Genomic DNA, 144,179 nt, shown 5'->3' with positions numbered 1-144,179 from the left:
TTGCCTTTGAGCATTGCATTGAAGACTTTGCATAGTCGTGGGGTTAGTATGTCTCCGAATGTTTTATAATAGATAGCTGTGAAGCCGTCAGGTCCGGGGCTTTTATTGGGTTTCAGGGATTTTATAGCTGCTTGTAGTTCTTCTGGGGATATGTCTGCTGAGATAAGTGTTCTGGCTGTGTCAGTGAGGGAGGGGAGGGAGAGTTTCTTAAGGAAGTCGTCCGTTAAGGATCTAGTGAGGTCAGTTTGGGGGTCCGGGGTGTGGTTGTAAAGGGACGTGAAGTATTGCTGGAAGGTTTTTCCGATTGTGTGTGGGTCAGTGCTCATTGTACCTTCTGATGTGCGGATCTTAGAGATTCGTTTTGTGTCTGTTAAGTTTTTGAGGCGTTTAGCTAACATCGAGTCTGCCTTGTTGCCCTTTTCATAATACCTTTGTTTGGTCCATGTGAGTGCTTTGGCCGTGGTTGAGAGGGAGAGGCGTTTAAGTAGGGCTCTCGCTGTCGTGAGTTGGTCAAGGTGTGAGGGGGTCGGGTGGCGTTTGTGGAGAGTTTCTAGGCGGCCTATTTCTGAGATGGCATCCATTAGTTGTCTGTTGTGCTGCTTTTTACGCGCTGTGGCTATTGCTATGAGTTTGCCTCTGATTACTGGCTTGTGGGCCGCCCATAGGGTGATTGGGGAGGACACGGAGGGGTCATTCAGGGTAAAATATTCCTTAATGTCATCTGCTAGGGACGAGGTTATGAGCTTGTCTTGTAGGAGTTGTGAGTTAAGTTTCCAAGTCCAGGGGCGTGTCATGTTGGGGATTGAGAGGGTAAGGGAGATGTCGGCATGGTCCGACCAGGTTATGTGACCAATGGAAGTGTGTGCGATTCTCGATGTTATGTTTGGGGAGATGAGGAAGTAATCGATGCGGGAGTAAGTGTTGTGAGGGTGGGAGTAGAATGTATAGTCCAAAGTTGAGGGGTGTTGGGCTCTCCAGATGTCCAGGAGGTTGTGTGTGTGTAGGAAGTGGGAGAAGGGAGCGTCGTTGTATGACGGTCTTGGGTCGTTCTGAGTTTTGGTGGTGCGGTCAATGGACGGGTGGTGTGTGGCGTTGCAGTCGCCACCTACAATGGTGAATGTGGCTTTGATCGTAGTGAGATGTGCTGAGAATGTTTGCCAGAAGATTGCGTCTGGGGTTGTAGGGGCGTATAGGGAGGTGATGGAGTAGGTTGAGGAGCCTATTTTGCCTGTGAGCGTGAGGTATCTACCTTGTTTATCTGGGAAGGCTTGGATGTCGTTCAGGGGGCAGGATGCTTTAAGTATGATAGCCACCCCTTTGGTTTTAGCTTCTGGGGAGTTGGCGAGAAAGCTGCGGTTGTAGTGTTTGTTCCTGAGTGGGAAGTGTTTGTGGGGGGTGAAGTGTGTCTCTTGGAGTAGGAGAATGTCTGCTTTTTGGTTGTGTGCCCATCGTAATAGGGCATGGCGTTTTTTGGGGTTGTTAAGGCCCTTAGCGTTAATGGAGATACAATGTAAGTTGAGTGGCATGGTCAGGAATGGTCTGGTCAGGTGTCGTAGCGTATGAGGGGGGTGATGGACTGGTCAATGGGGAGGAAGGGAGGAGGTCTGGGCCCGGGTGGTCCCGGAAGGGCAGCAGGAGGATTCAGAAGACGGGTAAGGTGTATGGGGAGGGGGGTAAACGTGCTGGTCTTACGTCAATTGCCAGCAAAGGTGAACTGTGGTACCGGGGGTCTCACTGGTCAGTGTAATCGGAGACCGGCGGTACGGAACAGGTTATGTGGGGGGAGTAATGGTCGTTCGTCTGAGAGTGGGCGGCAAACGGCAAATAGGTTCGTATGGGCAGTCTTGTCTTAGTAAGGAACCGGGGAGAATGAAACCTGGAAGGTAGGCTTCTTAACTATGTACAATGGAGCTTAGAGGTTGTCGCGTCTTTTGTGTTTGGCTTTATCCTTCAGTTACTTTTCTGTTTTGTCCGGGGGGGGGGGAGGGGGACACACAGGAACAAGTTGTGGGAACAAGTTGTGGGATACAATAAGTGCCCTGCGAAATAAGCATTTTTAACAGTTATCACAAGTTATTACATATATCACAAGGAGCTGTATGGCATGCGTGTAAGATAAGAATAGTTTGGGTTGTCATCATGTATCTATACTTGATCAGCCAAGATTGAAACTGCTTTCATTCCTTAAGTGGGTGGAATGTCAAAGTATCAAACCACCGTAGTTGTGAGTTGCTGGGAAATACCTCCCTGCAGGGATCCCTGCCTTTGACCTCCCTATGGTTTGTCAGGCTTTTTCATCATGTCTTAAGCTACTGATCAATCAGTAGTCAGTATTTCTGTCTGAGATTGTCTGGGGCAGGGTGGCACTGACCTGGCTGATCATTCTTTAGGTGTGGGTGGTCTGGCCAGGCTGGAGGGTCGTGTTGCCCCGGTCCCAGTCTCTCTGGGGACGTGAGGGGCTATAGTGCCTCCCGCGAGTGTCTGGGGTCATTGTAGTTGTCGGGGAATGCCTTTTCTGAGTGGCTCTAGGCCGTCGCGGCCCGCCGCCCCCCCCGTCCCGTGGGAGGGGGGGGGGACGGCCGCCAGGGCCCAGACCATCTGTAATTTACTGTCTACGCACTCCCGTCCTTCAGCCAGGTCGCGTGCTCTGTGACTCAGGGGAGCCGTTACCTTGTCTGTTACTGGGCCTCCGCAGCCCGCCACCCCCCACCCCCGTTGGGAGGAGGGGGGGGGAATGCTGCCAGAGTCCCACTGTGTTCCATCAAGCCCGCCTCCCCCAGCCCCCCCAGTGCCTCAAGTGAGGTTGTGTGTGAGCCACATGGTGCACATATCATATCATGTCATCCCTGCCCGAGGCCGTCGCGGCCCGCCGTCCCCCCACCTCAGAAGAGGGGGGGGGAGGGGGGACCACCAGGGCCCCGGGTCCCTCCACCCTGTCCATTTCCCCCCACCCCAAACAGTAGGAATAAGGCAAAAAAGTTGTCCCCGCTGTGATCTTACTGTAGTCCCAATGTACTTAGAGTTTTCACAGTTCGATCTCTATCAGCCGGGTCTTGGGGTGTGAGTTGGAGTGCTTCATCGCTGGGTGAGGTCGTCTTCATCTGCGGTTGTGGATGATGGACAGCATCTTGTGGATCTTGGGGTGGGTCGCTGGAGCCTGTTGTGGCCTCAGGTTGAGGCCGGTATGCCTCAAGGCCGGCAGCAAGGGTAGCTGTGGTGGGTGGTCGCGCCTGCCGGGATAAGGCCCTGGTGATGCTGAGTGAGTGAGTCCCGAGGGCCAGAGGGCAGGTATAGGTGTTGAGTGCATTTTGGCAGGTTCTGGGGTTTGCGGTTAGGTCGTTAGTTTCGGCTTGGCAGTGCTGATGGTATTAGTTCTGTGTGTCCGGGGTCGGTTAGTAGGGTGGGCTTGAAGTGAAGGTGCCGTGAGTGGAGCCAAGACGCGGCTGTGACAGTGGGCTTCGGTTTAGGCTGGAGGCTGTCTAGGGCGTTGTCTTCTGTCGCGTTCCCTTTGTGGCTGTTGGTCCCATGGTCCGTGTTGGGCCGCTGGTTGTCGTTGCGGGGCAGCGTTTGAGTCTAGGATTAGGTCTTGGAGGCCTAGTTGCGTAGCGAATTCTTGGGCTTCCGATGGTCTGTATAGCGTGTATGTGTGGTTGTCTCGCCGCACCATAAGTTTGAAGGGATGTCCCCATGAGTAGCGAATTCTCCGTGCCTGGAGGGCTTGGGTCAGCGGTTTTAGTTCTCTGCGTTTGCGGAGGGTCGTGGGTGCTAGGTCTTGGTATAGTTGCACCGTGTGGCCTTCAATCTGCAGTGGGGTCTCTCTGGTGGCCCGCATGATCGCCTCCTTAATGTGGAAGTAGTGGCAGCGAACTATAATATCTCGGGGTTGCGATGAGCCTGCTGTGGGTGGGCGAAGGGCTCTGTGTGCCCTGTCTAGGAGGAGGTCGGATGGCGAGGCGTCTGGCAGCAGGCTGCTGAAGGGCGTCTGGCAGCATGGCGTTAAGGGTTTCTGGTGCAGCGGATTCAGGCAGGCCCCTTATGCGAATGTTGTTTCGCCTTGACCGGTTATTAAGGTCTTCTTGCAAGTCTTCCAGGTAGGCTATTTGCTCTTGCATGTCTTTAAATTTGTCTTCATGGTTGGAGGTTATGGCGGTAACGTCAGCCATTTTGGATTCTAGCGTGTGTGTGCGCTTAGTTAGGGCGGTCAGGCCTTCATTGATTGGGGCCAGATGCTTAGTAAGTTCATCTGCCACTAGGGATTTCATGTCTGTGAGTAGTTCCTTGAGGTCTTGCCTGGTAAGGGGTGATGTCTCCTTCCTATGGCTAGTAATGCTGGTGTCAGAGTCTGAGTCCGAGGCCTGCATGCTGTGTGCGCATGGCGCCTCTCTGTCTGACCTGGTTCTGAAGATTGGTGCCACGGCCGTTCCGGACTTGGATTTTCGTCCGCCTCCCATTTCAGCTTGCTCCGGTGTGGGTCGGGTATGCAGTGCTCGGTTCACGGGTGGATTGCCTGTGTTAATGCCCGTTTTTTGTGCTTAAGTTGCGTTTGCCGCCACGGAGCTCTCTCAGACCGCGGCCATCTTCATCGGCAGTCAGGCTCCGCCCTCGGGGAGCCCCAAGTTTAAAACAAAAATTAGTAAATAATCATATTACAAAGAAACTTTGCAAGACTTTTTAAAATAACAGTACAGTTTTTTTTCGGGTGTGGAACTTGCCTGGTGTGTAAGAACACCAATAACACAAGAAGACACATTACCCAGTTTAAAAATCACTCACAAAGAAGTCACATACCAAAAATTTCATATATTTATTAATATGCCCATGCGGACTCGCTTATGTGGGCCGCACAAACAGAGCTCTCCACACCAGAGTGGAAGAACATACTAGGAACATTAAAAAAGCACATGATGGACACAGTGTATCTGCACATTTTAAAACACACCACAACTGTGACCCAAGTGGCTTACGATTCATGGGCATTCAGAGAATTACTGGCAATTGGAGAGGAGATGATGTGGCAAGAAAACTAGGCAGGGCCGAAATGGAATGGATTTTTAATTTAAACTCAATACAACCAGGGGGTCTCAATGTAGACTTCGAGTTATACCATTTTTTATGATACTGTTTTTTTAATTCTTATTGATACGTATTGATACTGATATTTTACCTATACTGTTTCCCCCTCCCCCCCCCCCCTTCTCTTTCCCTTTTCCAAAATGGATGCTGTGAACCTTCCTGGGGGGAAGATTTTTGAATATTGCTTATTAAGGAGCTGACGAAACCAGAAGTGCTGTGCTGCAGGCCACACCGCGTCAATTCCGGTAAACTCAGCAGAGGATTGGCATCATCAAAAACCGCAAGGAAGAGACTTCACTTCCGGCGGAATTCAGAATACTCACTCCATACAACACAGTAAGGGCAATTTGCCCATAGAGCACAATGATTGGAGGACAGTCATCACATGACTGGAATAGACTAGTTGAGCACAGATATTTAAATGGAATCCTGGCTCTGGAAGATATCACCGCCAGCCAAAGAAGCTCACAGCGAAACGCGTTTTGGCATACAAGGACTTTACTACCATAAACTGTTAAGTCCCTTTTTATTTGCTTTTATGTATTTTTATTCACCTTTTATTTTATATCAATAAATAGTGGATTTTAGTACTATTTGCTAGTCTGTCCGATTCCAGGTTCCAGATTAGGGAGTGTCACCCCACAAATTGACACTAGGCATTTAAACCTGAAAGCCAAGGCACTTATGGACTCTTATTAAGGTGAGAGTCTTCTTTTATAAAGTGATTTTAGTTTATTATAGACACAGACATACTGCACCATAATCTCCTATGTTTTGCTTGCCTTTAGACTCCTGTTTATCCAAGAAGGAGGGCTGCTACCTATAACAGCACGGCTGCGTCATTAACCCCTTAAGACCGCAGGACGTTCTATGCCGTCCTTATTTAGATGGCTCTAAAATCCGCAGGGCGGCATAGAACGTCCTGCGGTCTTATGTACTTACCCGGTCGCCGGCGATCCCACGCCGGCGATCGCGGTATGGGGGACTTACCTGGGAGCCCAGGGAGTCCCCCTCCGTCCTCTTCGGCCCCCCAGGTCCATGTGATCGCGAGGTCCTTGCGAGGACCCCGCGATCACATGGATGGCATAGCCGTCCATGTCAATGCCAGCAGGGGGAGTGCCTGTAATGACAGGTACTCCCCCTGCTGTCTGAAATTCAAATAAAATCCGTTAAAACAGTGTAAAAATAAGATTATATATACTTAGATCATATATATATTTATTATATATATGATCTAAGTATATATATACACTGTCTACATGTATTTTAATATTAATATATACATAATTATATATATATATATTAATATCAAAATACACGTACAATGATATTGATTAAATGCATATATAATTTTTATTATATATATATTTATATATAATAAAAAATAAATATATAAATACGTTAAAAAATAAAATAAAAAAAATAATACAAAATAAATAGATAAAAAATATATAAACATACGAAATTTCGTTCTTACTGTATTTTAAAATTAATATATATATATTGATATCAAAATACATGTAGAACGAAATAATATATATATCTATATACATAAGTATATACGTATATATCACTAAATATATACCTATATATAAATAAAAATAATAAAAAAAATTATATACATATATATGCACACATATATATATACACACCTATATATATAATAATTCTACGCATATATTTATGTAATAATTTTACATAATTAGGTAATTTTATTAATTACAATTAGCGGGACCTGCCTGACAACCCATGCTGAAACTATAGGGAATTTAATTTGCTAGCACTATAATTAACCCTGTAACTTTCCAAGACACCATAAAACCTGTACATGGGGGGTACTGTTTTACTCGGAAGACTTCGCTGAACACAAATATTAGTGTTTCAAAACAGTAAAATATATTACAACGACGATATCGTCAGTGACAGTGACATTTTTTGCATTTTTCACACACAAATGGCACTTACACTGACGATATAATTGTTGTGATACGTTTTACTGTTTTGAAACACTAATATTTGTGTTCAGCGAAGTCTCCTGAGTATAACAGTACCCCTCATGTACAGGTTTTATGGTGTTTTCAAAAGTTACAGAGTCAAATATAAGGTTTGCGTTTCAGTTTTTTCACATTAAAATTCGCCAGGTTGCCTTTGAGACCGTATGGTAGCCCAGGAATGAAAATTATCTCCATGATGGCATACCATTTGCAATAGTAGACAACCCAGGGTATTGCAAATAGGGTATATTTTTTGTTTTTTAGTAGCCACTTAGTCACAAACACTGGCCAAAATTTGCGTTCAAATTAGTTTTTTGCATTTTCAAATATTAACACTAACTTTGGCCAGTGTTTGTGACCAAGTGGCTACTAAAAAAGACTGGACATACTCCATTTGCAATACCTTGGGTTGTCTACTTTTGCAAATGGTATGCCATCATGGGGGTAATTCTTATTTCTGGGCTACCATATGGTCTCAAAGGCAACGTAACCAATCTGGCGAATTTCAATGTGAAAAAACTGAAATATGTAACATGCTATATTTGACCCTGTAACTTCCCAAAACACCATAAAACCTGTATATAGGGGGTACTGTTTTACACGTGAGACATCGCTGAATACAAATATGTGTATTGTATTGCAGTAAAAGCAAACAGTATTATGACATTCACAGTTAGAATGCCACGTAGAACTAAAAATTTTTTTAAAAAATCTTATTTTCTCTCATTTTTGGAATATTTTTTTCATATTAAATTATGTTCCATACCTAAATATTTGATGTTAAACGAAAGCCCTGTTTCCCCTGAATAAAATGATATATAATAAGTGTGGGTGCATTTAATATGAAAGAGGTGAATTACGGTTGGACAGACATGTAGCGCAAATGCCAGGTTTTGTTTACGTTTTTTTTGGATCACAACTTGTACATTTGGCTGCGGTCTTAAGGGGTTAAAGAGCCTTATCCTCAGGCTCTGAAGATTGTGAGTGTGTCTACCTTTATTTATTTTGAATCTAGTATATTGAAAATACCATCTGCACTAGATGTGTTCTATGTTTTTTTTTCTCTTTTATATATCACTCCACATCGAGATTTATATAGCCATACAGAGGGGTTATCTATTATCTGCTTGTCTATTATTCAGCGCTCCACCCACTGATTATAGGGTTTATCCTGTTAATCATTTTTTTCTATGTATTTATGGTGAGGGAAGAAAGGTATCCCATCACGGGTGTTTAAGAGCAGCTATTCACACGTTGATTTTGAAGTGCTACTTCTGCTCCACTCAATGCAAGACTAGAAGCTTTGGTCAAAATGTTTAATATGAATGTTCTCAAAATACCAGCTCAAAATCTACATGGACTATGACAATAGCTGTTCATAACATCCTTTATATAAAAACACAAAAGGAATGTTGTACACTTCCTGTTGTATTGCCATATTTATATAAAATCCTTTTAGCAAAAAGTATAGTGTGCCCCACTTGCAGGAGTAGTTTAAAATACATTAGAATAGAAACCAATATTATTTATCCAATGTGTCACAACACATAACTTCTTAAACAGCGCAAGCAAACCTTGTTACCACAAATACTAATGAAGTACATTCTACATGATATAATATATTTCCCCACCAACGCTGTGTAGGAGGCACAGTCCATATTTTGAGTTCATATCCCTGTGTCCCTAATTTCTATTCTAGTGTCCCTTATTTCTAGGAGTTCTGTACTGTTGGAATGCGTGAGTGTGTAACAGAGTTCCACAGCAATAATAATCACACTAATGCACCCTTAAACCTCAATACATGTGTTTATAAATCAGTCTATGTAAATAAGATATATTGTTCTTCTGCCAAATTACATCTTAGTGGCATAAATAGTTTTTTATAAGCTACCTAAAATGTTTTTGAACGGCCTCGACCTTGGCCGCTCCCACACTTACATCCCTAAAACTAAAGTGTCCATTTTCGTCCATTTCAAATGTCGGGAGGTATGTGATAATGTGAACATATTTTGCAAGATTCTGTTTTCAATTGTTATAAACTTTTACCGTGCCAAACTTAGCCATGTCCTAACAAGACCTATAGTGACATTCTATAGACAAATGGGTTTGTTTTCCCTTTCTTTAAGCACAATATGTATGGGGTGCTTTTTTGGGGCATTTAGTAGAATTAGGGGTGTGTCGATTTGGGTCCCTTGCCACTACAGTTGGACTCATGATTACAGTTGGTCTAAAATATAGACAGAGCCAATGTATCAAATAGGTTCGATATATAATATTCAAGATTTATATACATAATATGACACACGGTACTAGTAAAGAAGAAGGGTAAAATATTAGGGACACATTTTGTGACTGGAGACATAGAGTAAGAAAATCTAGTTTAGTTCATATGCTTTCACAAATACTGGGGCTTTAAGGGTTTCTTAAACGATAGGAGAAAAGAGCAAGACTACTAGGAAAAATAAGGGCATTGTGTATGATCGGGGCCACACTATAGACATTTTATTTACATTTTTTGTAAATCTTGTTTATTACGTAAAAGTCAGCAATAATTAGGCTCGCAGGCCAACGAGAAGTACAATGTCAACGGTATAAGACATATAAAACAAGAAGGTGTGCAAATCCAAAATAGTAACATCGTAACAATTCACGTTAAGATCATAAGCACCAAAGACTGGCAAGTATATAAGTTCTGTATTCCCTTTCCACATTCGGGAGTGTAGTGTGTGAGCTTTGGCCTAGAATGATGTACCAGTGTATATGGGCCTATTTATATATGTACTCGCAAAATACAGCCACCCTTGGTATCAGCACAGCGATAAGTCAGGACCCGTCAGTCTCAAACATGACCTAAGGTGTCTAATAATAAATTGTCGCAATAAGAAGTATAGAATAGGCTGTCTAGAGTCTCATCAGAGTAGGGAGACCCGCGGGCCTCGTTAGAAAGCTCGGGCGAGCGAAATAGGATGGTGGAGCCAAAGTGTCGTAAATGTGACCTTCTCTGTTACCTGGGGTGTGTGTCCAAAAAGCTTCCTCCCATTTTAGGGCGCTTAGGTGCCCCTTTCTGCATAATTTGGTAACTGCGCGCTAAACACTCCAGGGACAGGAAACCCCTACTCACTGCTTACTTGTGTATGTACATACTGTATGTAGCCTATGCCTAGTACAGGCACCCACTCCTCCCCGCGACAGTCACTTGCAGCAGAGCTCGAGTATTGCCCATGATTGTTTTCCCCCACCTACATTGACGGATCCCCCGTATTTAGCTAGTAAGCGTTGTCCCTGTGTCCTGCTGGGGACGATAGTCTTTGTAATGCGTACGTGTGCTTATCAGATATTATCATAGCGGGCATGTGTCATTCTCATGGTCATGGACTATAGACATTTTAATGATAGAGATGGAAGTAGGGGCCACACTATAGACGTTTTAATGATAGAGATGGAAGTAGGGGCCACACTATAGACGTTTTAATGATAGAGATGGAAGTAGGGGCCACACTATAGACGTTTTAATGATAGAGATGGAAGTAGGGGCCACGCTATAGACATTTTAATGATAGAGATGGAAGTATAAAAAGAGTAGAAATGAAAATTTAAAAGGAAAGGATGCATTCTACAGGCTGATGGGTGAGGATATGTACATTGGAACACATTTAAAGGGACACTCTAAAAACCAGAACCACAACAACTAAATGTAGTGCTTCTGTGGCAACGATAATGACTCTGCAGTTACTGAAGTTCTGCCTAAATCCACCTTTAGTGGTCGTTACTCAGACAGCAACCAGAGGATATTAATGGTTGTGGACGGTCCTCCAATCTTTGCAGGACCAAAGTTCAGAGGTGGAGGCCCCGAATGCTCCCGATAGAGATGCATTGAGTCAAGGCATCTCTATGAGTAGATGTTGATTGGCAGAGAGTGTCCATTGTGGTGCATGTGCACAATCCCCCCTTCCCCCATGTTTACCTGTGATAAAGCATTGGATTGGCTGCGATCATCATTATTGATTATGTCAGACAGGGGAAAAGGACCTCGGTGAGACTGGTGCACCAAGGGCATAAAAGGTTATGCTTTATTTAAATATTTCTGCTGAATAGTCCTATATCACTCTAATTTAATCTAATGCTACAAATACATGCTTCCTTTAAGAAGAGTGTTGTAGACTAGTAATTGGCATTCTATTCATTATGGCGTCTACATTATGGACTGTAATTTACACAATCATAATACAGAGAGCAGAGTTATGCCACCAACCATCGCTGACTAACACCTATGAACGTTTGTCAGACAAAACCTTAGTAATGGATGACAAAGGCGTTCCAGTTTGCTAATCACTGGAAATCTAGTATTTGTTAAACCTTAGTTGAGGTCACTACATTTTAAATTGCGAGTGTGTGCCTTGCACGACTTATTGAACAAGCATTCAGACTGGCTACAAGCAGCATCTGTTGCCACCTAGTGGATATTTTGGAGTATAACAATATATAACTATGCACACGAGACTTTAGAATAAAAACCGTCATCTGAGAGAGTACACTCAAATTTTGCTATTTTAATACACCTACCTTTTTACTTTATTGCATACGCATATTATATCCTAACATGTACTGACCATCCACAACATTAAAACCATTGACAGGTGAAGTGAATAACATTATTATATCGTTACAATGGCACCTTTCAAGTTTGGGATATATTAGGCAGCAAGCGAACAGTCCGTTCATAAATTTCATGTGTTGGAAGCAGGAAAATGGGCAAGAGAAAAGATCTGAGTGACTTTGACAAGGGTCAACTAGTGATATCTAGATTGCTGGTTCAGAGCATCTTCAACTCTTGTGGGATGTTCCCGGAATGCAGAGGTTAGCACCGGCGTCAGGGTCATGGGTGCCCAAGGCTTATTAATGCACATGGGTAGCAAAGGCTAGCTTGTGTCGTCCGATCACACAGAAATCCTACTGTAGCTCAAATTGATGAAATACTTAATGCAGGTCATGATAGAAAGGTGTGAGGACTCACTGTTACAGTTTGCTGCGTATCTGGCTTTGTAGCCTTAGATCAGCCAGAGTGCCCTTGTTGACCCCTGTCCATCACCAAAAGTGCCTTCAATAGGAATGTGGGAATTTGAACAGGGCCATGGAGCAATGGAAGAATCTGTTTTGGTCTGAAGAATCATGTTTTCTTTTAGATCAGGTGGATGTCTGGGTGTGTGTGCATTAATGCACTATGGGAAAAAGACAGGCCAGCAGAGGCAGTGTTATGCTCTGGGCAATGTTCTGCTGTGTAACCTTGGGTCCTGGCGTTCATGTGGATGTTACTATGACACGTATCACCTACCTAGAGATTGTTGCAGATCATGTACAATCTTTAATGGCAATGGTGTTCCCTGATGGCCGTGGCCTCTTTCAGCATGATAATGCATCCGACCACACTGCAAAAATTGTTCAAGAACGGCTTGAGGAACATGACAAGAAGTTCAAGGATCTTGTCTTGGCGCCCAAATTCTCTAGATCTCAATTCAGCTGAGCATCTGCAGGATGTGCTGGAACAACAAATCCAGTCCACCTCACAATTTGCAGGACTTAAAGGATCTACTGCTAATGTCTTGGTGCCAGATACCACAGGACATGTTAAGAAGTCTTGTGGAGTCCATGCATCAATGCGTCAAAGCTGATTTGGCAGCACGAGGGGGACCTGCATGATGTTAGGCAGGTGGTTTTAATATTGTGGCTGATCAGTGTATAAATAACACATATATACGCAAAGCAGTAGGAAATACAGCACTGACAGTTACAAACCACGGCCTTAATCACAATCTATCATGTGATATTTATCTACATCTTAACGGCTACCAATGAGCCATTAACAATGTAGACACAGACAATCATGCAAAAAGCCTTGGACCAGACACCGCTGAAAGGCTTAGAGAATCAGCTGATGCTCTCAGTCTATCAATAGTGCCCAGTCTGAGGCTTTCTGATTGAAACCTTGGACTTGCACAGGAAGTGGAGGGACAGATCAATTGGGTGTCATCTTGCAGACTTTTCATTATGAAAAATATATATATATTTTGGAGAATAATCCCCCCCCCCCCCCACACCTCCTTTTTATAGGACAGTGGTATGCAGCCTCTTATTTATTTATTTTTCAACTTGAATTTTATTGAGGTTTTATATATATATATGATACAAAAAGGAAAAAGGGGTGGGGGGAAAAGGGGAAGCCCACAAACATCAGTATTTACATATTCACAGATTCACAGAGTTACATATTTACATATTTACATATATACACATTCATATTTACAGGGTATACATATCACACGTTGTAGCGTTGTTCATTCGGTGAAAATATCAGTTACAGTGAGAATATTAGTTACAGGTTATTAACAGGTTGTCACTAGCTGTCATTAAATTTTGCTCGTCATTGTTCGTTACTGATCATACTTTTCCGAGTACCAATATTTTATCAGGTAGCAATTAGGTAACAATAGACAGTGAGTATTCGTATACATTTACCATTAGTATACATTTACCATTGATGGAGAGCGAACATCACCCTGATGGGTGGATGAGCTACCTTCTAGTGAGTGTGTTGCCCGATAGTGAGGCAAGTGCCGTAATAGGTGCCCAGGGAGAAAATTTGGTATTATTAACCTGAAAGCGATGGAGGTGGTCCCATGTTTGTATTGAGTGTCTAGTGGGTGGTAGCAATTGTTGACGTTTGTATCGAAAGTGCTTAGGTGTCCACATGTAGTCTAAAGCTGAGGTTTTGGGATCATACTCATTTTCTAGGTCTACCCATTGTAGTGTGTGTTTTGGGGCATGTAGTTTTACAGCATTTTCTAAGAGGGCTGCTTTTTGGTAAGTCACAATGTTAGGGAACCCCAATCCTCCTTCTATATTGGGGGATTGTAAAAGATGTAAAGGTAGCCTGGGTTTCTTTTTGTCCCATATGTAAATGGTGAGTAGGGTTTGGATTTGTTTGTGTATCGTAGGCGAAAGGGGTATTGGTAACATTCTGAATATATACAGTAGTTTTGGTAGTACCATCATTTTGACGGCATTGATTCTTCCTAGCCAGGAAATCATGACATCTCTCCACTTGTGCAGTATTTGTTTACACATTTGTGGGAGGGTGGAGAAGTTACATGTGCTAATCCCCCTGTGTGTTCCTGTTATCTTAAGTCCTAGGTACGTGAGGTGCGTTTGTCGCCAATCAAATGAATATTTGTTTTTCAGTACGGTAACCTCTTTTGATGAAAGGCGTATGGGTAGTGCTTGGGTTTTAGTTTGATTGAGTTTGTAGTACGAGACCCTGCTGTATTCTTCTAAGGTGTGCATAATGTGCGGTAGTGTAAGGTCTGGGTGTGTCATAGAGCTGAGGACGTCGTCTGCGAACATCGATAGTTTGTATTCAGTGTTATTGATGGTAATGCCTTTAATGGTTTCGTGGGCTTGAATTTTATATGCCAAGGGTTCTAGGGACAACACAAATAATAAGGGGGAAAGCGGGCAACCTTGGCGCGTACCATTGGTGATTGAAAAAGAGTTGGAGATGAAGCCTGCGTGTGTGACTTTGGCTGATGGCGCACAGTATAGTGCCTTGATGCCTGTGACAAATTCTGTAGGGAATCCGAATTTGGTGAGGACTTGGTTCATGTAGCCCCAATTGAGTCTATCGAAGGCCTTCTCAGCGTCCAGCGCTAGGAGAAGGCCTTCCATATTATTTGTTTCCATATGTGCTAGGATGTTGAGGATTTTCCTTGTGTTGTCGGAACCTTGTCTGTTTTTAACAAAGCCCGATTGGTCATTGTGTACGATTCGTGTTAAAATGTGTTTGAGTCGGTCGGCTAATATCTTAGGATATATTTTCGTGTCACAATTGAGTAATGATATGGGTCTGAAATTCTGACAAATTGTCGCTGGTTTGCCTGGTTTTGGAAGTGTGGAGATGTGCGCTTGGAGCATCTCTGGAGGCATATTGCCTGTGTTGAAGCAATAGTTAAGGAGTTTCGTCAAGTGTGGCGCTAGAACGTCAGAAAAGGTTTGGTAATAAAGGTTGGTAAACCCGTCTGGTCCTGGCGATTTATGGGAGGGCAACCGTATAATTGTATCTTTCAATTCTTCCATTGTAAATGGTTTAGTGATTGTTTCTATTTCTTCTTGAGTTAGAGTTGGAAGACTGACTGTGTCAAGGAAGTCTTTAATTTGTGCCGTGGAAGGTGTGGGTGTGTTTACGTCTGTATTGAGATTATAGAGAGAGCCATGGAACTTTGCAAATGATTCTACTATATCTTGTGGATTCATAATCTTAGATTTATCGGGATTTAATAAGTACGCTACTCTGGAGTTGACTATCCATGATGTTAGTTTGGATGCTAAAAGTGAACCAGCCTTGTTCCCTTGAGCGAAAAATTTATATTTATATCTCTGTAGTATATAATTCGTTTTGTCTAATTCGAGTGTCCGTAATTGGTCCTGCAGGTCCTTTAGATTAGCATAACGGTCTGGTGATGGGTTCATCTTATTAGTATGTGTAAGGGATTTTATCTGTCGGAGCAGGTCATTATGTTCAATTTGTCGGGTTTTTTTTTAGCATAGCTAGCGTGTTTGATAAAGAGGCCTCTAATCACAGCTTTATGAGCTTGCCACAGTGTGGGGATAGAGATGTCGTCTGTGGTGTTAGTCTGGAAGTAAGTTTCCAGTTCCTTTTTAATGTGTGTTATGATAACGGGGTCCTTCAGGAGTGACTCGTTCAGTCGCCAAGAGCCTTTACCTTGGTTCGGGTATTGAGTCGAAAGTGTTAGCAAAATTGACGCGTGGTCTGACCACGTTATAAGACCTATCTGCGTGGATAGAACTTTGGGTATTAGTGATGTATGTATGAGGAATCTATCTATCCTGGAGTACGAGTTGTGTTGTTGTGAGTGGAAAGAAAATTCTCTTTCTGAGGGGTGGAGTACCCTCCATATGTCCACATATCCTGAGTCATGTAGTAGTTTCCTAATAGTACAAGAGCATAGTGATTGTTTTTTCATGGTTTTGCTAGATACTCGTAGGGCTGAAGATGAGTCTAAGTGACTGTCAAGGATAAAATTTGTGTCCCCCCCTATGAGTCCCAAAGCTGGTAGTGTCTGCCATCGATAGAATTTTGGTGAGGTAAGCTGCTTGGTTGTCGTGTGGACCATAGACGTTTATGAGTGTATAGGGTTCGTTATCAAGGAAGCATTGGATAAGAAGGTATCTGCCTTCTTTGTCTCCTGTTTTTTTGTGCAAGGAAAAAGCCACATCTTTGTTAAATAGGATTGAGACCCCTCTTTTTTTTTTTGTGCAACCAGCGTGGTAGCCTATGGGGTATTGTTTTTTTTTTTTTTTTTAATTCTTTATTTATGCGTGCTTGGTTTAGCAAGTTAACAGAATCACACGGTAGCAATGGTATGACAATTTGAGCGGAACAATGAAATGGTGTTAACATATATGACAAGGTAGAAAGCACATTTTTATAATGCAAGCAAGTTGGATGACATACCCGGGGTCTACAAGGTTGTGACAGGCATGGTGACATGTACGTTAATCCCCTGGTGTACTACAAGTGTGAGATTGTGAAGATGCTCCCTAGTTCGGGCTCTTGTGTGTCGGTGTGTGTGGGAGCAGGTGTATATGTGTTGCAGGTGGGTTCAGATGTGTGGGTTCGGATGCCTGTATGTACTCGCCTGTGGAGCTCTGTGTGGTTCCATGCTAGTTGGGCTGACATATGTTGGGTGCTCCGGTAGGCGTCGTACCCTGTGTGGCATCTCTATCCCCCTATCCCTGGGAGTGGCGGGGGTGGGCAGAGTGTGTTAAACCAGAATGGGCACCAGTGTTCTATCGTGCGTGGGGGGCTGGCTGCCGCTCTTGTGGGAGCGGAGACGCCAAGGCTGAGGTTACATTAAAAACAAAAAAAAAAGAGAAAAAGAGAGAGGGAGAGGAGCACAGAGGCATGTATACAATGCAATGTGTGATGAGTGAGTTGCAGCATTACAACTAAGAAATAAAAGGTGAAACATTAGAGATGGTTGATTCTGGAACTGTTCTCATCACAGGAGGTCTGGATCTTCCTTTAGGCGGTTATGGCCACGTCGTGCGTATTGTCTCTGGGCTCAGTCCTTGTGCAAGGCTAAGTGGGTAAAGGTTGTGGGTTACATAGTGACTGTCCTGGGTTGGAGCTGTCCTCTGGGTCCCAGCTCTCCGGTTGGCTTACTGCCACGGAAGGTTGTAGTCCCAGTGCCCTCAGGAAGGTGGGGGTCCCAGATGGGGATGCAAGGTGGTGTGCAGTCCCATTGTGATGGACAAGCAGTGCGCCCGTGTTCCCCCATCTGTATACTATGCCTGCCTTGCGCAGCGCAGCTGTCACGGTTCCAAAGGTCTTTCTCCTCAGCAATGTGGCTCTGGTAACATCTTGGAAAAAGGAGAGCTGAGCGCCCTCAAATGTCAGCGGTGTTATGCCTTTTATGGCGGTCATTATCAGTATTTTGTCGGACACTGTCAGTAAGCGCAGGATAACATCTCTGGGCGTGTTGGGTGGTAGGTGTGCAGGTCTCGTCACTCTGTAAATCCCGTCCAGAGTTATTTTCTTGGCGGTAGTCTGTGGTAGGATTGTTGTGAGCAGCCGCCGTGTGTAGTGCGGTAGCTCCTCAGTCGTGACCGCGGCTGGAACACCTCTGATTTTTATGTGTGTTCGTCGTTGTTTGTCCTCCAGGGAGGCAATCTGCCCAGCCAGTACATGTTGCTCTGCTTGGAGTTGTTGGACCGAGTCCTTAAGGGTGGACATTGTGTCCTGTACGTTGGTGAGGTCTGCCTCTACATTCCCAACCCTCTCTGATACTGTTTGTATGTCAGCCTTGACCATCGCGACATCCGCTGCCAGCAATTTTTGGATGTTGATCAGAAGGGCCTTTAGGTCCCCTTTAGTAGTGGGGACTGAGTCGTCTTGGGAGTTAGACGTCGGCGGGTGTTCCGCCGGGAGGGCCGTTGGCGTGGCTGGCTCACCTTGGTCGGGTTCGGGTGCTGGGCCGGCTGGGGGTCGACTGGGGGTCGCAGGCCGAAGCCACATCTCCCCTATATCTCTGCCTTGCGTGTTGGGGCCGGCTGTAGCTTTGTGTGAGCGGCGGCCCATGGTGGTGGTACCCGTGTCCGGGTTGGATGTGAAATGTTCTAGGAGGCTTCCGCCGAGGTAGGCTTCTAGGCCTGGAGTTGGCGATGCGCGGTAGGCCGCGGATTTGCGCCTCTGTCGGAGCTGCTTAGGTGCCTGAAAAAAAGGCATCAATCTGTGCGGTATGTATCGCTGGTCAGTGCCGGATACCCGTCGAGGCTCGATGGGGCTTTGTTTAGGGGATTTTTGGTAGATTATCTCCGGGTTCGGGAGAGCAGGTTTAGATGGTGTCTGTACAGGATGGCTGCCAGGCTCCGCCCTATGGGGTATTGTTTTGATGAGAATTTGGGCATGTTAGAGTTTAGGAAATGAGTTTCCTGAAAGAAGGCTTTGGAAGCTTTTACCTTTTTTGCTTCTTCCAAGGCTAGTCTCCTCTTGTGGGTAGAATTTAACCCTTTAGTATTCAGTGATAGTATTGTTAATGCCATTTGGGTGCTTGAATATCACGTTCCTTAATGTGTAGTAATGTGGCTGCGTTATAGCACGTATGGTGTGGTGTTATATCCAGGCAGTGTTTGTTTCGACTTATAGGCCGATAGTGTGATATCCACCACTTCTGTGGAACATGCCCTCTCATGTGTAAACGATATCTGGTTTTGAGAATGTGTCTGCATAGTGAGTCGTTCTTTCTAACGACTTCGTCCCTGTGTTCTGTTGTAGCACATATAGTATTTGTAGGTGGGGGGGTGAACTGGGAATAGGGAAGAGGCAGGGGTAAGGATCTGTACCTTAACTATATACATGAGCAGGGTTAGACAGAGGCCGTCTACCCAGAATGAACATTTTAGTGGCCTCAGTGAGCCGATATGGGGGGAGGGGGAGATTCGTGGTATAAATAACTACACCCGTAGTGGGGAGATCCATATGAGGGTTACCCGGTATGACTAAGGCAGATGCATAATGTTTGATACGATCACTATTATACGTCTGTAGGGTGATAGAATTTCATAACATACCAATTCTATACGCTAGGTATTAACATGACCATGTAGCACAATGCCCTGAACTATATAGTGTGGAAACAACATCTTATATAACATAATAAAAGGAACAAAAGAATATGTAAGTATGTCATGCTCACGTATCCACACATTACGAAATCCTGGCAAGCCGGGTAAAACAGTTGTAGATTCGTTACCAGTCCCAAATTATTTACCTGAGAGTTTCATAGACCACAATTTATCAATTTTCGTGGGTGATTTGTTGGAATTCCGCGACTGTAGCTCTTCCCCTGGCAGGGTAACTTGCACATTCCAATCTCCAAGTAGTTTAGTGACATCCGTTACCGTGTGTATTTGGTGTTCAGTGCCGTTTTTTCTTATGATCAGACGTGTAGGGTATCCCCACTTGTAAAGGATTTTGCTGTCTCGAAGTGCTTTGGTAATTGGTGCCAGTTCTTTGCGTTTAGCCAATGTCGCTGCAGATAGGTCTGTGAAGAGTTTGATGTGTTGGAATTCTGTAGGGACGTTGTCTGGATTCCTCGCTGCTCTCATTACCATTTCTTTAGATGTAAAATAGTGTTTTCTAGTCATCACGTCTCGAACTGCAGTATTCGCTAAAAATTTGGGCCTTGGTAGGTGATGTATGCAATCCAGTCGGAGCTCTTCTAGTGAGAGTCCTGGGCATAGGGCTTTGAATAGGCCTACCGCATAGTCATGAAGTTCTGAAGGTTTGATTTCTTCAGGCACTCCTCGTATCCTGATATTATTATGTCTGTCGCGGTCTTCTTGATCCGCGATTTTGGATTCCAGGTATGTCACCCGGGTTTCTATGTTCTCACAAGCCGATGCCAGATCATTGTGAGCTCCTATGATTTCCTCCGTTTTATCCTCCAAGGAGGAAGTGCGTTCACTTATTTCTGATGTCAGCCCGAACATCGTGGGCTAATTTGGCAAATTCTGCCTGCAAGGTAAGTTGAAGGTTTCGAAGCATACACTGTAGGGCATGCTCCGATGCAGGTGCTGTGTTTCCCGCTGATATTGAAGTGCTGTCACTTCTATCCGAGCTCGCAGTTGGTGAGTTTGGGCCTTCAGCGCCATCTTGTAAATTGGTGCTCGGCGGTGCGAGTGACTAAATCTGGGTCGTTGCGGGTCGTACTCTCACTTTTTTCGGGGCTCTTTGTGCCATGGATCTCCACCAGGGCAAATTAGTTAATTTTGCCGTAGGTATCGCTATTATAATCGCTGTTTAGTGGTCACCCTCACGGGAGCTGACAGTTCACGCGTCCATCTCTGCGCGCTGCCAGGCCACGCCCCTATAATTCTTAATTTTTTGTGTGCATTATGTAGAAAACAAGTACAATATACACATTGATGTGTTGTAAGACATTGCACAGTAGTTTACATTAGACATGTGCAATTCGTTTCGGTCCGAATGTGAATTCGGACGGATTTCGGAAAATTCGGACATTCGGGTACTTCCGAATGTCCAAATAGATGAATTGCCAAATTGCCGAAGTCCCGAAGTTCCGAAATTATCGAATTTCCGAAGTGCCAAAGTCCCGAATTGCGAAAGTCCCCAATTTCGGAATGCTGCACCAAACCGAAAATTTTCCCCATGCACATGCCTAGTTTACATACATTGTCACTGAATTTCTGCACTTTTATTTATATATTTATCACGAACATATTCCTAGAGGACATGGTGGAAAGTAGTGTATCAGAGACACCAGGTAAGTATCGTTTCTTATTCTAGGGGGTAAGGTACAGTGTAAGAGTGATCTGAGATGGGTTTGAAAATGTTGGGGAATTATACCGTTTTACTAATAGTTAACAAGTATCAAATCAAGATGGGAGTGATAACATTGTTTTGAATGATGCCCTGAGAGAGGAGCTAGCATGGGTATTATGCATGAATAACGTGCCCTTCAATAGAAGGAGCGGCATATGAAGGGGCTTAATAGCTTACTCTAGAGGGGCATTACCCCTAACCAAGGGGGGGAGGGGGGGGTGAAGGAGTTAATGGGTACCTGCTGATGGTATTCCAGGTAAATATGTGGGAGAAAACTGGCCTTGTGCTCATCCTGTCATTGAGTTTGTCCGGAAGTTTCAGGGTGGGTATACAGCCTTTTATATAGCAAAAAGAACAGTTATTCTGTAAATAAAAATTACGCCACAATAGTGAGCTGCAAAACAGAGGGGTTAGTGTACCAGAGTTCCAGTACTCAGACTGAGTACCTCCATCAGATAGACTTCCTAATCGCTATCAGGGGATTCTGGGACGCTTAAGCCAAAGCTGAACTTTTCCACTAGAAAGGCTACAGTGGTTATAACTCTTTTCTCTTGATGCTTTTCTCCTGTACAGCGGCAGTGATTATAGCCTTTTTCCTCACACATTAGTTGAGACTTAATGTAGTGGGTAGAATAAAGAACCTTTAATAAATACCCATCTATTTATGCAAATGCCGGTGTCACTCTGTATGGGGTCTTAACGGTGTTAATCCCAGCTAACAAGATAGACACCCCACTGTATTCCCCCAAACATAGAGGTATGATGTGTAAAAAGTCCCTGGAAAACTTGCTACCCTGCGCCTCCACTATCTAAATTGCACCTTGTTCGGAAAATCTGTACCCAGGCGCTAGCGTGTAGAAGTTTCATTGGGTTGCAGCTATTCTCCAATCCAGCGAGGAGTTCTGCGCGTGCAGCTGGTTGGTCCATGTCTCACAAAAGGGCTTACAGGAGCTCTGGTGACAGGAGTGCTTCCAAGTATCCCTAGATGCCTCATCACCTCCCCAATATCCTCTCAAAATAGCGCCGTGATTGGTTGTCGGGGGTCCAGTCAATACCCGATCAAATGTTCACCAGATTGCAGCACAGTTCAGATCCACAGCAATTTAGGGTATCTCCTGGTCAGGAGCTTGGTGTGCAAAATGGATCCCCGCAGTCCACTCTCTCCCCATAGTGACACTACCCTTTTTTAAATCTTAAGGGGATCCTGGGACTGGGTTCAGAGTCTATGGGCAGGAGGCTGGCCTCCAAGGATCTCTACAAGCCAAGGGTCAATCACAGTGAAGTATTACACTCACATGTGTAAGGGCCTATTGAGGACAGTGTCTAAAATCTTGGGCTGTTACTTAGGTAGTACACCACCACTCTCCACAATATTTCTATAGGTAATGCAGGAGAATGGAGAATGAAGAAGAATGCAGTATGCTCTGGGTAGCTAAACTTAAACAATAGCAAATAGTTAACAATTTACTCACCTGGTCCAGAGCCTCAATCAACCATCTATGGGTCAAAACAAACTGTACTTAACCAAGGGAGGCACTCCTCTTCTTTGGTAGTCTAGATCAATGCAGGAAGTGAAGTCTCAGGACTCAATAGGTATAATAATTTTTGGTGGAATGCGCATTAGGTCCCCTATGGTCCTCTATAAGGACATCGGCGGGGAGGAGAAGTCAGCATCACAAGGGAACCTGGGTGCTGAAAAAAGGAAAGTAAATCTTTTTTTGCTTGGGGGCAGGGCCGGTGCAAGGATTTTTGCCGCCCTAGGCAAAAGAAAATTTGCCGCCCCCCCATGTGACATCACAATGCCCCACCCATATGATCTGCCAAATGAACTAACGCCAGTGCTGCACACAGTGTGTGTTTACATTAAAAAGCCTGCAGGGACAGGCTATAGACACCAGAACCACTACATTAAGCTGCAGTGGTTCTGGGGACTATAGTGTCCCTTTAATGTGAGGTAAATTAGCGATTAGTGACACTAATAATATATTAGATTGCCTACTTACAACCAGATGAGGATGATGGTTTCTGGCTGCAGTTTGGCTCCACTGGTCTGGTGTAGAACAAGATCTCTGGAGGCTGTTTGTAGCTGTGGTCACAAAATTCAATGTTCTGGAAGAACGGGAAGCAGCTCAAGGTCTGGGCCCCAGGGCCTGACGGTTAGTATGCCCATAAGGCCCACCCATAAGTCCACCTACATGTTCCACCCATGAGTTCGCTCACAGGGAGTGGAGTGTGTAAGGAATGTGTTATGTGTTATTGTAGAGGATCTATTGTGTATGCTTATGATGCAGTGTGTTTGTGTGTAGTGGAAGCAGTGTGTGTTTGTGTATAAGGGATGTATTGTGTGTTTCTGGTTGTGTGTAAGGGATGCATTGTGTGAATCTGTGTTTGTTTTAAATATATTTATTGGTATCATGTCAAGTTTTCTTACATCAAACCGAGTTTCATGAAAGCGAACAGTCGCCTGCGCAGAGGCTTAAGCATCAGTATAAAATTACAGTTGTAAATTATCGCCTGCGCAGAGGCGAATCAATCAGGTCATTTTTATCGTACATAAACTATGTCTAGGCTTTAATCTAACATTTAACCACAGTATTCTGAATTAACATTTCAACATACTTGTCTAGAAGAAAAACAATAGTTGTGTATTGCATACAACTGTATAGGGTGGTTCTAAATTGGCCCTTGTGAAGATGTAGTGGTACCTTAAGGAGTATGTAAAGGCTTGTGTCATGTAGGTGCGTTACCTAGGTGGATAGTGAAAGTGCTATGCTTTTAACATTTCGCATGGCTATCCCGTGGATGGTTATTTGTGACTCATGTAATTGTGTTGCGAGTATTATCATCCGTGTCATGTCGTGGATGTGGTTTACGGCTGCATGTGCACATTGCAGTCGGTCGCCAGTGTGAAAGTGTGTTCCTCGTTGTATTAATCGAAGCAGTCAGTCGTCTGCGCGGGGGCGTTTCATACCCTGCATCTAACATCGCGTTTAGTTGCCTGCGCAGAGGCGTGTTTCTCAATACATCTATCATAGCGTTTTATTGCCTGCGCCGAGGTTCCTTTCACCTAGCTGCAGTGATGACTTTTGGTGCCTGCGCAGAGGTTGTTTGGGCATGTCTATTGCATCCTTAATAGTGATCTTAGTTTGTGTGCTGTGTTTGGTTTGAGTTGTGTGTGGGTGTCGTTCGGTGAGTGAGGTGTGTATTCCTGGTATCTATAGTGGAGTCTGTCAGCGCCGCGTGTGCTTAACATGTTCTTAGGGCTGTGTGTGGTTCAGTGTTGTTCAGATGTGTGGTATATTTGCTTGGCGTGTTTTCGGGCGTCTGGTTTGTTATCTCGTGTGCATCCCAACTTTCTAGTGGGTTCGGTTATGTGGCCCGTGCCTCCTGTGTTCTAGGCGGTAACGTGGGTTATGTGTGTTGCGTTGTTTCGTCTTGTTCTGTCTATTTTTGGCCGCTGTAGCCCCTCGGTAAATTCTCAGGCATCTGTGTTGTGTGTGGCTGGTTTGTCTTGCTTGTGTCTCCTCAGCATGTGGTTGGTCATTGTCGTATTATGTGTCTCCTTTCTCATCGCCTGGTTATGTGGCTATCTTTTGTGTCTGAGGTTGTTTTTCGAGTGTATGTGTGTGTGGCCGTGTCCCGGGAGGGTATGTGAGGGGGTTGCGGGTTGGTGGCCTGTTATCCAGCCCCCTGTTGCCGCCCCGTTCTGCTCAGCCCCCGGGTCTCTCGGCTCCCCGCTCTGGCCTGCCACTTTCTTGCTCGTTCCTCTCGGGGGTGTCTGCCGCAAGGCGGCTTTGGAAGGGGTCGGACGTGGTGTGGCGTAGCCAGTAGAACCAGCGTTGTGTGTATTGGTCTCTTTGTCGCGGGGTGACGGCTTTCACGTCTTCGAATGTTCGCGTCGCTTCCACTTCTGCTACCCATCGTTTCAGTGGGGGCTTAGCTGTTTGTTTCCAGTAGATGGGGATGGTTGCCTTGGCCGCGTTGAGCAGTCTGGGGATGATGGATCTGACGTATGCCGGTGTTGGCATGGTGGTTTTGTGTAGGAGGAAGGCAGCTGGGGTCTCTGGTAGTAATTCATCCGTTACTTCGTGTATAGTCTTCCCAATCGTCTCCCAGTATGGACGGATCTTGGGGCACGACCACCAAATGTGCTTGAATGTGCCTACTGCCTCCTCGCATCTCCAGCAGGTGTCTGGCACCTCTGGGTTCCTTGCATGGAGCATTGATGGTGTCAGGTACCACCGAGTGAGGATCTTGTAGGAATTTTCCTGTAGACGTGCTGAGCCCGGTGTCTTTTGTATCAAGGTGATGACCGTGTCCCAGTCTGCCTCTGTCATGGGCTCGTCTAGGTCCTCCTCCCATTGTCTGATGCATGGGGGTGCCAGTAGGTATCTGCTCGTGATTAGGGTCTGGTAAATCTGTGATATGGCTCGGGGTGGTTCTTGGTCTTGCAAACAGAGGTGTTCGAATGTGGTTGGTTCCCTCAGGAGGGATGGTTTCTGGGGGATGGATCGGGCGTATTGTGTCATTTGCGCTCTCTGGAGTGTGTGTGCGAAGGTATGTGGTCTGTCCGGGAATAGTTCATGTAGTGGTCGGATGTCGAAGGGGTTTCGGAGGATGTCTTTTATGCGGATGATTGGCTTGTGTCCTAGTGGGTGCGGAGTTGTGCCCATGTCTCCTGCCGGGAAGTCTGGGTTGCCTCTCAAGGGGAGGAGTGGGCCGGGGTCTGTCGTCAGGTACTGTTTCGTGCCCTGTTTGTGCCAGACTTGCATGGTGGCCGCCACAAATGGGTTGGTGATGTGCTTGTGTTTGTATGTGGCTTTTGGGATCCACGGTAGTGTCCTGAGGTCGCAGTTGGTCGTGTCTGATTCTAGTTGGGTCCACTGTTTCGTGCCGCTTGCTACCGTCCAACTGATGATTCTCGTGAGGTGTGCCGCGTGGTGATATTTCTCAAAGTCCGGCATTGCCAATCCCCCCCGTAGTTTGGGTAGGATTAGTTGGGCATGTGCTAACCGGGGGGACCTGCCTTTCCATATAAATTTGCGGACTTCCGTTTTCAGTGCCGTAAAAAATGATGGTGGAGTTGTTATCGGGACTGTTTGGAATATGAACAGTAGCTTGGGAAGCAGCGTCATCTTGACCGCGTTCACCCGTCCTAGCCATGATATGTAGTATGAGCTCCATTTGTGCAGTTCCTCCGTTGCTTTTCTCAACAGTGGGAGGTAGTTTTGGGCGTATAGGTCTGCTGGATTGGGTGTGAGCCAGACCCCCAGGTACCTCATTCTGTGGTCGCACCAGCGGTATGGGTGTTGTCTCTGGATCGTTGTTTTCAATGCGTGGTTGACCGTTAGGTTTAGGATCTCTGACTTCGAGTGATTGATTTGGAGATTCGAGAGTCGGCCATATAGTTCAAATTCTGTCTGTATTGCCCTGAGGGAGGTCTCTGGGTTCGTGACTACAAACAACAGGTCGTCCGCGTACGCCATGATTTTGTGGTGCGTTTTTCCGATCTCCATTCCTTGTATGTCCGCGTTCTGTCTGATCTTATTAAGAAAAGGCTCCAGCGTCATAGCAAACAGTAAGGGTGAGAGCGGGCATCCTTGCCTGGTTCCGTTGAGGATGTTGAATGGGTCCGATAGTGCGCCATTGATCCTGAGCCTTGCTGACGGGTCAGTGTATAGCGCCATCACCCAGGTGAGGAACTTCGCCCCGACGCCGAACTGTCGCAGTGTTGCGAACATCATGTCCCAGTCCACTCTGTCAAATGCTTTTTCTGCGTCTGTAGACAGGAGTAGTACCGGCGTCTTTAGCGTCTTGGCGTGGGCTATGATATTTAGGGCTCTGATGGTGTTGTCCCTCACTTCCCTGCCTGGGATGAATCCCGTTTGGTCTGGGTGGATTGACGCGGGGAGCAGTGGCGCCAGTCTGGTCGCGAGGATGCTTGCGAGAAGCTTGAGGTCTGTGTTTAACACAGATATCGGGCGGTAGCTGGGGCACAGTGTTGGGTCCTTCCCTTCCTTCGGGAGTAGGGTGATGTTGGCCGAGGTGAATTGGGCCGTCGGTGTGGCTCCTTCTTGGATGGAATTAAGTGCCACCAGGAGTTTCGGTGTCGTTACCTGCGTAAATGTTTTGTAATATTGGAGGGGGAGGCCGTCCGGTCCTGGGGCTCTGCCGGTTTTCGCCCTCTTGATGGCATATGCTATGTCCTCTGGTGTTATGGGTGCTTCTAACGCTTCCCGTGCTATGTCGCCTATGTCGGGCACGTTCGCGGAGACCAGGTAGTCCCTGATATTTTCAGTGATGTTTGGCCGTGGGGCTCCTGGGGCTGTTTGGCCGTGGGACTCCTGGGGCTGTTTGGCGGAGGTTATACAGGTTCTGGTAGTATGCTCGGAATGTTGCGGATATGTGGTCCGGCCTGTGTCTGAGTTGCTGTCTGGCGTCCTTGATTTTCGGGATGTAGAGTTGGGTCCTGCGCTGTTTGAGGAGGTTTGCAAGTAGTCTCCCGCATTTGTCCCCGTGTTCATGTATCATGTGTTTGAAGTGTTGATATGAGCGTTGTATCGAGCGGTTGAGATGTGTGGTGAGTTGATCACGTTTGGTTATCAGGTCTCTGTATGTTGTCGCGTCCAGGGTGCGTTTATGTCGCGCCTCTAGGGTTGCTATGTCTCGGCCGAGGTCGGTTATCTCTTGTATCGCCTTCTTTTTGCGTGATGCGCTGAGTGCTATGATCTGGCCTCGGATCACAGTTTTGTGTGCCTCCCAACACGTCAGTGGCGTTACGTCGTCGGTTTCGTTTTCCACAAAGTATGTTCGTATGGAGTTGCTGATTTTATCTACCACTGTTGTGTCGGAAAGCAGCGATTCGTTCAGCCGCCACGACATTTGTTTGGGCCTGAACAGCGGTGATTTCAGCCGTATGCGGATTGGGCAGTGGTCTGACCATGTCATCGGTAGGATCTCTGCAGCGGTGAGCAGAGTCAGGTTCGGGTGCGGTGTGAGGAAGTAGTCGAGCCTCGTGTATGTTGCGTGGGTCCTGGAGTAGAAAGTATAATCGTGGTCTGTTGGGTGCATCGCCCGCCAGCAGTCTGCCAATTGGTGGTGATGGAGGAGGCGCAGGGTGTTCGCGTATCTGTTGTTTGGGGTTGCACTTTGTGGGGACGAGGAATCTTGGTCCGGGTGTAATGCCAGATTTAGGTCTCCGCCAATTATTAGTGTACCTTCTGTGAATTTCATCAGCGTATTCAGTGCGCGTCCGAGGAATTGGTGTTGCTTAGTGTTCGGGGCATACACATTGGCAAATGTGTATGTTTGGTCCAGGATTGTGCCTTTGGTGAAAACATACCTACCTTGGCTGCATCTGATGGTAGCTTTTTCTGCGTATGGGATACGTCTGGAGAAGAGAATGCCGACTCCCCGCGTGCGCTTGTCCGGGTTGTTACTGAAGTATCCCACATGGAAATTGCGGTCTTTCAGGGCTGGTGCTCTACTCTCCTGAAAGTGGGTTTCTTGCAGGAAGGCTATTGACGCCTTGTATTGTTTTAGGTCTCGTAATAGTCTTGTTCGTTTTTCCCCGATGTTCAGTCCGTGCACGTTGTACGAGACGATAGTCAGGTCCTCCCGCGCGAATCCGTTTGGCCCCGGGGCCGGCATCCCGCGGGCGGCCCAGGGGGACCGGTGGATATGGCTGGTGGGTGGGTGGTGTTGGGTTTGCGGGTTGCGTCGTGTAGGTGTGTGTGCGTGTGGGTGGTGTATCTGCCTTGTGTGTGTATGCACTGCCTCTGGGGGTCAGTGTCCGTGTAGGGTAATGGACAGTTAACCCGTCGGTGCGACTGAGTGTCCGGCTTGTCGGTGGGACCTAGTCGTCTTTAGGGTATGTGCGTCCCTTCCTGCGAAGGGGGCCGTGTGTCCTGGTCCTGCGGGGGAGTCTAGCCGTGTGCCTGAGCTTTCCCTACCGAGTCCGTAGGGGTGTTGAAGTATGATTTGGTGTGTGGATTCCCGTCTCTCTAGTGGCTATGTGATCGGAGCATCCGCTCGTTCTCTCGGTGTGGTGCGTGGATGGGTCGTTTGGTGTGCGTTAGTGCGTGGTGGTGCTCGTTTCTGAGCTGCCTTATGGTGTTCTGGTGTGGTGGTCACCCTGTCAGCCTATGCGCTGGCGCGGTCCTACCGGGGGGGGGGCCATGATCCGTGGGCTTTGCATGGTTTTTGGTGGACAGTCGTGTGCCGTGGTGGTTTGGTTGTTCTCAGTAGTTTGTCAGGGTCGTGGGGCGGCTGGTCACTCGGGTCTGCCTTGGGGGGGTACTGCTGCGTACTTCTTTTAGCGTCTTTAATACTGATATTTTGAGAACTGGGGTCGTGGTAGGGCGGTTTTTGCTTTTGCGGCGTCTTAGGGAGTCTCTGTTTCGTATCATGTAGTATGTCCGTCTACCAAGTATGTGGGAGCACTAGTCAAAGGGTCTGCAGGCGCCACGTCTGTGAGCATTGAGGCGCTGTGTGTGCCCAGCGGGAGCAGTGTGCGTGTGGCATCTTAGACATCAGATATATCACAAATAGCAAGCATGCATAGATTATAACCCCTTAACTGCTTTGTAATTAGTTTTGTCTCCCCTCATCTGCTCTTGTTGCCTGTGGTCTCCCATTCCCCTCTCGCCATTCCTAGGGCGCCCCAGGACTAGCATTAGGGTTGTAGTGATCCCCTCCCTCCCTCCTCGCCCTCTCCTTGCCCCTTTCATGCTCTCACTGTCTCCCCTTTCCCCCCTTTCTTCCCCCAGCCCTCCTTCCTCTCCCCTCCCTCTGTGTGCTTACTGCCGTCTGTGTTTGCACTTTGTGCTCGCGGAGCCCGTGCCCTTCCCTCCCTGCCCTTTTCCCCTGGCCCTCCCTCCCGTCCCTAGTGTGGCTCCATTTGTGCGTGCATTCTGTGTCCTTCCTGTGTGCCATGCGGTTCCGTAGAGCTTGGGCGTCAGGTGTTAGTTCGTCCATAACCTCTTTGGCCCCTTGGCCTGGCCCGACCCTTGTTCCCATTCCCCTCCCCAAGAGTCCAGTTCCCTCCCTTCTAGTTCAAAGTTGCGTGTGGTATTATGCGGTAGTCCCCTCAAGCCCCCCGGTTACCCTTTCCCGCCCCAATCTTTCTAGCTTGTACTTGTGTGTGCGTCTATAGTTGGTACTCACAGTTCGGTGTGTTCTCTCTGCCGCCCTTGAGTCCCCCCCTGGTTGTTTGATGGTCTGTTTACCGCTCACGCCTCGCCTGGCCTGGGTTCCAGTCGCGGCGGCGTTGGTGCTGGGGCCCTTGAGGGTTTTGGTCCTGTCTGCGTGGTTGCTGCAGTCCTGGTGGTTGCTGGAGGAATGACCTTGTTAGCCAATCGGGTACCTGTATTGGTGGGAGGCCTAGGGTGCGTAGAAAGCTTGGGACTTCTTCTGATTTTCTCAGCGTTAGTTGATCCGGGCCCTGTCTGGCTGTCAGGGAAAATGGGTAGCCCCATCGGTACGGAATTCCTGCTTGTTGTAGCGCTGAGGTCACAGGGCGTAGAGCTCGCCTTGCTTGTAGTGTATAGCGGGACAGGTCTTGGTAGATGGATATGCTTTGGCGTATGGTTCCCATGCGGCGTGCTGTGCGCAGTATTTCCTCCTTTAGCTGGTAATTGTCCAGGCAGCAAATGATGTCCCTGGGCTGGTCTTCTGGGGCCGGTATGGGTCTTAGGGCCCTGTGTGCCCTCACTAGGCCTATTCTGGGTATCTGCTGACCCCCCAGTACCTGTGTGAATAGTTGTCTCAGGATGTCAGGGATATTCTCCGCCGAGCCTCCTTCTCTCACCCCGCGGACGCGTAAGTTCAGCCTGCGGCCGCGGTTGTCCAGGTCGTCCACCCACGTGGTCAGGTACGCCATGTCTGCTTCTTGGCCCGTGACAGTCGTGTTGGTGTGCTCCAAATCTGTCCGGAGGGCCTTTGTCTCTGCCTCCGCCACGGACATGCGGGCCTCCATGTTAGCCATATCTGCCCGGAGTTGGGCCACCTCCTCACGTACCACCCGGCCTAGGCGGTCTGAGAGGGCCTCAATGTCTGTTTTCATTAGGAGGTTGGGCAGTATCTCCCTCCATCCCTCCTCCTGCTGCATCTGGGGTTCTGAGGCTGCAGATAAGGCTGGTGAGTGCCTGGCCGGGGTGGATGGAGTGGAGTCCGGCGCTTGGTTTTCGGCCTCCATTTCCGGCTGCGGGGATTGCGCGCGGGTAGCGGGTTGCATGTAGGACCTGATTGTGTGGTCCCCTCCGGGACCCGCGGGCCTCGGGGTGCCTCCGGTGTCGGTGAGCTTCTTTGTGCGTCCCATTTGGTGTGTGCTGCGAGCGGGATGAGCTGGTTGGTGCGGTTTCGGTGCGGGTGCCACGAGGAGCTCCGGGTTCACACTGCCATCTTGGTCGGCTGCCGGACACGCCCCCTCGTGAATCTGTGTTTGTATGCATAAGGGATGCAAGGTATGTGTCTGTAAGTGTGTGCATTAAGTGTGTGTAAGAAATGCATTGTGTTTCTGGGTGTATGTAAGAGAAGCAGTGTGTGTTTGCATGAGTGTGTAAGGGATGCATTGTGTGTTTCTGTGTATGTGTGCAAAGGATGCATTGTCTTTGTGTGTAAGGGTTGCATTGTGTGTGTGTGTGTGTGTGTGTAATTAATGCATTGTGTGTTTTTCTGTGTGTAAGGGAAGCACGTTGTGTTTCTGTGTGTGTAGGGATGCTCCCCTCTTCTTCTTACTTCCCCCCTCCCCTCTTCTTCTTACTCCCCCTCCGCAGGGTGCCCCCTCCTACATGGCGCCCTAGGCAGCTGCCTAGTTCACCTTATAGGAAGCGCCAGCCCTGCTTGGGGGGAGAGGCACACTATAGCGTTATCAATACAGATATTTATTCCTAACATTATAGTGTTCTTTTAACCTTTCTAAGCCATAACAGCTACAATCTGAGCATAGAAATAGCTATGCGGTCCACAGAGGGTCTATAGGCCCCTTAGATAAACAATCACATGCTAGTTTTGCAAATAATAGCCTGCATTTATCCTTGAAGATACTCCTTTTCATGTTGTATCATACCCTCCCTTTTTCTAAACCTCTATATTTTTCTCCATAATTCAAATTTTATAAAACCTTATTTACAATATCATTAGCAAAGGCAGCATTTAGTAGATCAGCCACTAGGTGGTGCTAAATTCCATTTAACATTTTCAAAATTGCACGTAAGTCTCCATTATACTCCGCAAAAGTCCCTCAAGCAACAACATAGGCATGAATTGCTTGCCCTTCCCATTCAAATATTATATAGATGATGCATTGAAAACTATGCAAAAAATGTGATATAAAATAATAAAAGAAAATAACAAAATACCTGTAGAGATTATAGCACTTGCACCGACATGCACCTCACCTGGCAGATCCCCTCCGTAGAAGGCGTTTCTCAACCTTTTACAGAGAGGTGCCCCTGCAGGTCTAAATAAAATCCCTATACACCCCTGCCTAGAGAAAGTAATTTCTGCTGATTTAAATTTCATATGTAACGTGTAGACATATTGGAGAACAAGCCTGCTTAAAGGTAATAAAGAATATTTTTTTAAAATAAAAATGACAGAATGTGAATATTTTGTATGTATGAGTGTATGAACTATTAATCTGAAGTCCAAAAAATGAAAATATAATACTACACACCTAAAGGGAAACTCCAGTGCCAGGAAAACAATCCGTTTTCCTGGCACTGGAGGTTCCCTCTCCCTCCCACCCCCCAATCCCCAGTTGCTGAAGGGGTGAAAACCCCTTCAGTCACTTACCTGAGGCAGCGACGATGTCCCTCGTCGCTGTCTCCTCCTCCGTGCCACTCCTCCCTCTGATTCCGTCGGCCGGTGGGCGAGACTGATCCCGCCCACCGGCCGAGGAGACCTAATGCGCATGCGCGGCAATTCCGCGCATGCGCATTAGCGCTCCCCGAAGGAAAGCATTGAAAAAGATTTTGAATGCTTTCCTATGAGGAAATGAGCGACACTGGAGGTCCTCACACAGCGTGAGGACGTCCAGCGACGCTCTAGCAAGGAAAATCCTTGCTAGAAATCAGGAAGTGACCTCTAGTGGCGGTCTAGTAGACAGCCACTAGAGGTGGAGTTAACCCTGCAATGTAATTATTGCAGTTTATAAAAAACTGCAATAATTACACTTGCAGGGTTAGGAGTAGTGGGAGTTGGCACCCAGACCCCTCCAATGGGCAGAAGTGGTCTGGGTGCCTGGAGTGTCCCTTTAATAGTTACACACAGTGGACACTGACACACGCACACACACACAGTACACTGACACACACATTTACACACAGAGGAAACTGACACACAAACGTATAGCTATGGGGCATAATATAGGAGACTAAATCAGAATTCAGAACCTATTTTTTATGTATTTGAAAATAAAACAAATCCTCAGTTTCTTGGGTACTTGGTATTCCTGCACGGTTAGTGGATACCTTGAATAAGATCTATATTGTATCACCACTGTTCAAACTACCCTGTTACCCCTCCATTAGGGTAAAAATTCAACAACAGCATATGTCACCAAGCACCAATGTGGTGCTCTGCGTACCATCTTCAGTAAACCAACCCTCCTACAGCTGTTACCATTTGGAAGTTTGGAGGGACTTAAGCACAAGCTAGTGTACATAAATGTAATTGACTCAATTTACTATAGATTACCCCAATGTTTGCCGATTGCCTAAATTATTTGGTTTGGTTATTACTTACTGTATTCTAGACACCCTGAACAAAATTTGTCCCAGTATATCTAAATATTGGCTGGCAGGCGGAAAGCTGAGCCCTTTCTGACGCACCTAAAAAGTCGGTGTGAGGCTTTGCCCTCAAACTCGTCCTTCTCAATCTCCCATTACCCAAAGCGTGGGCAGCCTCAGAAGTCATTGTGCCAGAGAGAGAGCTTGAAATGGAGCAATGCACACACTTGTCACGCCAGAGGTGAGAAGGCTATCCAATTCGGCAAGTTTGGTGGCCATTGGAAACTGCCTAGCTCGTCTAATTTGACAACCACCTCTGTGCGCAGCGTGAGTGATGGCAGGGCCAGTCTGGGACTGCTTTGAGCTGGAGCTCCATCTTCTTCTTTTTTTTTTTTTTTTTTATAATTCTTTATTTTTCCGTGCTCGGTTGTACAGATAAATAACAACTGACATCTTAGCATATTTTCAACTTTCAAGCATGTAACTGTAGCTGTGACATTTGTTTTAACGTCATTGTGATTAGTAGGGTGTTTTTGAGATGTGTTTGGTAGGCACATTGTTTTTTTTATGGTCATGTTAGGTGACATGCCCAGGGCTAGCAAAATGTTAGCAAGTAGAATGTTGGTGCGTGTTGCGCTCCCGGGATACTACAGGATTAAGGTTACAGGTGTGCTCTTTTAGTTTCAGGAGGGTATAATGCTGCATTGAAGCTTGCACATTCGTGTGAGCTCCATCTTCTTCTGGTATACCCCCATGCTTTTGGTTGGCATAACCCTTGGGGAGGTGGATCCATTTGGAGATGAAACAGGCTGCAGCGACAACTTGGCCTTAGAGTGGGATCACAGGTACTTTTATTCCTTTTTTTTTTTTTTTTGTAAATATAATTTTTATTTTTATTTTATATTTCAATGCAGGAAAAAACAGTGAGACTCGCAGGTCTCTTCTTTAGCATAGGTATAATCAAAGCGGAAGAAAAACATAATAAGTTAGGTTAGGTAAACGAACATACGTTTGGGCGCGTAGGCCCCCAGTATTTGAGGGCTCGCAGGCCGCTTTAGTCATATATATTGTCATAGCCGGATCAACGTAGGGGCTGATGGAGCTGTAGCTCCAGGCCCAGGCCCACGGAACAGGTCCATGTTTGTGAGTATGATTTTTATTTATTTATCCGGTTTGCTAGTATCGTTGCTCAATGAGACACGTAGGTCTCTACAGTGTATTACGTCATATGATATCATTTTAGGCTCGCAGGCCTTCGATGTAGGAGGACTCGCAGGTCTCCGGTAATTGGTGGTATCCGTGTCTGGGAATAGTAGTTATACAACATTTTATAAACAGGGTGAACTATATTCTAGGCAACCTTATTATTTCAAGTTAATGAGCCCGTGGTAAAGTGTCAGTGTCTGTGGAGTGAACTCCATTTCCTGTGCCATTCACATGCGTGGGATCTTTAATGTGGTGGTGCCATCAGTGTGTCGGTGTTACCCCGGTATCTTGTCGGGGCGCACATTGCTTTAGGGGCCTGGTTTATGTGAGAGCCTAAGTATGTAGGCCTCCCTTGTGTTCCCTGTCGTCGACTTTTCATAGAGCCCTGCGTCTCAGGCCTGGTGGCATTGGTTGTTGTGGGTGTATGTTTTCCCCGTTGTTGCCGTCATTGTTTCCCGTGTTTATCCGGGGAGATGGCAGTATTGCGGGCATGAGGTATGTTTTTGTTGGATGTGTGGTTGCGGTTTCAGTAGTGTTTCCAAATAAGGGTAATGCTTGGGGTGTTTTTAGGGGAAGGGGGGGAAAGTGTCGGGGTGGGAGGAAAGTGGTGAAGGTTCCGTTCAGGTCATCTGTCTGTAGTCTTGTGGTGTCCGGTGTGCATGTTTTGAGTTCTATCTGTCGGTGCGGTGGTGTTCGTCAGTGTGAGGTCTGAGTTCTAATTGGAATTCCTCTTTTGCCGTCTCTAGAATCCAATGCGTCCAAATGTTCATGTAGGCAGTGGGTGTGGAATTAGCCGTCATGGTTAGTTCCTCTATCGTCCTTAGGTCCTCCATTTGGCTGAACCAGGCCGTAATTGGGGGTGTCACTGCTTGTTTCCAGTATTGGGGCAGCACTCGTTTGGCCACATTAAGTATCCTGATAGTCATGGACTTTTTGTATCTAGAGTGTGGAACTGTAGTGTGGTGCAGGAGCATCGCTGCCGGTTCCAGGGGGGGGGGGCGCGTCCGTAAATCTCTCCAACATATTGTGTATCCTCTTCCAGTACGGTTGGATCAGTGTACAGTCCCACCAAATGTGTTTTGTGGTGCCTACCTCTAGTTCACATCTCCAACACAGTCTGGAGTGGTCTGGGTTTACGTGGTGAAGGAGGTGCGGGGTCCTATACCAATGTGTTAGAAGCTTGTAGCTTGTTTCTTGTGTTTTGCTGTGAGTGGAACAGTGGTGTGTAAGGTAGCAGATGGATTCCCATTCTGCGTCTGTGAGCGTGTAACCCAGGGCGGCCTCCCATTTTCCCATGAAGCGGGGGGTTTCGGATGGGGTCTCTGATTGGAGCATGGAGTAGAGGAATGACACTCCGTGTGGGAGTGGGTCTGGGTGGGAGCTGACCTTTTCAATTGTGGTCCCTGATGAGTGCTGGTCCTTGGGGCAGGGAGCGGACAAAGTTGGCCAGTTGGGTATACCGAAAGTGGTGCATAAAGGTCGGGAGCGTCTCTCCCATCAAGTCTGTTAGCTTTTTACATTTCCCTCCTTGGAGGAGGTGGTGGAGGCGTGGGGATTTGTCCGGGAGAACGTGCCTAAGGGCCTTTGGGTCTAGTCCCGGCGGGAAATCTTCGTTGTGTGTCAGGGGTAGAAGGGGGGAGGGGTACGGTGCCATGTTCCCCTTCCTCGCGACCCTCCGCCACACTCTCATGGTGTGTCTCGTGTATATTGACATGTCTATATTGACTTTGTCAGTTACGTCTCGGCCCCAGGGAAGGCCTGAGATCGGTCTGCCCGCCTCTGTCTCCTCCACTGACTTCCATAATTTGTGCACCCCATCCTTAGACCATTCCACGATTCTCTGTAGGTGTGTGGCCACGTAGTACTGGTGAAAGTCTGGGAGGGCTAGTCCCCCTTTGTCTTTAGGGCGTGTCAGTGTGGAGAGCTTCACTCTAGGCCTCCCCCCATTCCATACGTATTTTATCATTTCTGTTCTGAGCGTGGCGAAAAAGGGGCCCGGTATGGCGATGGGAATGGCCTGGAGGAGGTATAGAAGGCGTGGAAGGAAATTCATTTTTATGACCTGTACCCTCCCGAGCCACGATATGTGCGGGTAGGACCAGTCCCTCAGGTCTCTTTGGAAAGTGCGCAGTATGTCGGCGAAGTTGTCCCTATATAGGTCTCTGCTCTGTCTCGGCAGCCATATTCCCAAATATCTAATTTTGTGTTCGGCCCATTGGAAGGGGAAACTACGGCGCAGGGGGTCCGCTCGTATGGTGGGGACACTAACGTTCAGGATGTAGGATTTACTATAGTTAATTTTTAAGTTAGAGATGGCACCAAATGTCCGTAGGCCTTTCTGGATGTTTGGAAGGGTGATTTCGGGGTTGGTTACCACAAAAAGTAGGTCGTCCGCGTATGCCGCTATTTTGTGTTGTACTTGGCCTGTCGTCAGGCCTGTTATGTCTGGGTCCTGTCGGATGTGCGTAAGGAATGGTTCTAGTGCGAGTGCGAACAGAAGTGGGGAAAGAGGGCACCCCTGTCGCGTGCCGTTATATATGGTAAAGGCTTCGGTCAGCGCCCCGTTGACTAGCACTTGTGCCGTCGGTCCTCGGTACAGAGCCTCTATCCAGCGTCGCATGTGTGTTCCCAGCCCCATATGTGCTAACGTTTCAAAGAGGTAGTCCCAGTTTACTCTGTCGAAGGCCTTCTCCGCGTCCGTGGATAGCAAGAGAAGGCCCCCGTCCGCATCTCTCCCTCCATGCATGAGGGTGAGTGCTCTGATGGTGTTGTCGCGTGCCTCGCGCCCTGTCACGAATCCCACCTGGTCAGGGTGGACCAGAGATGGGATATGCCTGGTAAGACGCGTCGCTAGGATCTTGGCCAATAGCTTAATATCGCAGTTGATAAGCGATATTGGCCTGTAGTTCCCGCAGTGCTCCCTATCTTTGCCGTCTTTGGGTATGATTGTGATATGGGCCGTTAAGGCTTGTGTAGGGATGTGATTCCCGTCTCGTATCGCGTTGAATGCCTCCACCATGGGTGGGTAGAGGTCCTCGGCGTAGGTCTGGTAATATTTAGTCGGTAGACCGTCCGGTCCCGGGCTTTTGCCCGGTTTAGTAAGTTTGACCGCCAGTGCTAGTTCCGCAACTGTGATGGGTTCGTCAATGAGGTCGGCGGCTTCTGCGTCCAGGGTCGGTATCGGGTATTTAGTCAGGTAGTCATGAATCGAACGGCGAAGACGTGTCTTCGCCAGTTCGGTTGTCGGTTGCGGAAGTTCATATAGTTCAGTGTAATATGAGCGGATCGTTCTCATGATATCAGTCGGGAGGCGGTGTAGGGTCCCCTGTTTGTCCCTATTCTTGTCGATGTAGGTGTGTTGTCTCTGTTTCCTCAGCATCGCTGCGAGGAGCTTGCCACTCTTGTTCCCATGTAAGGTAAAGAAGGCCTTATTTCTGAGTGCTTCCCTGTGGTGTTTGGAGTGTAGTAATGTCGCTAAGTCCCTCCTCAGTTGCAGGAGTCGAGTTTGGTGTGCACGGTCTGGGTCGCGCTTGTTTTGTTCGTCAGTTTTGTGTATGTCCTCTAATAGGTCAGCCAGTCGGGCTACGGTTTGTCTTTTTAGTATCGCCCCCTGTTGAATATAGTGACCCCTTATCACACTTTTGTGCGCCTCCCAGCGTATCGTTGGTGATGTCTGTTCCGTCGTATTGGTGGCCATGTATTCTCTAATTTTGTCGCCTATGAGGGTCGTAACTCCCGTGTGGGAGAGTAGGTATTCATTGAGTCTCCATTTCGGAGACGTGGGGCGGAATAGTGGTGATTTTATTGTAAGGGATACAGGGGCGTGATCCGACCATGTGGCTGTGCCGATCCTGACGTCGGTCACTAATGAGAGGTTGTAGTGTGTGGCGTATATGTGGTCTATTCGGGAGTATGAGTTGTGTGGATGAGAGTGAAAGGTGAAATCTCGTGCGTCTGGGTGGTGGGCCCTCCAGCAGTCGACCAGTCGGTGGTCGCGGAGTAGGGATTTGATGTCCCTGAGTTGTTGAGTTGGGATATGGGAGGCGCCCGTTGAAGTGTCCCAGGTTGGGTCTAATGCGACATTGAAGTCCCCCCCTAATATGAGAGTCCCTTCTTTGAACTCCTGAAGTTTGTGAAGTGTTCGTTTGAGGAAGCGGTAGTGTTGTGTGTTAGGGGCATATATGGTCGCGAATGTGTACTGACGGTCCGCTATTCTCCCTTTGAGGAACAGATATCTGCCCTCGTCGTCCGTTAGGCAGCCCCCCTCCTGGAACGGCACTCTCTTATGTAAAAGTATTGCTGTCCCCCTAGCTTTACCCCCGTGGTAGTCACTGTAGTAGCCTTGCGTGTAGTGCTGGTTAGTGAGTTTGGGTCTGGCCCCCTTCTTAAAGTGTGTTTCCTGCAGCATGACTATCCCGGCCCTTTGTTTGTGAAAGTCTCGTAGTGCTCCAGATCTCTTCTCTGGTTTGTTCAGTCCTTTAGCATTGATCGTGAGAATATGCAATGGTGCGGGGGTCAGTGTCATGTTGTCTGGTCAGGTAGTTATTGGTGTGTGTAGTACGGGTGTCGTCGTCCGCGGAATATGCGGTATGTGTGTACCTAACGTGTTCTATGAGTCGTGGTCAGTGTGAGGTCGGGGCGTCAGGGTTTAGGGTGGGGTAGGGAAGGGGGGGGGTAAGGTACCTTGGTGTGTGTAGATATTCCCTGTAGTCTCCAGTGGTCGTGTTCCGGTCGCGTGACCGGTAGGTGTAGACGTCGGGGAGCCTCGGTCCACGGTGCCACCAGTGGCGCTCGTGGGTAACTCTCCGTCTGGGTGACGTCTCCCTCGCAGGGCAATGGTTGGGTGTCTCGGTTCCGGTGTTTGTGTGGTGGGTGGAGTCCCATGTCGCCCCTGCGTGGCTCCCAGGTGTTGTCTCAGTGGAATGTGTTGGTCTTCCCCGCCTCGGGGTGTGTTGGCTCGAGAGCCAGTGTGTGTGTTGCACAACAGGTACAATCAGGTTGCTGTAATAAGGCAGAAACAGTAACATTAACATATAATTTCATTTCACAACAGGTAATAACAAGTAGCTGGCAATTCCATTATGGTGTAAGGTTTTACATCCACCCCCCCCCCAGTCCCCCCCCCCCCCCCATTAGCTGGCCTGGTTAGTGTGAGTTGACCCCTCACGCGACCCCTCCCTCCCTTGGTTAGGGGCCCCCCAATCCATGGTCCAGGTGTGTGTTCTAGTAGGGGCACTGTAGTCGTTCTGGCTAGTCTAGGTGTGTCTGCTTGGGTGGTCACTCGTGTGTTTATGTCCCCCCCTGTCCCTTACCTATTGTGAGCGGCTGGTCTACAGGCGGGTTGGAGTATGTGGCCCTGTGTCCGCCGGTCCCCCCCCTCTGTGATCTGTTGGTGCCCCCACCCCGGGTGTGCCCCGCCGGCGCCACCCCCCACCTGCTCCCCGGAGTTCATCACAGGGCAGGTAAGCAGCGGCGGCCGGGCCCAGCCGGGGGGGCGGGCACCCCCCTCTTAAACCAAAGTGTGCGGACCAGACATTACTAGACTCTCGTGTGCCTCTTGTATTATTAAGAGAAGTTCAAAATTAGTCCAGTAGGCTACAGGGCTCCGCATGGCCGGGCTCCTGTGCCGCAGGCGCACCCCCCGGTGCTTCTCTGTTAGTGTGGCTGGATGTGTCTCCCGTGGGAGGTATACTTGCGGTTCGTAGGGGTCAGCTTGGTGTGTTCTCTGTCTTTGGTCTCGATAGTTCGGGAGGGTAACGTGCAGTTAGTTCACGGGTGGGGTGAGGTGGGGTCCTGGGATGGCAGGTGAGCGATGCATTGTCCCCTACATGTTGGCGCCCGTAGGGCGCGTGGTTTGCTGTCTCGTTCTTCTCGGTCTGGTGGGCTGTTGCGTTTGGCGGTTTGCTTCAGGTGAAAACTCGTAGAAGGTCATCGGGTCCGGCCATGTCAGCTGCACGTGCGGTAGTTGTAGTTCCCGTATAATGTCCCTCAGGTCTCCGTCGTTCTTCACCGTGAAGGAGCCAGTGCTCGTGGTAATTTGTATTCCAGTGGGGAAGCTCCAGCGATATCTGATCTTGTTGGATTGTAGTATGCGCGTGAGAGGGCGCATGGCTCGGCGATATGCCAGCGTCGCTGGGGATAAGTCCGGATATAGTTGTATTTCTGCGCCATGGTGGAGGATTTGTTTTTTATCTCTAGCGCTTTTCAGGATGTCTTCCTTTACTTGAAAGTGTAATAAGCAGCACACCACGTCCCGTGGAGGGGATTCCGGTGGGCCTTTGGGTCTGAGGGCCCTGTGTGCCCTTACGAATTCAATAGGTGTTGTGTTCGGCCGCTGTAGGAGGGAATTGAAAATTTCCGTGAGTGAATCACGTATTGGGGTGGTCTGGTCCAGCTCCTCTGGCAGACCCCGTATTCTGATATTCTGTCGCCTTCCTCTATTGTCTAGGTCTTCCATATGGAGGGCCATTTGGCGCAGTTGGGTAGCCTGTCGCTGTATTACACTTGTATTGGCATGTTGTGCCGATGTCACATGGTCACAGTCTGCCTCTAATTGTGCCAGCTTGTGGTGAATCCCCTGTATGTCCTCCCTTAATGCATGGAGTTCCCCTGCTATGGATTTGTGGAGGGCGGCATTTGCCTCCTTTAGGTCAGCTTTCGTGGGTAGGTTGTTTAGCAGGGATGCCCAATCCAGCTGGGATGGGGGCAGATCGGGTGTGGGTGGTACCTGCTCTTGTTGTCTGCCGCGTGGTGAGGCCGGGCGGGCCAGGCCCGAAGCCTCCGAGTCACTGGAGGCCTGGGAAGCGTGGTCTGCCTGAGTAAGGAGGAATTGCCTCATGCCCGTCGTCTGGGACCCCCTCGGGGTGTTGACTGTGGCGAAACCAACCTCGCCACTGGGCCCTGGAGAAGCCTGTTTGCTAGCCTCCTACCTACTGACTATGGCCCCTGGGTTATTTGGGGCATATTGTACTGTATATTGCTGCTACTGGCCCTTTTAACAGCATCTATGGACATATTGGGACTTTTGGGACTACTGTCCCTTTAAGACTGTGAAGCATATTCAAGTGTACTGCCTGTAATATTATATATGTATTTATAGATGTGTTAAGTTTATCCTGGGTGATTTGTATGCAGCATTCTGATTGTTCGGTAGAATCACTCCATTCAGTATATTGAGTGAAACTACCGAACAACCAGACCACCCAGGAATGAGTGTGCCTCCAATTACCGTTTGCAACAATGTTGCAAACGGGTAATTGGCAATCATGTAATGTGTTCTGTGTCCTCTGGGTGGCCGCCATTCAGGAAACAAACACGTGGCGGCGGCCATCTTAAACTACCGAACAGCGGTGTTTTGCCGTCGAGTGTCTGGAACTAAAATCGGACACTTGACTAGGCAAACACCGCTGAGACCTCCATACTTCCAGAAATTCGTATGGAAACTACCGAATGACCCGCCGTTCGGTAGAAAGAGCCCCATAAACAAGGGAATTCATTCAAACCCTCTCCAGGCTCTATAACACAGGCAATTCGCCTGTTTTCATTCCCTTGTTTGTGACCGACCGCAGGGCCAAAATGCATGGAACTGTTTTCGGATACTTTACCCATGCGGTCGGTCAAATCTTTGGAACCCCATATCTCACGAACCATTCATCCGAATTACTTGAATTTTGGATATGTTGTCCCCCTGAATAAGGGCTATCCAGCGATTATACCATAAAAAAAAATTTAAAGGTGTACCCCCGGGTTTTGGGGTACATCCAGAACTTGGCTGAAAAAGTGTACCGGATAATTGAGTTTAATGTTATCTGAGGGGAGGGGATGTGTGGGCTGAACCATGTATGTGATTGGTTATTTTATGCCTCCCCCTGGGTGTGGCCTGTATGTGGATTAGTGTAATAAAAGCCAGGCTGGATGAGACAGTCCAGAGTTCCTGTTTTAACCTCAAAGTGATGTGTCGTCTCATTATTGGGGGAAGGATTTATTGTATGCTGTTCCAGTTGACTGCTAGGGGTACAAGCCTATTCGTATGGTTCCTATTCAATGGTCTACAGCATTCATACGCTTGGGAGAATTTAAAGGTTTCTTGGATTCGGTGATTATGGTGTCTGGTGGAGTGCTTGGAGTCCTCTGGAAGCGCTAGGAGCATCTTTTAACGGAGGTACCAAGTCGGGGTGCCAGGTGATCCGTTACATTGGCGGTCGGTGCCGCTTGCTGCTGCTTGTTGGATTTGCCCATATTGTGCGTTGTGGGGCTGGTGAGGCGGGTAGTGGAGCTGAGCCTGCAGGGAGCTACTGGTTTACGCCGCCATTCCGTCCGGCGTCCAAGCCACGCCCCCCTTTATTCCTTTTTTTACAAAAAATTTAAACGGGGGGAGGGAGAACCATGCCAGCAAGGGCTACTACAACCAAAAGCAGCATTTTAATTCAATTGTAAGTTGAGAAACCAAGCTAAAGACCAACAATTGGGATCCTCCTGTTTTGGTCTTTGGGGGTTTCTTATCTCATAATCATTTGTTCAGAAGTTTACGCTCAGCTACAGTTGCACACATTACATAGGATGAGTCAAACTGTTCAACAAGCTAATAGCAGCCATGTCTCAATGCTAACAGCCTATTCAGCCTTGTTTCAGAGGTTTCTGAAACAGGCTGTGTGCCATGATCTCACTGAGCCATGGATCGCAGGTTGCGTGCAGCTCAGATCAGACAATGGGTGGAGATAAGCACCATAACGACTACAGCTTCTGGTAGCAGTTATAGTCTTAGTGTCTCTAGGCGCCATCCTCCCGACGTGTGTCAAAATGTTTTTTGAGTGTCTTAAACTAATACTTGGCCTATCCATGTTTTTAGGACTTGGGGACTCTCCTGCTGTTTAATAAATGCAGAAATGGACTTACATGTTAAAAGACCATCATTATTGTCTAAATCAGGCACCAGCAGACTCGTTACCCCTTAACCAATACAATGAGTAATGTCATTATATTTCATATATTTGTTTGTCCAGATTTTTTTCCCATCACCATAATCTATAATGTAAATTTATGCAAGATGAGGCAAATTTGTATTACCCCATGACATTACACAATTCTCATAACATTGTGCTTGGAAGGAGGCATCCAATTAAAAGAGGGATGTGCAAATAAACATAAAATAGCTACTTGTTGTACACCATGCCAGTAATAATTCATTAAAGGTTACTCCAAGCATCATGACCGCTTTAGTGATTTGAAGTGGCCATGATGGTTGGAGTCTGTATGTGCAGAGTTAGAGCACTTAGTTTTGTAATGCTGTCTTTGGCTGAATCATTACCCAGCCCAGCTCGCTAAAGTTAAAGGGACACTATCCACCAGAACAACTACAGCTTGATGTTGTGGTTCTGGTGTCTATAGCCTGTCCCTGCAGGTTCAGCATTGAAAACATTGCCTTTTCAGAGAAATTATAGTGTTTACATTGCTGCCTTGTAACAACTCTTGGTGCAGTCACTCAGACGGACACTAGAGGAGTTTCCTATTTCAGTACTGACGTTCAGCATCTCCACACTCTGCATTGAGACGCTGGACTCTCTTAATAAAGATGCATTAAGTCTATGCATCTCTATGAGGAGGTGCTGATTGGCGCAGCACAGCGTTTTGACGCTCATGCGCAACAACCTCGCAATGCTTTCCTATGGGAAAGAATTAGATTGGTTGAGACCATCAAGAGACCAGCGTGGTGATGGCGAAAAGGGAAGTTTAAATGACCACACTTGTATAATGCTTTTGTATGGGGTTTTACATGGTGGTGTTGGATGTCAGCCAAAAAGTCACCTAACGACCTGAGCTGAAGTGGTCTGGGTGCCTATAGTGTCCCTTTAACTATTCCTTGCAAGTGACATTTTATACGTGCATTTTTCTTCACACAGAAAATATATTTTTTTTTTCACACACCTTTAATTATTACAATTTGTTTTCAGCAATTTTGACTGGTGAGTGCATGCCCCCTTAGGGTCTTCAGTAAGGTGCCAGTTGGTCTGAGAGTGTCTCTGAATAAACACCTGTTTTTACACAGAGTGGCATATACACTGGGAGGGACGGAGCGTGGTTCTGTTTATGTTATGGTATCTAACAGAAACATAATTGTTTACCATATGGGACAACATTTATCTCTGCCTATTCCGTTGGGAAAAGCCCAGAATCACACTTAGCGTGACACCTGTCTGCTACATTGTTATGAGCAATCCTTAGGGATGTTTTCATTTTGCACAAAGAAATATATATTTTTTTAAATTAAAAAAAGAAAAATCAGGTGGAAATTATTCATGGACTTGAAATACATTGAAATACATTTTATGTATGTTTACAACCTATGTCCACTTGGTGCACCGACTCATGTTCCTTTTCACAGAATTAAAGATGACGCTACAGTTTAGTGTATCAGCTATGAATTGGTTTGGCTAAGGCAGATTGTAATATCTGCCTTAGCTATACCTCTAGTGGGGGCTGGGCTGCGGGTGGCCAGGGACCCCCATTCAGTTTAAAGCCATTAGAAAATAGTTTAACTCTGAATGAAGGGAAGGACCCAGGGGACTCTAGGCACTCTAACCATTTTAATGATGTGCAATAGTTATAGTGCCTAGATTATACCATAAAAAAAAATCTATGAATTGTTAGTGAAAGTTACTTAATCTAAGAAGCATTAAACAGGACACTGTAGTCACCAAACCAACTTTAGCTTAATGAAGTATTTGATCCCCTGCTGATTTTGAACGTTTTCCCACTGACAAAGAAATGATCAGTCTATACTTTTAATGGTGGGTGTATTTTAACAGTGAGAGATAGAATAACAAAAAAATATCCAGAAAAATGCATGTCAAAAATGTTATAAATTGATTTGCATGTCAATGAGTGAAATAAGTATTTGACCCCTTTGACTTAGTATTTGGTGATAAAATCCTTGTTGGCAATCACAGAGGTCAGACGTTTCTTGTAGTTGGTCACTAGGTTTGCACACATCTCAGGAGGGATTTTGTCCGACTCATCTTTGCAGATCCTCTCCAAGTCATTAAAGTTTCGAGGATAACGTTTAGCAACTCAAACCTTCCGCTCCCTCCACAGATTTTCTATGGGATTAAGGTCTGGAGACTGGCTAGGCCACTCCAGGACCTTAATGTGCTTCTTCTTGAGCCACTTCTTTGTTGCCTTGGCAGTGATTTGACAGTACATGGCCCCCTCCATCGTCCCTTTCATGCGGTGCAGTTGTCCTGTACCCTTAGCAGACAAACACCCCCAAAGCATAATGTTTCCACCTCCATGTTTGTCGATGGGGTTGATTTTCTTGGGGTCATAGGCAGCCTTCCTCCTCCTCCAAACACAGCCAAAGAGCTCGATTTTGGTTTCACTTTCACCCAGTACTGCTCTGAATCATTCAGATGTTCATTGGCAAACTTCATTGGCCTGTACATGTGCTTTCTTGAGCAGGGGGACCTTGCGGGCGCTGCAGGATTTCAGTCCTTCATGGCGTGGTGTGTTACCAATTGTTTTCTTGGTGACTATGGTCCCAGCTGCCTTGAGATCATTAACTAGATCCTCCCGTGTACTTCTAGGCTGATTCCTCACCGTTCTCATGATCATTGAAACTCCAGGTTTGAGGTGAGATCTTGCATGGAGCACCAGACCGAGGGAGACTGATAGTTATTTTGTGTTTCTTCTCCATTTTGTGTAGGTCTACAATCTTGTCCCTGACATCCTTGGACAGTAAGCTAAAGTCTAGGGATGTGCATGGGAAAAATATTCTTTTCAGCATTCCGAAATTCGGTTCGGTAGGGTATGGTTAGGGTTAAAGGTAGCGTTAGGGTTTAGGGTAGGGTTAGTTAAGGAGTAGGGGTAGGGTTAGGGGTAGAGTTATGGCAGGGTTAGGGTTAGGAATAGGGTTAGGGTTATGTCCAAATTTCCAAAATTGGTCCGAATTTGCATTCGGAACAAAACTAATTGCACATGTCTACTAAAGTCCCTTTAAGGACGAAGGCAATTATCCATGTTCTTAACCAAAATATAACCTTGTATTTGAGCTGTTTCAATGTAATTTAAGGGTCTTTCAGTTCCCCAAACATATCATATTTTATTTTAAAGGGGCAGAAAGGCTTTCATTTAATGTCCTTTATGTATACATAACACAACTTTGCATGTGACTAAAACTTTAAAAACTGGAGTAAAAAAGAAAATAGACAAATAAATGTTGTTTCACATTTTTTTGCTTATAATAATTTTAACACATTCAGTGCTTTTATTGAAAAAGTACTCAAATAGACTCATATATCAGTCTTGATTGCTAAATGCCTAATAGGTCTAGGACCTAAATTCTATTTTAATTGTGAACACTAACCCTATACCAACCTCCACCATACCCCTTACCTAATGCTTAAACTAACATGTGCCTACCCTAACATTACCCATATCCCTACACTATCCCTAACTCTAAAACAGCATTAACCATACCTTACCCTAACCCTATACTAACCCTACCACAAACTAATCCAACCTTACTCTTATCCCTAAATCTAACCCTACTATAACCCCAACATTAAGCTAACCCACTGCTAAAATAATTTATGATATTAGAAATAGGTTTTATTATTTAAGAGGGTGGTTTGTTGACACCTCCTACTGGCCATTTTTAGAATTACACTTAGTGTAATTATGAATGAAGCCCTGGAACCCAGACGATTAGACAAAGATCAGTGCTCCGCAGGTGAAAAGGCCCAGCAACAGTCACAGGCTTCAGATCAATCCAACAGGGACAGGCTTCAGATCAATCCATGCTTTGACGCATCAGAGCTGTTTTGGCAGCACAAATGGGCCCTATGCCATATTAGGCAGGTGGTTTTATGTTGTGGCTGATCAGTGTGTGTGTGTGTGTGTGTGTATATATATATATATATATATATATATATATATACACACACACACACATTTGTTCTCATTCTACTGCGTGGGGCGCCCCCGAACTGTGCATTAGTAGGAGAGCAATCTTGGAGGCAGCTAGAACACACTTCCGGGAAGATATATGGGAGTTTGCTCTGTGTGTAGCTTCCCAGGAAAAAAAAAAAGTATAAAATTATTTTCAGCTGGTACACTTCCCTTGTGCACTGGCAGAACCTCAACAGACTTATGTTGAAGATCATGTGGGCATTGTGGTGGATTTGCCCTAGACTGGCCTCTTATTATAAAGAGATTTGGGATCGAATAGCAGAGGTCTTTCATAGAGTGTTTGAATTTGATCCATGGCCGTTATTACTATCATGCCCTATTGAGGGCTTTTCGTCTCAGTCTCAAAGGTTGTACAACAAAATTATTCTGGCAGCCTGTAGATCCATTGCCACAGTATGGCTACGAAGTGGGACATGGCTCAAAGATATGGTTTGCAATTACCTTCAGTCCTTTCATAAAACATGGGACACTTAGTATAATTCTAGTTAGGGGCCATTTACTGGGACACCACCTTACTCTAGTGCCACGCAGTGGGTGCTTACTTTTCTTCCTAAATATGGTGAAAATTTATTTAAATTCTGCTTAGCTTATTGCCATTGACCCCATATTGTCATTATATTGATTTGACTCATCTCGTAAATAAAAATAAATTTTTTTTTAGAAAATCAACATTTGGGGGCGTGGTCTGACCGCCAACAAAGATGGCCGCATAGAGTGCTCCGCACCCAGGCGCTCAAAACCGCACAGTAACCTGCTAATTACCCGACCGAGGGCACATACACCCTGCCCAGAACACCCCGACCACCCCACCGGACAAGGGGACCGGATGTCCAACCGCAGACCAGCCAAAAAGAGCTCGAAAGAAGCCCTGTCAGTGGTGGACATGCTGTCTGCACAGAGGCCTACAGCACGCGGGGCACCTGCGACCGCGAGCCCTAACTCCACGGACCCCCTAGACCGGGCCGGAATGGGGAACCCCCCCACGGAGGCAGCCTCGAGTGCCATACTGCACTCTCTGGCCGAGGTAAAGGGCTACTTAGCCGAAGAAATTAAAAGGACAGCGGCTGAAGTGAAGGCTGAAATCGCTGCAATAGGCGCCCGCACCAGCCATGTGGAGAAAAAACTGGATGCAGTGGTGGAGGCCCACAACACGGCGGCAACCCTCACAAATAAGCTCCTTACACACATGACCGAACTAGAGCTGGAATTGGAGGATATTTCGAACAGATCACGGCGGAATAATTTGCGTATCCGAGGTCTGCCGAAATCCATCGCAGAAGCGGACCTCGAAAAGACCCTGATGGCCTGCTTCAAACAAACCCTACCTGATATTCCAGACCATCTCTGGGTCGTGGATCGTGTTCACAGGGCGCTCAGGGTCAGGGGACCAAAGAACAGCCCGCCAAGAGATGTAATCATGCGGCTGCATTATTACAAGACCAAGGAGGCCATACTGCGTCACAGCAGAGCCCAGGCCTATGAGCCAGAAGGATACCCCATTCAGATCTACCAGGACATTGCACCTGCCACCCTCCTCCGGAGAAAAGCTTGGACGCCTGTCACGGACCTGCTGAGGACCAGTGGAGTCCAATTTGCGTGGGGATACCCTTTTAAAATCCTCGTCTTTAATGGCCCGAAACCGACCGTCCTTCTCCCGTCGATGAACATTCCCGCCTTTTTCGCAGAATTGGGCATTGAGCCTCCACCGGACTTTCAGCTGCCGCCAGTCACTACGGACACCCTCGCCCTGATCGAGGACCCTGGGGAGACACGCTGAAAAAGGAGAGCTCTACCTGGAGGCGCCGGTGCCTGCCCGGGACCGGGCGCAGGGACCGCACGCAAGTTACCAGCTATCTATCATCCATGGTTTTTCCCTAACAGACTGAATAGTTCATATTATAATACCACATGCCAGTTTTTATTAAGTTTAAATTAATGACCTTGTGTTGCACACGCTGAACTTAGGGCCGCTAATGTGATATATGGGGTTCGGGGCGGGAGGGAGGGGGGAATTTGGGGAGATGACATGCTTCACCGTAAAGTAACAGGCGGTATTCCTCCATAGACAGCGGTGGCAGGGGAATAGGCCGCATGTGCATGTGGAAAGTCGGGGGGGATGGGAATAACGAGGGATGGGGAGGTGAGGGGTTGGGGAAATTGAGCAGTCGACCACATGTCTCTGTGTGCACCCAGATCGACACTTGGTTGGGGCCTGAGAAACCCTCCTCCTACCAGACGTGAAAGAGTAGATTGCCCTTCCAAATGCCTGTGCGCTGATATTGTTGGTGTTTGCCTTGAATTTGCAAGTTCAATTCTGCTACAGGAAAGCTTTATTTAGGCCATTTCTACACTATGTCAGGGGGGAAGGGTCTGCCGGTATAGAATGTATGTTGGCGTGTCCCAACTGTTTCGCTAGAGTAACAAGCCATGCTGATATTTTTAGCAATGTGCCATGGGCTACTGTTGTTGGGCACCCATTCCCATAGCAACAGTCCTGAGGTATTTCTCGTTTTTACACATATGTTCAAAGGCTGCTGCCGGTCTCTGAGAGGGTCCGGGTTGAGAAGCACCAATCAGATGTCAGTATCTGAGGACTTGAGATGTTACATTACACAGCCATCACAGATTACCCACTGAAAGCTCTCAGTCCAGCAGATAAAGGTTGCTGCATAGGACGTCTCATGGTTACAACGCAAACACTATGCCAATATTGATGTTATACACTGGTAATAGTCTCGGTAGTCGCTTATTAAGATACTCGTGCACCTTTATTTTGGCTTAACTCTTGGTGGCTGCGTGTCCCGTTGTCTCATGAGGTTTATTATCAGGGCCTTCTTGGAGCAATCGGCCATAAGCAGACACGCCTGGCCATGTCCCGGGCCCGGCGCCATCCCAGTGCTACTGCTCGAATGGAGCTGACCCAAGCTCCTAGCCCCCTGCGGTGCACACACCTGAGGGGTATTAGCCACCCTGCCATAGCCGCATTTTAGGGTCCACTGATGATGGTCCCCGGAAGAAACAAGGGAACTCCCTGGTATGACAGTAGTGAATACACTCTGCAAGCAGTAGGGTTTTTTTTGTTGTATCTCCCCCCCCCCCAGTGTGCCCTAAGGGATCGGGATCTGTGAAGCCCTCTCACTTGAGTGTTGCCGGGGTGTTCTGCGGCTGAGTCTCCCCCCGCCAGAGGTGATTCCATCGGTGCGGTGGATACCCACCCCCAGAACTCCCGGCGAGCTGTAAGACCTGGACGACTCACGGTACCGATAAGACCATATTACTTGTACTAGTTTACCATTGTACAATTGATTGTTAAGTTTTTTAATTTAATTTGTGTATATACTTGTTGATTTATCTTAACTCCTTTCCTTTTCTTCTCAAGGGGAACAGAGACCTCCCATTGGCCTAACATAATCCCCCTCCCCCCCCCTTTTTTACCCCTGCACCTTCGCCCTGAAACAACCTGAGGGGCCTGCTGCCGGGGGCCACAGACCTTACCGACCCACCCTCCTCAGACATGTGAACGCACCGCGTCGGACAGATAAGGTACGCTGACACCACAACACCACTATGGAACTAAAAATCACCTCACTTAATGTCAATGGGCTCAACAGCCCAAACAAACGGAGACTTCTCTTCCGTGAACTTAGAAGACAGAAAACAGAGGTAGCCTTCATACAGGAAACACATCTGCCCCGCACAGCTAAGACACAACTAACCAACCACCTATATACCAGGGCATTTACTTCCAGGGCACTATGTAAGAGGAACGGTGTTGACATACTTTTACACAAAAAATGCCCGATAAACATTACCAAGGTGCATAGTGACACAGAGGGCCGGTACGTGGTCTTGTCGGGTACGCTTCATGCAAACACATACCACCTGATAAATGTCTACGCCCCTAACACCCCGAGCAAAGAATTTTGGTCCACCCTAGAGTCATTGATCAAACAGCTTCCTAGAGGGATCTTAATCTTAGGAGGGGACTTAAATGCAACGCCGTGCCCGGCCTCAGATCGGGGAGGGGGGCGTCACCTCCCTAGGTCACAGAACAGAGGGGGTCAGGACAGACTTTTACACACCTTCATGAACCAAACAGGTCTACTGGACCCCTGGAGGATCCAGCACCCAAGCGAGCGAGACTATACATTCTATTCAGCAGTCCACGCCACCTACTCCAGAATAGATCTTTTCCTAGTCAACCAGCTAGCCATGCCAACTGTCAAGACCTCGGAGATAAACCTGATATCCTGGTCCGACCATGCGGACATCGCACTCACACTCACAATACCAGGCCCACGCGCCCCCTGGAAGTGGAGACTAAACGCCTCTACTTAAAAACCCCCAGACGAGGGAAGCCATACAACAGGAAATAACTCGTTATTTCCAGGAAAACTGCTCCCCCGAGATATCGCCCACGACATTATGGGCAGCCCATAAACCGGTGATCAGGGGAATTTTGATTAGGACGGCCACATTCCTAAAGAAATAAAAAAAAAAAACAGTTTTTAGCCCTCCAAAAATCACTAAGAAAAACTGAAATGCAACACAACAAGCGACCTCCCGCTCCGCTAGGGAACTGACCGGCATTAGGAGACAAATTAGGGAACTAATGCTGGACGAGGTGAGCAGGGACATGATCCACGCAAAACGTCTATTTTATGAAAAATCAAATAAAATGGACACGTTACTAGCAAGAGCTCTTAGACCCAAACGGACAGCCAACAACATCATGTCCATTAAAGATGCAAGGCCAAGTCCTTAATAGCCCCACTGACATTAAGTGGGAATTCACAAAGTTTTTCACTCAGATTTACAATCACTCTCCAGCACTCACACCCGATAACGATACATACATGGCACAAATCAACAACTTCCTACAGAGCGCCAAATTGCCGAACCTCTCTGCAGAGGCCACAGCCCATTTGGGGGAGCCTATAGAAACCGCTGAAATCAGCAGGGCCATCGCGGACCTCAAAGGGGGTAAAGCCCCGGGACTGGATGGCTTTGATGGTTCCTATTACAAGACTTTCAGAGACCAACTGCTACCCCACATGGAAGCTATGTACAAAGCCTGGACTGACGGAGACTCACCTAACGCTGACTTGTCTACGGCTGACATAGCACTCATCCCCAAACCGGACAGAGATAACACAAATGTAGCAAATTACCGCCCTATATCCCTTATCAACTTCGACTTAAAAGTGTACGCAAAGATTCTTGCCATCAGACTCAATTCGGTACTAGCTAGACTCGTACACGCTGATCAGGTGGGGTTTGTCCCGACCAGACAGCTCTACGAAAACACAAGACGCGCGGTAGACCTAATGTGGTGGGCAAACAAGACACAAACACCTTCTCTGGTCCTCTCTCTGGATGCAGAGAAGGCCTTTGACAGGATCCAATGGCCATATATGTTCTCAGTATTAGAAAAGATGCAGCTGCCTCCCATGTTCGTGAGGGCCACCCGAGCGCTCTACGCGGTCCCAAGAGCCCAAATCTCACTCCCTGGCACGTACCCCCGGCCCTTTGACCTCAAAAACGGTACCCGTCAGGGTTGCCCCCTCTCCCCCCTCCTGTTCATTCTGGCACTTGAACCCTTACTGCACCTGATCAGAACGGAGAGGGGAATTGGGGGCATCAAAATCGCGGCTGAGGAGTTCAAAATATCGGCCTACGCGGACGACGTGTTGCTCACCATTACAGACCCCACAAAGTCAATCCCACATGTTCTCCGCATCTTACGCACGTACCAACTGGTGTCTGGTTATAAAGTAAACTTAGAAAAGTTGGTTGGCATGCCCCTAGGCCTCTCCGAGGACGAGGTCCGGTGGCTGTGCCATGCGACTGACCTGAAAATCAGTACACAAGCCATCAAATACTTGGGAGTCAAACTTACGCCAAACTATTCTGATTTATATGCTGAGAACCACCACAGGTTGCTAACCACCTTACGTCAGGACATAGACAGGTGGCATGACAAACCTATCTCGTGGCTGGGTAGACTACACACTATTAAGATGAATCTCATGCCGCGCCTACTGTTCCTTTTTCAGGCGTTGCCGGTAGCAGTATCCAAAAACGATCTACAAGCGCTCCAAACAGCGATAGACAATTTTGTCTGGGCCGGGAAAAGACATCGAGTGGCACGACACACAATGTACACACCTAAGAGCAAAGGAGGTCTAGGCCTTCCAAACCTCCACCTATATTACCTCTCAGCTCACTTAGCTCAAATAATTGAATGGATGGGTCGACTTAGAAACGCTCCTCATGAGAACCGACCTACCGCAATTTTGGATATGGGTGCCCAAAGCAGACCGCCCTGACCTGCATACTACATGCCCGGCCCTCCTAAACTCTATCAGAGTTTGGAATGCCACGGCACACAAATACGCACTTACCTACCCTACATCACCCTTGACTCCATGTCTCCGAAATAAAGCGTTCCCACCGAGGGACTTTCGGGGCCTGGCGGACATGGGTGTACAACGCTACTGCCACCTGTTCCAGGCAGATACTTTCTGCACATTTGAAAACTTGAAAACCTTGGCCCCGCTCGCCTCAAAAGATTACTTCCGATATATCCAGCTCAGGGACTTCGCCAAAACACTCATCGTAGCAAAGGCGGCGAGACTTAAGCCCACATTTTTTGAAACACTCTGTATGGCTGAGGGACCACGTGCCGGCCTTATCACACGCCTCTATGTCCAGCTAAGCGCACCTACCAAAGATACCCAGACACCCTCTTACATACTGCAATGGGAAGCTGATCTTCAACAGACACTAGAGGGCGGGGAGTGGCAGGACATCTGGGAAGCTGCAGCCAAATCCTCAATCTGTGTTGTACACCAAGAACAGTGCTACAAGACACTTATGAGGTGGTACACAACCCCTGTAAAACTGCACCGAATGGGCAAGACCCCCACAGACATATGCTGGAGAGGCTGCGGGGACAAGGGGACCTATTTGCACATGTGGTGGACATGTCCGAAACTTACCCGTTACTGGGAGGACGTGGCCAGACTCCTAACAAATATACTCAAAAAACCAATACGACCAGATCCCTGGAAATTTCTTATAGCCAAACCACTAGACACTCTTCCCAACAAAGAACAGAAGCTCCTAAACAAAATAAACTTAGCAGCCAGGAGGGCCTTAGCACTGACGTGGCTACAAACGGATACCCCGCACATGGACAAAGTAATACAGAACATCAAAGAGGCTTGCCTCATGGACAAGCTGACGGCTCAGGTGCGCAACACGTACCCACACTTCCTCAAAGTATGGGAACCCCCCCCCCCCCCCCGGCAGCAGAGCCCACATCTCCCTTAGTAGGGCGCATCTCTCGCTGCCCGCTAACAGGCCCCCTTCACCGCCACCGTCTCGAGACTATGCACATATCTCTAGCTGAGGGCCTCCTACAGCAAGGACTAAGCCCGTACACCCACTTCACCAACAGCATGGGGAGTAAGGGTACAAACCCTCCCTGTCATCTGAATAGCCCAAGAGCCCCCCCCCATACCAGTGCCCCTCCCAAGATTAGGTTCTGGATCTGCGCTTGAACGGCAAGCATTTCTGCCTAGGGCCTATTTGAAATAGATTAATTTTATTAAAAACGAAAGAACAAATTTCAACTCTGCTAAGTTCCAATGTCTCTTTAAAGTCAAAACACAGAGAAAAAAATCCACATTTGTCTTTCTGGAATAAATTTAATTTTGTTAATGGAATTAGGCAATAAATAGTTACACAGCACTTAACTGACAAGTCCAGTTTTAATGCAAATAAAGAACACTAATGGATTGATGCTGGACGTAAGCCATAAACCACCAATACATTATTTAATAAAAAAAAGCAAAGTTATTCTGGATCGTAAGGAATGATCATTGATTTGCAATAAGCCATTTAAAGGGGAACTTTAACCACTGCAACGAGAGATCGAAGCCTGGTTTAAATGAGACCATTAATACATGGTTAGCTTTAAACCAGTAGGTAGAGCCAGGCTCTGCTATGTCTGTTTGACCCTTTAACCCCTTAAGGACCAAACTTCTGGAATAAAAGGGAATCATGACCTGCCACACATGTCATGTGTCCTTAAGGGGTTAAAGACCAATGACGGAATTATTTGGTTATGGTTGTCCTTCCCTTAACATACATCTCAAGTGTCCCTATTTAGAAGGGGAAATCCCTATTTTGAACAAAAATCCGAGGGCTGCCGTGGAATAGGCAGAGGGTATGATACCCATGTGGAAGGAAAGCTGCCAAGAAATAGGCAGAGGGGACAATACCCACTTGGGTGAAGAGTCTGGTCAGGTGGAAAAGTTCCGGGCTCCCTCCCCAATGACTGGGAAGCGTATTGGGCTGAGGTATTCGGTTGGAGTACAGGAGCTCCATCACACCATCTGTTCCACTTTTTTAATGCAATGTTATCTTTTCTAGGAGCTCCATATTGTTGGTGTATCTGAGTGTATAACAGAGTTCCACAGCAATAATTCTCACAGTAATGTGTCTTTATACTGAAATGAATGTGTTTACAAATCAGTCTGTATAAATATGATACATTATTCTTGTTCAAAATATCATTTTTGTTGCTTAACTTGTTATTAGTAAGATACCTAAAATTTCTCAGAACAGTTCTGCCCTTGGCCACATAACCCATAAAATAAAAGCGTCCTTCTTTGTCAATTTGAAATGTTTGGGAGATATGCCTTAGAACCCATTAAGGAATAATTCTGTCATGCATTATTTTACTAGCAGCTCCCCACTGTCAGCTGGAGGTATACTTGGTGACCCCAAGCGGACAAGCTGCAGCACTTTAAATGCAGATTTAAATATCCTAGTGGTACTACTTGGTGTCAGCAGGGATTTAACATTGAATACCTGGGGACCCAGACTGACAGGTGAGTTGCAACTAGCCCCTGGCACACAAGTGCAACTATATCTAGATGTGCAGAGTTTCAAACTCAAATGCTGCGTGTACAGATTTCTGCCACCATAACCACTTGTAAATGCTGAAGTGTTTGGAATAACCCTTCAAGGGATCAATGTAGCTTTTACAGACATACATACATACATGCACACACACAGCTCATTTTCCAGTCACCCTCCTGTCTCTTACCTTTTCTTTGCAGGAGGGTGGCTGGGGCTGATGGGAGTAGTCGGCTGGCTCTCCCTCATTGCCGCGCGGAGTGAGCTGGGAGGAAGTGACTACTTCCTCCCAGCAGCACTTGCTGCGGCTGCTCTTTTTTTTTTTTAAAGGGGCCCAGTCGCGCTTTACAACGGCCACAGCGCTAACCGGGCCCCTGAAGGAGGGGGCCCCCAGGGCCGCCAGGCCCGTGACAACTGTTATGGTTGTCACCCCCTGATGGCGGCCCTGGCTTTTTTTAATGCAAATGCAGTGAATGGATTCAGTGCCAATAAAATCACTCTGTGATCATATCTCTCACTAAGTGAGATTCAGGTGTATGTTCGGTGGAATCTTGGTGCTGGAAAAAGTTAATTAAATCATTATATTTTTTGTTTTTTTTTAAGCAGTTCCACCAAAACCTGTGGTGCTTAAAGGAACACTATAGTGATAGGAATACAGTTTTGTATTCCTAACACTAAAGTGTTCCCTCTGCCCCTGTGCCCTCGCGGCAAATAAAGGGTTTCCGCACAGGAATGAACAGACTCAATGCTTTCCTACAGGAAGTTTGAGGACACTGGACATCCTCATGCAAAGTGTCAAACTCGAGGATGCGCCTCTAGTGGCTATTTGGGAAGTAGTTTCTCTAAAGCTGCAACGCTTTACATTGCAGGGTTAAGGGGACACCCAGACCTCTTCAGTGTGATGAAGTGGGCTGGGTACCTATAGTGTCCTTTTTAGGGCACCTGCACAACAGCCTCCTGCTTACCTATTGCTCATGTGTCACTTCCACATTAGAGATATCTATTTCAATTCATATTAGGACAACTGACAAATTAGGATCTGATAAATGTGATGAGCCTTATAAGATAAGCTGAATTTCCACTTCTATTGTTATATCATACATGTGTGACATATAGCAAACCTCACTTCCTATGTAATTGTGATGCCAAATATCTGGCTTTGAAGCTGTGCGTAGAATATGAAACCCAGCCTCCGTGCACAGTACAGGCTGAGCACCGCATAACCATTAATAAATTATAGAGACAATTGCAGACCTCCCAACTGGCCCGATTTAGTAACCTGAGGTCCTGCTTTTGTCCTTTATTGAAGACTGTCAGCTTGGAATGCATTCACACCAGATTAACATAGCCCTTCTTTGGGCAGCCCTTCTCTAGGTGGAACTACTCAATTTTGGACATTACCGGTATTGCAAATGGATCACAGACATGCCCAACACGCTCTTCCACTACCTGTCCCAATGTAACACTTCGGAAAATGTTAAGCGAGGTACCGAATTGGTTACCTGCCTGGGACCTGTGGGATTTTAATATAGTCTTTTATGACGACAGAACAAAAACATATATTTCTTTTTAATTAACTAGTTACATTTATAAACAGACATTCTATTTCTTTTTGTAGTTACACTTTCGCACGAACCACACAATTCGGTTTTACAAAGAATACACGAACTACCAAATGCACACAATCTTATAATTGTACTCCGCGCCGAGAGAGCAGTGGGAAGAATGCTTGAGCCATTTTGTCACTGGAATGTCAGTTCCCTACATCAATAATCTCCTAAGTGCACAGAGCACTTGAAAAAATTAAGGTCAAATCTTTAGTGAGATATATCCGCTGGGATTAATGTATATCTATAAGCGTGATGGCTGCTTTTCAAACATTTGAGTCAGAGATGTTTTTACCCTTAATATATGATATGGCATTGTATAACTGTAGTAGCACATTTTAGATATACATATATTGGAAACTTTTTACCTTCACTACACTTTTTTTGTTTTTAACTATTTCCATAGCAACAAACATTTGTCTAGAACAGGGGTAGGCAACCTTTGGCACTCCAGATGTTTTGGACTACATTTCCCTTGATACTTTGTCAGCATTGTGGCTGTAAAAGCATTATGGGAGATGCAGTCCAAAACATCTGTAGCCCCGAAGGTTGCCTACCCCTGGTCTAGAAATTAAGACGACCATGCAATTTACAAGTCTCCTTGGATGCCATTAATGAACACCTGTGTCAGAAGGGAGTGTTAAACTATACTTCCAATAGTATGTTATATATATATATATATATATATTTGTGTAAGGGGCAAAGTACTTGTATAAGAAGTGAGACTTCAGTAAGAAATGGGAATAGTATAAAAGAGCAAGTCGGTTGTGGTGTGCCGATACCGACGATACGGTAGGCCTGTAAATAAAGAGGGCCCACCAAGTAGTATGAGAGTAAAGAAAATGGAAAGAAGAGAAAAGTGTTGAAATGAGGAGTGGGTGGGAGGGGCATTCAGACGCTGACCTTGATCGGTAAGGAGTCAGGTAAGGGGTGTAGCTTATATAGGGTGGTGAGTTAACTTAAGCCCCTCCCACAAATACAGGCCAAACGGCCTTATTACTTGTGTAAGGGGCAAAGTACTTGTATAAGAAGTGAGACTTCAGTAAGAAATGGGAATAGTATAAAAGAGCAAGTCGGTTGTGGTGTGCCGATACCGACGATACGGTAGGCCTGTAAATAAAGAGGGCAAAAATGAATAACAAAAGATTTATTACAGTCAACAATATATACAATTTATCCGGATATGGCTTTAAAAGCATTTCTTATTTCTTGTGTTGGCTTGGGGATATATGTAGCATAGGCAGATGATTTCCAACGTCCCAATGCCTTGATGACGTGTACTGGTACATTAGCGCTGGATGCGGTGGAGGCTGCTCCTATGCGAAACGAGTGACCCGAGTAGTGGGTAGGTTTGAGACCCAGCATTGTTAGCAGGGATCGTATATATCTCATGAATGCCGTGGTGGTGAGTATAATTTCATCATGTTGATTGGTAGCACATGGATAATGCTGCCCTGTATGGATAATGTATACGCTGCAGGATTCCTGATTTACAACCTGCAGCATTTGACTTCTACATACTGCAAGCAAAACACTTTCTATATGTTGTCCATCAATTTGTATAAACGATATGTGCTCTAGAAAGCATGGGGGGTGAATCTAAATATACACACATACACAAACAGAAACATGGATTGTAATAAGAGAGCTCACATGACTACGTTTTATGGGGTATACAATACTCCATATATAACAATCCATTGTCAAAGTAGTCACATCACAGCTAATCACACATTCTAATCTGAGGATGAGAAAAAGGTGCCTTTTACATTTCATAGCGAATAAATATGCTATAGCACATATCTAATTTTTCAAATAGCAGTTAAAACAGACAGACCTCATCTCACACATATAGGCTCTCAGCACAAACTGACCTTCCTTTCCCGACCTCTCTGCTGCCAATTCTGTTGAGTAGTTGCACCTGGTCTGCCTCACACAGGTTTATTTACTTAAAGGAACAAACATGTATTCCTGACACTATATTCCTAAAGTGGCTGTTTAAGTGACTGTCCCCCCTCCGAACTTAGTAAAAAGGTGATTTTACTTACCCTTTTTCCCCACAACGCGATGGTCTTGCCATTGCAGGTCCCGCCTCCACGGTTGCGCCAATCAGCAGTTCCTCATAGAGATGCATTGAATCAATGCATTTCTGTGGGGAACGTTCAGCCTCTCTATACAGAGCATGAAGAGGCTGAATGGCAGTGCTTCCTAGGCAGCAATTCTCTGAAAAGGCAGTGTTTACATTGAAATGCCTGCAGGGACATGTTATGGACACCAGAACCACTACATTAAGCTGCATACAGTTTCCCTTTAAAAGTGTAGGCAAAAGTTTACAAATTTGGAAACAGATTCGATCAGCCAATCACAATAAATTCCCATAGAAAAGCATTGGATTGGCTGAGCTTGTCAAGGAGGCAGATCAGGGGCAGAACCAGCACAAGCCAAACACAGCCCTGGCCAATCAGCATCTCCTCATAGAGATACATTGAATCAATGCATCTCTATGAGGAAAGTTCAGTGTCTCCCTGCAGAAGGTGGAGACACTGCACGGCAGTGCTGCTCACTGTGTAGCACTGCCCCAGGAAGCACCTCTAGTAGCCATCTGAGGAGTGGCCAGTTGAGTTATCCCCAGGCTGTAAGTTAAATACTGCATTTTCTCTGAAAAGACAGTGTTTACTGCAAAAGGCCTGAACAAATGATTCAACTCACCAGAACATACAATAAGCTGTAGTGGTTCTGGTGACTATAGTGTCCCTTTAAATTTACAATTCACTTTGAATTCACCTTAAATTCTTACTTTAGTGCGTAATCATGTAACTCAGCTATAATCACAGCCTGGCAGTTTTAGTTTTCATTTTGCAATTCACGATCAGTTCGCAGTTTAGTGACTTTCTATTTGGCACATTCCCTTATCTTTGCATTACAACCATATATTTTGCAAATCATTTGATGTGTTATAACTCCAATACAATACAAGGCTAATATGATTATCTAGGCGGTACATGTATATAGGTAGTATAGTGTTTTACCCCGTTATCTGTGACTTTTTCTATTTGGCACATTCCCTTATCTTTGCATTACAACCATATATTTTGCAAATCATTTGATGTGTTATAACTCCATTACAATACAAGGCTGATATGATTATCTCGGCGGTACATGTATATAGGTAGTGTAGTGTTTCACCCCGTTATCTGTGAATGCTTTTCTCTTACTTTACCATGGGTGATGGCAAGATGGAATCTCTGCTTCTCCACAGGCTTCAGAGAAGGACCATCCCACTGTCTGTAAGTAAGAGTGTGTGTCTGTGTGTGTGTGTGAAAACCTGTCTGCCTGTAACTATGTGTGTGTGTGTTGGTTGAGACTGTCTGTGTTTAACTGTCTGCCTGTAACGTTGTGTGTGTGTGTGTAACGGTATGCCTGTAACTGTGTGTGTATGTGTGTGTGTGTGAGACTGTCTGCCTGTAACTGTGTGTGTGTAACTCTCTGCCTGTAACTGTGTGTGTGAGTGACTGTATATGTGACTGTCTGTCTGTAACTGTGTGCGTGACTGTCTGGCTATGAATGTGTGTGACTACCTGTAACCGACTGTGTGTGTAACTGTCTGCCCATAACTGTTGATGGGACTGTCTGCCTGTGACTGTTTGATGTTGTCTGTAACCGTGTGTGACTGCCTGTGACTTTGTGCATGTGACTGTCTGCTGCTGTGTGTCAATGTATATGTGACTGTCTGCCTGTAACTGTGTGCATGACTGTCTGTGACTGTATGTGTGACTGTCTGCATGTGACTGTCTGCCTGTAACTGTGTGTGTGTCTCTGCCTGTATGTGTGTGTGTGTAACTCTTTGCTTGTGGCGGTATATGTGACTGTCTGTCTGTAACTGTGTGCGTGACTACCTGTAACTGACTGTGTGTGTAACTGTCTGCCTATAACTGCGTGTGTGACTGCATGTGACTATGTATGTGTGACTGTCTGCCTGTGACTGTTTGATGTTGCCTGTAACCGTGTGTGACTATCTGTGACTGTGTGCATGTGACTGTCTGCTGCTGTCGTGTGTGTATGTGTCAATGTATATGTGACTGTCTGCTGCTGTCGTGTGTGTGTGTGTCAATGTATATGTGACTGTCTGCCTGTAACTGTGTGCATTACTGTCTGTGACTGCATGTGTGACTGTCTGCCTGTAAATGTGTGTGTGTGTGTGTGTGGGGCTGCAGGGATTTTGTAGAAGGGGGCAGGGGTTTTGTATTGGGACAGGAGTCTTTATAAGGGGGGATAAGCATGGGGGTTTTGTAGACGGGGCAGGACAGGGGTTTTGTAGTAGGGGGCGGGGCAGGACAAGGGTTTTGTAGGAGGGGCTGACAGCGGTTTTGCAAAGTTTACAAATCGTAAAAAAAAAGAAAACATTAAAAAAAAATTACAGGTTTTTTTTGGGGGGGTAAGGGAGCGAGGGGGTGCCATGCACAGGATCCGCCCTGGGTGCCAAATGCTCTAGGTACGCCCCTGTCCATGGCACAGCATGTATATATTATAACACACATGTTGCTCTGCCCAGGGCACAGCATGTAAATATTATAACACACGTTACTCTGCCCAGGGCACAGCATGTAAATATTATAACACACATGTTACTCTGCCCAGGGCACAGCATGTAAATATAACACACATGTTACTCTGCCCAGGGCACAGCATGTATTATATATTGTAACACACATATTGCTCTGCCCAGGGCACAGCATGTAAATATTATAACACACGTTACTCTGCCCAGGGCACAGCATGTATATATTCTAACCATATATTTTGCAAATCATTTGATGTGTTATAACTCCATTACAATACAAGGCTGATATGATTTTCTAGGCGGTACATGTATATAGGTAGTGTAGTGTTTTACCCGTTATCTGTGAATGCTTTTCTCTTACTTTACCATGTCTTGATGCCACCCATATTGCTCTGCCCAGGGCACAGCATGTATTCAGCCCATATAGCTATGCTCAGCACACATTACACACCTAAAGCTCCGCGCAGCATACAATACACACATATTGCTCTGCTCAGCACAGGTTACACTTGTATAGCTCTGCACAGCACACATTACGCCCACATAGCTCTGCTCAGCACACATTACACCCATATAGCTTTGCTAAGCATACATTAAACACATACAGCTCTGATCAGCACACAGTACACCCATATAGCTCTGCTCAGCACACAGTACACCCATATAGCTCGGCTAAGCAGACATTACACCCACATTGCTCTGCTCAGCCCACATCATGTTGTATACAGAGCTGTGTGTTCCTCCAGACGGCAGGAGGCACCTCCTTGGATCACCAATGGGGTGTGGGCACAGCCTAGTCCTTCCTGTGTCTTCCACTGCCTGCCATGTCCCTCCCCTGTAGGTCAGGCTCTGTATGAGGAAGGGACAAGCACACACCTCCCTGCACAGCTTGTCACAACAGGTCCTTCTCAGAGGACACACTCAGTGACCTGGCACTGGCCACCTGAGCTGACACTCCTGCCTCCTCCAAACTGGATTTATTTATTATTACTCACATTTTAAAACCATCTCCAGCAAATCAGGCTTGTTTTTAGCTGTTTCCATGCTGCATTCACCGTAACCCGCTTTAATAGTTTTACTTCTATTAATTCAGATATATATATTTTTTTAATTATTTTTTTTCCTTATGAAAATAATAATTGAGTGGCCATTTTATTATTAAGCACTTAAATTGCACATTTGAGATTTTTGGTGTTTAATTGCATTTTTTAAAAAAAATCATAATATATTTATTTAATTTTTTTGGCACACTAACCAGGAAATCCTTTTTCTGCCTTCAGTATTTGAATGGATTTTTGTCCTGCTTTGCTCTAATCTTTTTGGAGGGATTTCTTGAATATGTGAGTCTTTCCTGTATTCTATATGTGTATAGTTGTGTTGTGAAGTACCACGCCTGACATATTTTTTTTGTTCTGTTATTATGATTTTAGTTTACAGGTGTATGTTTGCTGAGTTGTGAATTGATTGTATATATACATGAATGATTGCATGCTGCATATGTGATATCTCTTTTTTCTCTCCCCTTCTATCATAAAGTTTATTTACTAAACTGCGAATTGTAATGCATTTAATAAAAGCAGAACTATGCAATTTATTTTTTAATTCACCAGAAATCCATTAAGTCAATAAACCCTTAAGTGTAATATGCGTTTTTAAAAATATATATTTTTAACTAGGCAACTAGTATTTTATGTTGCAGGCAGATATCCTTATAACTATATTGCTTTTTTTCATAAATTTTGCAAACAAAGGGGCTTATTCACTAAACGTAAAATCGTAACAAATCGAAATCTGGCAACATATAGGCCATAATGGCTCATTTGGGAAAAATCCTCAATGCAGTTACAATCAATGCTGGGCTATTTTAAGTCCCTAATTTGCTATTCAAATTATAATGTGCAAATAATTGTGGTTAGTGGATAAGCATAGCTGATTATTCACAAAGCACTAAATTGTAGTGAATTGTAACTGAGTAGCTATATTTGGGCTTTAATAACCAAGCATTGACTACAGCGGGTATTAATTCTTTACTTAAATTTAGCAATTTAGTTTTTTTTCAATTTGGTACAGTTTGAGTGTTTTTCTTTTGTATACAGTAAACCGTAAGTCTGTATCTTAAAGGACCACTCCAAAAACTAAAAACACAACCACTAATTGTACTGGCTGTGGTGCCCTGGCACCCATCTCCACCATTTGTAAGAAGCCAAACTGTTTTTGAATGGTGTGACGTCCTACCTAGGGTCTGCTGGGCCCCGCTGCCAGCTTACATTATCATTGGTGGAGAGCTGGACATTCCATAGCGGTCAGCTTGCGCTCTCAACCAATGAGCTAAGTCCTTAAAGAGGAACGTCTGTGTATCTGGCTGTGAAAGCGGGGAGTGCCCCACCCCCGGCAGACGCCAAGTAGTATGTCAAACCTTTCAAAAATGGATTGATTCCTTAAAGGACCACTATAGTCACCCAGACCACTTAATTTCAAGAGAAACTGCTATGTTTACACTGCAGGGTTAATCCAGCCTCTAGTGGCTGTCTTCCTGACAGCCCCTAGAGGCGTCTCTGCGGCGCTCAATGCGAAAATCGCATTGAGAACGCAGAACGTCCCTAGGAAAGCATCGAGAAATGGCCGCGCATGCGCATTCGGCTCCACTAGGGAGCTGACGTCTGAAGAGGAGGAGAGGTCACCAGAGCCGAGTGAGCCTGGCGCTGGATAAAGTTAAGTTTTAACTCCTTCAGCCTAGCGGGAGGGAGGCCCGGAGGGTGGGGGGACCTAAGGACAGTATAGTGCCAGGAAAACGAGTTTGTTTTCCTGACACTATATTGATCCTTTAAAATGGGTGGGCACCAGGGATTTTCTGTCAGAATAAACACTACGACGAGCTGTGTTGGCTATGGTACTTACCGTGTTTTCTTTAAAACTGTATGCAACATTGGGGATACATTAAATTCTATGCTGTTTATTGTATATGGTTCTCTTATAATGGGGGCCCTATAGAATTGTTTGATTTATTTTAAACCTGCAGCCTTACTGTACTGTGAGCGTACATGTAATGTATAATATTGTTTCGAGTCTTTGTTCCACAGTACCTATACTAGTGTATAATCTTTTCTTACGAAATTTTGCAGCTGTTGGTTATTTGTGATGTCTGCGTCGGACATTTACCCACCTCCCTCAGAGGTCTCCATCAATGCTCACATCAACTCTTACGAGAAATACAAGGAACTATATGACAAGTCCGTACAGGAACCCAGCGGTGAGTGGACTATTTTCACACAAAAAATGACTTCAAAGACTGCATTGAGCTAAATTGTTCTATGATTTAGGGATTCAAATTGCTAGTGGATGCATACCTGACAGAGACCTCATTTATTGCAGTTTAAAGATAATTTTTTGGGAGTATAATTGCCGTGGTGATCTACTATATACTCAGACCCACCAACAATATAGATCTCCGAGAAAAGATGGTGTTTGGGATAGAAAATGGTGACAAAGGGATTTTGGATCAAAAAATGGACTCTCCATCCTAAATATGGTCACTTGGGAGCTATGCAGAGGGGTATTGGTGAACAGATATTTAATTTAATAATTTGCACCTAATAATATTTTGTAATGAACTTTATTGTCTATTATTGCACCCCTAGACTTGCAATGATTTGCACAAACATATACAGTACTTGTTGTATTGGTTTGTAGGGAATGTAACTGACTGGGTAGTCTTCTAAAAGGGATTATGAGAGCATCTTTTTTGGTTTAATATCCTCTGAAATTTTCCGTCACAGTAATTTTATTGGCCTCTCCCCGTTTACTAATAGATATAGATTAACCCCTTCATAACAGATGCTAAGGCAATCGAGCAAGGCTGTAATTGGGATATTTGCAAATGATGACATTTATGTCCGCCTATCACAAAATATATTTATGTTCTTTTAATTTTTAAATTTAGATTTATTTTTTTTAACAAATAAAACCGACCTGCAGGAATCCTTTTATGATTCATTGATTATTTTCTTCTGGATGAGGGGAAGCTGTTGGGTCCAAAGAAAGGGCGGCCACTTTTAGGCCTCTGGAGTGCGTTTACCCTGGATGTCTTCCCATTTCGATTTTTGCTTTATCAGACTGGCTTGCACTTTAGGTTTAGGTAGGCAACCAACGTTTAACCAATCAGTTGTTAAACTATTATTCCCATAATCCTTAGCCACTCAATCTTTTCTGTTCACGTTAAACCAATTTACTAGCTGCTCTCATTAATGCTTGGGCCTTGAGGAAAAAATTTAGTAACTTGTTTATGGACTCCTGCAGATTATTACAAATTTCAAAGCTGGATAGATTAATTTAAAATACTGACTGTAATAATGGCATAGCATGTAATTCTAAGTCATTAAAAAGATGCATAAATATGACATCAACCAAACACCATATTTTGAAGATGATGTACAGTGTGTATACATTCCATGTGGGCCCATGCCATACAAGATCTTGTACAGCTAGGGTTACAACAAAATGGCGGGAAAGGAGTCATGATATGAGTCGCCGTATTAGTCTATTAATGTAGATGCAAAATAATGAGCTATTGCCGTTTTTTTTCTTTTGAATAGATTTTTTTTTAATATTAGACTTAACAGAAATTTGCACTGACAAGCTTTTGGGAGTTTGTACCTTTTATCAAATCTAAAGAACAGACATAGGAAATGCCATGCGCCATTATCTATGCAAGGAGCGTCTCGTTTAAACAATGACCGTTTGTTTTTTTCTTTATTATAATTGAAAATAAAATGAAAGAATATATGGCTTTAAAGCCTATGTGTGCATTATTGTAGTGCATGCATGTAAGTAAATACTCAATTCAGTGTGTCTCATCACTTGGTCTACGTTGGACCTTTTTAGTTGGAAGCAGTACCTATCTGACAAATCTATGCACCGTTTGACTGGCTGAAATCAGCCCAGAGAAAGTGGGACATCAGTATTTGTGAATACACTCATTGATTGCATGATTTCTGGTCAGAGAAGTGTTGCTTCTGACCAAAGAGTTTTTTTTTTTAAAGATGGCTGCCTCCATGAAATAAAGGTAAGTCAGGAGATGTATGGAAACATGCAGGGTTATTCAGAGTGAGCATTGTTGGGATTTTAAATTGAATTAAAAAATTAAGAGCAAAATAGCTAAACTGTAAAAGTCAGCTATGATTTGGGTTCAGTTAAATTGGCCTTAAAGGGATCCTATAGTGCCAGGAAAACAGAGCAGTTTTCCTGGCACTATAGGTTTCTAAGGTGCCTCCTCCTCCTTTTCTCCCCCCTTCCCCCCAAGTGGCGCTGAAGGTTAAACCGCTTCAGTGACTTACCTGAATCCAGCACTGATATCCCTCGGCGCTGGATCAGGCTCCACCCACAATCCTTCCCCACAAACATCAGCCGGCGGTGGAGACCTAATGCGCATGCGCAGCAATGTCCGTGCTCGCATTAGGATTTCCCCATAGGAAAGCATTAATCAATGCTGACGCTGGAGGTACTCATGCACAGCGTGAGCGCGTTCAGCCTCAGATACTGGACCAAAGGTCCGTTTCGTTTCAGGAAGCCCTTTAGTGGCTGTCTGATAGACATTGTAAACATTGCAGTGCTAAGTGCAAAAGGGACACTGCACCCAGACCACTTCAATGAGCTGGAGTGGTTTGGGTGGCTACAGTGTCCTTTTAAATAAAATAAAAAAAAAACACTTTGAATTCACAGAAATTCTCACTTTAGTGAATAATCCAGAGGGTATTTACTTCTGTGTATGCATAATAAGATAAAACCTGCAATATTTATTTTTAAATAATAAAATGTACAACTTTATTTTAATGAGTTTTATGGACCAGAGCCTATGTAGAAAATCCTGTCGTCTCGCTGTTTGTTCCGCTTCTGTACCCATTGTTCTGTGACCTACGGTTGCACAACACTTATAAACTTACTCTAGATCTATGCTTCCTAGATGTGGGATTATGTCCAAGTTTTGTGATTAAAAGCATGAGTCAGATGCAACTGAAAGGGACACTGTAGGCACTTTAACAGCTTCATCTTTTTGACGTTGTTATAGTGCCTGCAGTCCTGCCCCTCTGTCCTACCTTTCAAAATCCATAATTTCACCAATTAGAAGTCTCAGAAGCGTGACTTCAAGCCATGTCTTCAAGCCCTCTGGGTATGAGAGCCAGGAATCCTACTGCCCAGCTTTCATACCGTGACATCTCGGTCGGCCATGGAGAGTGCCACACATGCACCTATGTTCCCCAGTGCTTGGATTGACCCATCATCCTGGAGGCAAATAACCAGAGGAGGAGGTTATGGCAGTACCGAGGTAGACTCTGCATTGGAGAAAAGGTGAGTTATTCTATTAAATTGTGGGGTTTTTTTTCTGTTTTTTTTTTTTTTTTTCTTTTGGGGTGGGGGAGGTTTTAAATACACAGAGGGGGACATGACGTGTTCCTTTAAGAACATCTTAAATACATCCTGTTGCTGCTTGGCTAGAGTCACTGTTTTTGTTAGGGACCTCTACATTTCCTCCAGTTTGCCTAAATGCAGTCTCCAAAGTCTTCAGGGGTAACTTGTAGTTAGCGCTCCACTCCATAGACATTGGCTGCATCAAAGCTGGTGGTGTGTTCCCCAGGAGTTACGCAAGTGGTAGATTTGTCCTATTTCTTTTACCATTGGCAGGGTTGGAGCAGGTAAGATCCTGCCAACTTGTACTTTGGAGTTTCCCACCCTAACTTTTTGTTGGTCGTACAAAACAACCAATATGGTAGACTTTCAATGCCTGCTCCTTTTGCAGATCTATATTGTTGTTGCACAACCATTGCGTTGTGGAATATCCATTCACCTTCTAAATAAAGTTTAATACATGATTTAATCTTGGTCATACCAGTGACATTAAATCTCATTTTGTCATTGAGACACTGACCTTTTAAACTTGTCTTCATGGACCAAGGCTAGCTTGTTTTCTTTAATACTACTGTAAAATGTAACCGATGCTCAGTCGAGAACAGGATGTAGCTTGTTTTGACAGGAGCAATCCCTTTTAACGGTAGACGCAAGAGAAATAGCCTTTAGCATGTCAGGGTTTTTCATTATTGGAGTAAGAGATGGATATTCTGCTGTGAGCACCATTAATCAATTAAATAGAACATTCTTGTCTCAGACAATGCCACAATTTTTAATAAAAACTCGTCCTTAGTTGAGTGTGTCTGATCAATTGTACCTTCTTCAGTTTAGCTGCATCGCAAGAGCCTTTATTTTCTTAGACAGTTTACATTGAAAAAATGAAGTGCAATATGTTTAATATATAGAAAATCTGTTATCAGTCCGTAAAGTGTTGTCTGTTTATGAGGAATGCTTTGCTGGGGTTGGAAGTGGCTTGTGCACATAGATGTTGATGGAATCACATGATTAAGGGTCAGCTACTGGATCAGGGTAGAAGAACCTAATGCAAAAATTGTTACAACTACTTATTACAGAAAACTTTTCATGGCAGGTTGAGTTTAATTTAAAGGCTTACCCCATGCACCATGACCACTTCAGACTTCAGACATTTGAAGTGGTTCTGGTGCCTGACGTCTGTATTTGTGAAACGCTGCACATACAGAATTTAACCCCTCTGCTGCTGGAAGTGTAACTCCACCTCTGGCAGCAGCATTGGGGTGTCATTAGCCAGCCCTTAGACGTTTAGGCTTGCTAATATCAATTCTGTGCATATTTCTATTGCAGACACTCATTCATTGGCGGAGAATAGTCAGCTGTGCAGAAGCTGGTTTTCGTAAACCTGCTTGAGATGAGAACAGGTATTTGCAGTGGACTTGTATAAGTGGGCAAACTGTTGAAAAACGGCTTGCCCCATTACCAGGAAACTGGGTCAAGGTATTCCTCACATCATAAATAGTGGTTATGATGGTTGGAGTTACCCTGTAATCTAATATGCATTAAGTATATAATGTATTGTAGTGTTACATTACATATTTTCACTGCTTCACGAAATTATAGTTGAGTCCTCTCCTCCTACCCAGCATCAACAGGGTAGCCACCTGTCCAGGTTCCTGGGTGTTACAGTAAGTCCTACCTTCCTTCTGACTTAGTTGACACTTATTTTTGATGCTCTACTCGCACTAGGCGCCAGTGATAGGCCGAGAGTGTCAGTCCACTCTACAGAGATCACTTCTGTGTTAGTGACATAATTCCGCTAATCTATGCTCTGCTTTCATTGGCTGAGAGCATTAGCTAACGCTCACAGTCAATGTCTGTCCAAATAGGAATGAAATATACATGTAATGGAGAAGGGAAACTTTCACCTTAGATATATTTGAATACCGGACCAGACCAGATGCATCCACAGAAGCCAGATGAGATTTAAACTGTTCAAAAATCTATCCAGGGGTTCTGTAGTGGTTATGGTGCAAAAAAATACTGTCTTGGAACTGAAATGTATGCATGAATGGTTGTATGTAAAAATATTAAATACTGTCGAAATGTTACTTCACTTTTTTTTTTTCCTAGCATCTTAACATATTTTCTTTTTATATTATACAGAGTTCTGGGGAGAAATTGCAAACTCTTTCTACTGGCGCGTTCCACCTCCCCCGCCGTTTCTGAGATATAATTTTGATGTAACGAAAGGAGATATTTTCATTGAGTGGATGAAAGGAGGTGTAACCAATATTTGCTACAATGTACTCGACAGAAATGTTCATGATAAGAAACTGGGAGACAAAGTGGCATTTTACTGGTCAGTGTCATTTTATTTTATTTTTTTTAAATTTTTTATTCTTTATACCCTACTAAGAAGCATATTTTAATTCTTTGTACGGTTTGAATATAATGCATCATTTTAACTACACAACTGAGTTTAATTTGTAAAGACTCCTTTCCACCTATAGTTATGTTTTCTAAAGATCTCAGATCTTTGTGGTATACTGTACACTCCTCCTATTGAATCCATGAGAGAATCCTTATTGGCTGAACTCTTCCTGGTTTTTAATGCGCACTCCCTGCAGAATGTGCTGATTCTGTAGTTCTGCAGCAAATGTAGAATCCTCAGCCGTTCTTGATGTTCGATATGTCGCGCTTATTAAACTCTACTCCTTTTTAATTTAATTTATTTGGAAGGTGCAGTAAACTGAACTCCCACAATCTCAGAAATCCCTGAGATATATGTAATCCGTTTATCGTTATATTTCCCTATTAACCCTGTTGTGAGAGATGTCCTTCCACGACTGAAATCACTTAAAGGGTTATGCACACCTGCTTGTCGCACAGTGGTTAAATAGCCCAGTAGGATCCGAGCAGTAATTGTTTTTAGGACTTCATTATCCCTGGGAGTTGTCCAGCTGTGCTCGTTCTAATTGTCAATCTGTTTCTTTCGACCCACGGAATGCCCTTGAATCCCTCAGCATTGCCTGTTCTTGGCTCTATTAGCATGATTAAAATAAATGTTTAGGACAAGTATTTCTGGCATATATCATTCTTGTGACACCATGCATTTCTCTGATACAGTCTAGGCCGTGACGCAAGCTCCTGATTTAATTACTGCAGTCTGCTGGCATCTTATCGGACCTAATCACATTGTTATTCTGTTTCCATTCCAACACAGGCAATGCACTTTGTATTTGAGCTGTAGCTGGCTTATTTGGTTTTGTTGGAGTTTATCATTAATCTGGGGTTAAATTAATCTAAATGCAGTTAATGGCATTTCAATGTTTAAGGTTTTTATTACTATTTTTTTAAAGTGATCGGATTCTTGTGCTTCATGTGTTTTGCCCACGAACGGTTAAAGTGAACCGGTCATGGGCAAAACTACTTTTGGCTTTTTGAATAGAGATTGAAATGCCTTCTATACATTGTGCTAATGTGTAGATTTGGAGAAAAGCGTATTCAAAAATTGGTCTTTCTCCCACATCTTTCTCAGTTCCTTGGTAGACACAGTGACATGGAATTGAGAGACATGGCGAGCAGAAGAGCCCTCCAGCAGGAGGGTCCTCTACAGGAGTTTCCTCAACGCTTTGGTTGCTATGGTAACGCCCTGGCCGGTGCTGCTAGCCCTGGCTAGGGAGTACCGGAACGGAGGGATGTCACGTTAACCTGTTCCGACGCCAGGACGCTCCCCTGTTTTTAACCCTGCAGAATATAAATGTGTTCTTGTCAGGGTTTAAATGCCTCTAGTGGCTATCACCCAGACAGCCACTAGAGGCACCTCCTCGTAAATAGCAGAGTAAAACTCTATTTCAAAAAGATACTTTCGGAGAGACCATCTGATTAGCACAGCGTTTTGCCACACATGCGCACTATCCCTTCCTATGAGAGCTAGCATTGATTTGACTGACATCGACCTGTGCTACGAGGGGGAAAAAAGTTAGAAAGCTGTATGTATCCTGTAAACCCCAGCACAGTGATTAAGGGGAAATGAACAGTTTCCATCCCCACTACCCAACCTCCTTTCATTGACCCACTACTTACTTTTTAAGCTAAGGTTTATAAGTTGTGCCACATCCTTTCACATGACGTGTACAGATCTGAGTCATGTTCTGCATAATTCACTCAACATCCCTGCAGTGTACCTTTACGCCTTGTGATACTTTCTTGGCAGAGAAGAAATGTCCTCAATATATTCCAAACATTTGTGGATTATATTTAATGTAAGTATAGCTCATTCTTACGGATAATATATACTGCTGTGCAACATGAAGATCCTCCTGGTTTTGCAGGTTTCGTATTTGCTTTCCTAATTATGTTAAACAGATGATGGTGTGATTAGACTTTGCTTTAAACAAACGATTGTTTGTTTGATAAATTTACTTAGCATTAAAATCTGCAAGCTTTTAAGGAATTTGTCCCTAACAAATTATCTCTTCATTTAAGTGGGAATCTGGTCATCTTAAAGGGACCCTAGAGTATTCTAACGGTTTCATTTAATTGAAGTGGTTATAGTGTATGGAATCCCCTTATGCTGTACTTTCTGTTTGCTGTAAGTGTTATAATCTTTGTTTTTGACTCATTCCAACATGAAACAAGTAGAGGAACATACAATAGCAAGGCATATAACACGCGGGTATGTTTCATGAAGAGCAGGAAATCCCCCTTAGTAGCTGGGCGTGCATGAATTCAGTAGGGTCAGTGGCTTCTGTGATTTTTATCTGGGGCGTCCATGATTTCCTCGGAGGAGGAAGAGTGCCGGGATCCAGGCAGGTACGCCATTTTAGGCATCACTTTTAACATGTCTCCGATATCTCTGGCTCTCTCCCCAGAGTGCGTTTTCAGCTCTTTAGCCTTCTTCCCCACAGTGTCCCAAATATCAGGGGCCGAGATCGGGCTGAGGGCTTGGCAAGTACAAGCCCAATTTGCTATTTATTTGATGGTTAGCGTCGGAGTGCTTCCAGCATGCGACCGCTCGTCTGGATGGTTAAGCTCCCCCCCCCCTTAAACCTTTTTTAATGTTTTAATGCTAAGCAAGAGTCCCTGACAGTGTCCCTTTTTAACGAATGATATTCATATTTAAATTACACCACCTCTTACTTAAACAGCTGACACTAGCCATTGGTTCGGGTTCAGTGGCCTAAGCGGGTGCTTCCATAGATCACACATAATTTGTACAGCGCTTCAGAATTTTTTTATTTTTTTTATTTTTTTATTTTAATACTCTCAGGATAAATGCGAAGTTGTTTGAATCCCACAAATGTCACTTGTGATGGCTGCTGGGATTGGCCAAAAGGATAATAGATGAGCTCCTCCTTTTGTCAATTTTTGTCAGCCACAGGCCTTTGTAATTGCAATGGAATTTCAGCATGAGTATTTAATAAAGATTGTACCTCATTGAAATACTCAGACAGTGCTGCTTTAACACTTCAGAATGCAGACCTGACACACAAACAAAAAAAGATTAAACCCAGCATTTCCACATTTTTCTTGCATAGAAACATGGAATGTGACGGCAGATAAGAACGGTTTGGCCCATCTAGTCTGCCCAATTTTCTAAATACTTCCATTAGTCACTGGCCTTGCTTAAACTCCCTTATTTTTTTAAAGGGACACTATAGTCACCTGAACAACTTTAGCTTAATGAAGCAGTTTTGGTGTATAGAACATGCCCCTGCAGCCACACTGCTCAATCCTCTGCCATTTAGGAGTTAAATCCCTTTGTTTATGAACCCTAGTCACACCTCCCTGCATGTGACTTGCACAGCCTTCCATAAACACTTCCTGTAGAGAGAGCCCTATTTACGCTTTCTTTGTTGCAAGTTCTGTTTAATTAATATTTTCTTATCCCCTGCTATGTTAATAGCTTGCTAGACCCTGCAAGAGCCTCCTGTATGTGATGATTAAAGTTAAATTTAGAGATTGAGATACAATTATTTAAGGTAAATTACATCTGTTTAAAAGTGAAACCAGTTTGTTTTTTTCATGCAGGCTCTGTCAATCATAGCCAGGGGAGGTGTGGCTAGGGCTGCATAAACAGAAGCAAAGTGATTTACCGCCTAAATGACAGTGAATTGAGCAGTGAAATTGCAGGGGAATGATCTATACACTAAAACTGCTTTATTTAGCTAAAGTAATTTAGGTGACTATAGTGTTCCTTTAACTTCTTCCACTTTAGCTGGAAGGCTATTCCATGCATCCACTACCCTCTCTTCTTCAGTGGTATGGCGATTTATCTTCTAATTGTGGATGCTACTATTAAAGAAAAATCAAAATGGCATATAGAATGAGAACACAAAGTATTAAAATGAAAATATTACTTGCGTGGGCTATGAAATTGGTGGTTATGCAAAAGGAAAATTGCAACTCAACAGGATACTCTTATTGGAATGAAAGATATGAAGGGGGAAATGCGTGTCTAAAGGGAGTTTACAGTGCGATTCTTACATTAGAAGCGATTTTTAATTCAACACACCCCTTTTCATTATTATGTATATTTTCCAAAATTGGCCTTGGTTTAAATTTATTATTTTTTTTATTGGATTTTGATATGACAATATTTTTGAATAAACTTTGAAAACTATTTTAATATTTTGAAATATTTAAATATATTAAAATATTTTGTTTTGGGATTTTTTTTTATTTTTTTTATTTTTTTTACACTTTATTTTTAAATGTATTTTTTTTTTTTTTAAACAAAATTCCTTTATTAAAGTTTATCCAAAAATATAAAATCATTTGAAAATCTTATCCTTTTGAAAATGTTACTTTTGTGTTTGTACAAGAAACACACAATCCTGATTAAACTGGATTATCTCTGATTTTATATCTCACTGTAACAAAGCGGGTTATACGAGTGTCCGAAGGTGTGGTAGGACTGTTATGTATTTAGATCTTTCCGGTAAAATTTAGAAGATGCTTGGACATGTCATTTCATATATTTTGTGTTGCAGCCTTGTATTTGTGTGTGTTTGTATGTGTGTTCTATTTGTAAGGATGTTTTACACTTAGGACAGAGTAGGGACTGTTTTTCTCTTATGTAATTTTCCTACACCTGACTTTCTTAGACACTGGGCGGGGAGCTACAATGTAAATCCCGACAGACGTCACCACTGACAGCTACAGGGAATTGATTCTGTTAATGGAGGATCCTGTGGTCTCGCAAAAGCCTCCATAGATGTGTGTTGTACTCTTGCACATGTTGAAGCGCAAGCAGCAAAGTCTTCAGACCGTGACTTTAAGTAAAAATTGGCTTTGTTTTCATTATTTTTCTTTTGCACACAAATCTTACAAATGCTAAATGATTGTTCAAAAATTACTTAACTTCTCTTGAAAACTGCTATGAAAATGCATCACATTTTGCAAAAATGTATTTACTCAGAATTATTTGCATTTTTCACTTAAGTATTAAGGTTTTCTGCAAATGGGATCTTTTCACAATCTGTGCTTTGAAGAGGAGAGACATACATGTGAGATGAAGGCAGTCAGCATAGGAGTGTGCATTTAATGCTCTTCTTCTATAGCGCTAGTTAAGTTCAATAACTCTTTGCGGAACCTCATTACTTGCGCATGCACTACTTTTGTATGATGGAATTATCTGTGGCTAATATGAATTCCACAAGCATTCTGTATGGTGGCAATGACAGGGTTAATAGAGGGGTTAATATGCAAGGTAGTTTAGAGGGAGTCAGTTGCTGGGCAGATGTGTTCAGTTAGTTAAGCAGATGTAGATGACAGTGCTGTTGCTAGGAGACCAGCTTGTAAAGTATGCCAGCAGAGTGCGAGACAAAATCATGTCAGCCTGTTTAGTTGACATGAGTGGCACGGACTGGCCCCCTCATTGCAGAGCTTGCCGGATCAATGTGTCTAATGCCTCAGCTGACAGGTCCTAGTTGAAGAACTGTTTATCTTTGGGTCTGTGTGCTTCACGCATGGAAGAGGTGCCTCAAGCATCACCTTATGGAGACAGGATGCGTCAACTGATGGAGCTGCCACATGAGAAGGAACGCGGCCTGAAGCCCTTAAAAAGCATGCATGCGTGAATAAGCAGAGTGAAGTCGTTACCTGCTGTCAAGAAGTAGGAAAACATGGTAATGTAATGCCAGTCTTACAGAATTTAAATGGACAGCATCTGGAATGTAAGAAGATGTCCAGAGTTAGCAGACCCTACTTATAAATGGAAATTCAATCATGAGGGAAAGAAGACCACTGCAAAATGTAAAAAATAATTTTTAAAAATAGAAAATAGTCATTTGGAACACATATTAGCTCACTCTCCATTACGTAATTGCATATCTTAGCCAGCAAAGTCACGACTTTCTAAGCCAGTGTCTACTGCGGAGTGAGGCACAAAGGGAACAATATTCAAAATGTCCCAGGAGCAGCCAGCAGTAGGGTTAGTGGTATTAGGCTGAGCAACTTCCAAATCTATGAGAAAAGAGCCTCAGGCCAAGTAAGGCAGTAAGTGGTATCTCCCTTGGTGGCTAGGAGTGTGCAGGATGGACCTGACGCTGGCCACTCAGAGGGTCTGTGTGACTCAATGAACTGAATGCCTCCAGTCCAACGTGGTTTTGCAGGAGAATGAGCCGCATCTCTTCAAACGGAGCCCTTATTTCTAGGTGCCTCCACGACTGTCAGTTTGTCATGAAACAACTGGAAGTGGAGAAGGACATTGCAGGAGGCTGCTGTCAGAGCTCTGGTGGACTTTGAGAACCTATATGAGTCATCCACTGGTGTGTTTTTGCCTGTCAAGATTGCAAAATAGCAAAGAGAAGGCGTCTGAGGAAGTGTCGTCGTTTGATTTGGCTATGCCCAGTCTTGTTTCTTCCAGCACATCCAATCTTTGTACTTTTGTCCATGGTAAACTGATGGCGGAGGTTGACATTGAGTTGGTTGTTAGACTGTTACTGGTTTACCCAGAAGATTTTAACAAATTGAAGTTTTAATTTATTAATCCATTTTATTTTACACATGTCTCACTATGGTTGTTCCAATTCCTGTTTTTCATTCTTATATGGATGGTTAAGTTTTAAACTGCCAAAGTGGCCTAGTGGAAGCGTCAGCCATGGGCAAGAGAAAATGGGGGGTGTATTGAGAAGAAAGGGGACATGCCACACTGTTAGCCCAAAGCAGCAAGAGCATAAGGACAGTGTGCAATGTCAGTTTTATCTTAACTAATTGATAGTCACAAGTTTTGTTCTCTTACATCCCTCCTAAGTACCCATACTTGGTTACCTATGCACAAAACATATGCATGAAAAGAGTAGTTAAAAAAAAAAAAAAAATTAAGAAAAAATAATCAATCAATGGGCCTGGAGCTTCAGCTGCTTCAGCCGTACGTTAATCCAGGGCCGTCTTTAATATGGATTGGACCCTGGGCAAACATTTGCTCGGGCCCCCTGAACCCTGTCGTCCCCTCCCTGGCATGCAATCATGCCCCCCACCCCAACGCAGAGGCGGACGTAAAGTAGAGAGGGCTCTGGTGCATGAATTATTTTGGGCAAGAGGGGGCAAAATGTAGATCCCCATCTGTCATGCAACTCCAACAATGCTTTGACAGCTGGGGCGCTACCATTTTCCCATGCATGCAGGGTTGTATTTAGCACTGAGCAGTATTTGTGTGTAAGCATGTTTTTGTATGGAGTATGTTTGTGTGAATGTAGGGGTGTGTTTGTATGTGGAGATGGCATTTAAATGCAAGTATGCATTTATGTGTAGTGTTGGTTTATGAATACACTGGTGTGTTTATATATAATTTTGTTGTTTAAAAAAAGAGGTGTGTTTATATGTAGTGTTGAAGTTTGAATGCATGTGTGTATTTGCGTGTAGTGTTGAATGCTGAGATGTATGCACAAATACACATGCACACACACTGATACACATACACACACAGAAACACTTGCAGATACACAGATATACACAATCATACAGATGCAGCTATACAGACACATTTACACACACTGACACACACACACATACAGACACACAACCTGGCACAGATGCACACACTGACACACACGCAGATACACTGACAACATACAGATACATAACCTGACAAATGCAGATACAAACACTGACACACATGCAGATACACACATTGGCTACATACAGATACATGCACAGGTATACACACTGTCACACACACAGATACATACATACTGACAACATACAGATACATACTGACACTGTGACAGATATACATACACAGACATACTGACTGACTGTCAGGGCTTACCTGGGTTGGGAGTCCGGCAGGCAGAGAAGTATGCTCACCCTTGCAAGAAAACACAGGCCAAGGTGGTCAGGCAAGAATACACCTGACCTGTGAGTCGGTGCACGGGGGCTGTGCAAGGTAAATCCAAATCGCGGTACAGGAACAATAAACCAGGAGAATAGTCGTGGGAAGCCAAGGGTCAGAGGAAGCCAGAAGTCAGGATAATCGGAGTAACAAGCCAGAGATCAATAATAAACTGGAGAACACGAAACAGCAGAATGATCACCAGAGTCAAGGAACTGACACTGCCTTCTGGGAGAGGCAGTGTTATATACCTGGCTAACGAGACATCAGGCTCAGGTGTAACATGAGTGGCAGGAGTAGTTCCAACGAATGTCCAGCTTCTAGTACTAGATACTAGACAGGGCTAGATACAGGAAACAGTGAAGCGGAGAGATGGCTCAGAGGTAAGACAAAGCACCAGAACTGCCAAGTTCCCAGGTTCGAATCCTGACACTGGCACACCAACATACATACAGAAACACACACAGACATACTGACATACACAGAGACATACAAACTGACACACACACAGACATATACTGACACACACACAGAGATACTGACACACACAAAGACATACATACTGACACACTCAATTATGTAACTGAGATATAGAATTTTTACGTGGTCTGGGTATTTCAGCCTAAACTTTGCAATTTATTCTCAGTTTCCTGGTTTAGTAAATCGGTGTTTCTCCTCTGATTGTCAGAAAAACAAACCATTTATAACATAGCAAAGAATGCATTAACATGGAAAGCCTCCAACTCCCCTTATATTTTACTTTATGTGAAACTGTGGCAGTGTGGGAGGACAGTTGCGGTGTGGGGTGACAGTGACATTTTGGGGTGACAGTGGCGGTGAGTTGTGACAGTGGCAGTGTGGGGTGGCGGTGTTGCATTCAACACACACAGACATACTGACACACACACAGACATACATACTGACACACACACACAGACATACTGACACATACATACTGACTCACCCACAGACATACTGACACACATACAGACATACTGACACACACACAGACAGACATACTGACACATAGACAGACATACTGACACACACACACACAGACAAACATACTGGCACACACACACAGAGACATACATACTGACACACACAGAGACATACATACTGACACACACACAGACATACTGACACTCACAGACATACATACTGACATACACACACACAGACAGACATACTGACACACACAGACAGACATACTGACACACACAGACAGACATACTGGCACACACACACAGAGACATACATACTGACACACACAGACATACTGACACTCACAGACAGACAGACATACTGACACACACACACACACAGACAGACATACTGACACACACAGACAGACATACTGACACACACAGACAGACATACTGACACACACAGACAGACATACTGACACACACAGACAGACATACTGACACACACAGACAGACATACTGGCACACACAGACAGACATACACACAGACATACTGACACACGCAGACAGACATACTGAAACACACACAGACAGACATACTGACACACACAGACAGACATACTGACACAGACATACTGACACACACATACACACACAGACATACTGACACACACACACACACAGACATACTGACACACACACCCATACTGACACACACACACACACACACACAGACATACTGACACACACACACACACACACACACAGACATACTGACACACACACACACACACACACAAACATACTGGCACACACACATGGACAGACACTCTTCAGTTTCCTACCTTTGCAAGAGGCTTCCTTCCGTGGGGTCCAGTGTGCTGGCTGGGGGAGTTGGGAGTTGGGGGTCGGGCTCTGCTTGCTACCCCTGCTCTCTGGATCCTGGCGCAGCAGCCTCCCGCGCGGCCCGATGTCTGTGAGGTGGAAGGAAGTGATTCGCGGACGTCACTTCCTCCCATGCAGCCGTTAAGCAAGGGCCCGGTCGCGCTGTTAAAGGGCCACAGCGCCGACCGGACCCCTGCTGGAACATGCTCACCGGGTGGCCCTAAGGGTATGGGCCACCCGGTGGGCCCCCTTAGTGTGCGGACCCCGGTGCAGCCGCAATACTAACACCGCGGGCCCATTAGGTAGGGAAATATATATACATTTTTTTTAATGCAGGCGGCGGGGCCCACGGGGCAGCTGCTTTGGGCCCCCCATGAGTAACTGGGCCCAGGGCAGCTGCCCCGTTTGCCCCTCCTTAAAGACGGCCCTGCGTTAATCCGTCCCTGCCGAACCCCTAAGGCTCGTTTTGATGGTTATGGTGCTATTTTATGGACCACCTCTGCTGTAAATCTTTCAGATGCACATTTTACTATATGAATTGTCATGGCATTCTCTAAATGCATTTTCTGTCAATCCTTCCTAATCTCAGAATATTCCTGATATACATATAAGGGTTTTATGGTGTTTCCCATATTACTTTTTCGATTACTGCATTACTTCCATTTTCTCATTCCCCAAATGTTCGACTCTGTGTCTAAAATACTACATTGTGAATTGAAAATATGAGTAATGGTGAAAAGAAAGAAATAAGGGGAAAAACCCACACTGTGAAGGAAATAAAATTTTCCTGTCTCGCAATGCACGGGTTAATTAATTTCTGTTTACATAATATTTGCTGTCAAGTTTATTCCCGATACTCTGTGTTGGAACTGGAATATTGCAAATACCCAATGTATAATGCATATACAGAGAAAAAGCAACATTTTTATTTACAGTACACAAGTATGTATAGTATACATTCAGATTCTGTGTAAATGCAATCTTGTAATTTGTAGGGGTGGACACTGGCTGTGTTATTGACTGACTGTCCTAGCTATAGCTTCAAAGTGAAAATGGGGTTATGAGGCTGCATGTTTTGTAGGAGTTGATCCATGTGGAGTTTCAATTTCTTATGCCCCTCCAAGTTAAACAGTGGGGGTAATAGTACGATTACCATATCCGCCATGTTTTTGGGGACCCCTATCACGTATGCATATTGATGGGTAGCACATAAAAAGGGTTGCCATGTAGTATGTAGAATTCTGAAAAAGGTATATAAGATAAAGTAATTGGGCAATAAAGAATCCTGCAGAATATGCATTCTACATTAGGCAGGGCCGCCCTTTTCATGCGTTTACATAAATATGATAAATTACACGTGTCCCTGAAAACATAGATATTGGAACCATAGGTAATATTCCAGTCTCCATTCTACACAATGTTATACTGTTCTGATGGACAGGGAAGTATCGGTGACCCTTGAAAGGGAAGATCCTGCTTTTTCTAATCTGGTCCCCGTAGGTTAAAAAGAGTGGGAGATGGGTGCTCTGTTAAAGCTCCGCTCTTCCTGAGGCATAAATATTTGTTGTGCAATTGTTGCAGGTGATTGCAGATTTTGAAACACTCTCTCTTGTCCCTGAATATTATGTGAGGTGCAGATATTAGTTGTGGAAGACTCTCACCCCTCTCCCCAGTATTACTGAAGCTTGACAGACTCCACTAGGCATGCCAACTAGCTCACACGGCACCTGTATAGCCCACAGCACCCACCTGGGGGGCACCTGGGGCCCATGTCAAATAGAACATCCTTCTTGAACGCCCATTTACATCACCATTACCTACTTACATTAACATAAATAATCTTAACAAAATATCTTCTCTACTTCGTGATATATGTCTCCTAGAACATATCATGGTTTATCTCATTGGCCATTACACTGGAATATCGTGATTAAAAACCTAGAAGTGATTTATTCAGTTATCTTTGATATCTCTACCATGCCCTATGCGGCTCTATAGCAAAAAGAGTTAACAGAGGTAAGAATAAATAGTCCGTCACAGTGACCTGGTATAACAGAGCGGTTTGTGGCTGGCTACACTGTTCATTTTAGGAGCAAGCATATTGTTTATTTTTTTTCGTATTCAAGTGTTGGATATGAATTGGTATTAATCTATGTATCTATCATAAAATGTATACTGCAAATAGTAACACACCTTCTTGATAAGTGTATAATTGTTCCCAGTCATGTTACAGGTAATTGTGAGTATAGAAACTAATTTGTGTCTGTGACTTTAACTCTGTTGCAGGGAGGGGAATGAACCAGGTGACTCTATGTCCATTACATACTCTGAACTCCTAGGGAAGGTCTGCCAGTTTGCCAATGTCCTGCGTGCTCAAGGTAAAAAAAATAAAATAAAATAATAATTTTGTTAATGTTTTTTCAATCATTTTCTTATTTATTTATATGACAAATGGGGGGTGACAGTTTTAATTTTATTTATATAATATAGGATGCACACTATAACAACTTCTAACAGTAAATATAATCTGACTTTATTATGTACAACAAGTACTATAGTGACAAACAAGACCAAAAATAAACAAAATAATAAGTAGAGGCAATACAATAATACAATGGTACAATATCAAGAAATCTTACAAGCCACAAGACAGAAACACGAGTCACCAAACCCCCCAACGTTTCGGCACCAACTGTCTGCCTTTATCAAGGGTACCCTTGATACCCTTCTGTTATTTTGTTTATTTTTGGTCTTGTTTGTCACTATAGTACTTTTTGTACATAATAAAGTCAGATTATATTTAATGTTTGAAGTTGTTATAGTGTGCATCCTATATTATATAGATATTTGGATATTCAAACATTTAAGGGGGTGTTTATATGGTTTACACCTAGCTATTTAAAGGGACACTATAGTCACCCAGACCACTTCAGCTCAATGAAGTGGTCTGGGTGCCTGGTCCCTCTAGGGTTATCCCTGCCTGATCTAAACATAGCAGTTTCAGAAAAAACTACTATGTTTACATTTGGGGTTAAGCCAGCCTCTAGTGGCTGTCTTCCGGACAGCCACTAGAGGCGCATCTGCCTCCATCAAGCAGACCGTCCATAGGAAAGCATTGAAAAATTCCGGGTACTAATCGGGGGAGTTGACGTTGGCGGAGGAGGAGAGGTAAGGGAGCCCAGCGGTGGAAGAAGGTGAGTAACTGAAGGGGTTCAGCACCACGGGGTGGGGGCACCCTCAGGGTACTATAGTGTCCGGAAAACCAATTTGTTTTCCTGACACTAAAGTAATCCTTTAATATAATTGTGTGTCTCCATGTGATTATTTTTTTTTTTTTGCATTTGATTTTATTGGAATAACATTTTTATAAAACTCTCTCTAATAACACCAATGTTTTATTGACTTGATGCATATAGGTAACTTGGAAAAAAAAAAGCCATGAATTTAAGGCAAAATCTGTATGTGGATAGTGTCTGAGCTGACATGATTTGACAGTCAAGGTGGGCAACTTAGCTGACCTTCATGGTGCCAATCAGTCAGAGATTGATGAGATTAACCTTGGTAATGAGAAGACTTGGGAGTGCATGGGAAAAAATACATTGGCTTGTCCCATCCCTCTCGGTTCTCTACTGTCTGTTCCTTATGAGCATATCTGCCCTTTTTATTTATTTATTTTGCTTCTTTTTGTCACTTTCATGGTGTATTAAATCTCGTTCAAGCCAGTAACCAATGGAGTCAACATTGCAAATTTGAGCTTATTAGTAAATGCCATAGTGGCCCCCATCTACTACGTAACTGTGACATAGCGGCTTGTAAACTACATAATCATCATTGTCTATTGGCCCATTGTAACAATTATATATGGTTGTATGTATCGGACAATCATCGTTAGAAATACATTCCGTGTGATTCATGCTTATATAATATATATACACTTTGCAAGCATGACATTTGTTTTGATACTCAACATTTACAGTCTGTTATGTACTTTTCTTTGTTTATACCTTGATAAAAATGTGTTTTACCATAATACAGTGCAGGGAGAATGTCAAAGTCGGCATGCCTCTCCTTTCTTTCTCGCCAGACTGGGTAGATTTATAGAAGAAGGGTGAGCGCACAGACAAGTCCTTATCTCTCCTAGAGCTTGTAAACTGCTGCAGGCTCTAGCAGGCAATTAACAGCAGGAGATAAGAATCTTCTAAATGAAACACAATAAAGGAAGTTTAAAGATTAGGCAAATCAAACTAGGAGGTGCAGATCGGGGAGTAAAGCGTGGGTTTATCCCATGATCTTTGTCTTCTGAATAGCTCTCAAAGGGAATCTGATATAGCGATTAGAAGCGAAAATATTCCATAGAAGGAATAAAAATGCATAAATGCACAATATCAGCAAAATGTAAAACCTTTTTAATAAAACATCAAATGATTACAATTTCAGATTAAAAGCCCATAAAATTCACTGATTTATGTGGGTCATCACACAAAGTGCTAGATCTGCTTGATGACACTTTGGATACCAGGCATCTTCTTCCCAACTCGTCTTCTCATAAATGTGAATCTGAAAATCACCAGGACTAGAATGTGTTTACCTTTTGTAATTTGCTTATTTGGACCAAATACTAGAGGCTCAGAAACTCTGCGTTTAAAAACGGGCGTGCGTTGCTGCTTGGGTCTCAATTTAAAATGTCGTAGATCTTCAGTATTTGTGGATCTCCGTTTGTCAATCTCTGAATGTCCTTGTTGGGCTGTTCTCCGTATTTTATGGCCTTGCGGTTAATTTTTGCTTTGAAACGGAGAGCAGTCTGATTAGGATATTTGGAGACTGATGACCCACATATATGGAGGATAAATGCCATTTTATTGTGGGACAGATTTTAAGATTTCAAATCTGTAATGCACGGCCAATTTTAAACATGTGACCTTATTGTTTGTCCTGTGTAAGGACTTGCATGTTGGTAATTTTTATGGGCTTTGAATCTGAAAACTGAAATTGCGTTCATGTGGTGTTTTTATTTTTATTAATGTTTAGAAATAATTATATATATATATATATTTTTTTTTTTCTGTTTTTTTAAATTTGTATTCCTTGCATGAAGCATTTTAGTTTTGAATTGCTATATTAGAATTCCAGTGAGAGCTATTAAAGGACTACTAAAGTCGCCCATCTCAATGAAGTGGTCTGGGTACAGTGGACTTGCTATTTAATCCTAAATTGTAAAACATTGCAGGGTTAAATACACCTCCAGACAGACGCTGAAGGAACTTCCTCTTTCAGAATGGCGTGAAACTCTGGCCTGATATTAAATGTTGCTGATGGCAGCATTTGTTTGGAGGAGTGGTGCGTTTTGCCGAGCTTGTGTATCTCCAATCCATTGCTTCTCTATGAAAACCTTTTGAAGGCAACCTATATGTCAAAAAAGATTTTACAATGTAAAAAAAGAATGTAATTTCCAGGACTATAAGTTCCCCTTAAGAATACAAGATGCTGGGATAGTCCATTCTTCACTCCCCTTATCTACACCTCCTACTTTGATAAAATTAGAGTGCATCAAACTTGTAAAGTATATTTTTTTCACTTCGTTGGTGAGAGTTGTGTTTTAGTGATTTGCTTTCTATAACATTTAAAAAAAAAAAATTTTTTTATTTTTTATAGGAAGTGTGTCGAGAGACTTTGTTACACACAGCCGGGGGAGGTGGGACTAGGGCGGCATAAACAAAGTGATTTAACTCCCAAATTGCAGAGAATTGAGCAGGGAGACAGCAGGGGCATTTATTATACACGATAACTGCTTTGTTAATGTAAAGTTAGTATGGTGCTTAAAGTGTCCCTTTAATTACAGTGAAGGTTAGGGACAATTTAAAATGTAAAACGAAGTTCTGTAGGTACATATTTTTAGAGGCGAATAATGTTAAGGCCAGGCAAATTATGCAGGATATGAGATATTGAGCTTATCAAAAATTCTATATTATCCTATAGACTGTAAGCTCGTTTGAGCAGGGCCCTCTTCAACCTATCGTTCCTGTAAGTTTTCTTGTAATTGTCCTATTTATAGTTAGATCCCCCGCTTTAATAATATTGTAAAGCGCTACGGAATCTGTTGGCGCTATATAAATGGCGATGATAATAATAATGAAACCTTTCAAGATGGGGTATGGTTGGTAAATAATAATATTTTGCCGATGTTGTTTTTTCCAGGAGTCAAGAAGGGGGATCGTGTGTCCATTTATATGCCTATGGTGATTGAACTTGTGGTGGCTATGCTTGCGTGTGCCAGAATTGGAGCTATCCATTCTATAGTGGTAAGATACGGAACCTAAAAAATCTAGACAGAGACACGTATTGATCTAGGAATGGTTACAGTTACACATCGATCGTACCTCAGAGCGTAATAATGACACTGCCATATTTATTTTTTGTTATATTTTTTTCCCTATCCATCATTACTGTTTCCCTGTTTGTGTTAATAGCATGTAGATGGATCTGTCATCCACAAAACTATGTATGATAAGGTCTGCTCCAGGTAGTTCTACAATGTACCGTAATAGATGCATTGGAGTAGAAGATTAATCAGCAAATTGATGGATTAAATTCTAGATTGAATTAAATTCTTAACATAAAATGGTACATGATCTTCACCTGTGACATTTATAATGTGTCTCCTGGTACAGCGATGTGACTGTATGATTTAGATGGGAAATGTAATTGCAGTGTATCTACTTGCAGTCTGGCCTTGTGATGTTATTGTGACATTTACACGGAATCCACATGCACAATTACAGTGTGTCTATCGGTACTCTGATGTTACAGTCATGTGGTTGTCATATCAATTACAGGTTATCTACCTGTGCTCTGATGGTATAGGGATGTGTTTGAGATAATTTTAGTACCTAGTTGCACACCAATGCTGAACTGGCTTTCATTCAAATAGTAATAGGGGGAGGATTAATTTTGGATACAGAATTAAATATATCTTTAAAGCAGCACTGTCTTTTTTTTATTTTATTTTTATTTTTATTTTTTTTAAACCCCTTAAGGACCAAACTTCTGGAATAAAAGGGAATCATGACATGTCACACGTCACGTGTCCTTAAGGGGTTAAATTTATGTTTTGCGAGGACATGGCAAGTTGGGGATCCAGCTATCCAGATTGTTACTACCTGCATGCTGTCACAAACCTGATCCCAGCACTCGGAGCAGGACACAGAGATCACCAGGGTAACACAACTATTGGCTTCCAGAGATAAAGCTGTTGTTCGAAACGGCAGTGTAGCGGTGAGACCTCGAGGCACAGACAGCCGGATCGCCGGACTCGGAGAGGCGACCTGACGCAGAGATAGGGTTGCGGCCTACCAAAGGGTGCAGGCGCGGGAGAGGCGGCCGACCTCCCCGCCCGCGGCTCAGCGGATAACGCTGCAATCCCCAGGACCCCGATCTCCCCCCCCCCCTGGCCGGTGAGGGACATCCCGGCAAACTCAATCAAGCGACTGAACCAAGCACCCTGAAAAAGTGACACACGCGACTAGCAACCCCAAGAGGCGATTGAGGCCCAGCCAAAATGGCCGCCCAGCGAGGACAAAGAAAGGGGAAAAAGGTCAGCCATAACCCATTCCACCCCCTGAGAGCCCTAGATCAGCTCTGCCTGAATTTCTGCACGATACTGCTGGATAGGGGGGTGACCTACCAGCGAGCAGCACGACTTGTGGCCTCGTGGATTAGGCCAACCACCCGCCGACGCCACTATGGGCACCCATATCTGGCCTTTCAGGCGGCCGCGCAGACATCAAACGCCGGCATGGCAGGCCGCGAGGCCACACAAACTAGGGGCACATACCCGCCTCCGCCCACACTAGAGCGTATATTTTCTGCCTTAACTAACCTTGCACCTCACTACTGATATGCGGCGCAGGAACAAATATATAACGAGGCGATATTAATGTATATAGAAGTGAATGCGCAACACCCTCCAATACCTAACTAAGGTTAAACCACGAGTATAACCATTTGTCTGTGCCGTTGTGAAACTGTAAGCCAGATATGTATTTTCATAACCTAGATTAACGCCGTTATTAATGATATTATTGGATGCGACACAAAATTTAATGTTAACGAAGCTTACTTTCTACCGTGTTTCTACTCAACTACCTTTAAACATAAAATTTGTGCTAGATATTGCATGTACCTCTCTGTTAAACTGTCTACTATGTGTTGGAGGAATGCCGTTGGGGTACCTCACAACCGATTGTTAATATCTTATGCACAACAAAAATAAAGAATAAAAAAATAAAAAAATTTATGTTTTGCTTTTTTACATGTCCCCACCCTCGCCCAACACCACTTGCCTTTATTTAAATGTATTATCTTTTTATCCATGCGCTGGATTACAATACTTGGACCTCTTCATTTAGCTCTCCTCAGGCTCTGATGTCTGCAGTTTGCCCTTGTGTGGGATCCTTTCGACTGATGGAATATTGGGAAATTACCATGGCAACTGAAACCTAATCTTGCCACAGCGGGTTTTTTTTTTTTCTTTTCAATTTTTTACAACTTTTTTTTCCCCTAAAAGATGAATTTCCAAAAAATAAAATTGAGGGTAAATAGGCAAAAAAATAAATAAAATAAAAACAAACAAACAACCATGCAAAGTGACAGTGCTGCATTAATATATGTCTAATTATAATTGTCAAATTTTTTACCCCAAAATCTAACTGATTCTTGTTTTAATTGCCTACCCAGTTATCGAGATAAAGCATTCATGAATCTGAAATGAGCTGTAAGTTTGTAGTGTACACTAAAGCTGGATAGTATAAAAATGTACACCTTTTTTATATGGTTTTAATTGGTTTTTTTTTTGTGTTTTTTGTGTTTTTTTTTTTTCTCACTGAGGTGAAAGGGAGAAGCACTAGTGTGTTACTATGCACTTAAAATGCTTTGGTTCATTTTGACCTATAATTACCACACAAAATGCTTGCTTCACAATTTCCTGGTACACACACACACACACACACACTTTTTATTGCAGATTGACATTTTGTGACTATTCTTTTTGGTGTCAGTTTGCAGGGTTCTCTGCAGAGTCTTTGTGTGAACGTATTTTGGACTCTCACTGCTCACTCCTGATCACCGCAGGTAACTCTTCACCGAATCTTCTCTCCTTTAAACGCAGAGCTACTTCATTTTTTTAACCACACCCCTGGTATCATTATTTTAAGTTACGACGTGTATCTGAGGGCTGGAATTCTCTCAGCATGTTCCTTTCAGAATGAAACCATTGTGTCCTACAGCCTGAACTATTGCAATTCAATTTAACCTTCTCATGGGAAAAAATTGGGGGGAGGGAAGAGGTTAGGGAAATCCATCATGGGAGTGCTTGCTTTGTAATATTTGGAAAACAAGCTATTAGACTGTGGTTCTTACAATGCTCTGCCACCTGAGTCCTAAGTCCTTGATGTAGCTGTGACTCTAGTAGAGAGCTGAAGTGTTGGAGGGGGTGGAAATTGTGTTCATATATATATATTTGTGGGTACTTGCGTGGGCTGCAGGAGTTCTAGCAACCTTATTATAATTCCTTGAATGAAGATGAGCAATGATATTCTCATGGGAATGGATCTGGTGGACTTAAGATGGGCCTGCGACAAAGAGATGCACCCACCAGAAGCTTTATTTCATCTCCCAGAGACACTATGTCCTCCCCTGTTAATTGTTTTTCTACATGCCCCACCATGGAGGACCTGTACTTGGTCCCCCATTAATTAATTCGGGGGGAGGGGTCTGCTAACTGTTTAGTAGTCATAGCCCTACTTGCGGCATAGCGAGTAGGGGCATTCAGAGATTTTAATCTCCCTTATGCTAATATGGGGGTCATATTGATCCTCATAGAATGACCGGAGGCATGGGAGAGTTAGAAAGTGGCGGGTAGCACTGGTCCCCGCCACTTCTAATTTCACATATTAGAAGGAGGGAGACGCGAGCTGGTAGCTCCCTCCATGTAATAAACCGAATGAATGAAGAGGTCTTTGTTCATTCGTTTGAAATTTCTATTCATTAGTTCGGATTTCTGACGAATGAATGCATAGATGAAATTCCCGTCCGAATGTCTGACAATAGCGAATGCCCAACTGTTTAACTGGGAATGCATGGGAATTTCACAGCGTTATCTAGTGTGGACAGATGGCGTGTCCCACAGGGACTTAATGAGCCCACACAAAGATGGCGGCGCCCAGGACCTAGGTAGGGCATAAAGGGCATAAAATAGTTCTAAAAAAAAAAAAGGTTAAAGGGGGGCTTAGGGGCATTTGGGGATGACTAAAGGCACAATAAAATGTATAGCAGTCGGAACAGGAAATAGCCACACATACATCTAATTAGCCACAACTCTAATTATACAATTTTATAGCTGACCATTCACCCACTCTTAGTTGGCAATACGCCTACTGATTGAGAATACACCTACTGTATTCATTAATTCATTCACTCATACATACTTGGTAATTATTATTATATGAGGCTCCCCCTTTACTTTACCTTGGTCAGTAGTGCAGATAGGAGTTACTAATTGTAACGGCAGACATTGCATGTAGTCTATTAGTTGAAACATGTCCCCCGCACCCAGACATGTTACCTCCCTCTGCTGCCAGCTGTTCTCCCATACCTCCCCAGCAGTATAACCAGGTACTGGGTGGCCTGTATTTCATTAGCTGCCTGGCATCCAGTAATTTGACCCTGCTGTGCCAGGACAGGATACATAGTTGGTGGGGAAAGCTAAGTAGGGCAAGTCATGTTTAGGGAATGATATAAAATAAAATAAAAAAACTCCTTTAAAACTATCCTAGGATAGCAAAATTCCACCCTGTGTAGTTATTGCCCGAATCCTTTGGATCCAACAAGATCCACCGGCATTAACACCAATGCAAAGTAAATCTGTCTGTCTTTTTTAGATGGCTTTTATCGTGGGGATAAACTAATTAACCTAAAGCGGATTGCTGATGACGCTCTGAAGAAATGTACAGAGAAGTAAGTTGACATATTTAATATTCACCTTGACATATCTACATATATTTGCTACATTTAGTTTCTTTCTTTGCTCACACCCATCTTTACAGAATACCCCTTGTTTTGACAATATAGTCACCAGAACCACCACAGCTTAATGTAGTTGTTCTGGTGTTTATATCATGTTCCTAGAGGCTTTTCAATGTAAACACTTTTCAGAGAAAAGGCATGTTGTAGATCAGGCTTCCCAAAACTCCGGCCCTCCAGATGTTGCTGAACTACAACTACCATGATTCTCAGCCTATTTCATTCATAGAATCATGGGAGTTGTAGTTCAGCAACATCTAGAGGAATGGAGTTTGAGGAACCCTGTTGTAGATGCTGTTCCCAGCTCCACTGAGCTAAACCAAACCAGGAAGTAACAGGGTAAATTTATATGTATAAAACGAAGAGCATACACTCTTCACACATAAAGCATTTCAGCAAGCTTAAGGGACACTATAGTCACCAGAAAAACTACAGCTTATTGAATTTGTTTTGGTGAGTAGAATCATTCCCTTCAGGCCTTTTGCTGCAAACACTCTTTTCAGAGAGAATGCAGTGTTTACATTACAGCCTAGTGATAACTTCACTGGCCACTCCTCGGATGGCTGTTAGAGATCCTTCCTGGGTCATGGCTGCCTAAAATGCATCCAAATATTCAGTGTCTCCACCCTCTGCATGCAGGCACTGAACTTTCCTCATAGAGATTCATTGATTCAATTAATCTCTATGAGGAGATGCTGATTGGCCAGGGCTGTGTTTGAATTGTGCTGGTTCTACCCCTGATCTGCCTCCTTGTCAGTCTTAGCCAATCCTATGGGGAAGCTTTGTGATTGGATCAGGCCACCACTTCTGATGATGTCAGAGGTCAGAGGAAGTTCACAGGCAGAGGCTTTAGACTTTAATACAAGTAAGATTTTACTATCTTTAGGGGGGCAAGGGAGCTAGATAGTGGTTTTAACACTATAGGGTCAGGTATACATGTTTGTGTTCCTGACCCTTTAGTGCTCCTTTCAGCGTTTAGGGCTCTGGAATGTCCCTTTAATCCTTATGGTGTATGCCACCCCTTTGCCTCAGAGCTCAGAAATCTAATGATGAGAAAAGGAAAAACATTTTTTTATTTTTTATTTTTTTTTAAAAAAATGTTACCATAGTTCCAAGTACTCTAGCATGTCACAGTTAAACCGCAATAACGCTTTTATTTCTATCCTTTCAGGAATCATCCTCTTGGGAAATGCATTGTGCTGAGGCACTTGGGAAGAGACGACTCTGTGTGTGACGGAACAAATAAAACCTCACCTCCATGCAAACGGCCGTGTCCTGATATGCAGGTAAACGACACATGCAAAGCCCTTAGGCCACTCATACCCTTATCGGGTTGTAAGTTCATGGTTATCTGACAAGACTGGTGCAGTGCTGCAAAGGAGCCAATATTTTGACCAGGCCCTGATATATTGGTTCTGAACTATGATGTTTATGTTAAGTTCTATGAGCAAGTTTTAGACATTGAAATTAGATCATGGTAAGGCCTGTATCCCTTCCAGGTTCTTTAGATTCCTCTTGCAGGAATTTCTACCTGAGATTTGGACAAGATTATGGTGAGGCTTGTATCTGAATCAATTCCCAGTTATGCGTAAAGGGCCATAAGGACTGTGGGTTGGCTTGTGGCTAACCAGAAGTTTTATCAGACTCTATGTGCAATGTCTACCTTAATTTGGGACATGTCCGTGGTGGTAAGGCCTGATTTCACAGGCTCACTTTTTTTTTGCTTCTGTCCATAATAAGTTATTCCTACATTCCCTAACCAGATCTAGTTTACTAACTGTAATGGCTTAATAAATAACATTACTGTTTTTCTTGTCTGAGTGTGTTCATGAAGAGTTGGCAAGATCAATGTAAGATTCTGATGAGCCAAGAGATATTTTCATGTCAGTCCTCAGTATTGCCTTATCAGAACGTATAACATATGCAAATTATCACTTAACAGAACCTTAAGAATGAATATCCTGCACTCTAAAACCGTTTATGTAAAATATATTTATTCTTCAAAATTAGTCAAGCTGGTGGAATGGGTGGTGGGCTTTGGAGCTTGCTGAGCAGGATTCAGGGGGGGAATATGAGGCTGGGGTTGGGACCCAAAACTTGGTTGCCCGGGTGTTAGGTGGGCCCTCATTGGTTGGAACAGACACATCATATTCATCAGGTTGCAGACCACAATTTAGGAATTGGTCACCAAACTATTACCATGTCAAATGCAGGTTAAGAACCACTGATGTAGAGCATATAGGGGTGGCACAGATGTAGGACTCTGCTTTGAGTGTATATAATTGTATTTTAATCACTTTAGGCAAAAATAACTTCATTTTGAACCTTAGGGCCATTTCTGGAGACCTCACTGGTTGAGATGTTGAACATTATGCATAGCATTTGCACCTTTCACAAAGAGTTACACATTTACATCCTTTACAGAATTCTTCAGAGCAAGTCCACAATTTCACTCAAAAAAGCTTTAGTCCCAATAATATGATGTAGTTATGGTTAGCGTATGCAACTGTTAATTACAGTTTTGAAAAAGAACTATATCCTTTTTGTTTTTGTCAGAGTGCTAATTTATGGAAAAATATAGTGGCACCATTTTTCTCTTGGTCTGCAAAAAACTGAATGCGTTTGTGTCTGGGTTTTTAACAGGGAAAAAAGCAGGAAAAATCAAAGAGAGCTCCTCCCCAGGTATTGCGTTTTTACCCCAGTCCCCTTACTGGAGTCACCTCTGTGTTGTTAATCTCCAGCCTGTCTAACTAACAGCACTGTGACTGTCTGTCTGTGTCATAAATGTCATTACCAATTCCAGTGGGAGATCACAGTGAGAGTACAATAACCGTACTCTGCTATTTTCTCTCTTTAGTCTTCAAATGCTTAAAACGAAGGCCGATAAATCACCGTGATCTAATGTCTTCTTGAATCATTAATCAGTCTAGTTTATAATTTGCTTTGGGTGTGTTGCCAAATAACCTGGACTTATGTGTAATCTTTATTGCTCCGATCTTTTATTAAACCTTGTTAAACATATTTCACAGTTTTCAGCCAGGCAATAAATCAGTAATCAAGGTTAATAAATGAAAGTATATATTCTTTTATTTACTTTTTATTTCTTAACAAAATACTGCTTTTTAGCGCTTGGTAGCTTCGTTATTGGGAAGATGTATGTCTGTATACCAGGGGTGCCCAAAAAGGTAGATCCCCAGATGTTTTAAAACAACAACGTCCTTGATGCTTTGTCATTCTCTGGCATTCTGAAGGCATGCAAAGCATCATGGGAGTTGTGGTTCTACAATATCTGGTGATCTACCTTTTGGGCAACACTGCTGTTGATCATCCGAGGCTCCACTCTCTTATTAATCATCAGCATTAAATGTAATGGTTTTCTTTTTTTTAATATATACCTGACTTAGGCGCATATAATGGTGATTTAGTTACAACATAAGATCATATAAGATCATACATTGCACAAACTCCCTTGGTTTTGCGCAGCCTTTCTGGTTATATATTACAGGTGATACTCGAAGAATTAGAATATCGTGCAAAAGTTCATTTATTTCAGTAATGCAACGTAAAAGGGGAAACTAATATATGAGATACACGAATTACATGCAAAGCAAGATAGTTCAAGCCGTGATTTGTCATAAGTGCGAAGATTATGGCTTACAGCTCATGAAAACCCCAAATCCACAATCTCCGTAAATTAGAATATTACATGCAATCAATAAAACAAGGAGTGTACATAGAACAATATCGGACCTCTGAAAAGTATAAGCATGCATATGGACTCAGTACTTGGTTTGGGCCCCTTTTGCAGCAATTACTGCCTCAATGCGGCGTGGCATGTGGCACTGCTGAGGTGTTATGGAAGACCAAGATGCTTCAATAGCGGCCTTCAGCTCTTCTGCATTGTTCAGTCTCGTGTCTCTCATCTTTCTCTTGGCAATGCCCCATAGGTTCTCTATCGGGTTCAGGTCAGGCGAGTTTGCTGGCCAGTCAAGCACACAGTAATCCCACAGTTATTGAACCAGGCTTTGGTGCCAAGTCCTGATGGAAAATTTAAGTCCACATCCCCATAAAGCTGGTCTGCGGAAGGAAGCATGAAGTGTTCCAAAATCTCTTGGTAGACAGCTGCGTTGACCCTGGACTTAATGAAGCACAGTGGACCAACACCAGCAGATGACATGGCTCCCTAAATCAACACAGACTGTGGAAACTTCACACTGAAAGCATCTTTCAGTGTGTGCCTCTCCATTCTTCCTCCAGACTCCTGGACTCAAAATTTGCTCTCATCAGAAAAGAGGACTTTGGACCACTGAGCATATTGTTCTATGTACACTCCTTGTTTTATTGATTGCATGTAATATTCTAATTTACTGAGATTGTGGATTTGGGGTTTTCATGAGCTGTAAGCCATAATCATTGCACTTATGACAAATCACGGCTTGAACTATCTTGCTTTGCATGTAATGCGTCTATCTCATATATTAGTTTCCCCTTTTACATTACATTACTGAAATAAATGAACTTTTGCACGATATTCAAATTTTTCGAGTATCACCTGTATTGGCTTTGTGGCAGGCTGATGCAATTTATGATCATATACTGTAACTAAATTGACATTAATTTTGTCAAATTTAGGTGTTAAAAAATAAAAACACTTTCATTGTGTGAGCTTTGAAGTGTATGTCATGTTTCCAGGCTCAGGGGAGTGCAGCATTCCTGGTTTCATATGCCTTTGACAGCAGCCACTGCTAAAGATGCTCCTCCTTTTATCTGCTAGGTTAAACATGGCTTCACCTCTGATGATAGGAAGCTTTATGAAACCATGCTTAAAGCAAGGGCGGTGCCTCTTCAAGTACAGATTGTTTTGGTTATTCACTAACGTCCACTTTTCAGAACCACTAAAACTCAGTGGAAAGTTGTGAGTTCAGTGAACCAGTACCAGAAGAGCATTCCTGGGTTTCTCAAGACAAATAAATAGTTTTTTGTTCACTTTACTGGCCGTTGGCTCGGCAACATTGCTGCAGTCTTTACCCCTAATTGGGTGTGGAGGGAAATGTCCAATGCAGCTTTCAATGAACCCCCAAGGTTCCAAGAGCATGTTCTCAGGGTTGCTCTCAAATCCTATAATGATAATACATTGCGGACTCTAAGGGGAACCAAGGAGCACAAACTTTTTCAATGTAGGGTAATAGCTGCTTGATCCAAGGATAAATCTGACTGCCATTCTGGGGTCAAGAAGGAATTTTTTTTACTAGTTTGTTGGAAGTGCTTCAAACAGGGTTTTTTTGCCTTCTTTTGGATCACCAGCAAAAAACAAATGTATGGAATGCTGAACTGGATGGACGCAATTTTCTTTTCATCTGTGTAACTTTTTCCTTAAAACAAGGGCCACACTTTCTATCTACACAATGCCAGTATGGCATCAACCAAACCATTGCATCCGGTGAATCTCACAATTCTAGATCACACAGAATTGTTTTAAAATATTTATTCTCAGAGCTACTTTCCATAACACATAAACTGTCTATGCTGCAAGTTCTCAGTTCCGTCTCTCAGTCCCCCTAAACAATACAGCTTTACCAGTAATTTTCTGGGGCAAGACACCTAATATATACCGGCCTACCTCAAATCCTAATAAATTGGAATCTCGTTTCAACAGGGCTTTGTTTTCCTCTAATATTCCCTTTCTATAATTGTAAAGTGCTGTGGAATATATTCGCTATATAAATGAAGATGATGATAATATACATCACTTTAAGTAGAGTTCAAAGACTATGCCATTATGAGCTTCTAGGAACTTAGAGAACCAATGTTCTATAGTGGAATTAAAGCCCCTCTCAGCCTGCTCCAAAATTAGTATTTCAGAAAAAGAAAAACTTCATTGACTGTGTTGAAATTTCACTGAAATTCCAATCCTGTCAAAAGAAAGGAATTCTTGTGAAAGAATTAAGTGAAAGACTTTGTCTTCATATTTTTCCTATGCTTTACAAAAAGGCGGAGCTACCTCTTGTCAAGTTCGCAGCCATTATTGGTGACGGCTGATGGGAATAAGGCTCTGTCTATAGAGAATCCCGTTGTCTTAATGGGTCCTGCATAGACCTTAGTGTTGTATCTTGCAAAGAAGGGAGTGAGTACAACGCTGATGTGGGCTCCTGGCAGCTGAACTGAACTCCCAGCAGGAAAGTGGTCCAGCAGTCCTTGCAAATTATACAAACTCTCCAAATTTAGTGTATGTTTTCTTCCATTTTTTTGACATAATAGTTTCAGAAGGTAGCCAACAAATTGTTCCCTGTTTTAAAGGGTTTGTACCGAATAATGCCGTAATATTCTTTGAGTATCCTGTTAGGATGCAACCTGTAAGGCATGGATTGCTTATCTAATGACCACTGGATCCTTTCTCAGTTCAAAGACTTGTTCTGGCTGATTTTGTTCTCATAGTTTATTCATGGACAGCCCAATGTGTATAATTTAATCTCCAAAGCATCCATGCGTATATAGGAGAATATGCTAACAACTACAACCTAAAGCTCGTACTGTGTTAACTCAGTAGGCTGTTCCATTACCTTGCTTTATATTTTAATATTCTTCTTCACACAGCACTGTGCAAAATTGGATAGTACATTCAAGGAAAACAATGAGGTGAACATTATTGCCTATTTTTTTTAATGCATTAATAAATACATTCTAAGGGCCTGAAGTGTACAGTGTAGTCTAAGCAGAGCTTCAGGAAAACCCTTCCATCTCCAAGAAGAAGCTCCACCAATGTCGAGCTCATTCTGGTCTGTGAGGTGCAATCTCAACTCATAAACCCATGTCCAGCATGACTTTATGGGATCAGGCGTTTGTCCCCTGGCTGCAGTTCCACTTATCAAAAAGGATGAGTGTGCACTTGGCCTTTTGAAAAATACATACAGTTTTTTGTTTTGTGCAGAAATCGGCAGAACCAGCAACCATGTATATGCTCTATTGTGGAGAGATCAGCTCGGGTTGTGCATGTGGCATATGCAGACTGTGTATATGACTTGGACAAAATTGACAGAGGTCCGGGTTTCTAATCGGCAGCTCTGGGGTTCTCTCTTGTAGTTGCAGAGATTTTTAAAAACTGCCTCCATGATAAGCTACTCTCAGAACTGTACCATCACCTGGAATAATACCAAATTCTTACGGTGCTTAGAGTGACCATTTGAAAAAAAAATATTTTGGTGATCACAGTGCTTTTTTTTTTTTTTTGGCCTTTAGCTGCTTCCTAGTATTGAGCAGTACAGGTGGTTTTTAATGTCCTTACAAATCACAAACCTTTGCATATCATACATGAATTTAATACAGCATGCTGGTAGTGTGAAGTCTGTGCATCCGGACCCTAATCACCACTAATATAATTCTGATAATTTTCTATTAATGCTAATTTGCACATTTTTTTTAGTATGCCTTCAAAACAGAATTAAACGTGTTCAATACAGTTTTTTTTTTTTTGTGTGTGCGCTTTGTACTTGAATTACCTTTTGCATTTCATAAATTCCACTTAAAGAAAACTAATTGTAAATTGTGTCCGTGTAAGTATTATTTCAGGGAATTTTCAATTTGCTTTTTAAAAAAAAATAAATAAAAAAAGTTTACATTTAAAACCAAATTTTTAAGAAACCAAGATAACGAGACCGACCATAATAGATTAAAGAACGCAATGGTGGTAGTATACATGAATACCAAACTGTAACTGCACATGAAACTGCATAGTTCTCTTTCTAGTAAACTGTGTAATTAGGACTGAGCATAGCAAAGTACTGGATGGGGGTGAGGAATGTAAGAGGGAAGAAAAAGAAAAGGTAAAGAGGTGGCATTTAGAGGGGATACACAGGTTCCCGTCACTTCAAGCTACACAACTGAAATAACCCAGTAATGAAACTATCACAGGCTTGGTAGAAAACAAAATACACAAAGTATTTACAAGGTAAGTGGGGTGCTTGCTTTAACAGTTTACTAATACCCATGTTCTGTGCAGACCATGTGGAACCCATCCAGAGATCAATGGTGGCATGACCTGATAAAAGACGTCAGCCTGGAGTGTGAGCCTGAATGGTGTGATGCAGAAGATGAACTTTTTATTCTTTACACCAGCGGCTCCACTGGAAAACCCAAGGTAAACAAACAAATCTAGAACACTCTTTTATTCAATAAAGATTAGTTATTATTACACATTTGATCAATTTTGACATTTTTTTTTTTCTTCAGTATTGAATCTTTAATGCGATATTCCATCAATCCTGCCTTAATAATCACTAGCTGATCTGGAAGTGTATAGTGACAAAGAACTTATTTCACTTTTTTTCTGTGACTCATGAATTAAGGGAACATTATAGCGTCAAGAACACAAACGTGTATTCCTGACCCTATAGTGTTAAAATCACCATTAAAATGTACATTATTTCCGGCATCGTGTTGGTCAGATGGCGCTGGCGCTGGCCCTGCCCTGATCTGCCTCCTTGACTGACCTCATTAGAATTGATGTTCTCAGCCAATCCAATGCTTTCACATAAGAAAAGCATTGGATTGGCTGAGATTGTCAAGGCGGTGGGACAGGGACTGGCCCAAACATTGACCTGGCCAATCCGCATGTCCTCATAAAGGTGCATTGAATCAATGCATCTCTATGGGAATCGCTCAGTGTCTCTACGCGCTGTACCAGCACTGCCCCAGGAAGCTGCCTCTAGTGGCTGTCTGAGGAGTGGCCAGTGGAGGTATCCCTAGGCTGTAATGTAAACAATGTCTTTTCTCTGAAAAGGCAGTGTTTACAGCAAAAAGGCTGCAGAGACTGACTATGCTCACCAGAACAACCACATTAAGCTGTAGTTGTTCTGGTGACTATACTGTCCCTTTAAATTCTAGTGAGCTAGGTAGGAGGTTTAAAAGTTTTGTAGATCAGTGTTTGGGTAAAGTAGAAACTCTGAGGCACATCCCATTGGTAGCCATGGTAATTGCAAAACATTTAACGCTTTGCCTTAATATTGTTTTTTTTTTATTTTTGTTTTGATAATTATGGTACAGTATCAGACATGAAATATTTCATATGTTCTAATCATTAATAAAACATTATTAGTCTGTTTATTGTGTTGTGAAACCTAAGGCTTTCGCTAAAGTGAAAACTGGAACCAATTCAGTGTGAATTTCACATTTTTGGACACTATTGCCGAGTTTGGGAAAATTAACCAAATTTGTTGTTTTCAGCTGGACGAATTTAATGTTTCATTGTTGCTCTCTATAGGGAGTAGTGCACACAGTGGGTGGATATATGATATTCACTGCTACAACCTTCCAGTATGTGTTTGATTACCATCAAGATGACGTGTACTGGTGTACCGCTGACATCGGATGGATCACCGGCCACTCCTACCTCACCTATGGACCCCTAGCCAATGGAGCAACCAGTGTTTTAGTAAGTTAGCATGTAGTCAATGGGATTCATGTATTTTTCTCTCTTTAAGAACTCACCGCTCCATTTTTCATCTTTTTGCTCTCTGTTGCTCCTCTTCAGAATCATCACGCCCCCTCCCCCCCCCCCCCCCCCCCACTCGATTATCCTTTTGGTGTTCCCCTTACATTGTATCCCTTCTTTCTCTTAAACTACAGCAATTTTTACCAAAGTAAAGGGAATTAAAACTTCTTTATAATCTCCAGCATTTTGAAAAGCTTTAGCTGATGATAACAGTCTGATACTGTGCTGTCTGTACTTTGCATAAAGAGATGGGGGGAAAAAAATTGCGCTAACTGTGCAAAGAAAACTTAATTTAGCATAGCCACGTTATTAAATACGTTAAATTAAAACCAGATTGATTACTTGTCTATTGTAATAAACTGGGCATGTGTGCTACTTATGAAGAATTGAGCTTTTCATTGCAGTGCAACATTGCATTATATCTGGCCACTGTGATGTCACACAACCAGTAAAATTCTCTAAAATTATGTGCCCCCACCCAAAAAGTGTTGATTTCCTCCCACCCCCTAGAAACAAGAATCCACTTCACTACCTTGGCTGCTGTTAATTCGGGTCCACTCTGCTGCAAAGTCATACCTCACCAACCACGTTTCTACCTGCAGTCTGACTTGGAAGACCCATAAAATTGTAGAATGACTTTACCACCTCTATGCCATTCAGTGATGCACCAACATGTTTCCTATGTACTGCTATATCTGCCAGGCTGATCAAACCCTACCTCACTCCCATGTTTTATTTCTTTGTCTAGTAACTCACTCTAATGGTTTTGCTTTCTGTTGTTCCATTTCATAACCCATCTTCACTCCAGCATCTCTGCCCCACTCTCTCCTCACTTTTGCTTCACCACATTTCACAAACCCGAATGGCCACTTTTCTACCTTTTCTGACCTCTTACGCCAAACACGGCTGTGTGTAACTGGCTTCCAGGTATATCTGCATAACGCAAATCCAAGAGTGATAAAGAACTACATGTGTCAATTACCCCAGGCCATGAAAAATGGCATCAAGCTAACACAGAATTGTTCCATATTAAGCATAACTCATGTTTCTATCTTCAAACTTCTGAAATGGACAGCAATAGATAAAAAAAAAAACTGCCAAGATTCGCACAGACTTACCTCCATCCTTAACTTTATTTCCCTTACTGCTAATAATTGAACAAAGATGATCAATTAACTTAATATTCATAACTGGTTTCTCTTGGGTTATTGCTGTGCGTACCTATCCTAGCTTTTGCGAACATATACAGCACTGTCTCTTTGGCCTCAGCCACTTCACAATCAAACATCCCATTTATTAAATAAAAAAACAGCTATATGAATACTTTCTTCTTTTTAAGATCTCATCTGGTGTTTATAATACATGGAACCTGAAGTGTTGAGGCCATCCCTGTATAACCAAATTAAAATTTCTCATTAGCATGCCCTATATCATCACCTCCATCCCTCTCTCCCTGACCTACTGTTCCTAATCTATGTACCCTATTCCGAATGGAATTGTTCAATGATGATTCTTCTCTCCTGTGACCTCCCATTCTCTTTATTCTGTAATCCTTTGCAACAAAACTTGACGTAACACTGTAAATGATTTACATACAAATGCCTAAGCAGGGTTTTGGAATAGGGACTTTAATGACCTGCCATCTGTTATTCCATAGTTTGAAGGCCTCCCAATATACCCAGATATTTCCCGAATGTGGCAGATCATCGATAAGTATAACGTGAGCAAATTTTATACGGCCCCGACAGCCATTCGACTGCTGATGAAGTATGGAGATGAACCAGTGGAAAGGTATTACTCAATAGTCAAAAGTGAATATTTCCAAATATGTTTGCAGTAGCTTCCATACATGGACAGGGTGCCCATTAAATGAAGAGATTTGTGGCAAAACTGTAGACCTCTGCAGAATTTGGCTATAAAAGCTTCACATTGCAGGGCTTAGCTCAGGAAAGCTAATGGAAGCTCCTAAACCGCTTTCACTGAGCTGCAGACCCCAGGTATGGAAACTGTTCTAGAATTGGGGACAACAAGGGCACTTCTGGAGTATGCCCCTATATATACCAGTTTACCTTCAAAATATAATTGCTTTGATTTAAGATGATATTGTTGAGGGTGCTAATCTTATATGGGAATTGCCACCAAATACAGCATTGAAAATCGCATATAACATTAACCTCGAAGGTAGAGTGTTGCAAACCTAGCTTAGTTCACTTTTTATTTAGAGGCCCACTACATTCAGAGACTGAGACAATGAAATATATTTTCCTAGCCAACAGTCAGGATTTTAGTTTGATTTCCTTGTCCAGTAAATAACATTCTTAACGATAAGAGCACTAAATGTGCAGTAAACTAAAAAGTCTGTAAATAAAGAGATTTAACAAAGCAAACTTTAATACGTATGTAACCGTTAATAACAACCGTGAAGATATGAAATTTTTATCACTATTTAGCTAACTCTTTGAATGCATGTCGTTTTCTGGTTGGGGTATGTAGTGGTTGTATGCTGACGATTTCCATCGTCCCAGTTTTTTGATTATGTGTACGGGTTCCTGGAATAGCGGTGGTCTGTTCGGGATTCTCTCTGCTGTGGAATGTACTTGGTAGAAAACCTGTAGGTTAGAACGAGAGAGGGCATCAGCTGAAATCATTCGCAAATCATGTGGAAGTGTTGTGTTGCTGCCATCCACGTTAGTCTCCTGACTAGACTCATGATTGTGAGGTATGAGGACCTGCCCTTGTTAATTATGTTGCATGCCGCCGTGTTATCTGTGTAGCATTTTACTGTCTGTCCTTCCAAAGGTAGCTCCACACTTGGGCTGCTGCCACTATGGGGTAAATTTCGAAAAGATCAGAGGTGCTGTTAAATGATGGCAAATTTATTGTCTCTATCGGCCATATGTCTCTGAACCATTTATCTCCAAAAATGGCTGCGAACCCCGAGTGGGCTGCCGCATCTGTCCATAATACTGGGAAGTTTTCTGTAAAAGGTGGAATTAACATGTTTATGCCGTTCCAGTCAGCCATAAATTGGCTCCACAAAGACCGATCTGCCTGTCCGTCCAGTGTGACTTCGCTTTTGTCGCTTGGTAGGTTTGGTAACAGACTAAGTAGTCTGGAAACGAAAGCTCGACCTTGTGGAATTATTTTCTTGGCGAAGTTCAGAGAACCCAGGAGGGATTGGAGGTCTTTTCGAGACGTAGTACCTATAACGAGGAATAACTCTGATTCTGCCTTGATTCTCTGAATTTTGTCGACGGGGAGACTCGCTTGCATTGTGACTGAGTGTAGGCATATGCGTAGAAATGTCAGGTTGGTGGTGGGACCTACTGTTTTGTCTGTAGCTACCGGTAGCCCTAGTGTGGAAAAAAGTGCTACTGTTTTAAATATACTTTGAGGAGTGGATGTGGGACTTTCTACTATCAGAAAGTTGTCTTAGTAATGAATTACGACTGGACAGCAGCTGATATTCAATAGGAGCCAGCACAGCGTTTCTGCAAACCGATTGAATAGTTTGGGGCTACTCTTGGCCCCGAAGGTTAAGCGGTTGGCGAAATAATAAAGACCTTTCCATTTTATTCCATGCAGATGCCATGGTGACGGGTGTATCGGAAGCAGCTTGAAGGCGTTGGAGATATCAGTTTTTCCAAACCCAGGAATGAGAATTACCTCCATGATGGCACTGGCGGAACTACCCTGGTCGCAGGAGTTGGCACGGCGACCGGGCCCCCTAGAATGACGGACCCTGTCACAGCTGCGACTCCTGCAACCGTGGTAGTGCCGCCAGTGCCATCATGGGGGTAATTGTCATTCCTGGGCTACCATACGGTCTCTAAGGCATCGTAACCAATCTGGCGAATTTCAATGTGAAAAAAATGAAACACAAGCCTTCTATTCTAATTACAATTTGTGGGACCTGCCTGATATCTCAGGCAGGAAGTCCAGAGAATTAAATTTGCTAGCACTATATTTAACCCTGTAACTTTTGAAAACACCATAAAACATGTACATGAGGGGTACTGTTATACTCAGGAGACTTCGCTGAACACAAATATTAGTGTTTCAAAACCATAAAGCGTATCACAACAATTATATCGTCAGTGAAAGTGTCATTTGTGTGTGAAAAATGTAAAAAAACCTAACTTTCACTGATGATATCGTAATATTGTGAAATGATATTGTAATACATTTTACTGTTTTGAAACACTAATATTTGTGTTCAGCGAAGTCTCCTGAGTAAAACAGTACCCCCCCATGTACAGGTTTTATGGTGTCTTCGAAAGTTACAGGGTTAAATATAGTGCTAGCAAATTTAATTCTCTGGACTTCCTGCCTGGGTTATCAGGCAGGTCCCGCAAATTGTAATTAATAAAATGATTTTATGTAAAAATATTACATAAATATATACGTAGAATTAAAATATATATATATATATATATATATTTGTGCTCGGAATTTATCTAATACGTAATGGAATGTAGAAGGAGAAGCAAAGTTGGTTGAGGTGTGCCGAAACCAACGGACGAGTAGGCCTTTAAAAGAGGGCCCACAAATGTGAATTGTTAATATAGATGGGTGTAGGTGGGTGGTGACAAACAGCTTGCACAACAAAGGTAAGTGGGGGGTAGGGTTTAAATAGGATCATAACTCCTCCCACAAATTCAGGCCAAATGGCCTTCCAACTTGTGCTTGGAATTTATCTAATACGTAATGAAATGTAGAAGGAGAAGCAAAGTTGGTTGAGGTGTGCCGAAACCAACGTACGAGTAGGCCTGTAAAAGAGGGCCCACAAAGGTGAATTGTTAATATAGATGGGTGTAGGTGGGTGGGGACAAACAGCTTGCACAACAAAGGTAAGTAGGGGGGGTAGGGTTTAAATAGGATCATAACTCCTCCTACAAATTCAGGCCAACTTGTGCTCGGAATTTATCTAATACGTAATGAAATGTAGAAGGAGAAGCAAAGTTGGTTGAGTTGTGCCGAAACCAACGTACGAGTAGGCCTGTAAAAGAGGGCAAAAAGAGGATTCAAAGAAAACACACTTTATTGCAAGTTTATACGGCTTGTGTACTGAAAGCTAGTAAGGAGCTTTTACTCTGATTGAGGTATATATGTAACTAAGCTGAGGATTACCTGTGGCCCCATCACCTAGTGATGTGGACTGGGGTGTAAGAGTTTGGAACCGCTGAGCAGCGCTTTTGCGAAAAAGAGAGACCAGCGAAGGAAGCCATGATGTAGCTTACCTTAATGGAATGTTTAGACGTGAAGTAATGGATTAGTACTGATAGTGTGTGGCTGACCTTGGATACGTAAAACAGAGTGACAGCATAGGAGGTATAAATAAGATGCTTGATATGTAGGTTTAGAGGAAAAGGCAAAAAAGTTAGATAGTTTAAAAAAGTCTTGAATCAAGCAAACTCTACTTGTGACATGGAACAATATACAAAGCCCTGGCGTGAGTGATAGAGTAGTCGTGAAACTGCGTGAAGCGTGCGTATCTGTATGAGGTGTAACTGTGTGCTTAGTCCAAGATTATCTCATGAAAAGGTATCCTGGATGGTATGTCGTAGGTCGTAGGGAGACCTTAAACTGAGCGTGAAAGAGCTTCAGCGGCTGTGTTGTGGACACCAGGAATGTAAAAGCAGACTAAAAAGAGCGGAGAGGTTGCTGCCAGCCAAGTCAGCCTGTGAAAATAGCCACAAAATGGTTAGCGAGGATGGCCTCCCGAACGTAGGCCAGGTGTCATAGTGAAGGGTGAATAGATAGTAGAAAAAGAAAAGAAGGTGGAAGCTAAGGGAAAGACGCTCAAAAAATAGGGTTAACCAGCAATGAACTACCAAGGTAGTAACAGGAAGGAGGAGACAAGCTTAGAGTGCCCTTAATAGATTAGGATATCATTAAAATATAACTTTTAATAGTACAAAAATATAAAACGAACGGAGGGAGAAAAATAAGGTACTAAATGTATTAGTGTAAGACTAATGGCCAAATAGCAATTACAATATAACGTATATAAGACAAATCAAAAGAGAGGAACAAAGTACTGAATGTACTGATCAAAATCTGTTGGCTAGGTAGCAAATATACGTGCACCAATACTGTAACAGTATACTTAAAGAAAAAACGATGGTTGCTGGTTGTACATGCAGTATAACGGCAAATCCACCCCAAATCTCAATAGAGTGAAATTCAATAATGCAAGTGATGTATAATAGAGAATATACTGATAAGGGTCTAATAGCCAGCTGCTGCCGAATAACTAAACATGTACCAACCCTGTGACCTATGTAGAGAAAGACCGATATTTGCTGATAGCGTGTCCAGTGTATATATCGGCAGGTCTACATAAGGTCTCAGTTAAGATGAGGTTCAATCGTTCTAGTAATAGATAATAGATCTATGAAGTGCAGTGCAAGTATAAACAGAAAATATAATTGCTTCATTAAACACATAAGGAACGCAGAGGACTTGTTCACAAGTTTTCAGGATACCGCTGGTATAAGTCACTTGCAACAAAACAAAGTTGCAGTACAGACTAAAATAGTAATAGTAACTGTTGCTTGGTAGCAACATGGAATGTTACCAAAAAGTGCATTTGAATGATGGAGCCTAAATAGCTCAAAATAGACCATAAAGTCTGTTATACCGAGTAGACACGTGGAAAAGGGGTAAGCATCACGGTAGAATGTATACTAAAGGTGGATAATAGTCCCCAGTCAAAAGTCTAACCCCACAGTATAGTCTGCTCCAGTCATAACAGAAGTGGTGTACGGGATTCTTGTGAGAGTGCGGTTATGTCGATCCGAAGACCACACACTAAGCTCTTACACTGAATCACCTTTAGCCCCTAATTAGAATCCCGTACACCACTTCTGTTATGACTGGAGCAGACTATACTGTGGGGTTAGACTTTTGACTGGGGACTATTATCCACCTTTAGTATACATTCTACCGTGATGCTTACCCCTTTTCCACGTGTCTACTCGGTATAACAGACTTTATGGTCTATTTTGAGCTATTTAGGCTCCGTGTTGAGGTGGGGTGTAGACCTCGCGGGACCGTAGTATTACTTAGGATAGCTAAGGCCAGCGCCTAACCCTCAATGCCAGTTCTCTAGCCTAATGGGGCTTGTCTCTTAGAATGGTGTGATGTAACGTATGTAGATACTTAACCTTGAGTGTTTGTCCTCTTTATTTGGGCAACGCGCCGGAAGATTACAATATATTCTTGCGTCTGCAGGGAACGGGCTCGGTCCAGGAAACCTTAGGGGGAAAAAGATGCTAGTGGGCCTGAGGCGTGCCACTAATATAATGAGTGTAAAAATGTTGAACGTATGAGAAGGTGTGTATCAGAGATATTGTAACGTAAGAACGTGGGTAAGCTGAGGGACCTGAAAGTTGGTCCGGAAATTAGAGACAAGCCCCTGGGTTCCCATAAATGTGAATTTTTTGAATGATACGAAGGCAAAGTGAGGCCTTAAGGAGAAACGTAATCGTAGTGAGTAAGATTACCAATACCTGATACTGCAATGCAGGGAACCAGGTAGCCTGTAGGTTGTTGATGGCGTAGGACTTGGTGGCAATGACACAGGTCTAAGTAATGATATGTAGAAATAAATTACAAAACATGTACCGTTCAATATAGTAGTAATATGGTGGATTATGATTATGAGATTGTTGTTGACATTTTGTGAGTAATCTTAGCTAAGGTAAGTTTTGAAGTGTAGAGCCAACTTTGGGGGGGTGGGGGGTTGTATGAGGCCGTAGAGGCTGAATGAGGCCTCAAGGGAAAACGTAAAATAAATAGTAAACCTTCTTACCTGTTACAAAAATGCAGGATACTGGGTACCTCTTCTTGGAGCTTTGTTTGAAGAAAAGTATAAGTAGTAGCAATGTGGTGTAGGTTTGTGTGTTTGATGTTTTCAACGCCGTGAGGAAACTCAGAACTGGCATGTTAGAAGTTTTAGAACCTATTTTGGGAGGTGGGGAGGCTGAATAAGGCCGTGGAGGCTGAATGAGGCCTTGAGGGAAAAAGATCTGGTAAACCTACTTACCTGATACAGTAATACAGGGTACTGGGATACAGCTTCTTGAAGGCTAATTGGAGGAAAGTGGAGGTGTATTATATATACGTAAATTATAAAAGAAAGAGTCAAACTGTGCCTTTAAGAAGATTACCCTGTGAAAAAATGTGAAAACATTTTTTTTTAAAAACACATATTTCACCCAGTGGTGACTTTAAGGGCCATATAATAAACTTAACATTATATAGGAAAACATTTTATGTGAGTGCTTGGTATAAGTAAAGAGACATAACTAGATAATTTATAGTGGATTAGTAAATTTTAAACACTGTAGTTAACCGAATGAACAGGAGTACTATAAATAGAAAGAACTCCCGCATTCGGTAAATGGAACACACGAAAGGATTGAAACGAAAGCCAATTGAATAACCAGCTGCAGGCTGTAACGTGTAAATAAACGAAAGGTTATATGAAAAGCTGTTTGAATGTGTTTGGCTGAACGAACGTACGAAAGAACAGACGAACGTAGGGTAAGTGTGCACGTACGGTACATAGAATTAAACGAAAGTAAATGAAAGCGTGTGTATTCCGCGTTCGGCTGTTAGCCGCACGAACGCGGAAGTACACGAAAAGCGTAACAGCACAAATAGGCAAGTAATGAAGGGAGCCTATCCCCGCGTTTTTAGGCCCGAACGTGGGAAATAGCCGAACGCTATTTCCCACGTTATGCTCACGTGGACGTGCCGGTCTCGTGAACGGAAGCCGGGTAGCGAGTAGGGAAGTCGGGTAGAAGCCGGTGGATGGGCACGGAAGATGGAGGTAGGAGCTGCTGGCGACGGACTGTTTACTGGAGACTGACAAATGTCACAAAAGTTCTGACATAGAACTGAAACGTTGATCCACTGTGGCAGTTGCCTGAATAAAAGCTAAGTTTTTTTCAAATTTATTACTAAGTCCTTGGAGTGATATCTTTCTATAAGACTGTTATAATTTTGCTGATTAGCACCGGGCTTTATATTTTCTATGACTGGAGTGCAAGCATTGGATATTTTTTATTACAGGCAGCAGGGGGACTACCTGTTATTCCAGGCACTCTCCCTGCTGGCACTGCTATGGACGGCTATTCCGTCCATGTGATCATGAGGTCCTCGCAATCACATGGCCCAGGGGGGGCCGGATCAGACAGACTGTCTGTGATGCCAGGCAAGTCCCCCTATTGCGATCGCCAGCGAGCAGGTAAGTCCTCTGGACGGGGGGGACGTACTATGCCGCCGATCGGCGTTTAGAATCGGGTACCCAAGGATGGCATAGCACACCCGCCATCCTTAAGGGGGTTAACAGTGTTTCTAGGTTAGTCTGAAGCAATGTTCGTTATTTTTTAAATTGTGTGTAGCTTACTCTAGTGGCCGTGTTTTGTGGATGCCAGAAACAGGTATAGTACGGAATATAACTTACGGGTTTGTATGATTGTGGTACTGATTGCGTATTCGGGTAGATGTTAACGTACACGTTTGAACAGCAGTTTGATAGTAGTTCTGACTGGAATTTAATTGTGTATATATAAATATAAAGTTCTCGCCGTGGTACCGAATGCCCTTATTATTTACGTTTCCCACTGTGTCGACCATATACAGAAATGTCTATGTAGAGCTAAGCTTGAGAAATGTAGAGCTAAGCTTGTGCCTAGAATACTATAGATTAACTGCCAGGGATGTTACTGTGACATTTCCCTCTCCCTACCTCCCCACCCCCACCTAGTTTTAAATGTACTGTGTGTACAAGAAAATAAAAAATGGGATAGGTTGGTAAGCGACAGAGTATTGATCTGTATTCTGAAATTATATGACAATTGTATACCTACAATACTTTTTTTTTTTTTTTTTTTTTAATTCTTTATTTTTTCAGTGCATTAAGATATAACAATCGGGCATGTGGTACCCCAACGGCAGTCCTCATGCTTTTCAAGAAACAGTTATAACAGTAGGGTTTAGGTTAGTACTTGCACAATTTTTATATTATGAATGAATTCACATAGGGAGCATTGCGTTCTCAGCTCATTTTTATATTCAAACAATGGTGAACAAGCTAAGTATATATGTCTGACTTCAAATCATTCTTCATGTCTAAGACTTCGCTAATTATTAGTTATATAGGAACATACGATGTTGCTCTGTGCTTGGTACACGTTAAGAAATATACAATTTGTTAAATATCATAGCGTGGTCAAACTAGTGTGACTTAGCTCAACTTAAATTTATAGTAATCTAGCGCAAGTATGTTGTAATATGGGTGTTAGAACAAGTAGTCCAAGCCGTGACCTGTCGTCCAACAGGCTGACCAGTGATGACTGATAGGCTATCCCAGTGCTCATTTTCGTTGGGGGACGTAAATTGTACACCTTTTAGCTTAATTGCGGTACGACTATAGAGAACGACACATCAGTTAACGAGGCATGTTTTTAGTATTATGGCTGGCGACACTGTGCTAGCATGGATACGTCTATGACACTGTATCAGTGTAAGCAGCCTAAAAAAGCCTAGGCAGGACATGTGGTAAGTACTATAAATGTAAAAAGTCATAAGATGTAAAGTCAACAGTGGTATAGTTTAACTAAAAAGGTGGTATTTAGGAGGCATCAGCGGCAAGTCAACAGGTTGGACAACGCTGATACACACATATAACTGTAAGCTACCAGGGTGGCAAGCAATGACATCAGCATACACAGTATGGTATACAGTATAAGCAGATTAACTGTAATGCAACTTAATAAGGTGCACATTCTGGCTGCTTGGCTATTCAGGATGATGTTACACAGTTAGCTGGTCTCGGTAGGCCTTAAGGTGACATGCTATGTTTCATGAGCGTTATATGAAGCCTATTATAAAATAATAGTAGCAGCAAGCGAGATAACATACACGCATGTGGCGTCCTATTGAGTCATCCTGCTATGGTTTGGTAGGGGTTGCCACTTAGACATTAACCAAATCAGCCTATGAGTCGCTGCAGAAGCAATGGCTATAGCAGCCCGCTGGTGAGTATGATTGGGGGATAGGGCGTTTATCGTCTGGGGGGGACCCAGTGCTTGTGCCTGATGTGAGGTATGACCTCAGTGCTAACAAACAAAGGTGGTCTGAGTAGGAAATTATAGAGAATAATATAAAAGTAAACAAGTAACACAAGAATAAACAATAGGTCATCATCTGTTACATATAAAGACGATATAAGGCATGGGACGAGTAATTCCGCAGCCGTATTCGAGTGTCCCGGTCAGCCTATACCCTCCAGAGGCATGGCACAGTCCCGTTTGGACGTGGGCTGCATATCACCCACCATCAAGGTCGGACAGATGGCAGAGTCTCTCGTTCGGGTCGAGATCCCCAGTACCGCCTGTGGTACGTCCGGAGATTGAGGGCTGGGTCGCCGCTGCGTTCTCACCAGTGCTGCATGCTTCAGAAGCGATGGGCGCCCCTTCACGCGCCGCCATTTTGGGGCCTGTGTCGTAGCCAGAGCTGTGCGCTTCTGCTGTTGGGTTGGAATCCGCTGTGGAGGTAGGCGTTTACTTGGCTGCTGTGAGGCCGCTCGGCGCTTCCCCTGCTCCAGTCTCGGCAGGGTTTTGTCGTACGATGCCCTTTGCCTGTGCGGTCGATACTTGGATTTATGTACAGGCTGCACCGGTTTGCTACGGTGCTTTTCGCTGTAGGTAGGCTTTTGGGTTTCCATCTGCTTGGCTCCCCGTTCTCTGCTCCCTTGTTTAGCTACGGCTTGAGCCATATGGTGCTTAAGCTTGCGCCAGAAGTTTTGGAAGTGGAGGTCTAGTCGCCATTGAAACTCCATGATTGCATCGCTGGGAGTCTTCTGAAGGGGGTTCGTGCCACGTGTATCTTTGAAAAGAGGCCCCCGCCATGTTGTGGCTTTGCTCGGGGTATCCCGTTTCTCGCTTGCCATGTTAGGTAGTTTGTAAGCCAGGCTTAACAGCCCTGGTAGGACCGGGATGACCCCCACCGGTCCGGGGGGGGGGGGGGATAGGGGTGCAGCGGGTCCGCTTGTAGAGCCAGATCGCAAAGAGGTCAGCCGCCTCTCCTCTGTCCAGGACCTAGTAGGCCGCAACAGGCGCCTCGGGCTCTTGTCGATGTGGATAGTCAAGAAAGGTATGATTCCGCTTGCTGGGCTCCCCTGCTTGTGTCTTTGTGCAAATATGGGCTAATAAGTCCCATAATTTGGCACAAAAAGTCGATTTTCTTCGATTATTGCAGGAGCTCAAGCTTTACACGTCTGGTCAGCTTCACAGCCTGGCTCCGCCCCCTACCTACAATACTTTAGGTATACTTGTAACATTCTGACAAATGTATCATATATATGTACAATATGCTGACATCGGAACTACTTAACACATACCTTGCAGGGCCGGATTAACATAGGGGCTGATGGAGCTGGGGCTGATGGAGCTGCAGCTCCAGGCCCAGGCCCATGGAATAGGCCCATTGATTAAAAAAATATAAAAAAAAAAAATTATTTTATTTTTTTACTCTCTACTCTTAGGGTTGCCAGGTATTTCTCATGTATTTCTTATGGTTGACAGGTATTTCCCAGAAGTATTTCTCAGGTATTTGAGGCTGCCTAGCTGGTGCAGGTATTGCAGTAATAAACAGAGTATAAACAGAGATTATTCTGCAATACCAGCGCCGGCCAGTAGGGGTCGCTGTTTGTGTGGAGAGAGGCAGGGATAAGAAGTTACAGGATCTCCTTCCCTGCCTCTCTCTACTCACTGATCCGCAGGGGAGCAGCTCTGCACAGAGAGGCCAGACAGCAGCTCTGAGCCTGCGAGACATGGGGATGGTGAGAGACTTAGGGACGCTGAGACATTGGGACACTGGGAGACATAGCGACACTGGGGAACATAGGGACCCTGAGACACTAGGGACACAGTGGCCCCTAGTCTCTCAGTGTCCCCATGTCTCCCAGCCAGTGTCCTTAGTGTCCCCATGTCTCCCAATGTCCCTGGTGTCTCTGTGTCCCTAGTGTCTCTGTGTCCCTAGTGTCTGTGTCCCTAGTCTCCCAGAGTCCCCTAGTCTCTCAGTGTCCCCATGTCTGTCTCAGTGTCCCAATGTCTCACAGTGTCCCAATGTCTCACAGTGTCCCAATGTCTCACAGTGTCCCAATGTCTCACAGTGTCCCAATGTCTCACAGTGTCCCAATGTCTCACAGTGTCCCAATGTCTCACAGTGTCCCAATGTCTCTAAGTGTCCCCTAGTGTCCTAGTGACATTGGGACACTGGGAGACATGGGGATACTGGGGGACACAGGAAGAGATGAAGACACTGTGCGACTTTGAGACCTGGGAGACATGGGGCACTCCCAGTGTCCCCATGTATCTCAGTATCCCCATGTCTCCCAGTGTCCCCGGTGTCTTTCAATGTCCGTAGTGTGCCAGTGTCCCTAGTGTCTGTGTTTCCTAGTCTCCCAAAGTCCCCATGTCTCCCAGTGTCTCAGTGTCCCAATGTCTCCCAGTGTCCCCATGTCTCCTAGTGGCTCAGTGGCCCCTAGTATAAAATAAAAAATCTCCGGCACTCGCTGTGATAGATTTAAGCAGGTTTATTGCACACTGCAACGTTTTGACCTGTGTCTCAGTGCCCCATCTCTTCCAGTGTCCCTGGTGTATCTCAGTGTTCTTAGTGTCTCAGTTTCCCCTAGTCTCTCAGAATTCCCTAGTCTCCCAGTGTCCTCCCAGTGTCCTGCTTAAATCTATCACAGTGCCCCCAAGTTTCTGTGTCCCCTAGTATATAAGAAAAAAATCTCAGGTACTCACTGTGATAGATTTAAGCAGGTTTATTGAACACCACAACGTTTTGACCTGTACCCAAGTCTTTATCTAGTCTCCAGTGTCCCCTATATATCACAGTGTCCCTATGTATCACATTTTATCAGTGCACCATGTCTCCCAGTGTCCCCTCATGTCTCAGTCACCCAGTGTCCCCAAGAGTCTGTATTCCCAGGTCTCCCAGTGTACCCTAGTATCTCAGTGTCCCCTGGTCTCCCAGTGTCTCTCAATGTCCCCTAGTGTCCTAGTGACATGGGGGCACTGGGATACATGGGGACACAGACACTAAGGGACTGGGAAACATGGGGACACACAAATGCCCCATTTTTGTGTATGTTCGTCCCTTTCGGCACTTCTGGTTATGTGATTTGTATCAGTGGCCCACCCTTTTACCCCATTTATAGACTTCCTGAGTTACTGGACACTGCTGTTAGAGGGTATGGGTTTACTTGAAAGCATGAGATTTTCTCATAGCTGCATCCTATGAGTTTCCCTCCAGCACCATCTCCATCAGATACATGACTGTTTTAGTGTTTTTGGTCAATAAGATTTTTTTTTTTTTTAATTCTTTATTTTTGCAGTGCAGATCAAAAATAACATACAGACGAGAGGTACCCCGACGGCAATCCTCAGGCAAACGTGTAACATTTAAAACAATGGGGTGAACCGCAATGCATGCACTTTTTTTTTTTTATGTTATTTAGTCAAAACTGTTGAAGCGAGGAGTAAAAGCCAAGTAACGATAGGCAAGAATATATATCACTGTTTTCCGTTGGTTATTAAGTAAGTAAGTGGACGGGGTAGTGTCCTGAGTTTTTTAGGAAAGTGTAGGGGAGTCTTTGTTTGTTCGCTGGTAAATGTTATCTAGTGGTAAATGCGTACGAGGTCAGGTAGAAGTGCAAAATGCCCATTCCGTCCACTTGATAATAATGGGCTACCCCCTTGACTGCAATGTACCTTGGAGCAGAATTCTGCCAATGTAAGGCAGTACGGCCCTATCAGTTATTGTAGACGGCTGTCTGGGTCTTAGGCATGAATTAGCGGTATGCAATCAAGAGACATAGGGGACATATCTTGTATGAGGGAGTCTGGACCGATTGGCAGCGTTTATACTGCTGTTAGGCAAATATTCTGTTGAAGGGTATTTACAGGAGAAGCAAGGCCCAGTGTAACGGGGCGCACATCTAAGCGTGTCCCTCCTGTGCTGATGCGCCGTCTCTACGCTATGCTTATGCTGATATGCATGTTAGGGGGTATCTTCCCTTTACAAGATGTTCATGCTTGTGAAACGTGTGGTATGCGATTATGAGGTGTTAAGCCCCTATTGATCTGTTGAGATAGGTGTATTCCGCCTTGTCCTGATAGAACATGTAGTATTTAGCATGTGGTACGCTGGAAATTAGAGGTGTGAGGCCCAAAAGGGGGTTGCCTGCACATTTATCTCTTTTCATCTTGGCTAATGGGACATGTGCACGTCCTGAAAGTGTAATAGGCTGTCAAAAATATAAGGCCGGTCCAAGCGGGCTACTGTTTAGGTAGAGGACAGAGTTGGGAAGGGCCGGCTGGACTTATGGAGTACAGATAAGAAGTGATTACAACAATGCAGGTTTCAAGTTAAAAGATAGTGCCTCATCTGTTACATTGCTCGTGAGAGGAGACCACCGTTTGTACCGCTGGACAGCATGATCTCGTCTCCCGGGGTGTGATCAATATAAAAGGAACTGATCTAGTATTAAAAAACATAGATATAAAAATAACGATTCCTATAACGTAGGATGAGGAAGTAAAGTGGCTTCTGCCTAAGTAGGTGGCAACACCATGTATACGGTAGGTCTGATGTCAGGCCGTACCTATTCCCTTGGTTGTCATGAGCAAGGTGTCGTCACGTAAACAGGCAGAGTCGGCGTATGGCCAAGCCAATCGTGTAGGTCTAGGTTACTATCTAGTTAGCACTTAAGGGTACCGGCTTGGCAACAATAATAGAGCTGTAGTAAACTCAGCCACTAAATAGGTAATATAACGTTATTCATAGGTAGTGGCCTAGGGAACAATGCCGTAAACACATGTTATAGGTATCGATAACTGTCATTAACAATGGTGTTCTTGTTCGGGATAATAGAGCTGGATAGCCCATAGCAGATCAGCAGTGTACAGTCACAATGTGGGATAGTTTATAATATACCATTCCAGACGGTGCATTCTCCGAGGCCCGGTGGTCCCGGTGTAGCATGCGCGGGGTGGGTGCGGCTGGGCCCAGCCTCTGAGTGTCCCATAGTCTCTACGTCGTGACAGTTACATAGGCCTCTGGAGTGGAGCTCTGGGGTACAAACGGAGTGCTCCAGTCTGGGTCCCAAGTATGGGTGCGGTCGGGGGAACTGGTGTTGGCATTGCCCGTGGTGGCCGGCTCCGCCGGTGTTAGGAGATCTTGGGGAAGGTTCAGCAGCCGGAGAAAGGCCGGGGCGTCCCGTATATCTTGGATGCTGTGTGTGGTCGTCCCTCTTGTGACCGATAGAGTCCTGGGAGGTCGCCACCTATAGTCCAATTTATGGGCCCGGAGGAGTAAGGTGAGAGGTCTGAGCGTTCGGCGCCACGCCAAGGTGCTGCTGGAAAGATCCGGGTACAGTGAGAGTTCCATGTTCTCAAATCTGAGGGGAGTCTTGCCTCTGAAGGCTTAGAGGATCGTAGCTTTGTGTCCGCTGTTACGGAGGTTCAAAATGACATCCCTCGTCGCAGTGTTTGGTGCATTTGAGGGTTTGGGGATTCTGAAGACCCCCACTGGGGTAATCGTGGCATGTCGTTCCCGCGGCAGGGTCGTGAGTAACATGCGGTCGATTAGTTTTGGCAGTTCGGCGTCGGCATTGTCAGCTGGAATTCCCCTGATTATTTTATGTTAGAGGCGCGCCTGGCGTCCTCCAGAGTCGCGAGGCGTTGTTCGTACTGCCGGTTCTGGTGTTCCAGGTCTAGCACCGTGTGGTGTAGTGCAGAGATTTCCTGGGCTTGGGAGAGCGATGAGCCTTCGAGCGCGGTGATGCGGCCTGTCAGGCCTTGTAGGTCCGCGCGAAGCGCTGAGACTTCCTCGCGGAAGCTATTTTTCAGATCCGCCATCATCTCCTTCATAATCGCCATGGTGCGCGGTTCTGGTTCTGCTCTTTTACCACGGTGTTTTGTCTGCCGCGGTGGATCAGGGGGTGGCAGGTATCCCCCTTCCTCCTCATCGGATAAGTCCTCGGAGAAGTCCGAGCACCCTCCGTGTTGGGCCGCCATGTTGGCCTCTGTGGCTCCGCGTGCGTGCATCCACATTTCCCCGATCGTTAGTCCCGGGGTGGGCTTGTGTGGTACCGTTTTCTTCCCCTTTTTCCCCATTAGGTCTCGAGGTATGTGCCAGTGAGTTAGAGGGAAAAGGGGGGGTATTTCAGGCGTTTTTCGCTGTTTGCGGTTCGGAGCTCCGTTTACATGCGTCTGGTTGCTTCAGCGTTCAAGCCCCGCCCCCTGGTCAATAAGATTTTGTAATAAGGCCCATCATAATTGTCAGCACCAGGCCCACTTAGCTCTTAATCTGGCCCTGATACTATGTAACTAGCAATACTATATTTATTTAAAGCATACTTAACAGAATATTATAAAACGTATTTAACAGATTATCTGGAATTAAACATATTGTGTCATTAATCCATATCTCACTTGCCCGTTTAAAGTTATAACAGCATAGGTGTAACAGTTTAGGCTTTAATGTAGTTAGTACTTTTGACCGTAGATGGCAGTGTTGGTGCGCCTACGCGTATGGGGATTGTAACGTTAATATTAGCCAAACTAAATGCTTATTTTTAGAATGCAAAGTGTGAGCAGCCGTATGAGGCTCCTATGCGAATTGCTGTGTGTTTGGGTAATGAAATTGGGTTTGTGTGACCGCGTACGTGCCTCGTGGTTCTTTAGTAATTTTGTTAGAGTGTGATTACAAACCACTGTCTAATTGAGTTTGTGCGTATGCAAAAACGTACGGTAGTTTTGCCGGATCATCCCCTCCCACAACTCCAGTGTAGGAGAGGGCAATGTGATATATTCTTGATATGTGGTGATATGATTTCTCAGACATTCGGTCATTGTTTTTATTGGTTCAAGATTGTCATAAACATTTGTCATAAATCAGGGATGCTACTTACACAAAACATATAAAATAGCCCCCTATTTCTAATGATTACTATGCCCATCAATGATTATGAAAGCCAATAGATTGAATCATAACCTGTAACCTGTTTCTGGTACCTCAAACATGTTACAGGTACCAGGATCGTAAATTAGCATTTACCTGAGGTGCATTAAACCGGTTACGGACCATTAAAAAAACAGGTTACAGGTACCTGGTTCATCAATTTGGAACCAAATACTTAAGTAGCCATATTAGGCCATCAGATTACTATGTTTTTTTCTGAACACTTTTTTTGCTATCTAATAATAGGCTTTCAAAACCTGTTGCTGAGCAGTTTAAAATGGAACCAGAGGGGGGAGGAGGGGTGGAGCCTAGCAGTCACGCTGACCGGTTGCACATCATACGAGCTCCATGCTAAACTGCTCATATCCAGCCAAAATTAAAGCAAATAGCCCTAAATATTGCCTGCTCACAAGCCCCAGAGACAGGGATCTACCACTGTGGCAACAAACAGGATCCTCGACTGAAATCAGCGACTTCTTCCCGGGGATAAACCTGAGGGAGGCGGCCGATCGCTTAGCTGACTGCAGACAACTCAACTGGAGGTCTCCCCTGCCCTCAAAGCTTCTCTCCTCTCCGAAAGATCACTATTCAACCTGTGAGACGACAACATGCCGGGGGACCCCGAGCTCTAGCAGCATTCTGTGGTGGGACTGATATTACAGGTGCTCAGGAGTGCGCTGGGAACGGGGGCTAGTGGGGTGCCGATACCAGAGACTTAAGCCACAAATATCAGAGCAGCACCCTCCATACGTTGGGTGTAGTTTGAGAAACCTGAACTCAATGTCTCTGTAACGAAAGTTCCATAGTGTGCAGTATTTGGCTCAACATGTTACACTACCCTCAATCTTTTTATTTACTTAATTTCATAGAAACATAGAATGTGACGGCAGATAAGAACCATTCGGCCCATCTAGTCTGCCCAGTTTTCTAAATACTTTCATTAGTCCCTGGGCTTATCTTATAGTTAGGATAGCCTTATGCCTATCCCACGCATGCTTAAACTCCTTTACTGTGTTAACCTCTACCACTTCAGCTGGAAGGCTATTCCATGCATCCACTACCCTCTCAGTAAAGTAATACTTCCTGATATTATTTTTAAACCTTTGTCCCTCTAATTTAAGACTATGTCCTCTTGTTGTGGTAGTTTTTCTTCTTTTAAATATAGTCTCCTCCTTTACTGTGTTGATTCCCTTTATGTATTTAAATGTTTCTATCATATCCCCCCTGTCTCGTCTTTCCTCCAAGCTATACATGTTAAGATCCTTTAACCTTTCCTGGTAAGTTTTATCCTGCAATCCATGAACCAGTTTAGTAGCCCTTCTTTGAACTCTCTCTAAGGTATCAATATCCTTTTGAAGATAGGGTCTCCAGTACTGTGTACAGTACTCCAAGTGAGGTCTCACCAGTGTTCTGTACAATGGCATGAGCACTTCCCTCTTTCTACTGCTAATACCTCTCCCTATACAACCAAGCATTCTGCTAGCATTTCCTGCTGCTCTATTACATTGTCTGCCTACCTTTAAGTCATCAGAAATAATCACCCCTAAATCCCTTTCCTCAGATGTTGAGGTTAGGACTCTATCAAATATTCTGTACTCTGTCCTTGGGTTTTTACGTCCAAGATGCATTATCTTGCACTTATCCACATTAAATGTCAGTTGCCACAACTCTGACCATTTTTGTAGTTTACCCAAGTCATTTTCCATTTGGCTTATCCCTCCTGGAACATCAACCCTGTTACATATCTTAGTATCATCCGCAAAAAGACACACCTTACCATCAAGACCTTCTGCAATATCACTAATAAAAATATTAAAGAGAATGGGTCCAAGTACAGATCCCTGAGGTACCCCACTGGTGACAAGCCCAAGCTTCGAATATACTCCATTGACTACAACCCTCTGTTGCCTGTCACTCAGCCACTGCCTTACCCATTCAACAATATTGGAATCCAAACTCAAAGATTGTAGTTTATTGATAAGCCTTCTATGTGCAACAGTGTCAAAAGCCTTACTGAAATCTAGGTAAGCAATGTCTACTGCACCACCCTGATCTATAATTTTAGTTACCCAATCAAAAAAATCAATAAGATTAGTTTGGCATGATCTCCCTGAAGTAAACCCATGTTGTCTCTGATCTTGAAATCCATGTGTTTTTAGATGTTCAACAATCCTATCCTTTAACATGGTTTCCATCACTTTCCCCACTACTGAAGTAAGGCTTACTGGCCTATAGTTGCCCGACTCCTCCCTATTACCTTTCTTGTGAATGGGCACAACATTCGCTAACTTCCAATCTTCTGGGACTACTCCTGTTATCAATGATTGGTTAAATAAATATGTTAATGGTTTTGCTAGTACACCACTAAGCTCTTTTAATAGCTTTGGGTGTATTCCATCAGGTCCCATTGACTTATTTGTCTTTACTTTTGACAGTTGAAATAGAACCTCTTCCTCTGTAAACCCACGTGTAATAAATGACTCATTTATCCTTTTTCTTAACTGAGGTCCCTTTCCTTCATTTTCATCTGTAAATACCGAACAAAAATATTAATTGAGGCAGTCAGCTAGACCTTTATCCTCATCTACATACCTTCCTTCTTTTGTTTTTAATCTGACTAATCCTTGTTTTACTTTTCTTTTCTCATTTATATATCTAAAAAAAAGTTTTGTCCCCCTTTTTTACTGACTGTGCTATTTTCTCTTCTGTGTGTGATTTGGAAGCTCTTATAACTTGTTTAGCCTCTTTCTGCCTAATCTTATAGGTCATTCTGTCTTCCTCACTCTGGGTTTTTTTATAATTACTAAATGCTAACTTTTTGTTTTTTACTATTTTGGCCACATCTGCGGAGTACCACAGTGGTTTCTTGAATTTTTAGCTTTTACTGACAAGCCTAATGCAATTTTCTGTTGCCTTCAGTAGTGCAACTTTTAAATAATCCCATTTCTTTTAGACTCCATTTAAATTGCTCCAGTCTGATAATGACTCATTTACACACATTCTAATTTTAGAAAAGTCTGTTTTTGTGTGGTGTGACTCAGTCACTGTTCTTATATTAAACCACACTGACTGATGATCACTGGATCCTAAACTTTCACCTACAGTAATATCTGATACCAAATCTCCATTTGTTAACACTAAATCTAGTATGGCCTCTTTACGAGTTGGCTCCTCAACGACTTGTTTTAGAGACAATCCCAGTAGGGAGTTTAGAATATGTGTGCTCCTGGCACAAGTAGCTATTTTTGTTTTCCAATTCACATCAGGAAGATTAAAGTCACCCATGATGATAACTTCCCCCTTCATTGTCATTTTAGCTATTTCTTCAACTAGTAGATTATCTAACTCTTCAATTTGTCCTGGGGGCCTATAAATCACACCTACACGAGTTACTGTGTGATTACCAAATTCTAACGTAACCCAAACGGACTCTATGTTCGCCTCACTAACCTTTACTAGGCTAGATTTTATGCTATCCTTTACATACAGGGCCACCCCTCCCCCTTTCTTGCCTTCCCTGTCTTTTCTATATAAAGAGTACCCTGGTATTGCTATGTCCCAGTCATTTTTCTCATTATACCATGTCTCAGTAACAGCGACTAAATCTACACTATCAGTTGCCATTATTGCCACAAGTTCATGGATCTTATTCCCTAAACTGCGAGCATTTGTAGACATGACTCTAAGCTTATCATTTTTTAACACACTTGCTACAGGCACCTTCTGTCCTTGTTTTGGGGGACAATTGGATTGATGTTTTATCACCCTTTTGCCCCCCCTCCTAGTTTAAATACATCCTAGCAAAACCTCTGAACTGCTCACTGAGAACATTTGTTCCCTTTTGAGAAAGATGCAAACCATCTTTTTTGTACAGTTTATTTCCATTCCAAACAGAGCTACCATGAGCAATAAAGCCAAATCCTTGCTCCCGACACCATTCACCAAGCCACAAGTTAAAGTCCCTAATACGCAGCCGCCTGTCGTTCTGAGTGTTATGCACAGGCAGAACTTCAGAGAATGACAGTGTGGAAGCAACTTGCCGTATATCCTTGGCAAAAACACTAAAAACTTCCTTAACCTCTGAAACCTCATTGCAAGCCAAGTCATTTGTCCCTAAATGGACAAGTACATCCAATTCCCCTTCCTGCTTTGCTTGCTTAACAATATTACAGATACATCTCCTGTCTCTGTGAGCTGTAGCTCCAGGAAGACACCTCACAAGACCACCATTGTCCATCTCCACACCTCTTATGATGGAATCCCCCAACAACAACTGCTTTCTATTAGGCCTCACCATAGTCTTCAAGCCTCTCTGCACAACACCACTAGCCTCAGTGCCTCTCTGCACAACACCACTAGCCTCAGTGCCTCTCTGCACAACACCACTAGCCTCAGTGCCTCTCTGCACAACACCACTAGCCTCAGTGCCTCTCTGCACAACACCACTAGCCTCAGTGCCTCTCTGCACAACACCACTAGCCTCAGTGCCTCTCTGCACAACACCACTAGCCTCAGTGCCTCTCTGCACAACACCACTAGCCTCAGTGCCTCAATGCACAACACCACTAGCCTCAGTGCCTCTCTGCACAACACCACTAGCCTCAGTGCCTCTCTGCACAACACCACTAGCCTCAGTGCCTCTCTGCACAACACCACTAGCCTCAGTGCCTCTCTGCACAACACCACTAGCCTCAGTGCCTCTCTTCACAACACCACTAGCCTCAGTGCCTCTCTTCACAACACCACTAGCCTCAGTGCCTCTCTGCACAACACCACTAGCCTCAGTGCCTCTCTGCACAACACCACTAGCCTCAGTGCCTCTCTGCACAACACCACTAGCCTCAGTGCCTCTCTGCACAACACCACTACACTCTGAAAGTACAGAAAATGAATTATGTAGAGTAACAGACTGTGCAATATGCCTTTTATCCACAACTCCAAGTCTACCAGATCCTACAGTAATCCATCTGCCATTCCTGGTATGTCTCTGTGGCAGTGGCTTTGCAGCAGTTCCAGCTTGAGTTTGTTTACCAGATAATTTACAAATCTCAGACTTCAAAAATACAATCTCCTGCTGCAAGATAGAGAACTGTCTACAGATTAGACAACAACCAAACCTCCAAAAAGTGGAACGTGAAACAAATGCAAAGCAACTATTACACTGAACTAAGTCTGCCATTCCAATGAGGTGAATACAAATTTAAATCAAACAAACCTTAACTTTGTATTTATCCTCCTGAATACCTCAGATTACCTCCAGTTTATCTCCAGAATATCTCCAACCACAGACACTTAGAAGCAACACTCTCCAGAATATCTCCAACCACAGACACTTAGAAGCAACACTCTCCAGAATATCTCTAACCACAGACACTTAGAAGCAACCCTTAGAAGAAGCAACCAAGCTCTATCCATCATTTAAGTTCCATACATTAATTTCCATCATTTAAGTTCCATACTGCAATTTCTCTTATCCTCTACCACTCAGAGTAATTCTATAGTACACCTTATGCCAGTTTCTCTACCTTTTCATTTCCCCTGTTTAGCACCATGGTATTCGTTCCCAGTAAATTCCCAGTTTGGTGGATATAGATATGTGATATCTGTCTATTTACATGTCTAGCTCTTTAATTTCTTTGCAAACCCTATACTTAAAGCCAAGTTTAGATATGTACACCTAGCATGTTCATACAGTATGTTCCTAAGCTTCTCAATATAACTTTTAAAAAATTTGCATGTACTTGCTAAATGCCCTACCACATGTAAACTATGTACTTCGACTTCCTTATCAACGGCTGTTGGGGCATGACAAGACTTTATGTATCATCTCGCACAACAAAAATAAACCATTTATTAAAAAATTTTTTTTTAAATGGAACCATAGTGATGGAACACATATGACGCTCACAGAATGATATCTTGTGTCTCACTATTGGTAAGATAAAAGGGGAATATTTTTAAATGATAGATATTGCCAATATTGCTCACATGTGCAATGATGAATACCACCATGGGTGCTTTTGTATGTGGTAGGTGTTGGGAACAGTTGGAGAAGAAAGTTTAAAAAAAAACATAAAAATAAATCCACAACGGTATTTGTTTTGTTAAGTGGCTTAGCCGCAGGTGTAATGTGCTACTAAAAGGAGAACATTTTAAATGACAGTTTCACATTATTACTCCCATATATTTAATGATAAATGTCATGGATGTTTGTGTTTGTGGCAGGTATAGCAGGAAGTCGCTGAAGGTATTGGGAACAGTTGGAGAGCCAATTAACCCTGAAGCCTGGCTGTGGTATTACAATGTTGTTGGAGGAAAGAGATGTCCGATTGTGGATACATTTTGGCAAACTGAGACGGTGAGTAGCAGTCTATCGTAGTAAATGCATCCTATTGTAAGACCATGGCAGTGCCTGGTGTAAAAAGCAAAGCCGTGAAATGCTGCAGGACATTGATCAATGCTACCTTACTAATGTAGGAGATAGTGATCTGGATAGAATTCAGAATTCTAGAATAAGGAGAAAAATGCAGAAAACAAACCATCAGTAAGAGGACAGAGCAAGCTGAAGGATGCGTTGCAGATATAAGTGGGAGGGGGCAGTATGCTGGTAGTGATGGGAAAGAGCAGCAAGGTGCATTATTACCAGCGGTGGGAAAGGACAAGGAGGTGCACTGATGGCAAACGTATGAGTGGGCAGGACAGTGCACTGGTGGCAGAAGAGATCAAACAAGCTCTGCAAGACTGAATGGGAGATGGCAAATAATTGCTCGGCACGTAAGACTGGAAGATGGGCGATGACCTATAGCAGGGGACGGCAATCTCTGTCACTCCAGATGTTGTGGACTACATCTCTTCTGGTGCTTTGCCAGCATTATGGCTAAAGAGCATTGTGGGAGACGTAGTCCGTGACATTTGGCGTGCCAAAGGTTGCCATCCCACTTAGGCTATAGGTTAGGGAGAGAGTACAAATAATAGTTCAGCGCTAATCAACAGAAAAGGGCAGCAACCCTAAAAGGGAATCCCTCAAAACTCTTATATAGAAATCAATATCTATGTTTTTATAGAGTAGTGAAATTGGTGCATTGTATATAAGCATGTTCATTGGTAACTGATATAAACCAAAGTTTGTGTTATTTATATGTAGGGAGGTCATGTCCTAACCCCTCTCCCAGGAGCGACTGTCACAAAACCCGGATCAGCTGTAAGTTCCAGCATATTATGTTTAGAATTATCAAGTTGTTTTGTAGTTCTACAGCCAAATGTATATTGCATACTGTGCAACTAAAGCTCATGTTTTGCAATAAATCACAATCCTAGGAATCCCAATATTTACTCAAAGAATAGACCATAATGCCGAATAAATGTTTGAAAATATATTTTAACTAGAAGCAGCCCTTCTAGTGTTCCACTTTCATTAGAAATTGCTAGTTTAGCTTTTACGACTGAGCACTTGGAAGGATTATTTTTCAATGTACCAACACTATTTTCATATAGTATATATTGGTGAATGCAGTAATGTATAGGAGTTCTTAGCATGGGAAATGCCAATCAAACAGTCCAATCAGGAGAACATCCGTCTGACACATGTCCTCCAGTTTGTGGGGCAAATTATACTTTATCATGGTTTGGTGGTGTCTACTAACATAAACAGTGTACGTTCTTGACCTATTGTGCTAATATGTGAAAACACTGCCATTTGCCACTGTAGAATCTTCACACATGACTTGTGGAACACATGAGAAAAATGGCTGAATCATCCGCTTCTGAGCATGTGATTTAATCAGCCTCTTAAAATAATGGGCCTGGGATCTGCCTTATGATTGCAATATAAAGACACCAAACTTCATCATCTCAGTATAAAATACAGGGAACAATAGGGCTTACTAATGTGCATACGATAAACACGTATTGGACCTTTTCCTAAAGCGTGCAGAGAACGGCATTGTATAACTTGTTAGAGACAAGTATAATTGGTGGATGATTCAGATTATTGAGCATGTGCTAAATGCACAAGAAGCCATATGGGGGGGGGGTTTCTTGCCAAGAGGAATCGGGCCTTAACTTTGTCAATTTACACTATATCCTGCAAACATCTCCATATACCAAGTCGTCAGCTGAAATTATTGAGCATGTGATAAAAACACGTCTACATTAGCCATATTGGAGTTCTCTGTTGTTAAGAGAATATTGAGAATATTTGTAAATTTGCAGTGTGTCTTACAGGCAGTCTAGTCCAGATAATAAACGCCATATCATTTGTTACAGACCAGTATAGAGGGCCGACTCATTATGTGGTGGCATCACCCGAGTATAGTGTTTTGTATACACTTTTACAGAACCCCATCATAGAGCATTTAGCACTTACCATGAAGCTCATCAACATATTCCTGAACATGACTTTTTTTTTTTTTTTTAATACGGGAGTTTCCCAGCAAGGAAGAGGACACTTGAATTAACAAGTCCACCACATTTACACTGACCTAAAGCCAATTAGTATAACTTAAAGCTGGAAACTGTACGCTGAAGGCTTATTGTCCTAAGTGTTCCTTAATATGTGCCCAGTCTTTTGGACCATGGTGATCTAAATAAGCAAGCCTAAAAGCTCCAGAAAGGGGGGGGGGGGGGGGGAGGATAATCATCACTATCAGTGTTCTCATGGAGATTGTGTTGTTCGTGTTTGCATGCTGCAATCTTCGAAAAGGGTTTTTTTCATAAAAATTTACTTTATTCTTGCCTGGCTCATACTCGCTTATTATACCGGGTCCAGGAATTCAAGGCACCTAAAATGAAATGGAGCATCATTAAGATAATATATATATTTTTTAATAATTTTGTTTCGGTATCTTAGGAGCAAGTTGATTAGACTCCAGGTTACTAAAGGGGTACATCCAGGCAAAACACTTTAAAATACATTGGGTGTTCAGGAATAGAGAGTTTGAACTTTCCTTGCTGTGTCTTTTAAAATAAAATGTAAAAAAAATAATTTTAAAAATGACCCGATGAGCATAAAATAAAACTGCTATTTGGAGTCCAGGAAAAAAGACTGAAGCGTTCGTACAGATCTTTGTTCTTTTCTTGTTCTGTCTGCTGTGTGGGTCGGAACTAATCCGTTTGTATATGCTGCCATGGTTAGCCAGGAAACAAGATTTTCTTACTGTAAACTTTTTTCTCTTTTGTTTAATAAGACGTTCCCATTTTTTGGAGTGGTTCCTGCTATTTTGAATGAGTCTGGGGAGGAGCTGGAAGGTGAAGCTGAAGGATATTTGGTAAGAAATCAAAAGTATTAAGAGACCTGTTAATCCTGTACTATGAACGTCTCCCACTTTGGGGGGTTACAGGCCGAGATGCGTTGATGCACATACATTCTGTACCGTACTATCAATTGCAACTGACTTTCTCTGGTACGCCAGGAAACTGGTCATAAGAAACAAACTCAGGCAGTCACACGGCATCGAAGACTCTTTCTAGGCTTGTTTTGCTTGTGCGTTTCCTGGTGTACATCATTGTATTGGGTCTTAACGCCTTTGTGCCATCGGCTATTTTTCATCTTTAGGACAAGTAATTTTAAGATTCTTCATTTGTCTTCATTCAACAATTATTTCCCTTGAGCTCATTTATTGTAAAAAACACATGTTGCCTGATGTCATATTATAACTAGTAGTGCTCTCAAACCACATGTCAGAGTAGATTTGACTGTCCTGATTTTGGGAATACCTTATATACCGCTTTAAAAATTTTTTTTTAATGTTCTATACAAAGGGAGTGCATTCTTGTTTCAAAGTGAATAATTATTTTTTTTTTATTCTTTATTTTGGTTGTGCATAAAACATCATACAGGCTTGCAATACCACAACGGTTTATGCAAACAGAGCTATAAACAGAAAAACAAATTACACTTGTGGTTTAAATACCAGGCACAATTTTTGTGTTAGAGAGAGTGCTAAGCGATGCTTTTTAGTCTAGAAATGCGTCGTCTAACTGTGTACCGTAGTGTGACTAGCTAGGGTGCTAGTATGTAGCAGTTGAGTCTATTTTCAATGATTATCAGGCAATTTACTTATTAAGTGTTGTCCAAACATTAAGTAAGATGCATGTTTGTTAGATATATCCTAGTCAAGGTATGTAAGGTAGTGGCACCAATTTTAAAGCTAATATCAGCTGAACCAGAGTGGACAGTATAACAGTTTGTAGTCCTGTAGCTAACTTACGGCATTATAGGGTATCTTTATATTCTTTAGACTGTGGCAATAGGTATATCAATACATTTTATGTTTATAAGTAGGAGATTAGCTTGAGAGGTAGTAACATGTGCATATACCCTTGTCTTTGGCTGGCTAGATAGTGTGTGAGTCATTGCAAGTGTTAGAAGAGCATTTAAAGATAAGTAGTCACCAGGGAGATATGGAGTCGTCCCGGGATGACAGTCTGTTCGTGGTCTCATGGTTAATGAGCGTGTGTGGGAGGTGCGGGCAGTGGGGGTACCTGGTGTGCGTGCGGTTTAATTAGGGCGCTAGTGGTCAGGTCTTTCTAGCCAAGTGTTAATTAGTATATCCTGCATATTTTGCAGCATTAAAGGTCGACATTGATAGAGTACGGTTAGTCAAATTAAAGTAAAATTAGCAGAGTTGAGTGAGAACGAAGAGTAGGTAGTAACGGCATCTAGTTAACCATAGAGGCAGTAGTGGTTAGGCATATCTACAACCTTCGAAAGCATTAAACGTCAAATACATATTGGTCCGTTAACATTCGGCTGTGTACTGACTGTCCCGGCCGCGCCTGGGCGGCAAATGGAGAGCGACCAGTCCCTTTGAAAGGGGAGACTATAGACTCTTCTCCATGTTGTGCCCGCTGCTTAGGTGGTCTCTTGGGGCCTCCGGGGTACGAAGGCAGTGACGTTTGCCGGGTCCCAGTTGTGCAGTGCGGCGGACGGCTGGTGTATGACCTTGGAGAGGGAATCGGGAGGGAGACCCAAGTCCCCTAGGATCCCAGCCGCTTCTTCCAGCTTGTGCACCGGATAGGAGTTCCCTCCCATCAGGGTCTGGGCCGCCCTCCACCGGTAGGTGATGGTATGTGAGCGGAGCAGCCACGTCCGCCTGTATAACCCGTCGGAGGCCCGACAGCAGCTCTTGGATATCTGCCTTGGTTACCGGAGACGTGTTCTTTTGGGTGGAGGGTTGTGCCGGGTTCACTTTAGGTCTTTGAGGTTCCAGGATGAGAAGGTCTCCCGACCCCAGGGTGTGGTCGTCCGAGAAGTCGGAGCTGTCGTCTGGGTAAGACGTTATCTTGGCTTGTGAGGCTCCATGTGCCTGCCGCCATAAGTCTCCAATGTTCATGCCAAGGTTAGGTTTTTCAGCTTTCTGCTTTTTCGTTTTTCGTCCCATCCTGATGTGGGTGGTTGGGGCTCTCTCTGGGTTGGTTTTCGTTAACTTTTGCCGTGTTTTTGTGTTTAATTTAGGCCGTTTTTCGGGAGCTCAGATGCGATGCGACCGTTCAGGTTAGCTGCTAGGCTCCGCCCCAAAGCAAATAATTATTTTAAAGTAGATAGAGCATCATTCAGATATAATCTTTTCACAGTTTGTTCACCTGAGTGTCCATGAATAATAAGTTCATGTCTCTATGTTTTGGATACATCACATTCCATAGGCTGCTGCCTGTAGGACATTGCATTGCTGTTTGTTATTTATGGGCTGTGCAGACCTTGACACGAACACTCCTCTTCCTCCGGCAGGTGTTTAAACAGCCGTGGCCAGCCCTTATGCGCACAGTGTACGGAAACCACCAGCGGTTTGAGACCACTTATTTTAAAAAGTTCCCAGGATACTATGTAACGGGAGATGGTAAGTGTCTGTCATAGATGCTCATACAGATCCTAGATGTTGTTTATAAAAAAAATTTGTTAAAGCTTCATTATTCCATGAATGTGTTGTTGCGTTTGTGCCTCTTAAGGGCATAAGAAGATACTGTTAAAGTACAGATTAAGAAGAATTACAAAAAGACAACACCTTAGTACTCAATAAATATTGAAGACAAATCTAAATATATGTTCAATAATGTATTTTCCTTACATGTCTTGAAACGTAATAACCAATCTATCACTACTGAGAAGTATTAAATTGTGATGAGAGGTATGGTAGGAGATATTTGGGGAGCTTCAGTGATGCCATGGAAGGTCACAGTGCGTGGCTTTAGAGTTTATTATGCAGTCAAGCCCACGAGCAGCGTGTAGCTATCGCATCTCTCATATGGCTAGACCAGTCCATTTACAGATATGCTTGTTCAAGGCTTCATGAGGACTTTTCTTAGTGTCCACATAAGTGTGACTGTTTCTGCCCATTTATAAAGAGCTGTTTAATATTAATAGGACACAATGTAGAAGTATGTTTATAGATTTGTGTAAAATACTAAGTGTGGGGATACAATACTTAATGGAAATATTACAAATTGGCATTTATTTAGGAAAGATGCAAATTGATGGCAGCCTGAATTCAGGGCTTCCTTTCTATGGGAGTTGTATTGATATGTTATCCGTTATTTTCTCAAACTTCTCTTAAGGCTGCAAAAGGGACAGTGATGGATATTACTGGATCACTGGCCGAATAGATGACATGCTTAATGTTTCAGGTAAGAATCTGTGCAGGTAGTCGCATAAGTCCTCTGTGACTATCCCAACAGAGTACAATAAGAATCCTCAAAATGTACCACTCCTTTTTTCTTAGCATTTTCTTTTTTGTTTATTCATACAAACTATATTAAATAGATGATTTTTAATAGTTCTATTAAAAAAAAAAAAAAAAAAGTAATTTTGTGTTATTTTAAGCTGAAAGACGAGATGGCCTCTGAAATTGTAAAACGTTTATATGAGCGGAAAAAATAAGAATTATTGGTAATTTGATATTGATTTTCCATTAATGTATATTATAACTCAATTTACTGATATTTCATACAAAGAAACAAACTACAGAAGTGAGTGTGCTGCAAAGCCAAGTACCGTATATACTCGAGTATAAGCCGACCCGAATATAAGCCGAGGCCCCTAATTTTTCCCAAAAAAACTGGGAAAACTTATTGACTCGAGTATAAGACTAAGGTGGGAAATGCAGCAGCTACTGGTAAATTTCTAAATAAAATTAGATCCTAAAAAAAATATATTAATTGAATATTTATTTACAGTGTGTGTATAATGAATGCAGTGTGTGCGTATGAGTGCAGCGTGTGTGTGTATGAGTGCAGCGTGTGTATGAGTGCAGTGTGTATGAATGCAGTGTGTGCAGGGCCGGTGCAAGGATATTTGCCCCCCCCCCATATGTCCTGACCTCCCCTCCTCCTCCCTCAGTGGTCCTTACCTCCCCACCCCCGTGTTCCTTCACCCCCCTCCCCCAGTGGTCCTGACTCACCCCTCCCCTAGTGGTCCTTACCCTCCCCTCCCCTAGTGGTCCTTACTTCCCCCTCCCCTCCCCTAGTGGTCCTTATCCCCCCCTCCCTCCCATAGAAGTCGTTATCCCCCCCTCCCTCCCATAGTGGTCCTTATCCCCCCCCTCCCTCCCATAGTGGTCCTTATCCCCCCCTCCCTCCCATAGTGGTCCTTACCCCCCCCCCTCCCTCCCATAACGGTCCTTATACCCCCCCCTCCCTCCCATAACGGTCCTTATACCCCCCCTCCCTCCCATAGCGGTCCTTATACCCCCCCTCCCTCCCATAGTGGTCCTTATCCCACCCCCTCCCTCCCATAGTGGTCCTTACCCTCCCCTCCCCTAGTGGTCCTTACTTCCCCCTCCCCTCCCCTAGTGGTCCTTATCCCCCCCCCCCCTCCCATAGTGGTCCTTATCCCCCCCCTCCCTCCCATAGTGGTCCTTATCCCCCCCTCCCTCCCATAGTGGTCCTTATCCCCCTCCCTCCCATAGTGGTCCTTATCCCACCCCCTCCCTCCCATAGTGGTCCTTATCCCCCCCCTCCCTCCCATAGTGGTCCTTATCCCCCCCCTCCCTCCCATAGTGGTCCTTATCCCACCCCCTCCCTCCCATAGTGGTCCTTATCCCCCCCTCCCTCCCATAGTGGTCCTTATCCCCCCCTCCCTCCCATAGTGGTCCTTATCCCCCCCTCCCTCCCATAGTGGTCCTTATCCCCCCCCTCCCTCCCATAGTGGTCCTTATCCCACCCCCTCCCTCCCATAGCGGTCCTTATACCCCCCCTCCCTCCCATAGTGGTCCTTATCCCACCCCCTCCCTCCCATAGTGGTCCTTATACCCCCCCCCCTCCCACAGTGGTCCTTATACCCCCCCCCCCCCTCCCACAGTGGTCCTTATACCCCCTTTTTTTATTATTATTTTTTTTTATTATTATTATTATTTTTTTTTATTATTATTTCTTTTTTTATTTATATTTTTTATTTATTTTTCGTCCCCCCTCCCTGCTTGATACATAGCAGGGAGGGGGGCTCCTTCCCTGGTGGTCCAGTGGCAGTTCAGTGGGGGGGAGAGGGGGGCTGGCAGAGAGCTTACTTACCTGTTCTGCAGCTCCTGTCAGCTCTCTCCTCCTCTGCGCCGTCCGTGCAGCTCCTTCTATCAGCTCACACTGTAAGTCTTGCGAGAGCCGCGGCTCTCGCGAGATTTACACTGGGAGCTGACCGAGGTGCTGAACGGACGGCGCGGAGGAGGAGAGAGCTGACAGGAGCTGCAGGACAGGTAAGTAAGCTCTCTGCCAGCCCCCCTCTCCCCCCAGTCTGTATTATGGCAATGCAAATTGCCATAATACAGACCTTGACTCGAGTATAAGCCGAGTTGGGGTTTTTCAGCCCAAAAAATGGGCTGAAAAACTCGGCTTATACTCGAGTATATACGGTATAATATATATAATAAACAGGTGCTAAATGCTAGAAATGCATTAAAAAGTTGTTTTTTTTCAATTCTTTATTTTTCGTGCATTCAATAAACAAGCAAGTTTGTACTGCCACAACAGCTGGTACAAACTGGGCAGCAAACATAGTATGACATTTATGTAGACATTTCAGTAAGTACAGTGCACATTTTATGAATAAGAGTAGGCTGTGTTAGTCTAAGGTTACCGATCTAAAAAAAATAAAAATTGGGGGGGTGGGGGGGGGGGGGGATGCCTCTCTCTAGGCACATATAGGATAATACTGTTTCCCAGCATGACAAAGGAGTGGGGCACATAACCGTCTTAACTTAATCTGGAGAGGGAAGGAGGTAATTCTCGCCCTGCGTGCTATGGGCTATTCTTAGGTCTGGTAGTCAAATGAAGCAGAGTATTGTTTTAGTATACCGATTTCAAGTAAGCATTGTAGCCCCATCTTCTATTGTGGTATTCATGGTAAGGGTAGAGTTGTCGATACGTACATGCGTGATAAACACGTTTGTGCTTTTTAGTGGTCTTAGCTTGTCGGTTGGAAGCATAGGGTTCGTTATGTGTTCCAGATGGTAAGTCTTGTGGCGAAAGGCTCTCCAGGAGAGTGAAGCAGGGTTTAATGCTGCTTAGTGCTTTGTCATCGGTGGGTGCTCGGGGGAAGGGTTTATGCCCGAGACTAAGGCAATGCTTGTGTACTGGTGTGGGGTGGGGTGGGGGGATGGGGTTATGTATGCATGGTCCTAGGCCAGGTGAAGGGATCACTCACCTCCTTGGTAGGAGTGAGTTGGTAGCCCAAGTAGCCACTGTCTATTGGCTGTATGTGTGGGCATCAGCGGGTAATTATAATGGGGCGCTGAGCGGTAGCTTTTATGGGGTGTACCATCAAGCCCTCCTGGTTATGAGAGGAGAGTGGCATGCCGCCGTGTTTTCTCTGACCTATTGTTTGCGCTTTACTTATGGGGGGGGGCAGTGGTGTATCCTGGTTTTGTGCTGCCCTAGGCAGGACAAAACTCAGGCGCCCCCCCTCCCCCCGCGCCACCCCCACCCAACCTTTACCCCCCGCCCTGCATTCTAAATACACACACACACATTCACTGACAGATACGCATACACTAGCTAACAGAAACGCACACTCGCTAACAGAAACGCACACTCGCTAACAGAAACGCACACTCGCTAACAGAAACGCACACTCGCTAACAGAAACGCACACTCGCTAACAGAAACGCACACTCGCTAACAGAAACGCACACTCGCTAACAGAAACGCACACTCGCTAACAGAAACGCACACTCGCTAACAGAAACGCACACTCGCTAACAGAAACGCACACTCGCTAACAGAAACGCACACTCGCTAACAGAAACGCACACTCGCTAACAGAAACGCACACTCGCTAACAGAAACGCACACTCGCTAACAGAAACGCACACTCGCTAACAGAAACGCACACTCGCTAACAGAAACGCACACTCGCTAACAGAAACGCACACTCGCTAACAGAAACGCACACTCGCTAACAGAAACACACACTCGCTAACAGAAACACACACTCGCTAACAGAAACACACACTCGCTAACAGAAACACACACTCAGTAACAGACACAAACACACTCACTAACAGACACACACTAACAGACACACACTCACTCACTAACATACACACACACTCACAGGCAAACACACACACTAACAGACACACACACTAACAGACACACACACTAACAGACACAGACTAACAGACACACACACACTCACTAACAGACACACACACACTCACTAGCAGACACACACACACTCACTAGCAGACACACACACACTCACAGGCAAACACACACTAACAGACACACACTAACAGACACACACTAACAGACACACACACTAACAGACACACACACACTAACAGACACAGACAGAAACACTAACAGACACAGACACACACTCACCCACCCACATTAACACATTTTTTTAAAATTTATTTTTAACACATTTAACACTCCCCCCCTCCCCTACCTTTGGGAATGCTGGGAGGGGGGGTGTCTCTTCCTCCCTGGTGGTCCAGTGGCTGCTGGGCGATCGGGCGGCACTGCCTGCCTGGCGGGCGGGCGGGCGGCCGGCGAGGGAGCACTTCCCCTGAGCTGTCTGCTCAGCTCCCTCGCGCGCCTCAGAGTGAGGCTGGGAGCCGGAATATGACGTCATATTCCGCCTCCCAGTCTCACTCTGCGGCTGGCGAGGGAGCTGAGCAGACAGCTCAGGGGAAGTGCTTCCTCGCCGGCCGGCCGCCCGCCCGCCAGGCAGTGCCGCCCGATCGCCCAGCAGCCCGCCGGCATGTCTGTTAGCCGCAAGGCTAACAAGACATTTGCCTTGGGCATTTGGGGGCGGCTTTTTTTGCCTTGTTTGCCTCGCGGCTAATACGCCCCTGGGTGGGGGAGTGCTCTCTGCAGCAGTAAGGGGGGCATGGGAGTCTGTCCTGCATATAGGGTACAATAGTGTTGTAAGAAACGCCTAACAATTGTACGAAATGCATGGAAAACAAAACAAGACAGGGATAAAAGATAAGAATAGGAAAAATAAAAAGTTCTGTGACCAGGTGTCATATGGTCTGTTGGGTTCCGTTATCTCCTTAGCCAGGTGGCTTTATCCTGCATGTCCCTGTGTTTCAGCCTGTGTCAGCAGCGGAGCGCGGCACAAATGGGACCATGTTGGGGACGTCCCAGGAGCAATTAGGAGTCTGGTTGGAGGTGTCTATTGCTTTAAGTCCTAGTTTACCGAGGAAATTTCCTGCGTCTTCTGTCGACTTCAGTCGATAAGTTGTTGCTCCCTTTGTAACTATTCGCATGGATGGGCCCCATCGGTACCTGATTCCAGTCATCCTGAGGGTCGTGGTGACTCGCTGCACAGACCGTCTCCAGGTCAGAGTAGCTCTGCAAAGGTTCTGCAGGAAGGTGAGCTGCATGCCCTCGAATTGGTATGGGCTCTGGCTGCCGAGCGCTGCCATTTTGTCCCGGGTAGACTGTAGTCGGAGAAGGACATCGCGGGAGGCCTCTGTTGGGGCTCTGGGCGACTTGGAGAGTCTGTGTACTCTCCACTAGTACTTCGCCTGCTTGGGGTTAAGTATTGTGGCTATTCATTGTCGTCTATAAAGTCGGCGATGCCTCTGATTTTTATGTTGGAGCGGCGTCTTGCATCGTCTAGGCCATACAGCCGTACCTGTAGTGCCTGGTGTGAGGACTGGAGGTGTATTAGCTTCTCCTCCGTTGCTTTCTGGCGTTCTGCCATAGCGGTTATGTCCTCCTCGGCAACCCTCACTCTGCCTGTAACGGCGGTCACTTCCTCCTGCAAAATCACCATGTCTGAGCAGAACAGGTTCTGCAGTATATTCAGGATGTCACCCTTGGTGGCCGGAGCTCTCAGGTCGCCCATTGCTAGGCTCGGTATAGGGTCTGTAGCCTCTGGTATGGGATCTGGAGCATCCAATGTTTCCTCCTTCGAGGATGAGCTTTGAGGATCTGGGGTTGCCACCATTTTAGGTTTAGGCCTCGCCAGAAAAGATCGCCTATTTTCTGGGATCCGTCCTCAGGGTGAGTTTTTAACTTTTTATTTCTTTTCCCCATGGTGTCGTTGAGGTTGGGGGCTGAAAGGTAGTCGGATTGTCTTCGTGTGGATCGATTAATCTGCATTTATCGCCGTTATTGCTTGGGAGCTCCGCAGGCATGCGACTGCTCTTGGTGCGATCCAGGCCACGCCCCCTAAAATTTATTTGTATTTATCCATTGGAGAAATAGAGGGGGTAATAAAGTATTAAAGATAATTCCATATGTGTAGTATGATAATCCCAAGATAATTTAAAAAGTGTACAGCAAAGGGCTACTCGAACAAGGACCCTGAAATATGCTGTCAGTTCAGAAAATCTGTGATGAGGAAACTTTAAAAAAACAAAAAAAAGTTACCTGCACCCTATCCCCAATCCTCTTGTACATTCAAATAACCATGTTGGTACCGTTGCAATGGCCACTAAACTGTAAAATCACTTGCCAACATCTAAGCAAACTTCTTAGACGAGTCCGAGTTAGGCCAACAATTCTACAGTGATCAACTGACTCTCTTGGCCAATGAGAAGGCTCTGCACTTCTGGGCTCAGCCCAGGAAAGCTAAAGCAAGTTCATGGGGGGCTTCCGGCTATCCTATAAAATTAGTAGAGGCGGGAAGTGGCCCCCAGGGATGCCAGGCAAGATTTTAAACCAAAAATGGAGGAACAAGGGCTGCGCCAAGTAAGATAATGGTGGTGAGACAATGTCTAGAATAAAGGATAAAACGGCAAAAGGGTAGAACTATGTTCAAATTTCCACAACGTGAAGGGCGTGAAGCGGTATGATCCCCGCTTATGGGATATAGTGGGTTTCTTCCTTCAGGTGATGTATCCAGCACTCCGAAAGGGGATAAAAAGAAACAACTGAAAGTGCTTTCTGGGATAAAATATCAGTAGGAACTAGTATAAAATAATAAACTCACATTTGCAAGAGCTATGAACAGCTCTGGCATGAAGGGCCACGGAGTGCTGGATACATGACCTGAAGGAAGAAACCCACTATATCCCATAAGCAGGGATCATACCGCTGTACGCCCTTCACGCCAGAGCTGGTCATAGCTTTTGCAAATGTGAGTTTAATATTATCTATTATATACTATTTACCCACTGGACCAGACATATTGCACTATTGGCTGTCTCTCTCATCTGTCTTTCATATAAATGAAATGACTGTACAGCCACGTGAGGGCACGCCCTCTGCAATAAACACTTTAGACCAAAGCTAGGTCGTCATATCTGGACTATTCCTATCTTCTTACGTTGTGGAAATTTCAACCCCTAAGGGTCTTGATAGACCCTTAGAGGTTGAAATGTCGCTTTGTAGCTGCTGGTTCCAATAAATTGCCTTTTTCTTGGAATTCATTTGGAGTGCCTGGATTCATTTTTCCATTTCTACTATTATATTTGGTCCATTTGGGTACTGGGACATATCCAGTGAAACACCCTGGATTCCTTGGCAAGGGGTGGAGTGCACTTCCATCAATTTTCTACATTTATCCTTTATTCTAGACATTGTCTCACCACCATTATCTTACTTGGCGCAGCCCGTGTTCCTCCATTTTTGTATTTCTCCTAACATTCTAAAGGGTTTTGCGGGATTTCTCCTTTTTTAGGGTTGCTGCCTATTGTGTTATTTAGCACTTACTCTGTATTTTTAAGATTTTAAACCATTCTAAAAATGTTAGACTACTAACACTGAAGGCACAAGGGCACTCCTGACACTATAACCACTACGGCACACCGTACTATTTAGTGTTCCTTTAAAGACATTTTTTTTCAAACCGCCTTGTAAATTGTGAACAGACAAAAACCATTTAATGAATAACTTCAAATGGCATGGGAAGGGTGCTGATTTTTCTTTCTTTGCTGTCTTTAGGCCATTTGTTGAGTACAGCAGAAGTCGAGTCTGCACTTGTAGAACACTCTTCCGTGGCAGAGGCTGCAGTGGTGAGCCACCCACATCCTGTGAAAGGGGAATGTCTGTATTGCTTTGTGACGTTACGGGATGGACATGAGTTCACAAAAACACTGAGCGACCAGCTCAAAAACCTAGGTAAGTACTTACGGTTGTATTTAACAAGTACAGGACCCTGGAGCAGAATTTCAAAAAAATCGATCTATATGTAAACTGACATGCTGCAGAGTTTTATTCACGAAAACTTGTGGAGAGCTGAGAAGTTGTCAAACCATCCCTTAACAATTTGACTACTTACTCTGGGCACTGGCACCATAACCACTACAGCAGACTTGGAGTGTTCCTTTAAAGATTTATCCAACTGGGATTTCCTGTAAATCTACCGGTTTCTCCAACTTTTGCTAAGTCTACCATGTACACATTTATCTAAAACAAATAATACCATTAGTGCAGGTATTCTGAGGTCACTTGATATAAGTCCACAATTCTAGTCATGTCTGCAATATATTTCTTGAACTTTTTCTTAATTCAAATTTGGTTCTAAGCAAGATGTTTATACATATTCTCGCACTAGTTTTACTTTTTAACAGAGATAACGGTAACTAAAGTGGCATACACTTATACACCTAAGTATCACTTATCATAAAGCAAAACGGCATAAAAGAAAATGTATTCGTACTTCCTGTAATCTTCTTCTCCTGGTTATTATCCATAGCAGCATATATGGCTTAACTCTGCCGCACAGAGCAGATAGAGTGACAGGAAAAATTAAAATTCTATAAAGAGGCTCTCGTCATGTGACCCTCAGTCTGTGTTCCAAAGCTCCCAAAGTAAGTATTAGACTAATCAAGGGAGGGGACAATATACTATATACTGCTATGGAAAACAAAATGACAGTGTGTAGGAATAGGTTTTCCTTTTTCCTGGAAAACCCTAGCGGCAAATACAATACCTAAACGGTGACTAGGGCCCCGTTCCGCGGTGAATAAATGGTTAATTAACCACTTATTTGCTTACCTTAATCCAGCGCCGACGCTGGTGACCTCTCCTTCTCCATCGATATCAGCTCCCGAGTGGAGCCGAATGCGCATGTGAGGCCAGAGGCGCGCATTCAAACCCACCCATAGGAAAGCATTACTCAATACTTTCCTGTGGGGATCTTTTTTGACGCTGGAGGTCTATGAGAACGTCCAGCATCAAATAAGTGCAATTTACTCTGTGTAAATCGCGGAAGCGGAGTCTAGTTGCTGTCAGGGAGACAGCCACTAGAGGCTGGATAAGCCCTGCAGTGTAAACATAGCAGTTTCTCTGAAACTATGTTTTCAGCTGCAGGGTTAAAACTGGGGGGGGGGGGGGAATATTAAAGAATTAAACTTACAAAAGGAAAACTAAGTAAATATGTGCAATGTAAACTCAATCCAATTGCAATGTACTGTGCAGATCTCAACATTAACATGTAACTAGTTAAAGACGAGAAAACAAACAGGTGCCAATTTCTAAAAGAGTTTTAGGAACATGTATTATAGTAATATCATTTAGTATGATATTAGTAGTGTGTACATGAAATTCCCTGGCTTATCTTTTAAAACAAGGTTGTGAGCAATGTGAGATGTACACATGAAAGTATATTTGCTGGGTTTTTTTACATTGTATAATATTTCTAGATTGCTTTGTTGTTTAAAATGATAATTTCTTTTAACTTCCAGTAAGGGAAAAGATTGGACCAATCGCCACTCCAGATTATATTCAGAATGCCCCTGGACTACCAAAAACACGCTCAGGTAAATGGGACTACTCTTTAGGCTTATATCACTAAACTATGAATTAAAGACTGACATTAGAGGGATTTCCCATATACAAGCTAATGTACGTTCTTCTCTTTCTCTTAGGTAAAATCATGAGACGGGTGTTGAGAAATATTGCCAAAAATGATAGGGATTTGGGTGACATTTCAACCCTAGCAGATACCTCTGTGATTAATCAGCTATTTGAAAACAGATGTCAGACGGTGCATTAAGGCACAACCAATGGGAATCGTTAAGACGAGTTAACAAATGTTGGATATTGTAGCCATATCAGTCTCTGCGCTTTGTATGAAGGAGTAATTACTATGTGTTGTATGTGCAGATTGTGTCTTTGTCTTGTGACTGCGATCTTGTGGTTGTTTCAAACTGTAAATTTTATCCCAGTATAATTATGTTTTTAGCTTGAATTCAGAAACCCTCCATACTAAATCCTATGTGAAGCAGATCCTTTATCAAGCGTCTGCTAAACACTCCAGTAGGGAGCCAAAACATTAATTTAAATCAATAAAGACTGCTCAGGCATCTTTCTTTGTATTGAAGCACTGAATAACTATCCTTGATTGAAAGAACTATATTGGTTTTATTTTTAATCTCTATACATACAGTTGCCAGGGCCTACACTTACCATAATACTGAGCACCAGGTTTTCTGTAGCCCTTGTAGAAGTAGCTGATGGTGAAAATACTAACCCCTTTTAATGTAGCAATGACGAGCTACATTAACGCTGTCTAATGCTAGTCTGTGCGGCTGTTATTGTTAAGAGAATGACTGTAACTATAAGCTAGCAGCAGGTGGGAGGCAAAGGATAGATCCTGCTTATTTTATGGCTTTGGATTGGAGTAGAATCACACAAGTTAATATTTTGAAAACCGTCTGAATGTATGCAAGCTGTGTAATTTAAGGGCATTATTCTTATAAGACAGGCCATCATTGGAACCCTTGATGGGCTCGGTTAATACTTATGATATAAAGCACGTGGTCTCGCGTAGGATACCAAATGGTGTAAAACTACTGATACTGTAATGCTTTGCTTGGCTTAAGGGATGGCAAAAGAAATGGCTGGCACTATTGGTGTACTCCTGATGATGCACAGTAACACTGGTCCTGCACTCCAACACAGCCCAGTAGTGGTAAAACACTCCAAACTTTCTTGCGGTCCCACAACATTCAATGTTTTGACATATTAAGGTCTTTGTTAAACTTTTACGGCTGGCAAAGCATCTTGGGAAGTGTAGTTCTACAACATCTGGTTGTGCAAATGTAAAGGAATCCTCCCCTCCCCCACCCCCTTTGGTTTTTTTTTCTCCTGGAGATGGTTTCATTCCAATGAAGTTTAGATATGTTCTTTGGTGTTAAATTTTACATGTAAAAGGGATTAATATGGTTTGCAGGTAGGCTGCAGGCCAAAATAATTCTACAGAGCTGCCAGTGGGACTGTGATGATAATGGTTACAAAACAGTCATCCTCTGTGATGCAGGTTTGGTCAGTCTTCCTCATTGTAACAGGACTTGAAATTCCCTAAAACCTGGATAGTTGGGGAACCAGAAATCTAAATTAACGAAGCCTGTTGAAATATGGCTCAAAGAATATTCTGCTATCCTGCTTCCTGCCTGATCATATAAGACTAATAGAACTGTCATTATTTTATCCTTATTTTATGAATCAGTACCTTTGTTTAAAAATTACAAAGAAACAAAAAAAGCTAGCACTCTATCTCTGCCAACCAACCAGAAACCGAAGAGCCTCAAAGGTTTTTCATCAATGAAACTGAATATTTTTTTTTTTTTTGCTAAATAAATGATTACTTTTTACCTTTGGGTGTACTGTCTGATACTTATGTTCCTAAATGTTTAAAGTGGAGTTGTTAGGGCCTGACCACATGTACC

The 144,179-nt window shown here is 44.0% G+C and overlaps 1 protein-coding gene across 2 annotated transcripts; it reads left to right on the top strand.

Moving 5' to 3' along the window:
- The first annotated feature begins 63,804 nt into the window (after positions 1–63,804).
- ACSS2 (acyl-CoA synthetase short chain family member 2) lies at positions 63,805–143,348 on the top strand. 2 transcript variants are annotated; one of them, XM_063455780.1, is made up of 20 exons: positions 63,805–64,321; positions 66,104–66,231; positions 71,523–71,718; positions 83,796–83,887; positions 87,705–87,808; positions 90,563–90,635; positions 92,444–92,519; positions 93,757–93,871; positions 95,229–95,267; positions 100,582–100,719; positions 101,842–102,012; positions 103,730–103,863; positions 126,346–126,478; positions 127,265–127,321; positions 129,306–129,386; positions 131,849–131,957; positions 132,673–132,741; positions 140,449–140,625; positions 142,194–142,268; positions 142,377–143,348. In XM_063455780.1, exons 2-20 carry the CDS (start codon positions 66,120–66,122, stop codon positions 142,502–142,504), a joined length of 2,079 nt encoding a protein of 692 aa, XP_063311850.1. In that variant the 5' UTR covers positions 63,805–64,321; positions 66,104–66,119; the 3' UTR covers positions 142,505–143,348. The 2 variants fall into 2 exon arrangements, with proteins under 2 accessions (XP_063311850.1, XP_063311851.1); XM_063455781.1 differs by lacking the exon at positions 95,229–95,267.
- The last annotated feature ends 831 nt before the right edge of the window (positions 143,349–144,179 follow it).

This window comes from Pelobates fuscus, chromosome 5 (assembly GCF_036172605.1).
Source record: "Pelobates fuscus isolate aPelFus1 chromosome 5, aPelFus1.pri, whole genome shotgun sequence".
Taxonomy (NCBI): Eukaryota; Metazoa; Chordata; class Amphibia; order Anura; family Pelobatidae; genus Pelobates; species Pelobates fuscus.
The sequence above is the reverse complement of the archived record's forward strand: the minus strand, read 5'-3'. Positions and strand labels throughout refer to the sequence as shown.

Coding starts and splice junctions, on each gene's coding strand:
- ACSS2 (XM_063455780.1), top strand. CDS start 66,120: ATGTCTGCGTCGGACATTTACCCACCTCCCTCAGAGGTCTCCATCAAT. Junction 66,232..71,522: donor GTCCGTACAGGAACCCAGCG/GTGAGTGGACTA, acceptor TATATTATACAG/AGTTCTGGGGAGAAATTGCA. Junction 127,322..129,305: donor TCACAAAACCCGGATCAGCT/GTAAGTTCCAGC, acceptor TTGTTTAATAAG/ACGTTCCCATTTTTTGGAGT.